General features: G+C 42.3%; 1 protein-coding gene and 1 long non-coding RNA gene across 5 annotated transcripts; both read left to right on the top strand.

The window, feature by feature from the left end:
• The first annotated feature begins 41,558 nt into the window (after window positions 1-41,558).
• On the top strand, window positions 41,559-140,793 carry BTRC (beta-transducin repeat containing E3 ubiquitin protein ligase). 4 transcript variants are annotated; one of them, XM_062601934.1, is made up of 15 exons: window positions 41,562-41,955; window positions 53,143-53,250; window positions 74,261-74,338; window positions 86,417-86,506; window positions 117,484-117,715; window positions 122,356-122,542; window positions 126,770-126,866; window positions 127,716-127,853; window positions 128,318-128,436; window positions 130,764-131,013; window positions 131,704-131,822; window positions 135,167-135,277; window positions 135,849-135,927; window positions 139,258-139,451; window positions 140,458-140,793. In XM_062601934.1, exons 1-14 carry the CDS (start codon window positions 41,899-41,901, stop codon window positions 139,417-139,419), a joined length of 1,827 nt encoding a protein of 608 aa, XP_062457918.1. In that variant the 5' UTR covers window positions 41,562-41,898; the 3' UTR covers window positions 139,420-139,451; window positions 140,458-140,793. The 4 variants fall into 4 exon arrangements, with proteins under 4 accessions (XP_062457919.1, XP_062457918.1, XP_062457917.1 ...); XM_062601933.1 differs by lacking the exon at window positions 140,458-140,793 and having other exon boundaries at window positions 139,258-140,420; XM_062601935.1 differs by lacking the exons at window positions 74,261-74,338; window positions 140,458-140,793 and having other exon boundaries at window positions 41,559-41,955; window positions 139,258-140,420.
• Window positions 86,513-88,908, top strand: LOC134155111 (uncharacterized). Its single transcript, XR_009961432.1, has 3 exons — window positions 86,513-87,724; window positions 87,862-87,921; window positions 88,788-88,908. It is a non-coding gene; the product is annotated as an uncharacterized LOC134155111 (long non-coding RNA).
• Window positions 140,794-144,179: the final 3,386 nt, after the last annotated feature.

Raw genomic sequence — 144,179 nt, 5'->3', positions numbered from 1 at the left:
TGTCCTGAGAGAGGTGCCACAGGAGGAATGTGTAGCATGATTTACAGCCCGCAGGGCAGCCTGCCCACCTGCACTGTGCCAGCCCCTGTTTGACTTGCAAGGCCTCAACACCCGTTGGGACCCTGGGCAGTGTGGGGTGAAGGGGGGTGCTGTTCATCGCTCCGACTCTGCCTATGCCAAAGATGGGTCCTGGAAAGGAAGGGCTCAGAAAGGCACGGAGGTAAAATCACAGTTGGTTTTGATCAGAACCAAAGCACCGCGATGAGGCACCCACCACCACCCAAAGCATTTTGCCAGAGGAAGCCAAGTTTGAAAGCGAGAGGCAACAGGAGCCGGGGCAGGTGACCCACTTTGGATGAAATAGGAACTGGCTGGGACCTACTCCCAGACCCACCGACCAGCCCAGCTTGGCTCTACCCCCTTCAACTCACTTGTAATTTATGGAACAGAGGGTACATGATCCCAAACAGCCCTTTCACATCTCTGTCTAAGAGCTGTCTTGTACCAGCCAGAGCTGTGACATGGCATTGACATTTTCCTTCTGCCTTTCTGAGTTTGTGTGCAACTGCCAATGGCTTCACTTTTTCTCCTTTTTTTTTCTCCTACAGATGAGTGGCTGGATGCAACCCGTCCTCCCTCCCTCCCCAAATCAGCTTTCAAAGCTTGATTTTGTTACATGTGCCAGGCTCCAAAAATCTGAACAAACCCCTGCTTGTAATTTTTTTCATTTGCTTATTTTGCAGAATTATAAATAAATAACAAGGAAGTTTCTATTGAAGTGAAAAGTTCCACAAAGGGCTTCGTTTCCTTTAAGAAATGTTTTGTCCAAAATGTCACCCAGCTCCATCAGCATTTTCTGCAGACACGCAGAGCTCATGAACAGGGTTATTCTTTGCCCTTCCTTGCTAAGCCATTGCCGTCACCAGCTCTGTCATCTCTCATCTCGTGAAGAAAATAAGGCTATGACTCCACTGACTCCATCCAAATAACACCTTGTTGCTTGCTCCAGAACCACTTGTGGTATGCAAAACACCGCCCTTCCAAGATCCCTGCATGCCTTCTGACCAGCTTGGCTCCCGCAGCGGGCGGCAGATGTGAGACATGGAGAACCAAGGGGCTAAAATCTAGTAAAGTGGGGAATTGCTGCTGCCTGGTGCCTGTCATCTGTGTCCCTGGGTAACTCCAGCCATGCTGCAAACCAGCCAAGAAGAATTATCTTCACAGCCCAGAGCCGTACAAACTTCATTGATGGTGTGAAAATCACAGTGTTTGGGGGAGATAGGGACAAGCAACCTCTGTTTCCCAAATGTTCATGCCTGACTGAGGGTGCAAGATCAGTGCAAAGGTTTTGGTAGCTGATGAGACTACACAGATGAGACAGGGAAAACTGCAGAATGTCCTGTAGAGTATCCTGTATCATGAGGGGACAATGCACCTGTGGGAAGGCTGTTAATCCTAGCTACCCTTCTACAGCATTTCATGCCATGTAGAAAGGGATCGGCAAGCAAGGCACCAACAGAATGGCATCAAATTGTTGTCAGAAAATGCGAAAACTGTGGAATAAGGAAAATTTGGGGTGTTTGGTTTCACTGCAGCAGATGGGAAAGTAAATTAATACGAGGAATTTGGGAATTTACAGCGGAACCTTGACTGGACCCACCATACATCTGGGCTGCCCTTCATCCATCCCTCCATCCATGGATCTTCCGTGAACCACCCATTCATTTGCTTATCTTCCTCTTCCTGCCTGCAGTAATTGTTGGCACAAGGCATTGTACAGAGGAAACCAGCTGCAGAGCGTGGTGTCAATTCATGTCGGTACTAATTCCCCAGGCATGATGCTTTGTGGTCTTTCTTACAGACTTTCTAGTTAATCTCTCCATGTTAACCATTTGGATGTAGCAGAACAGCCACCTCAGCATTTCCATGGCGTGGGACCTGCCTATAGAGGAGCATTGCACCCAATCTGCTCCCCACTAAATCAGGACTCAGGAAAGCAAGGAGGCTAGTGGTGAGACTGGGAAGACCTGGAGCAAACAGAGCACAGAGAGGCAGAAGTTGGATGCAGGCTGACAGGAGATACCTGGTGTGGAGAGGTGAGGACAGGAGAAATAAGGGGTTTTGCAGAGAAATGGGCAAAAGGGAGAAGAGCTAAGAGTTGGCAGCTGCAGTGCTGGGAGCAGATGGGTTCATGCTGCGTACGGGTGTGTTAAAGGGGTCCCCAGGGAAAGAAGGAGCTGGGAGAGGTAGTAAGAGAGGCAGAAGACTTGGCCTCTGCGTCCCTTGGAGGTGAGAAGCGCTGCTGGCTCCCCAGACTGGCAGGCAGCTCTGTCCCATGCTGCCTCTCAGCCCTGTCAGCATTTTCCCAGCTGTCTCCCCTCTCCAGGGCAAACCCTGGAGTTTCACAAGGAAAACAGCAAGAGAGCACTCTTCAAAGTGGTGTGTCTGTAGTAACTCCCCAACACACCCCTGGACCTGCTCTGGGTGACATGCTGAAGGTGAGTCACATGTTGCTCCCACCAGGAATGAGGCAGACTGGTGGTTATCCTGACCCTTCAGCACTGGGAGACTGCCCCAAAGTCATGTCCAGTTGGCAAGGGCAGTGGAAAAGCTGGGTAGGGTCTAGTGGCAAGGGACCATGTCCTATGCTGTGAGAGAAGGTTTTCGTTGCATGACCTAGTGTGTCCCTGTGTTTCTGTATTTCGCAGCACCCTGCAAGAAACCTGAAAGTTATTATTTATTTAAGGCAAATCTGAAACATCCCTGCCACTTTGCTGGGATCTATCCTCAGATGCCTCTTGACGCCTCTTAAACCTGACCCAAAATGTTTCATGTTTTCCCTGGAAAGGGACCCACGTGTCCTGCTTTGAGATCATGATTTGCTCTGTTTGGGCAAGTCACCAACAGACTTTTTCTAGTGCTTTGGCTTGAGGCACCTTTTCCTTCATCTCCCTTTTTTGCCTACCACACAGGTCACATTGGAGTCAGCCTGGCTGCTCCTGGATGATAAGCTGCATAAGCCAAGGGAGTTCCCTGGATCCTAAACCCGTCAGGATCCAGACAACACATGCTGAGAGGACCTAGAGGATGGTCTGCATGCTGAAGCCTGCAAGGTTTTCATCCCCTTTGGAAACGTATAGGCTGATGTGTTCTTCTCTGGTATCAGCATCATCATGTTGTAGTCAGGCAGGAAGTCAAGCTCCTTGTGTCTCCCCCATGTGCTCTGCTGTTCAGTTGCCCTCGAAGCCCCTTGAATTTTGTGTTGCAAGGCTGGGAGAAGACAAAGCAGCTCCCTCTGCTATTTTATACACAGTTTTTCTCCCTTCACGTTCATTCCTTCCCTGTCCTCTCCTGCTCTCCTACAAATGAATGTTTTTCTCCAGACTCCCCATCAGAGGCTCAGCCAGACATATCCAGGCAGGAAAAGCTGAAGTTTCAGGATGCTTGTAGGGAAAAGAAATGGCTTAATGCTTAAATACCCTCCCTGCCATGTTGACACCTTCCTCCCCCCAACCTGGCGTGTGTTGAGCGAGCAGCAGGGTACCCCAGGGAGCTCTGCTCCAGCTGCACGCTCATCAGCCATACGGGGAGCACGCAGCGGTGCTTCAACACTAACACTCGCCGTGTTTAATCACACATCTGTGGGTTCAAACAGATTCAGCCAGCGTGGGAAGGGACACACCAGGTAGCAGCAGGTGCCAGAAGTTGCTGATTCTGATTAAACTGTGAAAAACGGGTAAGATAGGGAGAGGAGAGAGGCAGTGCCATAGGAGGAGGGGAGCCATGGGCATCTTTGTCTGTGATAACAAAACATCTGTGTGTGTATGTGCATACCCCTATGTGCATACGGGACTATCCAGAGCTTTAGACTTTGATCACTGTAAGATGTGCAGCCTGGGTATTCTATGCTCCCACTACCTGGTTCACGCATGAGCTGACATGTGGGTGACAGAGTACAGGGAGCAAACACTGAGTAGGTTTGGGTTGAGAAGTTTGTGTAGCAGTTGGTGCAGGCTGCAATGATCTCGTGTGGGTGTGTTGGGACAACAGTGTGTTCCTGTGTGAGGCAGAGCTCTGTGCGGGTGTTTGGCAGGAGGAAACCTTGAATTTTGTGTAGGTGTATGCTGAGGTCTGTGGCTGCGAGATGTTCTTTTCTCTGCTTTCATGCACCAGCAACAGAGATGTGCAAGGATGCCGTGTCTAAAGCACCAGGGTAAGTCAGGGCTGCAAAATGAGGTTTTTGGAGCCTGGACTCCTTCCTTTTGCATGCGTGTGTGCCTGCTTGTTCACCCTGTTGACAGGCGCATGTGTGCAGGGAGTGTGTGTATGTCCCACACTCATACATGCACTCAGCCATATGCCTGCACACAGGCTCCTGAGGAAGGAGGTGCGTGGTGTGTGGTCTCCAGCTGTTGGCCATGGCAGAGCCTGCGTGGCACAAAGGCAGCTCAGCACAGCCCTTCTGCCCTTGTGCCCCTGGCACAGCCTCCCCTGCGGCTGGGGAGAGGGACAGGGTTCATAGAATCATAGAATCGTTAGGGTTGGAAAGGACCTTAAGATCTTCTAGTTCCAACCCCCCTGCCGTGGGCAGGGACACCTCACACTAAAACATATCACCCAAGGCCTCGTCCAACCTGGCCTTGAACACTGCCAGGGATGGAGCATTCACAACCTCCCTGGGCAACCTATTCCTGTGCCTCACCACTCTAACAGGAAAGAATTTCCTTCTTATATCCAACCTAAACTTCCCCTGTTTAAGTTTTAACCCATTACCCCTTGTCCTGTCACTACAGTCTCTAATGAGGAGTCCCTCTCCAGCATCCCTATAGGCCCCCTTCAGATACTGGAAGGCTGCTATGAGGTCTCCACACAGCCTTCTCTTCTCCAGGCTGAACAGCCCCAACTTCCTCAGCCTGTCTTCATACGGGAGGTGCTCCAGTCCCCTGATCATCCTTGTGGCCCTTCTCTGGTCTTGTTCCAACAGTTCCATGTCCTTTTCATGTTGAGGACACCAGAACTGCACACAATACTCCAGGTGAGGTCTCACAAGAGCAGAGTAGAGGGGCAGGATCACCTCCTTTGACCTGCCGGTCACGCTCCTTTTTAATGCAGCCCAGGATACGGTTGGCTTTCTGGGCTGCGAGCGCACACTGAAGCCAGCTCATGTTCATTTTCTTATCGACCAACACCCCCAAGTCCTTCTCTGCAGGGCTGCTCTGAATCTCTTCTCTGCCCAACCTGTAGCTGTGCCTGGGATTGCTCCTACCCAGGTGTAGCTCAAAGTCAGCTTCAGGCATAGCTGGCTCTGATGGCCAGCAGGACTGTCATGCCCAGGGATGGAGAGCCCGGGCCTGAGGGCCTGAAGCTGCAGCTCATGTGCAGCTCATGACAGGTATTTAGCTATCAGATGGGCAGTCACAACGTCCTCCAGGTTGCATTTTCCCATGTGGATGCTCCTCACCTGCCTGTGCCCATGGCCTGACCTTCACTATACATCTGCTGTCCCTGTCCCCAGCTCCACCGTGTCCCTCTGCCACCTCTTCTCCCACCTTCGAGCCCAGCTGGCAACTTCCATGCTCTCCCATTTCTGTGTATCCAAGCAGCCCCTTGCTGCATCCTGCCCATCCCAGCTAGCTGTCCTTCAGTCCCAGCCTACCCAAGTGCCTGATAAAAGGGGCATCCTGGCTGGCAGCCTTGCTGTGCTGGCTGGTGGAGAGCACAGGTGGGGTCGGAGGCAGTCTCTGCTCTGCAGCATGGCACAGTTCGGAGCCACATTTGACTCCCTCAGCAGGAGGGAGGCGGGCAAGGTAACGGCTGCTCTTTCGGGAACATGAGCATCCATCTGGTGCGCTGAGGGCACAGGGGGTTTGGCACCCAGGAGCTGGCTCTGCCACCACATGTCCTTGGAAGGGCCATTCTTGAGCTCTGCCTGGAAAGGGAAGCTTGTCCTTCCCTCTGACCTTGGGGCTGAGCCATCCCTGTGGATCACACTGCATCCTCCTCTGCTCTGTGGCAGCTCTCCACCCATAGTCCAGCCTCTGCCTGTCTCTTCCCAGGCTGTGTCTTGCCTGTGACTGGGAGAATAGATCTGGGGGATGCTGCTCTGGGCCCTGCACCTTGTGTCATTACTTGCATCAGTGCAAAACGTGTGTGTGGCAGCATCGCTTCAGGAGAGCATTTCATATACCCGAGGTGTGTTTGCAAATAACTGCACATCACACACATCACACAGGGTGAGGAGTCTGGAGATGCACGGGAAGTGCACAGCACTGCAGGGCATCATGATGGGGTGAAAGGGAAAAGCAACAGCAAATGGGAGGCATGTGGCCGAGCTGGCTAAGGAGAAGGTACTTCATTGGGAGTGAAGAACATTTAGTGGCTTACTCTAAACCCTATTGAAACTCAGCAAAGAAAGAAGAGGATTTAGCCTATTCCTCTGCTTTTCCCGCCTCTCCAATATCTGCCTCATTTTCCCTCTGCAACACTGGGTATTTTTATTTCCCTCTTCTGTGGTTCAACAACTGGCCGTCTGTTTTCCTGAAACTCGGATTATTGTTACTCTTGAAAATGCACCCCCAGACACAGAAGGTAAATGCTCCCCCTGGACACCATCACATCTCTGCAGATGCAGGAGCCTGCTGGAAGGTGTGTCCTTGGGAGGCAGCGGCAGGGAGGCCTGGATGCCAGTATTACCTCAGCATTACTGCTGACAGATGCACAGTTAATGGTCTGCCTTTTTTATGTGTGTCACTTTGTGATCTAAAACCCCAAACTGGTGAGTGGAGGTCCCCTTGTGCTGCAGCATCAGGGCACTTGCTTGAGTCCCAGGCAGGCCAGTGACTTTCCACCCTTTGGATCTCCTCTGTGTGAGTGCGTGGGGGAGCAGGTGGCCATGACACGTCCTTGTCCTGTGGGAGGATGTTTCCCAAGCGCTGCTGTGTGAGGGATAGCAGCTCCTGGAGTGTGCTCTTGGGTTCTTGTGCCTGTAGGCTCTCCAGGATCCCAGGATGGGACCTGCAGCAGCCAGACATGAGTGCAGGGCTGGCAGAGAAGGATTGTTCTTGAAGGTTTAATAGCTCCTTGAGCATCATCTTTTTCTGTGAGTGGATTTATGCCATAGGATTTACCTGCATCCCCACTGCCTGCTACTGCACAGAAACACAGCACCATCCCCGGTGCAGCAGAAAAGGCTGGAGTCTGGGGCAGGAAGGTCCAAAGCAGTTCTTCCCCCCAAGAAGTCTTTGGGAGCCGAAGGGAAAAGCTGGATGATGCATGGGACATGCAGGGTCCGCAGGTTGTCACACGGACTCCATCTCACAGAAAACACCAGCAGGCACCATTAACTCATGTCCCCCAGCCCTGTGCAGCCCGGCACAGCCTGCAAACAGCACCACGACATTCACACTGCTCCCCTCCTCTTGCTGCTCCACCCTGTACCCCCAAAACAGGAACTGTGGCTTGGTTTCCCCCAGGCATCACCAACAACCAGGGCTGTGAGACCCCCTCACACATAAACACACCCAGGTGCTCTCACCCAGTGCCCCCCACCCTACTCACAGCCGGGCAGCAGCCCAGGCTGTGCCCAGCGCCTGGCACACACCATCCCTGCCCGCAGCCCTATGCTGCAGGAGCCCCCACGCTGGCACAGCCACCCCGGCTGCTCTTAGTTTCTCCCTACTGAAGAATTATGTAGCATGAAGAAGCAGGCTCCACCATCTTGAACTGGCAGTGAACTTTGCTTTCTACATATAAATACAGATAGCAATCACACCCCAATCAGCACACAAGCTTCAGGGCATCATCACGGCAACTCTAACTTTCCCATTACGATAATGTGATTTTCACTCAGTCTATAATATCACCAGCCATGAATAAAACAACTGGCTTTTTCTCTCTTTCTCTCTCCTTTCCCTCTCTACCCGCTCCCTCCCTCCCTCTTTCTCTCTCCCCCTCTCTCGGATCACAGTCTTTGCATACTAATGATGGCTGAATATGGCTTCCAGGGTGCGATCTCTGATGGAAGGGGGAGGTCAGGCTCTGGGTGGATCCTCAGTGCTATCCAGTCCTCACACACATGCCCTCATCTCTCTTTTACCCTCCTGGATGTGTGTAACCTGACTGGACGGACAGACCTGGCTGGACAGACATGACAGGACAGGCAGGACACGCTGCACCTTGTGTGGCCAGGTTAAGGGGGGTCTTGGTCCCTAAAGCCTCCCAGCATCTGCCTGGCTCCTTGGAGCTTCCCCATTTCTGCTTGGAGGCTCTGGTGTATGCGAAATGTGTCAAGCTGGGATTGATCCTGCCCCGGGGCAGTTCACCCCTGCTGCTCAGCCAAGCTGTTTGTCCAACCCTGCTCAGGTCTGATGTCCCCGGGGATGAAGGCAAGGGCAGGGAAGCAATGTGGCTGAAAACAACCCTACCACAAAAAAAAAGAGTTAGTCCCATGGGAATCAGGTCATTGCTACAACCCACCACAGTCAGAAGGGCTGTCCCAGGGAGCTGCATGGATTTTCCCTCTGAAAAGCAGCTTGCTGGATCAGACCTGTCCTCTTCTGGGTCCCAGAGCTGTCAATGTCATTAAGGGTTACTGCAGAGGAGAAACCCCTTTTCCAGCCTTTTAGGAGTTACCCTGACCAGGGGGTTCCTGCTCATTTTGGTACCTCCAGAGCTGCAGCCTGATGAGCTTAAACCAGCCAGAAAAGGTTTCTGACTGATTTTGGTGATTTCCAGCAGACTGAGCATCACTTGGCATGTTCTGATGCAACTGGGGCACTGCTGTACCCAGAACTGCAAGCCCTGCTCTGTATCCAGCCCCAGCAAATGTTCCGTGCTTGCTCTGCATGCCTCTGACATAGCTGACACTCAACTGGCATGGGGATAGCGTGGAGGGGAACACTCTCATATGCAGGAACTTAAATTAAATGTATTGTTTTGATTCAGATTTCCATTCTCCCTCCAGAAACTGTCATGCAATAGCACAGAAAACCAGGAGCTGGTTTGCTCTTTCCGGGCCATGCTGATCCAACATGCAAAGCCAAAGCTCAACTCACTCATATCCCCCGCATTTGTTCTCTGCCACTAAGATTTTCAGTAGGTCTCTTGTTTGGGACAGTGGTGGCTTAAAGCACTGCAAGACTCTTAAACCACAGCCTCCACACCAGAGCCAAGCACTGCTCCTTTAACTTCTCTCCACCCAGTGCTTTGGTTAGGGTTATTATCTTGGGGTGAGTAATTAGTTCTCTTGAACAACAGCAGCTGGCCCTGGGTAGGAGCTGTGCTGGGGAGAGCAGCAGAGCACAGGATTGGGTTGTAAGATGCAAGGACACCTGTTTGTGCTTCTTATGTTCTCCCTAAAATCTATAAAGTGGGAGAGGGAGGGGGGTAGCATCCTTACTTGCTCTGCTTCAGAAAGGTGCTCTGGGTAAGCTGCAGCATGGAAGGCGCTGGTTCTAGTTTCATCAAGATAAAGGCATGCATTAAGCACTGACTTTTCAAGTAGCTGTTGAAATGCCTGTGTTCCTGACCAATGCTCCTTGCTGTGTCAGGAGAGCTGCAGGGTGAGTGTTGAGTTACTAGGGCCCTCCAAAGGGTGTCTGAAATGGCAATAAATAGAATTAGGACAAGAAATGGGCCAGGATGGTGCCTAGAGCAGGTGTCAATATTGTGGTTGAAACTATGGATATCAAGTGGGTTGTCTTGAGTGTGCACAAGTTTTGAGCGCTGAAAGGGGAAAACCAGTCAGGAAAACAAAGTGGTGACATCCTAATTTGTGCTCCAGGCCTCTTGCTGTGCATGAGGGATGACAGACTGCACAGGGCAGCCTTTGCTGCTCCTAACCAATGCTTTCCTGCTGTGGGCTGGGCGATGGCAGACCTGGCAAGAGAGGTGTGTGCAAAACCAGCCCTGAGCATCGAAAATCAGGGGGTTGCCACATTCATGAAGCTGCTGTGCAGTATTGTCATTGCTCCCCATTGCTTTGCTAGAGCCGCATACGGAGATGGAAGCTGCATATTACAGACACTTGGATGTTTAGGATGTACAGGCAGGGCATCTCTCAGAATGAAAGACTGGGACAGCCTGCCTGTTCATTCTTGTCAGAGCACTCGCAGCTTGCAAGTGTCCCTATATAAATCAAGCTTCTTTTCCAGCTGGTGGTGTCCCTGCAGTCTGGGTGGCTTTAGGGAGGGCTCTGCCTCCACTGTTTCTCAGGTATGAGATGGGCTGATCCCAAAACTGCAATGCGTCCTGCTGCAAGCAGCCTGGAAAGCGCTCTTTGATGATGAGAAAAATGTGCTGGGCTGATGTACCCCAGAAACCCACGCCGGGGTCCATCACTTGTCCTTTACCCTATCCTCAGCAGTCTGGTCTGGGATGTGGGATACTTCGGGGTTTCAGAGCCAGGCAGGGATGAGTCCCTAACATTTCAGCTGCTGTGGCCACTTCTCCAGCTAGAAATGGCTCCCTGCCATAAAGAGAAGAGCAGAGGTGGACCAAAGCCTAGGAGGCACCTCTGCCCACTGAAGCCCCCCTCGAAGGGCTTACCCCACATAGCAGGGGACATGTCCCCTGGTGGGGGACAGAGCTGGCTGAAACGGATGGGGCTGTAATGGAGGTACCTGCCGGCAGGGCTACCCGGGAGACGCTCTTATCTGTCATCTGATTTATCCAGGTTAAAAGGCTGCAATCAGTCACCGAGGTAGATTCATTCCCCAGTAAATAGTGCCTGAGGGCTTCCAGGACCTATTTTACTGCTAAGCACTCTCTTTCCAATGCTTGAATACCTTTGTTCCCGATGGAGCCGTTGCTGGCTGATATATATATGATATGGGGAGTCCCGGGGACTCTTTTATTTTTGCTCTGCACAGCTCCTGGCCGTGTCTCGGCTGCATTGGGCTGCACGATGGATGGGCTGTCCAGGCCTTCCTCGCGTCTGGGGGCAAAGCCAGCCGAGGCTGCTCTTGGCTGCAGGAGACCTGCCTCTGTGAAACATCCTGGGCGACTGGCATGGTGAAAGAAGAGAGGTTTGGAGGGCAGGGAAGTGATGCTTGGAGCACTGGTGGGGCTGGCTCAGGTGTTGGGCTGGGAGTGACTCATGTCTCCTGCCTTTGCTGCTGCTACCGGGGCATTTTGGGAGGGGTGACAGAGCTGAGGGAAGCTCAGGTGCTGTGGGTGCCCAAAGAACTGCTTTCTCCAGCAACTCATTCCTGTTGGACCCACCTAGAGCCTGTCCCCTATCACATCCGAGTCCCTTATAGGTTTGGGTACCTTCAGGTATGGAGAGGACTCCCAGACTGGGAGCATTGTCTGACATCTCTGACAGTGATGCCTGGACCTCAGTGATCCCCAGAAAAAGGGCCCTCTCTGCCCTCTGGGGTTCAAGTGTTACCTCTTGTGACATGCTACTGCTGTGGTTTCCTCTGTGCACTAAGGTTCCCTGCTCAGGCTGTGCTCTTTATGGTCACTGTTTGTATCCAACTCAGTGGTGGTGGGGAGGAAATATCTGGCAAGAAGGCTAAGGACACAATTATCAGTTTTAATCCTCATTTTAACTGATTTTGCTTTCTTTTCACCCCAGTTTAAACCAGCAACGCAGACCCCCAGAACTGGCAATGGACTGCCATCCCCACCCCAAAGGTCAGAGGAAAGGCTGCATCCTGCCCTCATCCTGTGGGAGAGCTCAGGAGCCCTTTTCTCCTACATGCTGTTTTCATGTACCTTTCAGGCACTTGCCCTGCAAACATCTGAGATTTGACTGCTTTTATTCTTTTTCCTGTTTTGACAAACCTCTCATGTAGTTCATCATCCCAAATGGGTTTGTTAACTTCCTCCCCCTCTTCCCCATTCCCTCCCTCTCCTCCTTCTCCTCCCCCTAATTAGACTTAGAGTGAAGGACTAATGGAGTATTACTGCGAGGGACTAGCAAGCTTCCCAAAGTGCTTACCTAAGGGGAGAGCACTTACACAGCCTTAATGTGCATCTATTAGTATCCTTGTCCTGAGAGCAGGAGGAGGTGGCCAAGAGCCTGGAGCAGAGCTCCAGATATTGGTGTCACTGGCTCTCTCCTGATTTCCACACTGTGCTGTATAGTTAGACCATTACTGCTCTCAGATGCACCCTAGGGATGGGTTTCAGATCTAACTTGCCCTGTGGTAACACCCCATCCAGGTGGATTTGAATCACAGCAGGTGCAACATGGTCCTTTGCTAGCTAGAGATACGAGCTTTCCTGCCTGGGGGAAGGAGGGCTTTCCCCCGTGCTGTGTCTGTATGACACCTGCTGCAGGAAGGGCTCCTTTAGTCCCCAGAGGGATAGTCTGTATTGGTGCTTTGGGTATTGGATCACTCAATGCTGCTCTGGAACAAGACAGTGGGGCAGCCTGAAGGAGATCAGGGATCTATGGTGGTACAGAGCATTTTAGGAGCTGCAGCATATATACCTACACCTTCCTCACAGGGATATCATTAGAGTTTTTTCCTTCTGGTGCTTTGGCTTTAAAGCTTCCTGTGCATTTTCAAGGGGCTGCACCCAGCACTGGAGGGTTGGAGGCTGGAGCCATGCAGAACCACACAGTCTGAGCTTTGGGAATCCACTGGGATGGTGGGCAGTGATGATCAATTTGTGGCTCCATCCCTGCTCCTGCAGTTTTGTTCCTGAACCTGTGCTAGGGTGCAGAACTGATTGGATCAGCCTGGCAGCCATCACCCACGTCATCTGCAACCTTCAAGTGTTTTGCTGCTCAGTCCTCTGGACCCCTGCAGGGCATCACCCTGACATTTTAAACCCTGTAAATGGCAGCAGTGCTGGGAGGCACCAGGAGAAAAGTCAAGTGCTTCAGTAAGACATGGGCAGCTGTGGGTTTGCACGTGTGTGTTTGCTGGTTAAGTGGATGGCGACACCTAAACTTGAGTGGTAGCAAAGGGAGCTCGGTGGGGGTACAAACCAGGGGTGGGTAGAGGGGATGAGAGAAGGCATAAACATGGAGAGGAGTGAACGAGGGCTGTCAAGGCCACAGTGTACAGCCTGAGGGAGAAAGGCTTTCCAGAAGCTAGGTTTGGAGAAGCAAAGTCATGGTGTTTATGAAAAGTGGTGGCCAGGTTTAGGGGACTCGTGATGGCTGGGCCTGGATGTGGCATCAGGGGACACCTTATGGCATGTTTCTGAGACTCCTTACTTAACCAGGGACTGAGCAACTTGCCGAGTATGTGCAGTCAGCCCTACATTTGTGTTTCACTTGAGCTCTCCAGGTGTTCCCAGATTTCTCTCTGCCACTTCTTGCTTGCAGCCACCCTTTTGGTGTCTGACCTCTCGGCAATCTCACTTTAAGTAATTGCTGGTTGTTCGGGAAGCTCATTTGTGTGTTCCAGGCTTTGCTCCCTGGTCAGCAGTAGCTCTATAGCAGGAGAGATGTAGACCTATGATGGGTACAACTTGTCCAGCCTAGCTAAAGTCAACCCCTGCTCTAAGTCACCTGAACTGCTGGTATTCTCCATGAGGATTCTTCAGGAGGCAGCTCAGTCAAACAGAGCCTAAGCATCATCAGTGCCTGAGGAGCCTGTGGGCAGTGATGGAAACATGGCTCTGCACCTCATTCACCTCCTCTTACTGGCCAAGTGCATGAAATCCCCAAGTGCAGACACTGACACAAGCACTGAATTTGGCCCCGCTGAGCATGGATGAAAACCTGTGTCCCTGACTCTCAGGCTTTTGAGTGCTGGTACCCCATGTGGCCTGTGCTGGGAGAAGAGAGGAATCCACCACAGCAAGAGAAGCATCCCCAGGATAACTGCCTATGTGCATGTAAAGTCAAGAGCAGAGGTATACAACACCCTCCTCTTACAGGGAGGGGGTTTACCACCATCCTGGCCACCCACCCATGCAAGAGGCTTCTTCAATCTTATTTATTCCAACACTAGGGAGGAGGAATATCAGAGCTACCCATCAGCTGGACACTGCTCCGTCCCTGCCTCAGTGAAGGTGCAATGTGTGGCCATGGAGCAGGGTCACTCCATAGTGCTCCCATCAGGGAGGAAGCCTTCCCACACCCCAGCAAACCCCTAGTGAAAGACAATCAGGCTCGCTGTCACCGAGCTAATTCCGACGGCATAAAAGCAGTAATGAAATTCACGGCAGGATTAGCCTCTCCATCCAATGGGCCGGCGCCACAGTGACATATCGTGCTTCTTGCCCGAATGTAACACACCATCTAATTTACGTCGTGTAGCGAGCGGGAATGAAATGTTCATAAAGAATTGCTGAATCTTGTCACCTTAACTGCGGCCCCGGGCTCTGAGGCATCTGTCAGGGAGAGGAGAGTGGAGAAGGAGGCTCCTGCCTTGCAAAGCTGCGACCAGGGCTTTGGGAAAGGGGAGATGGCTGCATTAATCTTCTGGGTCTGCGCAATGGAGATGCGGCACGTGGGGATGAGGACTCCAGGCTGGAGAAGGAGGGGCTGTACAGCTTTCTTGTGTGTGCATGCTGTACTGAGTGGTGCCAGCTATAGGGAAGGGGCTGTTAGATCTTCCCCACCCCCAGAATTGCATGTCTGGGATGCATGAGAAGGGATCTGTGGTGGTGTGAAAAAAAGGGACAGCATCCCTGGAGATCCGTGTGCTCACAGTTCTCAAATTGGGAACACAAGTTCCCAATTTCCATGCTTGGTCCCATGCGCAATTCTGCACTGGTGAGCAACTGTGGGTGTCTGCCTGCTTCAGGAAGCACGTGCATGTGTGTATAACCCTTCTGCTGCGGCTCTGCAGCCCCGTTCCTCCCCCTCTTCCCTCCCCAAATGTTTATTTGCTGTTAATTTCCATGGATCCTAAATGGCTTGGATCCTGCTAGGGGGGCTTGTGCTTGCCTCTTCAGTCAGAAAGTTTGCAGAAAAAATTAGCCCTTTCCTGTTGTGTTTGGAGTAATAGTGTCTTGGTGTCCGGAGGGGAGCTGGCAAGGAAACAGGGAAGTTTATTAAGAGTAAGAGATTGAATTCCACCAGGTTTAATTGGAAGTGCATGAGCAAGCAGGGGAGGGAGCTGCCCGGTCCAGCCCGCTGAAAACAGCAGTGCTGTCCACAAGCTCCATGAGCATGGAGCTGTTTGGTCCCAAGGCCACCTTACCCTCTTGTCTGTTGGGGATGTTTCAGAGTCTGGCATGTTTGCTTCCTTGGGGTCATCTGTGCACTTCAGCCTTGACTTCCTGCTCCATCAGTAGCTAGGACCCCATGTGGGCTCTGGAAATGCTGGGTCAGGAGGGATGCAGCTCTCAAGTGGCTGGGAAAAGGCAGCATTTTACTTTGGAAGCTGGTTCAGGGCACCAAGTGTGCAAGTAAGACATGGGTCCTGTCTCTCCTGTACTGACTCAGTCCCTTCCCATGAAAATCTGGGCTTTCTCCCTGGGCAGGGTCAGCACAGCTCCAGGCCGAGGTACAACAGCAGCTGTACGGGGTGCAAGTATCACCTATGTAATTTGCAACTGGGATATGTTTTGGGAGAGTAACTTAAACTTGAGAGACCTGCTCTGCTTTCCCATTTTAAAGTAAACACGAGTGTATCCACTTTTGGATCCCAGCCTCCACACTGTCGTTCAGTCTATGGAAAAGTCTCCAAGTCATGAATGAAGCCATCTGCCTGCCTTAGGCTGGGCACTTGGCCTTGAGCTTGGATGCTGCCTGCAGAATGAGCTGCAGCACCTTTGTGTCTCTATAGCACTGACACTCCCAGGCATGCAAAGCAATATGGAAATGTGCCTTTGTGGCTGCAAGATGAGATGAGTGCCAAAAGCCTGATCCCTTCCTAGAAAAGCTTTTCCTGTACCTCACTGAGTTGAAAGAGGTATCAAATACTCTCTTTGCTGATGAAGGTAAAAGGGGCTCAGACACTTGTTTCACCTTGAATTCAGCTGATTGCTCTGCTGAAGAATTCAGAATTAAAGAACAATAAATAATTTATTACTTTATTTACTTTAATTCAAAGAATTGCTTCCCCACAAATTAAGATCTATGGCTTCAAATTAAATGTTTCATTAAATCTGAGATTAAACTTTTGGGGGCTGGGGAAAAGAAGACTTTTTAATTTGGCTGAAAACCTGAAAACTGCCATTTCCTATTGCTTTAATTGCAAACTCTGGAACAAAAGTGACAGAAATCTTAGAAAGCTCAGTTGTGCTGGTTTGGCCTCTGCTCACGCTCCTCTGGGAGACCAGTGGGTTTCTCTTTCAGGCTCTCCCATGGTGGCACATGGCCGCAGACCTCCAGCTGCAAATCCAAAGGGAGCACATCTCTAAATCCAACCAAACCTCACAGGAATGTGATTTAATTGAAGCACATTGTGGTTAGGCTTTGAAAAGTCCTGTTCCTTCACAACCTCACGTCATCGGTGAAATTGCCACAGTGACTCATCTCTGAGATGAAAAGTGGGAATTTTCAAGGCACAACTCTTCCCAACCTTGTCATACTTTGTGCACGGCACTCTATGCTCTTTGTTTTTTATATACGTATATATATATGTATTTAATTTCCTCTTAGTGGATGCCCTGTGCTAAGGCTCTAATTGGGATTTCAATGTGTTATATCCCAGCCTCCAGAAGCGACATTCACCTCTGGTGAACATGAGATGTAACCTGTCTGTTTTCTTGTGGTCTTACCTGTGTGAAGCTTTTCTACAGGTTCTCACTAGCATGATGGCCGAGGCACAGAGGTGAATGGGACAGACAGCCTTGCACAGCTGGGCTGTGCAATGTGGGTTGAAATGAATGAGCTTGCGAGTTCTGTGGGCAGCGTGGCACCCAGCATGATTGAATCTGCTACAGGGTGGGATCTCTGGGGCCTGTGTGGCTGCAGCATGTTAGTACTAGCTCTTACAATGTACTGGGGACTACTGGAGTTGCTTCTAGTTCAGAGCACACCTCCTCAGGTGCTCATGCACCAATATAGTCACTGCAGAGCATCTTAGTGCCTTATGTCCCTTAAAAGCAGTGAAAAAGTCTGTGCTGCTCCATTTAGGAACAACCTGCACAGACACAACTGCAGGAGCAAATAGTTGATGAGGGGTCATATTCTTTCCCCTTGGACTCTGCAAGAAAACCCAAGTTCTTGGTTGAGGACAAGCAGAAGAGCTGTAGGTTGTATAAAACAGTGCTGGAGAAACACTCTCTCCCTTGTTGGAAGCACTCCTGGCTGCAAGCATTGAACGCAGAAGTGCACACATTAGCTGCTCTTGACTGCACCCTTCCTGGTGCCCTCTTCTCCTGTGGCTGCAAGCCCACCACTCTCAATATAACCTTCACTTGTGATGGAATCTGCCACAGCTGTCTTTCACAGGAGGGTTAGAGCAGCAAGAGGAGGTTTTGGGATATTGAGTGGTGTCTGATGGAGGGAGAAGGCCTTGTGGTGCCTAATCTGGGCTGCTCTGAATGAGGCTGGTGGGGGCCTTGGCAGAGGCAAGGCTGTGTGCTCCATTTCCCTTTGTGTTTGGAAGGCTTCTCTAGAAGGAAACCTTTCCTGTGAGGGTCTTTTTGCTTTCAGGAGAGGTTTCCCTCAGGGAATCTTTCAAAGGGCTGGAAAATTTTCCTTTCTGACTTGTCCTTCAGTCATTGAATGGCAGGGATATGGCCCATGAGGAAGAGAGCACAGGGTATGGGGCTTGGCTCTGCAGATGGGATCCCAACCTCTTCACCCAAGCAGGTGAGTGATGCTGGAGAAGTGACCTCTGAGCTGCATGTGTGTCAGCACCTGGAGCACAGGTCACTCTTGGACTCATTAGGTCCATGGCAGAGGGCAATTGCTTTTAGACCTATGAATCATAATGTCCCTCTGAGACATGGGGAAAGCTGCAATTTCTGCAGCATGCAGGCTTTTGCCAGGCAAACTCCTTTATATACTTACTATGTAACTCAAGAGTATTTACAGGAGATCTTGCTGCCTGTAACTTAAAGCTTTAGCGAAACAAATCGGAATTGCCTTCTGGAGGCCATTGTTATAAATTACAGCCCCAACATCTGTCCACATCTGCAATGTCTAGACAACCCGTCTTGGCTAGGAGAGTGAGTGGGGGAGAGGCTGTGATTGCAGAGGGGAGGGGAAGAGATAGGCTTATGCTGGGGCTGTGCCCAGCACCCTGCCTTATGCTGCCCCTCTGTTTTTGAGTGTGATACTCAAAGCGGGGTCCATCCCAATCCATCTGGGAGGGACTTCCAGGGGTATCCGAGCCAGGAGGAGCCAGATCTGCCTTCCCCCACTGCAGCCTGCAGATCGACACCAGCAACAAATATGGCCTTTGGAAGCCTTGCCTGCCGTTGCCTTATTTATTGCATGTTGGAGGATGTGAGGGAAGCAGCGCCTTCAGGCAGGCTTGTTTCCGTCTTTCCCTGGCCCCTGTGCAGCGCTTGCGATAAAGAGGCTGGGCCGTCAGCTGAACGATTGTATTTTTTTTACAGTTCCTAGCGCAAACCTTCTCATTTATATGTAAAGTAGCCATTAGTCATAGCTCTGTTCCCTCACACTGCCTGATGTACAATCACATTTTGCAGTGGATGAATCTTTCCACACAGCTGCTCTGCTATGAATAATCCGTTGCTGGGCCCATAAATCAGAAAAAAATCATGCACCTCCTTTGCCTGATCCTTACGCAAAGTCATATATTTTACATGAGGACAAGCTAAATATTCATGAGGCTTTAAAAGGCTGTTCTGACTACGAGGTACTTGTTGGGGTTGTTTTTGTTCTGTCGGGTCAGGTTTGGTGGTTTGGGTTTGTTTTTCATCCTCATCAGAAGAAATCTTTCTTTGCCCTCTGCCACCCTCCAGGCAGCAACGCTGAGCTCCTGGCGGTGCTCCTCTGGGCTCTCAGGTTTGATAAAGGACCGATGGATTTGTCATCACTGCTGTTTCAAGGACGGGCTGATGGAAGGTGCTGCAAACACCAGAGGACACATTCTGGAAGTGTGGGGGGTGTGGAGAGGTGGCCAGGCCTCAGAGAGCAAAGGAGATGCTTTTGGAGGTAAAAAAGGGCTTCCAGGTCTGTGCTTGGGGGCACCTGGCTGGCTGTGAGTTGGGGTGTGTTTTTCTGTATGTGCACAGCCTTGCAGGGCAGCCCAGTGCTCGACACTGAGGCCTGTGGGAATCCCACTGGGATTGTGGGAAAGCTGCTGGAAATGGCTATAGCTCCTGCTTGAGAACATCACTGTCACCCTCATTTCTTTTAATCTATATTTTAAACAAAGTACCTACAGAGGCTACGGGGAGGACTAGGACCAGGGCTTCAGCATCATCAGTTGGCCAAGAGAATCTAGGGGGAAATCAGTGCCATGCAGCCCCAGTGGCAAGATGGGAAACAGGAAAATGAGGTCAGGATTACCCACTCAGGATCCCTGTGAGAATCTCAGACTCACAGGATCTGGCCTTCTTGAGACATTCCCCCACTCTTTGCCTTGGTCATCCAGAGACTCCGGTGGCAGCAGTGATGCTGTGTGAGCAGAAAGGACTCAACACCCAGGAGGGTCAAGAGAACCTGAGTGTGAAGATGAGGTTTTTCATGTGCTGTCTCCTGAATTAGCAGCTCCCCATCACAGAGAGGAACCAGACTCATCCTCCCCTCCCCTCCCCTCCCCTGGAGTGCAATTCCCACCACCCTTGCAGTAGCTCTGCCATTTGTCTCATCACAAGAAAAGCCAGCTTGACTCACCAACAAAGTGTTTAGTTTGTATTTCCTGATTATCATTTTTCTGCTACTATAACGAATTAGAACAGTTCACTGTGCTAGCAAACAAATATCAGAGCTGGCACAAGGTGAGAGAAGGAAGCACATGGCTGGCAGAGACAGGAGGGGGGATTCAGCTTCCTTTTTCAGCAGCACAAGGGATAAATTTGGCTCAACCTGTAATGTCAATCCATACCCTGACTGTTCTGGTTTCTCTGCATTCAAGCCTCTGTCTTTGGTTGTTCTCTCCACATGTGCAGCCTTGTGCATCTCATTAATATCAGACGGGTACTGTCCTGCTCCAGCCATACAGTGAGCATAGTTCATATTTACATTGTCTTAGACTTTTCTTTCTGTCCATTTGCATGACTGAGTGGCAATATCTTTGTCCTTAAAAAAGCCCTTTTGCCTAGAGGCTGCAGGGAGCCCTCCTGCCCCCAGATTCCCCAGGCCACTGCACACCAAGCCCCTTCAGCTGAGAAGCCAGTGCCCTGTGTGAGGCATGCTCCCATCACAGATGAGCTGGATGGAGAGGCTGAGCAGAGCCACTGGGACGTTTCTGGGTGCAGGGGTCCTTGTCTCCCTCCCATGAGCTCTTATGCTCTCAAACATCATCTGTATGCTCATCACTGTGAAATATACCCACAATAATGGGTGCTGCTGCCAAGATACCTTGTAAAACAAAGGGAATAACAAAATTTTCCTCCACTGGTGCTCTCTCCTATTTCCCCTTCCTTTTTTTTCTGCGACTTGGAAAGAATGAAGTCAAGGGACTGCCAAAGCAGAGGAAAACAAGGCCAAGCACACACAGATGGCAAGCCCACAAATTTAATTTAAAATCATCCTTTATTATTCAAAATATTAAAATTCAGGCAATAAAGCCCAAAGGAACTGCACTGATTAAAGCTCCCTAATGTTTCATGGCCAAATCTTGCTGCTTCCACCAAGGGGCACGGGGACAAGAAGTGAAACCCTTCTGGAGTGCAGGGAGAGGTAGGGCTGTACCTGCTGCAGATAGCTTAAACCAAACAGTTACTTACTGACCCAATCAGCTTCACATAAAGCAAAGCACCAGCTGTTCCTTACCCAATTAATGATTGCCACAGCAAATTAACATGGCGTTACACCAGGCGTGGATATGGTCCGCAGAGTCCAGAAAGCACAGAGCAATATGCTAGTGCAAAAATAATCACAGTAATATCTTTACCGTTAGGTAGCATCCTTCATCTGGAAGGGTGGTGAGCTCCCTGTGCGCTATACGGCTTGCTTCATGCAACATGCTCTGCAGCGAGGGTGTGGAGGGAAGGAAAGGGGGTTTATGAGTGCTGTTGCAAGGAGAAAGTAAAGGGGAGCTGGTCAGGGCAGCTTTACTGTGGAAGAGGCAGCACTGACCACACGTCTGGCTCCTGATTCCTGAAATCCAAACAAATAATTATTTAATTGGTTGTAAATCTGCTGAATCTGAAGAGTGCCTTCCCTTTGCCTTATACACTGCAGGCATCTCCAGTGCCTGTCATCCTGTGTGATGTGACATTGATGACACAGAGCTGTATCAGGGATCTGGTGGGTGTCGCAGCTCGGTGTGCTGTCCATTCTCCTCCTCTGGGCCACAGTGAACACAGCAAGCTGGTGGGTGCAGAGAGCATCCCACGGGGGGAAGCGGACACAAGGCTGGGCTGCAGATGCAGGAATCCAGGTGAGACTGACATGCCAAGATATCATCTCCATGCTTAGCGCTGCTGGGATAAGCCTTGTCTCTCCGAGTCCTTCCTTAGTCTCTCTTTGCTGTCCTAGAATCTTGCCCTGTCCCTCCACAGTTGTCCTGCATTGCAGGATCCTGGTGGCAGTACACAGCAGAATTACTGAGCCATTCTATTCTCCCACCAAGGTTAAGCTCAACACCTAAACACTCATTAGTTTTGGCTCCACTTCATTCATGCTTTTTCTGATCCAGAGACATTAATCCCCTATAAGTTACAGTCCAGACAGATCAATCAGCCTGGAGCGCTTTGGGGCAGTGGTGTCTAGTGCTGAAGCATTACAATTTTCAATTTTCCTACAATTAGGCCAGCATCAGATATTATTGACAAATAAACCATGCAATCAAAGCCTTGAGCCCATCACGCTGCTATGAAGAGGATCCATTACATACCAGCCAACTGCAGGGTGCCTACAGGGAGCAGACACAGGAGAGCCTTGCCTCAAGTGCCAGCAGCCCCCGGTTGCCTGCAGTACTGTTACAGGAGCCGTCCCTTTGTAATTATAGGACTCCCCCATTATAATTACTGTTATTTATATAATTGTGGTGAGTGTTTTCAGTGCTGTCAGCAGTCTGGAAAATGCCCAGCCCCATTATAGCAAGCATTTCAGGTGTTTCACTGCTAAGAGTCTGGGCTTAAAGTATGATGACCAAGAGCGTGGCTGGGCCAGTCCAAGAATAGCAGCCCATGTCCTGGTGACCTGAAAGCTTTCTTTGGAAGATTTCTATGCCTTTGGATTGTAAAGGGAGGACATAAGGTTATTCCTGCTGCCTCCTCTCAAGCCACTCTTCTGGGAGTGTAGCTCATCCCAGCATCACACCCTGCATGGGCTGACATTCCCCATCACCTCTGCTGGGTCACTGGCTGGAGGACACACTCCTGGTACTGAGTCATGAGACACCATCTAGGTCATATGTCCCTGCAAGGAATCCAGTAATGGGCATATTCTCTGCATTGTTGTCCCTCTGATTATCTTGTTCAAGAATGTGGAGACGATGGGGTGTCTACAGAAAATGAGGGAAGGGGCTGGTGCACAGGAGATACTGGTTTCATACCTGCAACTCGAAGCTTTGCTTTGTAGGTCAAACACAGAGCAAAAACAATGGGTTTAAGCTGTATGTTGGCGAGCAATTACTGATGTTTGTGGTTGGCTCCTTTTCTCCTAAACAGGAAGAAATTCAAGGTATCTCACTCAAGATGCCAAGTCAAACATATAAATGTGGCAAAGAAAAGCTGTGTTTTACTGATGATAAACTGCACAGGGATCAGTGTCCTGTTTGCTATAGAGAAAGGAAAAACTTCTTGGTGTCTTACAATTAGTACTAAAGACACTGAAGGTAATTTCCCTCTGCTGCTCCATGCGAGATGGCCTCCGCTTTTGGGCACATTATGAAAAATGTAGGAAAACTGGAAAGAGATTAGACAAATTTAACAAACCCAAGAGGATTAGAAGTGATGGCTGCCAGAGAGTGAGCTGGTCTTATGTGGTGTGTAACAGAGAAGATAAAAGGATGGGGGGGGGATATGTAAATACCCTCTGGTCTATATGCAGCTGCTGTTAAAGGGATGCTGATCAATTCTTTTGCTTGCTGCTTGGTACAGCAAAGAGAGCTTAGCCCAATTTTTAGGAGAAATTGATTTAGAAACATTATTAGAAAAGAAGAAAAAAGCTAAATTTAAGGGCACCGAGGCACCATGGGAGGCTGTTTACAAGGAACGTTCTTTACAGCATGGATGTGAACAAACATCCCTCGAGAATGATGTAGGTCTACTTGATCTATTCCAGTGAAGTTTCCCAGTTTCATACCCTGTGACAAGGTGCAGTTTGGTACACAGTTTTCTCTGGATGGAAGTCACTAGGTACTTTTGGTCCTTGTTCCGTGCACAGGATTAGTTTTAGATGTTCTAGCACTAACAACTGACTTCAAAACCGGCGGTGCACAACCATTATGTGTAACGGGGGCAGAACCAGGGAGCAGCACAGCCCTGAACCGCGGCTGAGGCCCTGCTTGGGGAGCCTGCTGCCTGCTGACCCGGCGCCCCGCCGTTAGCCACACATGAGGTGCTGATGAGTGACCCGGGAGCCAGCGCTGCCCTCCTAGGGAGCTCTGGGTGGAAATGCCCCCCATGGTCCCCTCAGAAAAGGGCTTCTCTCCCCCCACAGCTCCCTCGCTTCCGTTACATCGCCACAGCCCCACAGTACTACAACTCCCGTCGGCCCCCTCGCCCTCGACGGCGCATGCGCCGTCCGGCTCCCGGCGTGCCTCCTGCCCCAAGGTCTTCTGGGCTTTGTAGTCCTGTCGGGCTGCGGGGGCCCTGGCCGGTACTTCTGTCGGGGACTCCATTTCCCGTGGGCCTGCGGGCGGCGCATGCGCCGTGTGGGCAGCGGGCCGAAGTGGAAGGGGGGACGCGGGGCAGCGCAGGTTCCTGTCTGCGCTGGCTGCGGCCTGCCGCTGAGAGAAGGGGCGGCCCGGGCGTAGGACTATGGACCCGGCCGAGGATGGCGGTGGACACCTGTGTGGGGGGAGGGGCGAGAGATGTGGGGAGAGGTAGAGAGGGGCTATGGGGACGGGTCCCCTGGGGGAGGCCGGGCCTGTGAGGTGTGCTGGGCCGGGGGAGGGCGGGGAGCGTGGCCCCCGAGGAGCAGTGGGGTGCGGGGAGGGGGCTGAGTGCCGGGAGCGGGGCCCCAAATCCGTAGCAAAGTATTGTTGTGGTGCAGGGGAGGTCGGGGCTGCGGGTGGCACCTGGGAGCTGGGGAAGTTAAACTGGAGAGAGGCAGGAACTGGCAGAGGGGCCCTCAGGCTCCGGGAGGGGTCCCGCATGTAATTGTTGGGGTTTTATCTTTATAAATGCATCTTAGACTATCCTTCTGAACTGCACACCATTTCTCTGCGATTTTACGTTGTTTTTCTTCAATTTTGCCATGAGAGCTGTAAATACTGGTGCTTAAATCCTTCACCTGCTGGTGCAGCAGCGTATCATTGATAGTGAACGTGAAGATCGCTTACATTCTTTAGGTCTGTGAGTTGGCCTTTGCCATGGAGAGCAGCCCTGGGGGTACTTGCATCCAAGATGCTCTTCAAGTGTGGCTGTTTTGAGGCATGGTGCACTTAAGCCGTAGTTTCATCCTCTCTTCATTTGTTGATATTGCTGAGTGTTTTGGCTAGAAACATAATATTTAGAAAACAGTTGCCAGCTGAATTGAATATAAATTTTGGGTGCCCAAAACCTTTCTTTTCCTAAGGATATAATTTAAATGACTGGCAACACTTCCTAAAAGTTTGGTTTAGGGTTAGTGCTTCCAGTGGTACAGAATTAGATCAAAGCTCATCAAGAAGAAACAATTCTACTAAGCCTTCGGAACAGGTGCCCAAAATGAAACTGAGGAAACAGTAGTTGCAAATTGTAATTTTTAATTGAGCTTCAAAACACTCGTTTGGCTTCTGGTTTTTAATCTTGTAGAACTTGTTTCTCTTGAGACTTTTTGACCCTTTTCCTGGTAGTCTCCAAGTCTGTCAGATTTATAGAGCCTCAGCTTAGTGAAGTGAGAAGATGCTATGAATACCTAAATGGGCAAGGTAGCAATTAGTAATAATAAACTACCCTCTTTGGGGTGTGATTGGCCAAAGGGATGTCCCAGATCTTGTTGCACTTGTGTTTGGCCAGGCTTGGTAATTACAACCTGCCTCTAGATAGTGAGTTTCATATCCTGAAAAGTTTCTGCTGAGATGTTTTTCTTTCCTGACAAACACCACTGTGAGCATCGCTGCGCTGATTTTCTCATATGCTGCTTTTTTCATCACCTGTGGTAAGATTCCCATCCAAGGGTTTAGTCCAGGCCTTTGAGCTCTTCTGTGAGATTGGGCTCAGGACCTGGGGGAATCCCTGTCCATCTTACAGCTGGCTGTGTTCCACTCCAACAATAAAGCTTTCTGACATTAGGGAGAGATGTGAGCGTGAGAGCAAGCTGCTCTTTCAGGAGATGCATCTGTTAAGAGTACCAGATAAAGGGAGGAATTATCAAGATCAGGCTGCACTAAGAACTAAAAGCTAAACCAAGTCCCTCAATGTTTTATTAAAATGGCTCTTGTATGCAAACCATTTGTAAAAAGCTCAATGAAAGGTACGGCTTTCCTCTGTCTACTCTGAATATTTTTGGGGTATTTTTTGCTGATAGGTTGAGGGGAGAATGAGAAACACATCTCAAGCTTTTTCTTTAGCGCATGCCTGTCTAGAACATGACTTTTGCTTTAGTTATGCTGATAAAGTGTTTGTCAGACTTGGAGGGGTCTTCTGGTGTCCTTGGAGGTGTGGCACAGGCACACCTGATATGTGAAGTATTAGTTGAAAGTGTCAGTTTGGCCCTCCTAGGAAGCACCTTGTTGTTTCTGCCTGTAAGAAAATGCTTAGTTACTGCAGTAGTGCCATTGGTGCAGTTATCTACATAGAGGTAGTAGATCAGCTTGTACATCCTCTCAACTAATGCTGAATCATTCACAGTGTATTATCTTGTTCGTGCAAGTGTGTGATATGCTTCATGTACATCTTCCTTATCAGGTGGCTCACATATGATTGAAGTGGGCTTTGCTATTAATTACTGATTTTTCCCTGAGAGTTTCCCAGGTGCCATCGGAGGTAAATGTACAAATAACCCTTGGAGGTGTGAGCCCTGTCATGTGTCTAGCTTTTGATAGTTTTCTTTTTGATATGGATTTGTGGTAATATTTCTGTGCATCTTTAGAATATAATACTTTTGTCCACTTAAAAAAATGACAGTATCTAATTTTTGGCCTTGGCTTTGAGCACTGACTTGTGACTCTCTTGAGTCGCAAGGTATTGGGCAAGACAGACCTGCTGATTTGACTTTTATTTTGATGTCTAATAGAAAAATGTCACGTGTAGACTTCACTGAATGCTAATATTATGAATTAAGTTATCTTGCTTTAAAGTATCTGTACTTGATGCTTTGAAGGACAAACTGGACTGTTTTGTTTTGTTTTGCTGTTTTTTCCATGTGCTCATGTCTATGCCACTTCTTGATAACAGTAAAAGAAGGCCACCTTCTTACTGGCTGGCATTGACTTGATTACTCACCAGTGAAACAGTATTACATTTAGCTAATAACTGCTACCAGTTTCTTAGTTATCTGTGGTCAGCTACAATATGTATAATCTAATACTTTCATGTTTAAGTAATTCATTTAACTTCATTTGCCTGCACAGTTTACTTCTGCATTTTAAGAAGGCCAGATTTATTTCTGATATGAAATTGCTGTGTATTAGCATTATGCAATAGTAAGCAACTGCTCACCAGTGAAAGCTGGTTTTGCTTGTGAATGAGTTTTTTCTGTCATGTATGATATATGTCATCTCTCAAAGTTTTGTTGTGGTGGTTTTGTTTTTTTTTTGTTGTTTGTTTTTTTTTTGTTTGTTTTTGTTTTTTTAGTGACAGTTCATAAATCTAAAATATGAACTTGTAACTTAAATAGTCCCGCAGCTACCAGTACACCAAGGATTTTGCCAGAGTGAATTCTGTCTCAGTTCACCTCAGCCCCTTTTCATGTTTCCACAATACTACAGATATAAAACTACAGTCTTCATAAAGTACAGTGTTTAAGAGACTGATGCACAAACTAAAAGGAGAAATGAATGTGTCCATTAGCTTAAAAAAACCCCCACAGATCCCCCTCCCAAACCCCTTTGGCTTACAGAGCTCTGGTTTTATGCCTTTAAGAATATGGGATTTCTGTTGTCATAACCATTTACAGAACTACCAGAAATGAGGTGCTCAATAAGTAACTTTCATATTTGAATAAAGTGTTTGTGAAACTGTAGATACAGTGTTTATAAAGTACGAGTACAATAGGCTCAACTGAGACTTTGATTAAATATCATATAAAGTAAACTACATATGCCTGCATAGAATAGTAGATATTTTTTCAAAGTAGCTTCAAATGGTTCTGTTAAGTATACGAATGTTCTGATGATTATCTTTTTAATTAAAATGAGAAATCTTTGTTTAAAGTGGCATTCTTTTTTACGGCCTGTTACAGTCTCTGTAACAATCATTTCTTAAGTCTGAACGTTTTTAATTCCAGAAATCCATTTATATAAGACTATGTTTAGACTTAATTAAGGAACGATTCTTACAAAGCTTGTAAATAGCCAGGAAAAAAGGGACAGAAAATAAAACTGACATTCACACTTAACAGAATGATTGTTACAAGGTATGTAATATGCTATAAAAATACAATAAAGCCCTTTTATAAGAGTTCATATTTTTTGTTCCTCATTTTGAAAGGTATTTAAGAAAAATATCAAAGCTCTATGAAGCAACATCTGTTTTCCTGAATGGACTAGAGACAACTTCCGTTCTGGTTAATTAGCAGTGCTTGGAGCTGTACCTGACCTGTTTGGGATCCCATCTAAGATGGTTTGGGATGCAATAGCATGATATTTAATGAAGTTTCACTTTCTCTTTTTTTCTGAATGAATCAAGTTGCAGAACTTCATTTAATTTCCTGGCATGTGAACAGGAAGATGCTGGCACTGGTGCTTTTCATGAGTGTCTTTCTTCCATTTCATCCCCAAATTGCTGTTTTCCTTTTTTTTTTTTTTTTTCTTTTGTTTTGTGGGTGACATGATTCTAGGAGGTCCCGATGGCCTTCCAGTTTCACAAGAGGATCAAAACCTTTTGGTTGTCTTTTAAAATGTATCTGTGGGTGTGGGTTTTTTTTAGTGATGGTTTTTGTTTTGTTTTGTTTTTCGTAATGAAACATCCCCCTGAAGTTCCTTAATTTTTATATTCTCCTTTATGTAGGAGATTCCACATAACGAGCAAGTAATCTATTAAGGAATAGTCAGCTTAATTGGGGGCTGAAGGGTGACAGACTTGGAATCTCTTTTTTTCCCCTTCTCTCTTACGTGTGTATATGGAACAGATGGACAAAGGTTTATACATTAAAAGCGATTCTGTTTGCACTGAACCTGTATGTAGGAGTCATATTTTAAGACCTAGGACTTGTTAGGTATTGTTTTTAAAGTCTGCTTTGAGAACCTTGTAGTCTTCCTAATAACATATTGGTGTTGTGGTCATTGTGGCAGATAATCCTGGATATCCAAACCAAGGGTGGCATGAAAGCAATGAAAATATTTCTGTAAACCAGTTGAATAGGAGAGAGTTGCCTCTTAAATGGAGGGTTGAAAATCTTGCTTGAATATTAAACGTATGCTTAATAACTTTTTTCCAATAGAACTGAAATGACATCTTCTTAGTTTGAGGATTTGTTGGGACTAGTACATTGTAAAGGAAGTGTGTTGTTTTGTTCTGCCCCAAACTTTATGCTGTAGATTTTTCTGCTCTTGGTGCAGGCCTCTGCAGGTACTTCAGTAACTTCACCTTCACTTCATTGGTAATGTTTCATTTCAACCACTTTGCTCCATTAAATGTATGCAATTAGAAAAGCAAATGGCAAATTTGCTGTCGCATCATTGCAGTATTTAGTTTCATAGACTTAAAAAGCAGAATTTGTTGTTCTGTGCTCTCTGCAATGCAATATATACTATAAACATCAGAGAGAATAGGCTGACCTTAATATTTGCTTCCCAGACTAAATCGCCGCCTTGCAGCAGTTATTTCCCACTGAATAAAAAGTTTAATTTCACGCCCTGATTAGTGCTAGTATGTGCAGGTGGATATTTATTTTATGCAGCTAAACTAATCTGCCTTGGCAAATTATTTGCCAGTCAGCAGAGCTATAATTTCTCATGAGTATTTGGTACTAAATTATCATTCTCATTAGTAAAGATGAAACAGGCTGTTCTAACCACAAAGTTTGGTTAGGCAAAGGGTTTCCTCAATAATCATAGAATAGTTAGGGTTGGAAAGGACCTTAAGATCATCAAGTTCCAACCCCCCTGCCATGGGCAGGGATACCTCACACTAAACTGTGTCACCTAAGGCTCTGTCCAACCTGGCCCTGAACACTGCCAGGGATGGAGCATTCACAACTTCCCTGGGCAACCTATTCCAGTGCCTCACCACCCTTACAGTAAAGAACTTCATCCTTATATCCAATCTAAACTTCCCCTGTTTAAGTTTTACCGCTTGTCCTATCACAACAGTCCCTAATGAAGAATGCCTCTGCAGCATCCTTACAGGCCCCCTTCAGATACTGGAAGGCTGCTCTGAGGTCTCCATGCAGCCTTCTCTTCTCCAGGCTGAACAGCCCCAACTTTCTCAGCCTGTCTTCATATGGGAGGTGCTCCAGTCCCCTGATCATCCTCATGGCCCTTCTCTGGTCTTGTTCCAACAGTTCCATGTCCTTTTTATGTTGAGGACACCAGAACTGCACACAGTACTCCAGGTGAGGTCTCACAAGAGCAGAGTAGAGGGGCAGGATCACCTCCTTTGACCTGCTGGTCACACTCCTTTTGGTGCAGCCCAGGATATGGTTGGCTTTCTGGGCTGCAAGCGCACACTGAAGCCAGCTCATGTTCATTTTCTCATCAACCAACACCCCCAAGTCCTTCTCCACAGGGCTGCTCTGAATCTCTTCTCTGCCCAACCTGTAGCTGTGCCTGGGATTGCTCTGACCCAGGTGTAGGGCCTTGCACTTGGCATGGTTAAACTTCATGAGGTTGGCATCAGCCCACCTCACAAGCGTGTCAAGGTCCCTCTGGATGGCATTCCTTCCCTCCAGCGTATCAACCGAACCACACAGCTTGGTGTCATCAGCAACCTTGCTGAGGGCGCACTCAATCCCACAGTCCATGTCAGCGACAAAAATGTCAAACAAGACTGGTCCCCAACACTGATCCCTGAGAGACAGCACTCATTACTGGCCTCCGTCTGGACATGGAGCCATTGACCACAACTCTTTGCATGCGGCCATCCAGCCAGTTCTTTATCCACCGAGTGCTCCATCCATCAGATTGATGTCTCTCCAATTTAGAAACAAGGTTGGCGTATGGAACAGTGTCAGATGCTTTGTACAAGTCCAGGTAGATGACATCAACTGCTCTGCCCCTGTCTATCTGTTCTGTAGCCCCATCATAGAAGGCCACCAAATTGGTCAGGCAGGATTTCCCCTTAGTGAAGCCATGCTGGCTGTCACCAAGCACCTTGTTTTTCATGTGCCTCAGCATGCCTTCCAGGAGAATTTGCTCTAAGATTTTGCCAGGCACAGAGGTGAGACTGACTGGTCTGTAATTCCCCAGGTCATCCATTTTCCCCTTCTTGAAAATGGGGGTTATATTTCCCTTTTTCCACTCATCGGGAACTTCACCTGACTGCCATGATTTTTGAATCATTATTTGGATCAATATTGGAAGATACAAGATATACACAGTAGCCGGGGTGTTCTCAACATCCTATAGTGGTGTGTAATGTGGAAAGAGGTAACAAAGACTTCAGAGGAGGAAAGTAAGGTTACTCTGTGGCTATGTATTATCTCCAGAGGTAAGATAGGAATGTGCAGTGTTTGGAGATCACCTCTCTAAGAGGTGCTTAATGAAGGAAAAATGAAATGGTGAATACTCTTTGGAGTATTTCAGTAGCCAACCAGGCTCTGATCTCTGGGCCGTAAATGAGATGAAAATATGAAGTTACATTGTTTTCTTGTTTATTTTCAGTGTTAGCAGCTGCTGAGGTAGGGGAAATAATGACTTGAGTGTAGGAGTTAGATGGCAAAGGAAACTTCATGCTCTGGACTCATTTAAAATTTACTTCAAGATCTGAAAACATTTAAAGTTGGGATCAGAAAGTATTTCTTGACATACAAACATTGACTGGTTATGCTTGTCAAATGAATGGTGTTCATCCACTGTTTTGTTTTCTTTGAGTTTTACTGTGCTGGTAGTTCGTATCCTAAAACTTGCTACTGAAAAGTACTTATTTTCTACTACAAGGAGAGTCATACCTGGGAATTATGTATTTTCATTGAAAATTGAGTGAAAGGATTCCACTGACACTCTTTCATCTGTATAGATGCATTTCTTGTCATATTCATTTTCTCAGTGGTTGCTGCAGTACTTAGGGTGTAAGTGATCAATCACGTGTAAGACCAGCATAACCAGCAAACTTGATTTTGTTGTATGAAAATTTTCATGCCAAATTCAACAATGCAGATGGAATGAGTTGTTTTCTCACTTCCTTGTCTGCTTACATTATCTCATCTCTAATCTCCATGTGTGCTGCTGAGATCTGTGTAATATTTAAGCATTCTCAGTAGCAAACTTAACTAGTGTGTCTAATAGTAAGTATTTTCTTCAGTCTTCCTCATTTTCCCCATTCTACAATTCAGGAGATGCCCACCAAGGCGTATTACCTATATATTTGAAGTGATTTTGCACAGAAGGGTCGAACGCAGTGTGTTTAGCTGTGGAAACTGAAAATGAGTTGTAGCATTGCCAAGTCCAGTGGCTGCAGCTAAGTAGCAAGTGCTTAAAATACAGTTAATAAGCAGTCAAACATGAAGTTGTTTTCTTGACAGGATGCTGAGTAGTGCTGAGAAAAACTTCGTGATCTCCCAGAAACTGTGGAAAATAAACATCCTGGGAGTTGCATTAAGTATGTCCTCCTGGTTAAACAACAATGTTTTCTAATGGCTCTTGATCTGTGGTCTTGAGGAGCTCTGGTGTTGGACAAATACTACCCCTGCTTTGCAGAAAGAGAAAGCTGAAGCTCAGAAAGTTGCCTGGGGTCATGGACTGGAGGAATTTGTGTAGGGTCATAGGTTACACTGATGATAAAAGGCAGAATAAAAAGAAATCGGTTCTTCTAATAGCTAGCCTTGTGCCTCTGACCATGTTTTGGTTAATTTTACAATTGGCTAGCCACCTGTTAAGATAACACATTTTATCATTAAACAAAATTAATTTAAAAAATGGCTTGAAACTGTCTGATTTTAATGGGATCTGAATATTCTGTTTTAATCTGCCTCATGAGGCTTGTCTTTCTTCTGGGAAGTACATTGTTACATCATTAAAATATCATCCCCTACTGAGAGAGAAATCGGTCCCATTCACTAAATGGCAATGCTGAAACAATGACAAGTATTTCTAAAAACTGCATTAAAATTCATTTTTTTTTCTTTCATCTGCAAGTTCTGTGGTTCCATTAACCAATGGGTGCTCAGCCTGCTTGCAGCTGCGTGTGTACAACCAAATTTGTTAGCTGTGGTGGCAGAAGGTTTGAGAAGCAGCAATGAAGACTTTTAGTTTTAAATTATTTCACTTTTCCACAGTGATTTTGTTTGGAAACAAACTATTTATCACAATTTTTCGCTCTCTGGCTGCTTCTAGTTCTCCTCTGTACTAAGAATTGAGAAACATCCAATTTAATTTTCCCTCCCCCCTACTGTTGAAACAGGGTCTGTGCATTCATCTCAATGAGAGCAGCAGGATGGAGAGAATGAGGAAGAATAGGAAAGCTCAGCAAGGGGTCTTTCCCGTTGTCTTGAGCAAAGGACAGAAGTGTTTACAGACTGTGAGCAGGAGCCATGCAACCTCTTGGCAGAATCCACTGGAGTAACCAGTTTGGACTAACAGAAGCAAAGAGCCTTAGTGCTGGTTTAATTTCCCTCATCCCATGGTAAGAAGGGAAATGTTGCAGAGATATGCTGGGAAGGAATGAAGAACTTAAGTGCGGTTGTATATTAGCAAGACAGTAATGAGTGTACTTCTAACTGTAGTTTAGATGACCCATCTTTTCCAGAACCACCTTTTTCAGGAGCAAAAGACATTTGAAGAAGATTGTAGAAAGGGACTTTGGGTAATAGCAGCCAGTGCAGAGCTCTGGTGTGTTTTTTCCATCAGCTGGCTTTGTGCCTACATGTGGATTCTTTTGGTTTGTTCACCGGAGTCTTCTCTCTTGGATGTTTCCAACTAAGGACATAGTTATTCTTGAGGTTTTTTTGCAAATATAGGAGGATGGATTAAATACTTGGGAGGAAGGTGGTGGCTGTCTTTGCTTGAATACAAAGCAGGGCTAGACTGTATTCTGACTAGAAAAGAAAATGTTTCCAGGCTTGCCCAAACAGCAACCAAAAGAGTCTTTGTTTCAGAGAAAAATGGTCTACCATGGAAGTCTGTCATACAGTATAGTCACTGTCCCTCTCTATACACATCATTTGTAATTTATTGTGAGACCGATGCAGAATGGAGCAGTGTTTATGTGGGAGTTGCTTTTAGTTTATGGATAGCTGGCCTTGAATTCTGTCTATTAGGAAGATGCTGGCGACTCTCCAGAGGGGTTGTTCATTGGGTCTACTTAGTGCCCTTTCTTCTTCATGTGCCAAAACTCTCAGCGGGATTGGGAAATGCAGCCAGCTATCATTCATCTCCTGCAAATTAGAACAATGAGAAGTGGGTGTAGTCTCAATAAACTATGGATCAATCTTGTTTTAGAAGATGGGTCTTGGAAGCATCTCAGCAGTTTTCTGAAGAAATCCAAACAACATTAACACTCTTTTCAAATGTGACAAAGGGTGTTTTCTGTTGCTGAAAGGTTCCAGAGAACGAAAATGTATTTTCCTTGTTAATTTTCTTTATGTAACTTTTTTCCTTTCTTTTGTTCTTTTGACTGGGATGACTGCAGTGAAGTGTGTAGCTCTTGTACTTAGTCACAGCTATTGTTTATTAGCAATCATAAGTGTCCTGTGAGTTTTTTTCTGACAGGAAGATATTCCTATATATCCTATCTCACTGACCTTGAAATAAGACCTTATGCAGAGGCATAAACCAATACAGAGCCTGTCAGTGAGAGGAAACGTCTCTGCATGGATTTGGAGCATGGATTCAAGTCTGATGTTGGCAGACAGTGTTCTCTCTAGTCCGTTTTGCAAACTACTCAAAGGAGTTCTTGAGTGGAATTTTATTTGCTATGCCATTGTAGAGCTATTCCAAATTTGACTGCTTTGAAAGCTAGGATCCTCATTCTTGTTTCCCAGTTTAACTACATTCATGGCTAATTCATTCTCATTTGTTCTTGTGCCAATGTGGTCCTTGAGCTTAAACAGCTTTCCCCTGTGTTCATCTGCATGTATTTGTGGAGAGCAATTCTATTCTCCTCTGAGCTGGATCTGGTCAGGCTAAACCAGCATTTTTTTATTTTTATTTTCTTCCCATAATAAGACATCTCCTGTAACTTCTGATCATCTTAGCAGAGCTTTCTGAACAGCTGCAGAATTTGATTGGTCTCCCAGAAGATTCTAGGAGAAGTTTTGTTGGTTCCTTGTACAAAAGCAGTAATCCCAATTTCTCTCTTCTGGGATGTTTTCCACTTTATACAATGTTCTGTAGTAGTGTTTGTCATCTTCATGGCTGCATCTTAGTAGCAAACCATCCTAATCTAAAGAGTAACATATCCCAGGGCCTCTTCCTCTCTCTTCAGTTACTGGGTTCCTAGTTTATGTTGGATATAATGTTACTTTTTAATATATGCGTATCTTGTGTTGGTTCTGTTCCCCACACCTTCAAGGGGCTGTGTCCTATGTATTTATGATGTCTCTGAACTTCAGCCAATTTCATTATCACGTTGGTAATTCTTCATTTTTTTTTTTTGCTATTATTTTTAACATTAATTTCAAGATTAATAATAGATTTCAACAAAGATCAATCTCTGTGCATCTTGCTAGTTCCTTTTTTTACAGTGTCCTGTGATCCTTTACCCTTTTTTGTTTCTTATCCTTCTTACAACTCTGGTATTAATCCTAATCCTCTCCATTTTAACTAGTAACTTCCTACATGGCATCTATCAAATCGTAGCTACTTCTAATTTGTCTGGACTTCAGTGATCTTCTTAAAGAAGAAGATTGGGTTAGTTTAGCACTAATTCTGATTTGTTCTAAATCGGGAGTAGATTTACTTAAACATCCCATGGTGACTGCTTGATTTTGGCAATAGTTACCAGGACTTGGTCTCAGTAGGTTTCCTTTTTTCAGAGACAGGACATGCTGTTTGTCTGTTTGTGTTATGTTTTTTGACATATTTTTTTTTTCATTTGTAAGGATTGGGCTGGCCAGTCATTTCTGCAACATTTTGCACTTACTCTGGTTAGTCTTCTTACAGATACCTGTTCTGCATGGGGATGCTACCAGAGGCTGCCAGTTAAGTGTCTTCAGCTGCTTCTGTTGTCCCCACTTCATTCTTGGGACAGCAGATTTCTTTGGTACTTCTAGTTTTAAAGAGGGATTTCCTCTAGTTAAGCTAAGTAAAGGAATATTTGCATCTTGTGCCAGTTGCATGGAGTTGAGAACTATCATAGAGCTGAACTCAGTACATTTAGATCAGGAAGATCTAAATTTAGATCATTTAGATCAGGAAGAGATTTACTATGTCTTGGTAAGTACTTGAGGCAATTAGTTATGGAATCCAAATTACTTATGATGGGTGAATAGGTCCCACATTGTAATTGTAGTGCAGTGCTTTTTGAGGGAAATAACTTAGGATAGAATGGCCATTCGTGCAAAAAGGAAGTTTTTTGGTTACTTTATTGAACAGAAAATGTTTGGCTTGAGTGCTGGAGTCAGCTCAGAAGATGAGAGCTCACTAGCCGAGCAGAAAATGTTGAGATTGAATGTGGGAGTCTGCTCCTGAAGGCATTTCCATTTCTTTAGGAAAAAATAAACCAGTGTTTCTCTTACAAATTTGTCTGCTTAATGTGTGAATTGCAGATTTCCTTCCAGGATGATTGGCATGGATTTGTAACCCATCCCTTCTGTATGCTTTTTTGTCTGCTCCCTAAAACTCAGCAGGAGATAAGGAAGAGGAAAGCTAGTGCTGAAGGTTCTTTTGCTGATTACAGAGATCGTAGTTTTCCAGACTTCTTAATTTTGTTCACCTTGGCTGAATTTTTTCTTTTCTCAAGTACATAATTCTCCATTCCTGATATTCTGAATCTCAGTGAAAAATTAGAGTCCAGGTGAGCTTTCAGACTTTTCTGTGTACTTACAAAAAAGAGACAAGATACTTAGAAGTCATCAGCTGCGTTTTATTGATCTCTAGACAAATTTCCAGCTTCTGTTGTATACATAATGCTTGCACGATGAATGCCAGCGTCCTTGTAGGATACTTACCTGGCACAAGTTTAGACAGTAGCATGAGAAATGCAGCTTCTTTCTTCTTCGCCACAGATCTTGCAGTCTTGAGGAAGGCTGAATATAGGACTTGAATTTCAGACTTAAAATGTCAAGTGGTTGTGAAATTAAGCATGTTTTTACTTATGGGCACAAAGAGGATTTCTTTATGCTGCTGTGGTAAGCGTGTTTGCAGAACTTGCTGTTACTTTGAAGATTAATGGAGTGTTGTTACAGATCTCCTTTCGGTTTTGAATACTGTATCTTGGTGTTCTTGTGAGCCCTTAAGAAGTTATCCAGGTGTTCCATGTTATGAAAGTAGTTTTCCTGGTAACTGCTGCTCTTGGAGGATCTAAAAACTTGTGTCTTTTTATCTGTCAAGGTGTATAAATAGGCATTCTCCAGTGGGAGTTGGTTTTGAGCAGATCTCGGTCAACATAGTCTAAACAGATTCACTAAAGAACTAGAGTAGCCATGCTCACCACATGCAGTGATTCACTGTTTGCAGGCAGTCAGAGCCTACTATTTGAGAGCACTGTGTCCTTCTGAAGGAGTTGGTATCACACTGAGATCCAACAGTCAACGGGCTCAGTGTTTGTTCATTCCATCTACAAAATCTCACCAAGGGCACACTTAAAATATTGTCAGCTTAGGGTTTTAGAATGGGAGAGCTTGTGGGTTTTTCTCCTAATAATATGAGTTTGAAATCCTGTCTTTGGTTTTGTTGAATTATTAGAATCCACAGATCTAACTGAGACTTATTTTGAGTGTTGCTTTGGGCAGTGGACTAAGGTGTCTGTTTAGGCCATATATTCTATAGTAGGAATGCAATTTATTGCTGTAATGCATACAAACTCATTAACAAATTCTAGGCCACAGGGGATATTTTCCATTGCAGTGGAAGTCATCTCAACTGGACAATCTTCAGTGCAACTGGCCATGCCTTCCCATGTCAGTGACTGACAGATCTAATTCTGCCTTTGTAGCCGAGAGCCTGTTAGTTAATGGAGTCGTGAATATTGTTACTCAGAGGCAACCTTCAGAGTATTAAAAGGCATTATTCCTGTTCTTCACTTGATATTTATCAAACAAGGTGTTATAGCTAATGAATGCAGTGTTATCTTCAAATAAATACTGTGTGTAGATCATAACTTAAAAGGGCTGAACATACAAGTAGCTTCATTATTGCTGTGCAGTGACAGAGAGATGGGTTTAGTTTGCCTGTTTAAATCTTATGTGATGGAAACCCAGAGTGAATGTCCTCTCTGAGGGAAAAGGAAGGAAGCATTATGGGTTATATGATCGGATTCATAAGCTCCTTAGTACGTATATATTTCATACAGCTCTCAACTTGTTTTTGCCCCCATTTTTTCTTACATGGAAGCTGCTGAAATGGTGAAGCAGCAGTACTGCCTTGCAAGTACCAGAGTAGGTTTCCTTTTATAATTATCATTCTTGTTGTATTTATCCTTTCTTATGGAAGTGAAGATGCAGATATTTAAGAACCCTTCTTGCACAAAAAAGCCCAATTTCCGCTCAGTACTTAATTAGCACTTGTTTATGACACGGCATCTGATTTGATTTTCAAAACAAATTGCACAGTAAAGAGGCTGATATTTAAACTGTATAGTAACCACAGCTCCAGCTGTGACTCAAATATTGTAAGCCTTCAGGGGTTGTGTTTAGGCTTGGAATATAGGAACTCAGGCCTGTAATTAAATGTCCTCTAAAAATCAGCCTTTGTAGGGAAGGGAAAGAGGGTACCACTGAATTTTAAATTACTGACTTCTCAGAAATCATTCTGTTGTTCGGGGCCTTGCTAGGAACTGCAGAAATCAAATGGATTAAAAATGGAAGAAGAGATTACTAAAGGAAAAAAGGCAGGGGTTGCAGGAAAAAAAAGATGAGCAAAGTAAGCTACTCTGGCTCACGGGTTTATAGACAACTGCAATGTATATAATTTTAATGTGTGGGTAATATATAAATTATAAGTTCTGTGGCCACCAAAAAGGCTACAGAGAAAGTAGGCATTTTATACAGATTAAAATTGCATTTCAGAACTGTGAATAAGTTGCTGATGGTTGTGGAATAAGCCATCTGGGCTGATGGAAGGCTCATTTTTAAAACAAGTCCTCAGTAAGAAACGCGGATGTCTTGGAATAGGAAGGAGACAGGGTTATATTGCAAATTAGTCACTCACCTAGATAGAAACTTGAAATATTCACAAAATGGCATGATAGAAATTAGCCGTTAGAATGCTTTCAGAGTTACTTTTTGAGAAAAGCAAACACTGTCATGGCTATTGAAAAAGAGAGGAAAATTACCCAATAAGCCTGACTTCCAGTCATGGAAAATGCTGGAGCAGATGCTAAGAGAAAATACTATGCTTATAAATGACACTGAACCATGAGCATAAATGGTGTGTGCTCATGAAAGTACAAAAATGAGTAGATGTTGCTGGGCAATTAATTGTATTGCTGACAGAATTGCTTTGAATGGATCATAATTGTGGAGATTTTAGTGTTGATTGATAAAATACTACAGCTTTCAAACAAGGCAGTTGTCTGTGTCTGACATCTTTTACAGGCTGGAGGAAGAGGGGCAATATTTTGTTTATTAAATTGTCAAGCGTATATCAGTTCCTCTTCTATCGTTTTGAGGTTGTGTCTGCTGTCATTCAGATACTGAAATTCACACCATTTTAACCAGATGTACTCACTTAATTGCCTGTCTGTGCTGAAGAATGTATTCCTGGGGTCATTCACAGTGTGCCCAGGAGAGCCACAGGAGTTCAGAATCTAGGAAATTGGCTATAAAAGTTTAGCCAACAGTGAATCTCTGAGATTTTAATTAAATTACACTTTTCTATCAGTGCTTGTGTTTGATGTGTATGGCGGCTCACTTGTGCAAATATCCCACTTTAACAGTGTAAGTAACAATATGTGGGTAGTGACGTACCATATACTAGTAAAATTTACTTCTATATAGCTTATTTTCTCTTAGGTGAGGGTAGATTTATCAAATGTAGAGGAGAATACTTGACAGGATTTTGCAAATATGGTGCTGAGGGATATGATGAGTCTTAGCTTCTCCTATTTGTGTATTTAACTTGTCAGCACTGAAAAATAAATTGAGTTTACAGTAGCTGCTGATCTGCTGAAACTCCTGATTGCTTTTATTGCTAATACTCAGCCAACTTTATGTTGAATTCACAAAGTATTGTATGGGTAAGAGTTGTCTAAATAGAAATACAGTGTTAACTTTGATACTGGGGACAATCCTGCATGAGTGAAATCCTGTTGATGATAGTAGATCTGTTAATACACTTACATATTCGCAGGACCAGGGTCTCCAAAGTAAGTGGTTTAAATCAGTGACTTAAATCAATTACTCAAACTGCTCTGGACTGATGGGCTTTACAAATGTTAAGCAGCCTGTGGGTTCTACGAGAAAGCTTGACTGTTATCCTTTAATTTGTAGGTTAGGTACCAGAAACAGAAAGTAATGAAGCAGTTTTTCACAATTTGTTGTATGATCCTGGGCAGATACAAGACTGGTATTCAGGTCTCTTTACTCCTGACACTGCGATTTCAAAAGGTCATTCTTTCTGCTTGTTTATGAAGGCTTTTTTTTCTTCCTGTACTCCCCCTCCTTGATAGGTATACTGTACTGTGCTGTGCTACTTTGGAAAAGCAAATGAAGCACTTGAGCCAGGAGTAAAATGTGGGGTTCTATAGCGTTCTTGCCAGATACGTAGCACTTCATATAGTTTCTTCCATTTTCAAAGCACAAAGAAATGTCAGCAGTTCCTCTCAGCAAACCTGTGAGGTGGGTTAAATGAGTGTTGTCCTCATTTTACAGTAGTAGAGAGACTAACCATCCATGAAGTTAGTGCTGAAGTAAGGATTAGGTCTCAAAGCACGATACTTCTAGCTGTGTGAAAAGTCCCCTAAAACATAGTTTGTTAATGTGTTAAGCATTGCAAGTCCAAACTCAGCAGGTGAATGCAGTAACCAGATATACTTGACTTTAATTTATCAGCACAATGGTGGTTATTAAAATTCACATTTAACTGAGATTACTGGCTAGGACACCAGGGCATAATCTTAGTACTGCTTGGAAAGATTTAGGAGGATTTAAATTCAAACTGGAGGGAAGCAAAAATAACTAATGTTCAAAGTATATTGTAAAATCCTGTATTTGTACTTCTCTTTAGAGGCAAAATTTTAGCCTGTTCTAGCCCTTTATTTTCAAATTCCAAGGCTGGACTAGCTCCCCCCTATAGCTGTAGGGGTTAGTCATTCAGTGGTGATAAATTTTTCCTCTGCAACCAATTGTGGTGTTTAGTGTTACAAATCCAAGGCAGACAGAGTCTATACACACTAAATATTGTGCTGACCCAAGAACAAATGGGGGTAAATTCACCTTGAATAGAGCCATTCTGAAAATGAGGAGTGGTAGGGGCACACCTCTGTGTGGAGGGGAAGTACAGTAAATTAAGAAAGGGATTATGAAATAGTTTCCAGGAGTCAAGAAAGATCTCTGGACTTGGTGCCTGCGGATGTCCTGGGTGGTCCTGTGGCTTAGATGTGATTTTCTAAGCATCTCCGAATTTTTCTGGGAACAGTTGAATCCACTTGACTGAGCGAATATCTTTGAACTGCAAATGAATGTCATTTGTGAATGGCAGTGTTTCATTTTTTCTTGTTCCATGCTTTTTTCTAGCTGTAAGTTACGCTATGTGTGTTACGTGCTTCCAGAGCGTTTGGATGTCTTGCCTTTTCTTCAACTCGATAAAGCATGAAAACAGTAAATGGGGAGGAAATTATATTTGTCTTATCAGTTTGAGGCATAATTTATGGCTGCGTGTGAGTGTAGCTTCCTGTTACCCCAGTATTAAGGCTGCACCTCTGCAGGGATTTTCCTTAATCTTTTCATGTTGTCCAATGTCTGGTCTGCTGTGTTGAGGATGGTGACTGTGAAAACACTCATAGCTTGGCTACTGCTGTTTTGACACCATTTAGCTTTATGTAGTGGCAAAAGCATTAATGACCATTAGTCTTTGCTACTGCACCCACCACAGAGGCTGTGCTTATCCAAGTGCATTTGTGTGGAAATCTTAAAAATTCTTGTATATACAGAGTTTAAAATGGTGGAAATTGTAAAAATGGTGGTGGCATTATTAAAAAGATGTTCTTAAAGCAGCTGATATCAGAGGAGAAAACAAGAAGTAATCTGGGGACGAAACCTTCATACATGGCTTAAAAATCTGCGTTGTTTAAAATGCTCCAGGGTTTAGATTTAGGTTAGTTAGGTCCCAGTGTAAAAGGAGCTCTCTCTTTATGTCTATTCTCTCCTAGCCCCGAATACACATGCCAAAAGATGGATTCCAACTTATATCTTCTGGATACCAAGCATGGCTAAAGCAGGTTGGACTGTATTATTGTTATTCATCTCATGTGAGGGGCCGTGTTGGACACCTGTGCTTGTCTCATTAGTGAAGTACATAAATGAGGGTGTAATGAAGTTATGGTGCCATGCTAGCTGATAACACTCATAGCCATCACTGTTCTGTGTTTATGCATGCTGTGTTTGTATAACATTTTCTCACCAGTCATATGAATGTGCACTACCTGTAAATAAAAAGTTCAAAATGCAGTCACCTGAAAATGGAAAGGGTCAGAGTCTGAAAACAAATCTGCAACAACAGCTGGAATTACAGAATTAAAATGGGCCTTCGTACACAAAGCTGCGTGATGGTGGTGGTGCTGGTAATAATGGGGAGGCCACTGGGTTAAAACTCAAGAGAATTGCATCTAGCATCTAATTCAGATCTGCCTGGGTGAAACAAGTATGGACACTTAACTCACATCACATAACAATTGTGCAGTTTGACATGGTCTGACACTGTGGGGAGTCCCCACTCAGAAGTGGCCTAGTGCTATATTACTCTGGCTATTATTAAAGGCCAGGCTTTAGTTGTCTCAGCAGTCTGCCTCCAGCAATTGCTGTCAGCTTTTCACTTTTGTGAGTGAAAAATCTCCCTTCAGAAAAAAATAGTTTCATTTACAAATTGCCTTTACAAATCTCTTCTGTCGTGATGTTACATGTATGATGAATCCTGAGGCCTTGAGAATATGTAACTTAAAGTTGCTGTTTTTATAGAAAGCCAGAATGATTGTGTTGTTATGGCAACAAAACCTGGAAGTATGAAAACAGCACAGATAAGCTGCATCCTGTTGTCGTGGCAACTGGAGTTGTGAAATGACGAAACATGGTGGTGAAGGCATCTGTGGTACTAAGAGCCCAACAGAAACAAAGAGCCAAATTGCTTGAGTGGGGTGGGAGAGAGTGAAAAACTGCAGCAGCAAAACTCCTCAAAACATGAGAGTTTCCTTGCAGGTGCTAACAGGATGCCTTTGATCATCTCCAGTTGTGTCTCACTATCTTATGTGTAGTAAGTAGTAACTTGTTTGTGCAAGTTGCTTACTGTTGTCAACTTAAATTAACTTGGGTGGAACTGGGAAGAGAGTGAATACCTATTGGATAATAGGTGTTGGGTCCTGTGTTATGTCTGCAAACAATTTCTTTGGATGAGTGATGTGTTGCAAAGGTGAAGCATGCTTTGAAGCTTCCCTCTGAGAGACCATTTCTCTCTCTTTCCAAGTCCACACTAGTGAGGGTCAGCTGGGACATTGAAATGGATGCTTTCCTGACTTAAACTTTGTTGAGCTGGAGGCAAGATGTCTCAGAGGGATCTCAACTCTGCAGTTATCGTCTCACAGAGCTCATTTGTTGACCTATGGGGCATGGCATCAGTTTCTGTTTCTTATGTGATAGGTTGGGAGAACAATAGGAGGAGCATTATGTGGCTGTTCTGTTATTACCAATGCTCTGATGCAGGTGGGATGTATGTTTTTTTTTTTTAACTGAAAAATACTGGGGGGGACCACACACCAAACCAAACCCAAAAATGCTCAGTCACTGAATTTTCCAAGGAGACTTTCACATCATTCAACCTCAAATAACAGAACTCGTACTCATCTTTTTCCTTGTGGCTGCTTTACTTTTAATTTTTAGTTTTGGTTCTAAAGTCTTTAGCTTAAATCTTCTTACTCCTTGATCCAAGGAAAAGTTATAAACCTGAGCTTGTGTCATCAGCAAGTGCTGTCATGGAAATAGCTTTGCTAATCCAATTTCAGTGCTGTGATTTCACCACAGGAAGTAGATGAGTAAGGGGATTGATGCAAAGGGTGGAAACTTTTGATCAGGAGGGCTCTCCTGAGAAGCAGGGAAGTTATGTTTCTTTTTTTTGATGTAAGACTGATTTGCTGTGGGATATATACCAAAGGTCCTACCTGTAGGATTCTTTAAAACTGCATTTTGGAAAGAAAGACACTTTTGATGTATTTAAAGGCAGTAATTTACACATGCATCCTGATGGAATGCTCTCTGTGCATCACGTTTATCCTCCTGATGTCTGTGTTTTTAAACAGGATCCTAACATAATGATTTTTTATCTCAGCATAGCTGAGTATTGATCTGCTGCTGCCTGACATACAGGGTGTGAGAAGTATCCCAGTAACACATTGTATTAATGTGCGCTAAAAGCAATTTGTATTACAGATGAGATGGAGGAAGATGGAGTTCTGCAAGACTGGACACATACTATAAATACCCATAAACCTGCCAATTTTAGCTAAAAACAGTGCTGGCTGGATTTGAATATTTTCAGCCTACTTAAACTGGAGATAATCATTGAGCACTACCTGAGCATGGGTCGCCCACACTGATGCCATTACTAGGTTTTTATATTTAATATTGCTGTGCTGCAGTGTGTTGTATTCCTATGTGGGCTAGAGGAAATAGAATGCCAATGGCCAGAAATACATGTTGCTCTAAGAACTGCATTTTAAGTAACCTGCAAAGCTCTCTTTAATCCAGCTGTTTCCTGTGAGTTCATCTTTTACAAAAAGGCAAATACCTACAGTTCATTTATTAAGCCTCGATCTTCATTTAAGCCTTTCTTCAAATGGCAGCATTGTGCTGCTAGTAGTCTGTAACATCCTGTCACCTAGATGCTGACCCTTTGAAGATAAGCTGCAGTTGACTTCTGAGGAGTGGGAGGGGGACAGTGTTTGTGTATAAATATGATTAATAGACATGACATTCCAATTCCTATATTGTATTGACACCTATGATTTAAGCCAAACTGAAATTGGACAGAAGAACCTAATTAGCTGAAACACTTACAAAACATTATTTTGATTACATAAATAGGAAGTTAAAAGTATTATTTTAGGTGGTTTGTGAAACATGGCAGTTCAGAATTAAAGCTAATTCTTCCCGTTCGTATACCGTTGTGAGCAAGTACACATCACATAGGGTACGTAATATAATTCACTCATCTGAGCCTCTCTGCCTCCCACTGGCTTTTGGAGTAGAATCTTTAAAGCCAAGTTATAAACCTGTAAGTGTGTTTTATGCTTGAAATTCTTGATGCTACCTTTGCTAGATTGGTACCAGCAAAGGCCAGTATAATCAAAACAAGGCACTTCAGATATTAATGGTCTGCACTTCATTCAAGTCAGCTGGGAAAGAGAGTATAAAACCAGGACTGTGGTAAAAACAGGATTCTTCAACTAGAATTGCACTCCCCTAGGAGAAAAATGCAATGATTCTGGAAATACTTTGGTTTTGCAATTTTGTCATTTAGCATCTCCTCCTTAATTCTAAACCATATATATTCTATTTCCAGTGGATCCATATGCTTTTTAAAATTCAGTACTAATTTCTTCAGTGGAAAGTAGGAATAAGCTTGCTTTCTGCAGTTTATTATTAATACTTGGCACTCACACAGTGCTTTGAGAACACAAAGTCCTATGCAGACATATCAGTTATCCTTGAAACACTTTTGTCTGGTAGGTGCATCTCATAACAATAATCCTGAGAGATTGTATAGAATTAAATAAAACTAGAGATGAGGGAAAAGCTAATGAAACCTCCATTTCATCTCTTGACCAACGTAGGTTTGTTATCCACAGTTTGTTCGATAAAAATCGAGACCAGAGTTGTAGAAATGTCCCAACTGAAGAGGTTTCAAACCATTTCTTAGAGTAGGATTACGTATATTTTTTAAGCCTCATAGTTGTCCAGGTTCAGTGATGGTTAGGCAGTTGGTATATTGCTCTTTCTGCTTTTTATTGTAAAGGTGTTGATTCACCATTCTCTCATAATTGAGAACACAGACTCTGAGGTCTCTCTCAGGCGGGGTAGTTCTGTTATCCTTACTGTGCAGATACAGAACTGAGATGCTGTGTTACTCTGCTTAAACTCATGCAGAATGCCTGTGTCAAATAATTAGGTTTATCTCTTATGGCATAATAAGATCCTAAATTGTTCAGAATTCCTACAAAATCAGGCTTTGGACATGATGGATCTTAATGACAGCTGTGTTTTCTTGTTTGTGAAAGAGTCTAATGCTCTTGGTCTTGTGACATCTCTGTCTAGCCTGCAGATAGTTTCATGGTTTAGTCCTTGGTAAGATTGTTTTTAGTAAGTTTGGGTAGGGCTTGCTTTTAACAACATTGTCTTTGGTATTGCTTAAAGCAGCACACACAAGTCTCTGCATGTTACCCTTCCTAAAGAAGGGAGTGGCATCTGAATCTTAAAGCTCCACAGGTGCACTGGTTTAGATTTATCAGCTTCATGGATTAGAGAGCTGTAATTACTAAAACATTACTATTGTCTAGTTCAGATATGTTCTACGCAAATTCCCTCAAGCACTTGGCATTTGAGGATCTTGTACACCTTATAGATGGGAAGTTGGCCCCTTACTGGTGCATGTAATTTCTGTTGATCTGGAATCTGGGAGGCTGAACTCCACTAACCACTCTTCGGGGAAAACGTTTCTTCACAAACATTTACCTAAAAGCTGTGATTTGATACTCCCAGATCCCACTCAGGTAAGAAATTATTTGGATAATATGAATATGTAAACCCTTTTCTATGTCCCTTATCTTTGATATTTCAGAGTAGTTAGTGAACTGGAATCTCTTGTAAAAAGTTACTGTAAGCTAGGGAGTTACTAGAAGATTAGAGGAGAGTTTGCAAATATGTACGTTAAGGAAAATTTACTGAGCAATTACATGAGAAGTGGGAGGCTGAAGGAAAAGGAATCATTAACAGCAGTTTGAGCTGTATGTGCACAGCAAAGCTTGCAGAATGTAGTAACCCCCTGAGAAATAGGGTGAAGGGGAAAACCACTGCACTGAGGTCAGTGATCTGTACTGCAGTGAGAAGTCCCTATGTTTGGAATCTGGGAAGAGTGTTACAATTGAACCCTGGTAGCATGGCTCAGCCTCTGATTTGTGAGAGCTGATTGTTTTAAGGACAGATCCTATAGTTGCCCCAGTATCGCGTTCTCACCTTTCCATAAGTGAGATACTGGGTTGCTTGATTTGCGGTTTGTGAAAATACTGGAAGGGTCTTTAATAGCATAGCTCAATTACTTCTGTTATAGCAAAACAGGAGCACACACCACTTGTAATCATCCCCATACAAGCTTATGGAAAGGTGACCAAAATGTCTGAACGTAACAGAAGCTGAGAAATTGTGAGAAGCATTGGTTATGACAGCAACTGTGTGGCCTGGAGTTGAAGGAGGTATAAATTTTAACTCTATGGGTTTGAGCCTTTTTTTTTTTTTTTGCTTAATTAAGACTTAACAGCTTTTAACATTTTTCAAATGAAAACAGACAAAAAAGCTTTTGGAGAAAATTATAAAAGTATTAATTTGCTCTGAGCCATAGAATCATAGAATAGTTAGGGTTGGAAAGGACCTTAAGATCATCTAGTTCCAACCCCCCTGCCGTGGGCAGGGACACCTTATGCTGAATCATCTGAGTCTCTTTGGTAAGTTCATAATTAGGCAGGATTTTTTTTTTTTTTTTTAAATGGGTATTCTTGTCTCCCAGGTATATAACTGCTCCATAACTGGTTAATCTGTATGCCTATGTTAGGGGGTTTAAAGGCATATTATTTACACAATTCACTGAAATGGCTCCTTTGAAAGGTGGGTGGCTCTCTCATGTAATTATGTATGTAGTATGCCTTGTATCCACTGCTGGGGGGGGGAGAAAAGGGAAAAACCCCAAAGCCCCAGAAAAACCTACTAAAGAAATTACCATTCCATTTTTGCAGGGGTTTTTGAAGTCGTATCATATACACCTTTTTCTCAGATAAGAAGCCTATATAATAGTGTAACCTAAGCTAAAAAAATGTGTGTCAGGTTTTTTAATTGTGAAAGTACACAAGATGCCCTGGGAATTTATTTTCTTTTTATATACCTATATCATATATATATATATATATATATATATATATATATATATATAAAACTATTTCAGGTATATATAAACCCAAGGAGAGCAGCTCTCTGAACAGTAGAGGTAAAAAATAAGAGATGCCTTCTCATTTTTATATGTATGTGAGAGGTTGAAAGGATGAAAATTGGACCAAAGAAAGGAACCAAAATTACGTATTAGAAATTGTTACTAAGTTTCATGAGACCAACAGTTGGAATGTAAATAGCAGCTGCCTTATCTGATACAAGGTTTCATGCAAGGTACTGCATTCTGTGGTGACAGGAATAGTGCACACTGGAAACAATGTGAAAGTGATGTGTGTTACATTTTGGGCATTGGCTTAGTTAAATATCTGGCCGAATAAAAGCTTAAGAGGAGCTGAGCGGTATTAAAAAGTGTTGAGGTTTGTTCTTCCATTTGTTGTGTTATAATATAAAAATAAATGTGAATATTAGGAATTCTAGTAACATCTGAGCATATGTTTAAAATATAGTAAAGGATCGAAATTCCCGAGGCACATTTCCTGGTAATTAGGTTTTAGAGAGCATGCAGGAAATGGTACTGTGAAAGAGACTTTCAGGGAGAATTCTACTTGCCAGCAATCCCACATTCACTTTCTGAAGTGATGAAAAAAAGAGGTGGGAAAAGACCTGTCTCTTATCAAGCTCAGATCTGGTGTATATAGTTTTAAGACTCTTCAGAGCATCCCTTATGTTTTATCTGCTTCAGTTTGGGTGGTAGAATTTCTAGCACTTCTTTTTCCCTCTTATCCTGTTTTTTTTTGTAACAATTACAAATTTGTAAACTTTTTTTTTACTTACAAACTGTAAACAGTTACAATTTGTTTTTGTTTTAATTTCTAAAACCTTATCCAGTTCCTTGGCTTCTGATCAGCTGGACCAAAAGAAGCCTCATTTTTCTTAGTTGTTAAACTCTTCAGCTCTTGTCAATGTGTGTCATATTCTGTTTATGCTCCTTAAGGAAGATATTGTGTGAACAGGATCTGAATTCCCATCTCCCAAGAGTAGCAGAAATTGTTATTGGTTTACTTTTAAAGTTCAACTGCATAAAGCACTGGGCACTGTACTGGAGGGGAAGTAATTCTGAAGTAGAAAAGGATTGAAATAGATGTGGTTAGAAGCCCAAATTAGTATTATGTACAGTTGGCCAAAAAACAGCCCTTTTAAGAAAAATGGGTTTCCTTTTTGGCTTTGCCACTAGCTTGTGAAGATGTGCAAAAATACATTAGGTTGCCTGTAAATCAAAGGTGTTTTAGGCATACATGTTATCATACAGTTGAGGGTAGGGTTCAGACAGGGATAACAGGTTATTACATTATGTTTCATTACATTATTATTCATTATGTTAAAATGCACCCCAGTTAAAGACAGTCATTCTGTACTACTGTCTAATTTCTCAAAAGTGTTTATAAAGAAAATATCCTGAAACTATTTGATTTTTCCTTTGTTGCTCTTGTTTTAAGGTGAGTTTGTATTTTCACACCTGTGCACTATAGTTGCAAATTGTAGTAGTCTAAGGACTTTTGTTTTTTCTCCGTGTAGAGCCACTTAGTTTTACAGGACAAGGTGATATATTTCTGACCTGTAACACAATTTACTAAAACTGTGTTAGTTACTCCTAGTATATTGTATTTGGTGAAGGACTAGAAGAGAACAAATTTGATAGAAGTCAAAAAAACCCAACCCAGTCTCAAATGGTGATGTGTAATCTTGTAATGCAATAGCAAATAAAATAAATAACCAATTTTTAGCACTGGCAAAAATTTAGCCATTGAGTGTGTATTGAGATTTGTCTTTAGGACATCAGATAATTGGAAGAGAGGGTAGGCTATTAGAGGCAGAACATCTGATGTAGTCAAAATGTTCTTGCAAGATAGTTACAAGAATAATTGAATAGGTTAAAATACGGTTTCTCTTCAGCTCGTGGTTACTGCCCCCTCAGCTCAGGCAGTGAATGCTTCTAGCCTATTTTAATTCAAAGTAAGGCAAGACCATTTTAATCATCAGTGGAGCAGCTGGTACTGGCCTCTGTCAGGAGGAGGATGCTGGTCTTGTTTGAAACTGTGTTCCTCTGTTTCTTTAATGGGAAAATACATTTCAGAGATCAGAGAATGGGACTTAAAAATCAGTTGGGAAAAGAAACTGTGTTTTTTTTTGTTTTTTTTTTTTCCAAATAATTCCTATCTTATGCCATTCAATGTATGTTGAGGATGCTTAGCTTATATAAATGAAAAGCTTTTGTCTGCACAACTTTAGGACCCAGAGACATCTGAAGTGTTAATGCAATGGGGAGCCAGGAAGGTAGAGAGACTGCTGCATCCTGGCCCAGTACTTAACAAGCAGTATCAGCATTCCCACTTGGCTGTAGTCCAAATGCTGTGCCTCTGTATCTTTGTTTTGAAGAATCAATGTAGATTGACTTGAGTTCAGGGGAGGATTTTGTCAGTCAGCTTTCAAGTAGGAACATTGAGGCCAGTCCCTTGTTTGTGGAGCTGACAGGACAAAAGTGAGTGTTTGACACGAGGCTTGCTCAGTGGATGGGGATAGAGGCTGTTGAGATTTTTCAGAGATCAGGCTGTAAATGAAGTTGTTCTGCTGGGTCACTCATCTGATTTACACACAAGCTGTTTCTATTGAAGCACCTGGGGCCTTTTGTTCATGCTTCTGAATAAGCCTCTTTCAGTCACCAACAGTAATTTAGCATCTCTGCTTCCTTCAATAGGTAAAAGGCAAGTACAGGAATGACATTTTCTCCTACACTGTGTGCAGCTTTACACTTATTTTTCAAGATAGGTAACAGAACTGTATCAGTAGTATAAATTTATTATATACTGGAGCAGATTCAGAAGTCATCTAAGGTGTTGGCAATTTTTTACTGCATACTTCCTAATTCTGGAATAATTCTAAGCAGTGGGAGTGCTTGGGTGAGTAATGATATCCTCTGTAGGTACAGAGAGTTCTGCAGGGTAGACTTCCTATGTTTCCCTTTGTTATCATGGCAATTTTAGAGGAAGACATTGCATTAACTTGTAAATGCCCTAGCACAATGCAGTGCCCTACCTGCAGCTTGTAGTGACTCTGATTTGTGCCATAATCTCACATAAACATTGAGGCAGCGTACACTTGTCTTTCCACTGAGAGAGTGGGCCCCATTCTTCTGCCTCTGTATCTTTCTGTGGTCAGTACAAATATTTAAAGTAACTTCTTTTATCTTGTCAATCAAACTTAATGACAATCAGTTCTTTGAGTTCATTATCACAGCATGAAAACTTGAGCCAGCACAAGGGATGAGAAAGCTTGACAACAGGGAATAAATGATTGTGGCAAAGCTTTGATAAGTCTGGTTGGGGAAAAAAAGGTCATCCCATATTTATTTTGTGTTAAGTTAAAAGTTCAGGATGGGTAGTGGTAAACAGCTGGTGCTTACCTAGTGAATTTGCTCTGCACCACGAGAAGTACCATATTGTAGCTAATCTTCCTTGTGACTGTGATGTTCTTGGAAAGTAATAACTTTGATTTAAGTAAATTTATCCAATTGGGGAAGTGTTTAATCGTAGGTGTCCACTTAACATATATATATATTTATATATATTTAAGGCTGACTGTCACAACAGCTTCTAATTGCTGCAGTGACACAAATTACATTGGAAAGAAAAGATTGCTGGCATTTGGAAGTTTTTTTTATGTGGGAGTGTTTGTTTTCTGGGAGGTTAGGATGACAGACAAGGAAGTAAAGGCTCAGATTTATGTTGCTTGGTATACTTGTTGCTTGTTGTCTATTTTATTTTTGTCTTCAGAAGGGGCATTATCTACAAGCTCATGTGATATAATACTGTGAAATACTGAAGCTCTTGAGATTCAATATCTTTATAAAGTGAAGAGGGTTTTCTTTTTTTTTTTTTTTGTTTTTTTTTAATGAAAATTAGGTGAGGAATTTACTCCAAGGTATCAGAAACTTTTAATAAGAACATTTGTATAGACTATGTTCCCCGGCAATCTTTTAATATTCTTTATGGAACAACAGTGTGAATTGTAACAAAGTACAGCAAAGAACGTGGTGATAGACAGGGTTAATCTCTCTGTGGCTCTCTGCACAGTACCAGATTATGGATGTTAGTGATCACCTTTCTGTTAATTCAAGGATGGGTTATGTTACTCTTACATACTAATTTAGTGCAAGATTGTGTAAGGTTTTCTAGCCCTCGTAAGAGCAGCAAGAAATGGTGGCTCAAAAGGCAGCTGTCACTTCATCCCCATTCCAGCTGCTCATTCTGCTCAGATTTCTTTCCATCCTCCCTTAAAAAAAAAGGGGGGGGGGGAGGGAGGGAATTACAAAAAAGAATAATATGAGGGTTAGAAATCTCTAGCATCTAATTTATCTCATCCTACAGTTTTCACAGCTATTTGCCAATTTAAAATATCCTTGCGTTTTTTTTTCTGCCTTGCCAGTAATTAGAGAAATGCAGCAGTGCTTATGGCATCAAAAACTGTGGCTGGTGAAAGCAATTGCTATCATAATGCATCCCTAAATTTAATAGTAGTGGTGTAAAATGAACAGGCAACTCGTTGTATTTCAGGGGTAATGGCTTTAACTATCAAAATGGCTAGTATTTTCCTTGATTGGCTGCTTCTGGCTCCTTTATTTGTGTTTGGAGGAACCGAATTGATTTATTGTAATAACTGTATTTTATTTAACAAATAACAAGCCAAGCAGAAACATGAAACTCCTATAAAGTGTCACCAATTTCCCATTCACATTGGACTGCAGGTTTTTCCTTTTATTCTGTTTACACACAAACCACAAACTTTTTCTTTCCCTGCCGGTATTACACTTAAAGTTGCCATTTCCTGTTCTGCTTCCCTTGCAAAACTGCTTGCTTTGTGTCATGCCCGGAGCATGGCTGTGCATGGAGAAGAGGTCTGATTAATTGGAAAGAAACTTTTGTTAATGGAAGAACATTGAACATTATGGAAGAACATAGTGGTGTAGAAAATTGGTTAAAAAAAATACTTTCTTGATCCATAATGCCTTTTTCTTGCTACCATGACACCTGTAAAGCTTCTCTCGAGGAAAAGACTCATCAGCAGTTTGTATTCTCTTAAAAGATGTCTCAGTCTTTAAGGGCAGGTGCAGTTGTGTTGATGCCGTTTGGCTAAGCCTTTAAAAGTTCCTGTAATCTGTGCCATCCTGTCTCATACAGTCCCATCTCATAGTTGTCCTTTCTCTGCAGTGCTCTATGCCCAGATCTCTGTGGCTGGGCTGCTCCAGCCTGGCGGACAGCATGCCCTCGCTGCGATGCCTGTATAACCCAGGGACTGGCGCACTCCCAGCTTTCCAGGTACTTTCTGTCTCTCCCTACTCCTCCTTTTCTCACCATCTGTGTACGTGTGCATCTCCTTGCTTTACCTCCATTTATTCTGCTTCATACTGTATGCCTCTCCAATGTCATTCAGATCTCTGGTATTTAAACCCATCTTGTGTAGATTCAGGGCAGCTCAGTGCTGGGGCATTTCCATTACCTCGATATAATTATTTTGTCTAAGTTGGCTTGGTGCCATCATCTTTTTCCATTGACTTTCAATTCTGTCAAAAATATACCACTTAATTATGTTTGGCAAACAGTCTCCATCACACAGTCTTCAATCTGGCTATTCATGCAGTGATTCCCCTCCTATCTAAATTTTCTGTATGCTACTCAGAGGACAGAGGGGGTGGGTTCATTGCCATAGTGATAATTGATGCCAGCATTTGTTTACTTCAGGTTTGCTAACAGTAGTCTGGACGTTTTGACTACAGAAAATTGTTGTACAAGTAAGCTGTCATTCAAAAAGAAAATAAAGGAAATATGGGGTATTTTCGCTTTAGTTTCTGAATTTGTAAGGTTCAAGCTTTTCTCTGTCATGAGACAGCTTTCTGCCAAACAGGTTTGTTCAGGCGCTTTGGGTGACCAGTGCATGCAGACACGCTCCTGTGGGTACAGAGTGAGGCAGCAATTAGGTAGGCATTTAGAAACCTAGGCAAAGTTCTCAAGATGATTGCAAGCAATTTATGATGACATATGGGTATAAATATCACAGACTGGGCATCAGAGATGTTATGTTCATATTGGGTACTCTGAGACGTATGAACTGCAGAGACTTCTTGTGGTTTAAGCCCATGTTTAACTCAAAACCACGCAGCCACTTGCTCACTCCCCCGCCCCCAGAGGGATGGGGAGGAGAATGGAAAGAATGTAACTTCCACAGGTTGAGATAAGAGCAGTCCAGTAACTATCACCAATAATAATAATGATAAGGGAAATAACAAGGGAAGAGAATATAACTGCTCACCATCTGCTGACCAATACCCAGCCCAACCCATGCAGCGATCTAGCTGTTCCATGTAACTCCCCACCAGTTCATATACCGGGCACGATGTGTTGTGGTATGGAATATCCCTTTGGCTAGTTTGGTCAGGTGTCCTGTCTCTGCTTCCTCCCAGCTTCCCCTCCTCCCTGGCAGAGCATGAGACTCAGAAAGTCCTTGGTCAGAGTAAACATTACTGAGCAACAACTAAAAACATTGGTGTTATCAGTGCTGTTCCCAGGCTGAAAGTCAAAAACACAGCACTGCACCAGCTATGAAGAAGGAGAAAAATAACTGCTACTGCTGAACCCAGGACAAGACTAAAGGACCTTGGGAGTATCTGTGTAGAGAGTGTGTTTACTGGAGCTCAGGGTAGCATGAACATTTACTTCAAGTTTTATGCTGCTGGATTATGCTGCTGCTGACCTACACTGTGGCAGAGTTTTATTCAGCAGCATTTTGCAAGCCCAGACATAATGAATACACTAGAATCCTTCTGAAATTTTCAGTCATATTGGTTATTTTATTATCATTTTCATTATCTGTCTCTAAAAGCATGCGAAGATTATTTTGAATTTGACTTCTTGCTCCCAGGGCTAGGAGAGTACTGTGGAAATAATCCTCTCAGTCTCAGGGGAGGCTTAAGTGTCTTGCGTCATTTTGCTGCAACTCTTTTTGCTGACCCAGCAGTAGCGCTGATGGACTCTGGAAGGTGTCCTGCCAGGCCTCCTTTGCTGAAGCAGGCTTTTAGCAGAGCTTTCCATGGGGGAGGGGGAAGATGACTTCTTTATTAGCCTAAGAGGACTCTGGAGACAACAGGCAGAGTTTAGACTCCCACTTCTAATCCTGATTTGCATAATTTGACTAAATCGGATGGGCCTCATTTTGGGGCTTTTGGCTGTTGAATAAATCTCAGATCCCTTTAAGCTCAGGTTTTGGAGAACCTTAGCAGTATATATGGAAAGCAATTTATAAACTCAAACTGAGACTCCTTTCTTTCTACTTGAATTATTTTTGATTACTCAGAATAAGCATATATTGCAAAGGGGAAGGGAAATTAGCCTCTTTTAGCTCAAGATGTTCTTGCTAATGATACACAATAACTTTTCTGCTAATGCAGTGCAATGATATTTGGGGTCAGAAGAATCAGCTGCACAACCCTTCCTTCACCTTGTACTGCCTTTTTAAGAGAGTAGTGGGGCTTGGACATTTGCAGTCCTGTAGATTTTGAGAGACATTTCCATGCATATTTAGTGATTGTGGGAATTGGGGAAGTCTGCCCCACTGCCATCTAAAATGATGTAGTGGTATTCTTTATAACACTGTGCTGTGTTGAAGAACATATTTAGTGCCATTTGAGAGGGAAACTAAGTTGCCAGTAGCAGCTTCTGCAGCAATGAGTCATCTATATTTCAGTCCACTTTTTTTCACTGGGCTTTAATTCTCCATTAACTTGTATGGTTTGGAGAAAATTCGCCTCTATGAGGCATGGTTTCTGCATTTCCCAGAGCACAAGTCTGCATGGGAGTGGTTTGGAGCCTGCTTGAAGCAGTGATGTTGCAATATTTCATCGTTCTTTAATGGTGGTTTTGGTATCGAATCTTCAGGAAAGCATTAAAGACTTTCTTGTAGCCCAGCAAATTTTGTCATATTAAGTTATTTCTTTTTTTCTGTAGCAAGCTTGTAGTAACTGGAGAAGCATTTCAATGTTCTTTGCTTGTGGCAAAAGAAAAGATGCCATCTGGAAGGCTACTTAGTCACTAGTGAATTTGTCTAGTTATTTACATGCTTACCTTCAGATGCTCAGGCAGAAATGTGCAAAGAGGCTCTTTTTGAATAGCTCAGTTAAAGCCCTGCTGACTCCTCATGGGAAACATTGGCAGGTAGTCGATTTAGAGATGATTCTGGAAACATGTCAGATAACTTCATTTTCCTTCTTTGTGTGTTTTTATAATTGGAGATGCTTCTGTGAAAACAGGATCTTCTGGTTCCTCAGCTCTGTTTAGTAATCCTCCCACAGTGGGAAAGGTTTTAAGGCTAAACCCATGAATAGGGGAATAAGGAGCTAGAAACACTTCTTTTTAACATCTTTTATCTCAAAGGGCTTTGCTACTGATAGTCTATTGTGTAACTGAATTTCATAGAGATCATGGTGGAAAATGGCAGCAAATTGGAACATGAACTTCTATAAGGCACTGTGGGAAGGGGTCAAAGAGGGTATTTTAGCAAGAGAAAAAGGCCAGCTGTTCCATTTTGTGTCTTGGATGCCAAATTTTACTGTACTCTTATTCTGCAACGCTACTGAAAACTGGGTTGCATGTAGATTCTCTTAATAATAAATTAATGCAGACTGTATTCTTTTTCCTAGAAATCCAGGCTTTGGAAGTTTCCAGATTTACCAACAAATGTCTGTTTTCATGGCATTTTGCATTTGAAGATATTTACTTTCCCTTTTAAAATGTTTTCCGTCTATGCTCACAAGGCTCTATTCATGTTACTTTTATTAGTCATGGTTCTTTGAAAATTCTGATTTACAATTACACCCATCAGGTATATCAAGGAAATGATTTTGTATTAATCCTTCCAGGTTTGCAGAAGACCATAGTATTTCCTTGAATTTACTTCTGTAAGCTATTGTATAAATGAAGAGACTTATGGAGCAATTTAAAAGTCTTGCCAAAGGTTATGTATCAGGGTCAGCCCAGCTTTTCCTTTTTTACCTAATTGACACTCGTCACAAATACCAGCTTCAGTTTAGATTGTAAACTTTCTGGGACAAAAATCCTGGTTTTTCTTCTTTGTGCACCAGTGAAAAAGCAAAGTTGTCTTGTTGGCTTTATTTTGCCAGATCTGAAACTCTGTAGCAGGCTCTAGTAGGCAAAGAGGAGGATGAGCTTTTGTGGCAGAGTGCCACATGTTGCCAAATACAGAAGTGTCTCTTTGGAATACCTGAAATTCACATTTTGCTTTGCCTGATGTGAAGGTATTGCTCATAAACGATGGCACACCAGGGTTTGTCAGATGGAGGGGACTACCTTCTGCTTGGTTTTGCCCCTGTCGGTCTTGCCTGGAAGCTCTGTCCTGGTTGGGGAAACCATGGGTGGACTGTGCCAGGCAAACTGAAGTAAAGATGAGCACACTCGAGGTGATGCAGCACAGACATGGTGTACACCGCTTCTGTCTTTTGACTGAGATCCCTTTTGGAGAGAGGTGAGAGTAGGAAGGATGCAAATGGTCTGTAGTAATGGAAGCCTGCGGTACCCATGAGACAGAGATGAACTCAATTTCCAAATCATTTTTACATCTATTTTTTTCCTAATGTTTATGTTTTTGTGTTAGCAAGTGGAATATTTGTTAAGAAGGCATTGTCAGTAAATTGTAGAAACAGTTGTCTCTGAATTTCCTTTGGCCTCTTCAGGCATTATTGCCTTAAAAGTTGACATTTTATTGCTGGGAAATAGGGTGTAAATGTGAGTAGTAGTACATTGTTTACAGTTATACAGGAGGTTAAAGCTAAAGTCTTGGGGTGGGCAGGCTGTGCATGCTCGGAATCGTGTTTGTGAGAAATGCATCTGAAAGAAATTGTTTGGCTTTGGAGCCAGTGTTTTCTGGTGTGTGTAGTTCTGTCTCTAATTGGGAGAGAGATGGGGTGTCCAGTCAGCAGACTCCATCAGTGTGGAGATGTGGCCGCCCTTGACCAAGCATGGCTTTGTGTCCCCCACCTCGCACTGTCCCAGGGGCCGTGTGAAATCTGCCCATGGGCTGTTGACGGCGCCTCTAAAGCGGAACCATGATTTTGGTGACAAATAGCCAGAGCATGTGGCTGCAGCACCCCCTGGCTGGCGGCAGGCTCTCCCCTGGTTATGAATGTAGTTAGGTGGCCCCCAACTGTTTACAAGACAGCAGAGGTGAGATCTTTGATTGACAAGTCAGAAATGCATTAGATCATTCCCTCTGCCAGTCTCTGGTTCATGCTGTTAAAAATGTCAGCCTCTCCAAGTTTGAATGGCAGCCCGAGGGCCTCAGAAGCTTTTTGTTTTCTGAGATGGAAACACAAATTGGATGTGTGCCTGAGCGCTTCATTCTGGGCTGTAATTTCATCTTTTAGCTAAGAACCACAAGGTACATGAGCAAAGCACCCTGTAAACAATAATACCGGGGAAAAAAATAAACAAGGTCGTGTTTCTGGTACGTTGATCCACTGGTGTCCTGACCTCTATCACGTTGAACATCTCCACTCTGATTGCTGTTCCCTTTGGCATTACAATGAGAGGAGAGAGACTGACACAGGAGGCAAAGATTTAAAGTTGCAGTGTTGTTGCACATTCCTCGTATTGGCTATGAAATATTGAGCTGCCACAATGCGACGCAGGGTTTTTTTTAAGCAAAGTTTCTTGTTGGAGGTGTTCAGCAGTAGTCCCTCCTGTTTCTCCTCATGTTGCCACTTGGCAGGGGCAATGAGAGGGGATACGAGAAGGAGCAGAAATGAAGCCAAATTAATGGTGTAGTTTTTGTGCTTCACCCTGGCCGCCATCTGTGGTTCAGACTTGGGAGCTTCACTGTAAGAGGACCAGGAGGGTTATCCTATCTGGGATTTCTTTCTCTAGTAAAGTAAATGCCCAATGACTACAGAACAGTGTTGTCAGGCATATTTAGGGTTTATCGCCCTTTAAATCTAACTGTCTTGTCTGGCTGGTGGCATAACCTGTGCTATTACTTGGTGATGCTGGGAAGCCCACCGAACTCTGGGAGCCCCAGAGTTGACCTACAAGATCTCAGCTCTCAGGTAATAGCAATGACAAGAGATCCTTCCCTCCTTTCAGGTGGCAGAGTCCTTCTCCATGGATCTGGTTTGGGGTTGTTTTGGTTTTTTTTTGGTAGTACATTACAACTTAGTAATTAGAAATCAGCATTTATTCTGCATCCATATTGATTGTCTGGAGTCGCCTGTGCTTTTATTAGTCCTTCAGTCTGACTATCAAGAAGTGTGACAGTGTCTGTCACTGAGAGATACCACCCCAGCGTGCTCAGCATGGGATTAATTTAAAGTGAATTGTGGCTAAAAGGCTTCCTCCCCTCCTTCAGCCTCTGCAGCAGTGATCTCGTCACTACATGATATACCCGGCCGAGGAGTCTGTAAAAAATGAAACCAGCCCTAACTCACTGGAGTTCTCTTTCCCCCTCGTTAGCCGTCGGGAAGGCGCGGCGTTGGAGCCGTACAGGTATTTCTCAAGCTAGCTCGGCGTTCCTCAGGATGGCGAACATCTGCTTGGAGGTGTTGCAGAGCTCCACACCGCACTAATTCAATTACTCTCTCTTGTTTGGGTTTTTTTTTTTTTCTCCTGGAGTTCTAATTGAATTGGGATCCGGCCGCGCGTGCGCGCCGCCGCGCGCGTGCCCGGGAAAGCGCGTGGAGCGGGATAAGGCGGGGCGGCCATCTCGGTGCTGTGCTGCGCCCTTACGGCCGCGACCGGTACTGCAGGGCGATGAGTGTGAGTGTGTGTGTATGTCCGTCCTCCAGCTCTCCCACCAAACCGCCTCTTCCCGTTATTTCATGCCTTACTTCTTATAAACCAATGCCTTGGCGAGTTTTCCACCCTCTCCCGGTGTCCACTCTCGGCCTTACTTGCTCTGTCTGAAGAGCGGGGGCACTACGAGCCCCTTGCAGCAGTTGTGAAGGTTTCTGGGTGCTCAGTGCCAGCACAGTCTGCTATGAATAAATCACTTGGCTCTGTTATCATTCTGAACCTGATGGCTCCGTGGGCAGTGCTTTGAAGCAAGCCAGATGCACCACAACAGTTTACCCGTGTCTGCAGAACTGGCAAGGAGCTAGTGCCATGTCAAGTGATAGTTTATAAATGAAAATGTGAAATTTCACCACAGATTTGGGAGAAGTTATGAAGTACTTTATCATCCAACGTTTAGGTCAGTGTTAGCCAGATTTCATCAACCCTCAAAGAAATATAACATGGGAGATGCAGGTCTGAAAAACTTGAAGGGCACACAGATGTAGGGAGAGCAAAAGGAAATATTTCTGCTTTGAAATCAGGATTTTATGTGACCACATGCAAATTTCAGGGTCACAAACCCAAACACTCTGAGTAGAAATGCATTTCCTAAAACCTAAAATTTGTAGCTTGAAGAGTGGCTTTGCTACACCGTGTCGAGTGGGTTTCTTTTCTTTTCCTTTTGCTTTCTGTTGACTACTACCCACTTGGTGCATAAAAGTGGTCAGATATTCCCTTTCCTGTATTCTTTCTTCCATAGACAACCAGATGACTCAGTTTTTCATAAAATTTCAGCCATTTCCACTCAGCTTTCAGTGTGTTTGGTGAATCATTCTCATAAACCACGTCAGAGATTAGATGGTATTTATTTTGCTTCAGTGGTTGTTCCTTAGATTTTGTTACTTTTCAAATCGATGAAAATAATTTCCTAGAATGCTCTGCAAACTAAGTAAAATTAAACTACGCTTGTCAAAATACATAACCAATGCTCTGTGATGTGCATGATATTTTTTATTATGTTTGTATACCTGCCCAGTGTCTCGTGATGTTAAACAGGGCTTCTAATTGCCACCGAGGATTAGCCAAGTGCTGCTATACACAGAACGTGGGAATTTTCACTTTCATTGGAATTTGTTTTAACAATCTGCTGCCCCCCAAAATGGAAAGCAGATTTTTTTTCTTAGTACATTAAGTAGTTTTGTGTTGCTTTTGGACGAGAATTCCCAAATTTATCCATTAAATTGGCTTTGATTCTATTTACATTTCTGGTTGTTTCTCTTTAGCATTTTTATTGTGTATGCGTGTGTATATGTGTGTGTGTATATATATATATGTGTATATATATATATATATAAAGAAAGTATAAAAAAATGAAGTCAGGTTGTCAGCCTGGCACCATTTCCAGGTAGTGAGGTAGACTGCTTCTAGTAGCTATTGCTAATGAAATATCCAAGCGACTCATTGGTCATACCCAAATGCTTATTTGGGGTTCATGTTTAGTTCTTAAATCTAAAAATGGAATTTTCTGAATTGGGTGTATATAGAGTAAGATCAAGCACCCACCTTTTGCTTACCTTCTGTGATTTATTCTCTCAAAATACATCCATATATCCAGCAAAGGAAGCAACTCTTCATTTAGCCTATAAAGCTGCATGCATTTTTACTCTTTGCAGGAGTATGCCGTACTCTTCTATCGCATCTTCAGAGTAATAAAGTGTTCAGCAGCCCTTTTGATGTAGGTAATAACATTTGACCTTGCGACAGAGTATGTTCCCTTGTGCACTTGAAGACAGCTAACGTGTTGATGTTTTGGGTTGTTCCTCATTACAGAAAAATAAAACTAAAAATCTGGTGTGTAGCATAAAACACATACAGTGCCTTCTTTTGGTAGAAGCCAGAAGTGAAGGAGTTCTTGTTGGGGGGGGATTGGGGTTGTCACCTTTAAAATAATGTGGAAATGAGTTTGGTGCTGCCTTAAGAAGCTGTATATGGGAAAGAATCCATTCCATCCAGTATATAAAGTGCTTTTAAAAACAATCTATTTCTGGAACCTAAATTGTCCTGGGACCAGCTCTTGATATAAAAATTCATAGAAACCTGTTTTTCTGAGTGTGGTAACTTCTTGCCATAGTGCTGTAGTGTTAGAATTCACATTGGCCAGGTTGTTCTGTAAATTAAACAGTGACAGCTTCCCTCGGGGGAACAGCCAATGTATTTATGATGATGTGCTGATTACACAAAATACACTGCAAGCAGAAAACAGCTGCAGAGAACAAACCTCTTAAAAGAATACAATTACAAATAGCACCCTCAGTATTTCTAGTGGTGAGAGTAAAATACAGCATGCTAATGCAGGCTTCTAGTTTGCTTCCAAAGAAGAAAAGAGATCTACGAAGAAGAGGCTGAAGTATGGTTGGATGCACACGCCATAGCAGTATGGAGGGGTGTATAATCCCTTTCTGAAGGTGAAGGGCAAGAACTTACCTCAGGCCTGCTCGTTAGCTGTCCTTGTTCCTTAAAATTTCAGTGACTGCAACTCCAATAGCACTGGCCATTGGGACCCTTGGGTGTGAACCACTGTGGTTCATACTCTGTCCTGGTTAAAAATGGTGATGAGACCACTAATGATTAATTTGTACTACCAGTGTGACTATTATGAAGCAGATTGTAAGAGAGCTTATGGATAAAATGAAGTCCCTGGTTTAAAGCTGATCTTTCTTCTGCTGGTAATTGCTTGTTTTGGGGGAACTCTTAGAAACAAATTTTAATTGTTTTTTCCTAGTCTGCAGTGTTTCATTTTTAAAAGGTCCCGGTATGTGCAAGACAAGGTCTTGTACAGGCCAGTTTAGCATATGACAATAAAACTTGAAACAAAATGTTTCTGGGATGATAGTGGAGGTGGGACTGTGCTAGCACACTCAGGACACCAACAAACCTTGGAGCAGCAGAGACACTTTGAACCTTTCTCCACTTGGAAACAAAAAAATGAGAAGGAACTGGAATTGCTTTGTGTCCTGTGGCTGTAGGCAAGAGGGAAGTTGCAATAAGGATCACTGTGGTGGGATTTTGTGTGAGGTGAGAGCTTGTTGAAAATCAGGAGAATGTGGCAGTGGCAGCTCCCACAGCTGTTAATGCCTCACTTTGGCGGGCTGCAAGGCAAAAAAAAATGTCCGAAACTTAAAAGCACAATCTTTTTATGTCTGAGATGAGTTGTCATGCTTTAATCGTTAAAATACAACATTTTACTTCTGGCTATGTCATGTATGTATGTGAAAATGAAAACGCCCTTTCCATCCACTTTTTGGGAGTCATTGGTAGATAAGTGTAATGCCTTTTAGAAGTCTGAGATTTCTTGTATTTGGTATCTTTGTTACATTCCAAGAGCACTAGCAATAAAACATATCTGAAATACTGGGCAGGAAATCATCTGCTTAAAATGAAGAAATGTTGCCCTTTGAACATGCAGATTTGATTTTAAAGCAGATGAAGTAACAACATTGGCACTATAATTTGGGAGGACCTTAATTCACTTGCTTAAAAAGAAGACTCAGGCTTTCCATCTATGGATTACTGGCATGTACTAATAGACTGTTATTCATCTGTCTGTATTTTCTTTAAATCGTTTTTGAGCCTCCCTATGTTGTCCTGCTCTGCTGACATGTATCCCATGTGGCAAGAGGGAGTTTTGTATAATCACCCTGCTTTAATCAATAGAATAATTGATAAACCAGATAAGATTTAAACTGATTACCTCCCCGAGTAGAACTCCCTGAGGGCCTTGGACTCTCTTAATTTTGACATGTATGTTGTGTACCCCGTGGATGAAGTGCAGTTTGAATTATCTGTTTTTATTTGCTTAATGACGGGGAGGGTGTTAAAGTCAAATGTTTAATTAACCCAGCAATGGGCTGCGCTGTCACTTACACACACATCCAGCTGATTGAGATATCTCACCGAGAATACTGAATAGGAATGATAATGTGGCACTGAGACGGAAGATTGCTTTTTCAATCCATTTGCTGGGTCACTGCTTTGAATGTCTTACTGGATGAAAGGCATTCAGCCTTGGGAAAAAAAAAAAAATCAGCATTTAAGTACATTTTGTTTTCCTGGCCTCTTTCTACCAAGAAGTTAACTAAAACAGATATGTTGTAGGTTTAATAAGCCATTCATGTTGTAACAAAAAGCTGTGAATAGTGGAGCTCAATAGGCAGTGATCTAGAGCTGTACAATTTCCTATAGGAACAAAATGTTTGCTAGCCCCAAGGTATCTGAATGCAAGATGCTATATACACCTTTATTTTCCCTTCTTTGGTTGCTTGACTACCCACCCCATTTGATGGTCCCCATAGCAGGTCCAACTCTTCTTCCTTACCCAGCAGAGCAAGATTTGCAGTAACATTTTGTAATCCCTTCTTCTGGTTCAAGAAAATGGTGGGTTTGAGTTGGGATTATTTTGTAATAGCAGAACCTAATGTGAGCTTTTAAACTGAAATGTTACAGGAGGGGCTGTTGTGTTACCACACTCAAATTTGGTCTAGCCAAACCAGGAGGACCCAGGGGTTTGTTTCTTGGGTGGCAGCTGTTAAAAGGCTGCGGTGCCTAATCTGTAATTTTCCATTATTTTATTAGAAGATTATAAAATGTTTTTTTGCTTGATGTGATGGGAGGTTGGGGCATGGTTTGACTTGTGCTTTTTTATATCAGCAATGAGTTTCTTTCAGCAGCACCATCTGGGAGTAACTGCACCTTTATTGGAAGTTAACTAAATGTGACCCATAGTCCAATGGTGGGTGATGCTCCCTGTAGTGAATGTAGCTTTGGAAGCTGGAAAAAGCGCTGAGGCCTGTATGGACAAATTACTACTGTGAGGCATGTTGGGGAGGTGCAGCTGTGTCACCTGAACTGCTCCATGGGTACTTTGAACCTGTTCTAGATTGAAAACCAAGTCCCTTTGGCTGCAGGGTCACCTGCCTCTCATTATCTAATAGAGATGCAAGTGCCTCTGCATACTGTGCTGTAGACAGTGTGCTGTGAATTCATGTCAGTCAGTGTAACTGCAGTGAGATCACCGAGTTGCTGTTTCTAAGTGAGCTGCTTTCATTCACTATTTTAGGGAGGAACTATGCCTAAAATGTTAACACAGTGTAGAACATGATTTGGGGTTTGTTCTCCCATGCTGTCATTTTGACCTTGGGTAAACAGCTTCACTTCTGCTTCATACCTTTGTTTTATATCTCCTTTTCTCCTATCCTGCAGTGAAAAATAGGGAGGAAGACCCAAGAAGAGCATAAACCAGTATATCAAATTGAGGACAATGTGGTTGGATTAGGTGTTTGAGAGTGAGAAAGCCACAGGAAGGGGTGTGATGAGAAGTGGAGATCTTTTTGTCTACTAAACAAGAAAGCTCAGAATGAGAGGTTTTGGGAACAGAAACCCCAACAAAATGGTAAGTGTAGGTGATGATGAGGGATGGGACAGGAAGGAGCTTTATAGTGAGACAGCTTAGGTTCCTTTGAGGAAAATAGTTATGAAAAGTTAGAAAATAATGCTTCAAGAAGGACATGAAATCTACAGCAAAGCTGGCTGATTTTACAACCCATTTTGCAGAGCGTTTGCAGCTCCAATGCAGATGAAGCTGTAATAAATATTGTACAAAAAAGTTAATCTGTATCTAGAGAATTTTAATAAATAAAAAGTTTTAAAAACCTCTCCCTGGATCTGCTGGCTCTTCTTGGCTCTTGTTAGTGCTAGAAATACGTTTTTGATGTCTTTTTAGGACGTTGGCTTATGTTCAGAGCCTGTAAGAATTGACTTTGTGCTCCCCCCAACTTGTGTGTGTGGGGGAAATTCAAGAAAGTGTCTTACTCCAGCATACAAAAGCACTGATAAAAGCTTTGATTTGTGGATGGGGAAGGAAGAGTCCTACAAACAGAGAGTGAGAGTGTATAATTTCAAACTGTAGTACTTTAACACTGTGGGATGAGTGTTGAAAATGAATTCTTGTGAAAGGAATGTAACAAGATGAAAGCAGCAAAGAAGTGAGAGCCAAGCCCTGATGGATCCAGTGCTTCTCTGAAAGGCTTCTGTTGCATAAGAAATCCCTCTTCCTGAATGTGTGGCACAACTCTGCAGTCTGGCAGAGAAATTTTAACCTCAGCTATAGCTGTTTAAAGAAGAATTTTGAGTACAAATTTATAAGATTGGAGAAATCATTAAGGTTGCCCTGAAAAACGGGAAGGGAATACTGTTTTGTTCAGTGGGGGGGAGCAGATATGCAGGATAAGTCGCTAGTAAGAGACAAACCAAAGCACAGTGGTAATAAGATTCAGAATAAGTCCTGACACCAGTCTTACATAAGTGGCCTGGTTGGATATTTGGATGCATACACATTATGTGTATCATAAGGTTAATTAGATATTTTCATCCATGCTTTTGGGGAATATGTGCTTTCTGTTCCTTAAAAAGATGTAGATAGCTTTGAATTGCTATAAAATCTTGGAGTACAAGATGTATGCTATAAAATCATGCATAGCAAGTGCTAGCTATAAAAGCATATGTATACCTGCAAAGGTGCTGATCGATTTGTGTTATTTGGGAGAAGAAATTCTGAAACAGACCTGGCTGTGAGAAAATGCAAATAATAAAATTCAGCTGGAGGTCCTTGAGGCTCCTTAAGCTCTAACCTTCTTATGAGGAATGGGGAGGTTGAACTGCCTAATGCAGATGTCTGTGAGTTACAAAAATAACCAGATGTCCTGATTAGCAGAAGCAAATGTTCTTCCCTTAATCCACGTGAAATTATATTCAAAGGCTCTCCGGATGTAATGCTTGTGTAAATAAGGCACCAACAAACATTGGAATAGAAAGGGCCATTGGCCAACTAGCTTGCAAGGCTTGAAAGCTTGAATATTAAAAACAAATTTACCACTGCTGACTCTCTTAAATTCACAGAACAGAAATGTTAAGCGGGGCTGCTTCCCGGGGAACATGGAAAGACTGTGCTCATTAGCCATATTTTCTCTCTCTCTTTCTCTGTCTCTCTTACTCTCGTTTGAGAAATGTGTATGAAGCGAAGCTAGCTTTTTAAAATTTTCCTAAATGGCTTGTTCCCAGCATCTGGATTTCTGTTTGTTTTTTTAACTACAACTAGATTCATGCTCCTCAAAATGCGTCTGTTCATCAGATCTCTGGTATTTATGCTGGCTTTTGGTAGTTTAACATTAAACTGAATTTACTGTCCTTCTAGGAATGCTAAGGCTCCCCACACCCTTAATTTACCCTTTGTAACCAAGCAATAGTTAATAAGTTAAATAACTTGATAAGAAACTCTCCTTGATGTCATCATGAAGTTCCATTTGTCTTATTGCTTTGAAAATGTGTATTTTTCTGATTATTGATATGGATGAAAATTAAGGAAAAATAGAAAAGATCCATTCTACAGATGTAAACCCCAGCATCTTCTTGTGGTTTTCAACTGCAGAAAAGGTTATTTAAACGTGCCCTGGGCCACGTTAACATAGATGCAGACCAAACTAGGACTTGTGTGAACATGTGTGTCTGCATATGGTTGGAAGGACAGTGTTGTGCTTTTCCATTTTCACTGTTGTCAGAGCTTTAGGTTTAAGAATTTAGGTTATAGTGAGTACCTGAGCTGCTCAGGCATGAATTTGAACTTCATGTCTTTAGGTACCACATGAATGTTCAGGGTGGGGATAGAGAAGTCCCTATCATGGGGAGTTTATGAATGTATTGGAGGAAAAAAAGTGAGGTTTCTCTGCAGCCAGCAAGGTAATAGGTATATAAACATGATGCACATGTGCATACCAATCTGCAAAGCAGGCACTGAACTGGAAGGCCAGTTTAGTTTACTGCCTATCCTTTTCAGTGACATCAGTCACTGCAAGGCAGGCTGCAGTTTCTCTGCCCTCTCCTTCCGTCATTCTAATGCTTAGCTATAAACCCTGTGCAAAAGAACCATTTAACTTTAAACTTGTAAGAGCTGGGAAACTTGTCTGTGCCTTCATTCCAAGCTGAAGTCACCCCCTTGTGCCTGCACATTGCAATTTATGGTGTTCTCTAAAAGGATCTAATCTTGGTGAATGTTCAGAGCAGCAAATGCCGAGGAGCGGGGTCTGATACTTATCTCTGCATTTTCATTGCTGTGGATCTCCCTGTGTGTTACAGCTGTCATTTTTTGTTTTATCTACCGAACAGGCATAGAATTGCCTTCAAACTTGCAGCTTTCATACTTGTTTTTTCCTCAAAGAAGATTACCAGTGTTAAGGACTGCTTTTATATATTGTAGCGACTAGCCAAATAAGCATGAATTTGCATAGCTGGGGCCTCATGACAGGAGAAAAAGGAAAAGCTATTCTTAAGTGTTTTTAGTGGATGTTAGACCCATATTTTTGTTTAACAGTAATACTGCTCTCAAGCTGACATTGGCTATGCCAGGTTTCATCCTAGTGCTGTTTGAAATGGCTGAGATATTTATAAACTGACAGACAGCATTTATAAAATCAGGATGCTGACAGTCCCTTAACGATAACAATGGACTTGGACTCATCTATCACTTACAAAGGTTATTGGAAAGGGAACATAAGGCTTATATGTGCCTCTAGTCTTAGGCTGGCACTTATTTCCACGCATCTTTCTCTCTCTTTTTCTCTCCTCGCTCCATCCCCCTCCACTTTTCAGTCTGCTCTGGCTGACATGGACATTAGGCCATTACAGCTAATTTCTCCATACACTTACCAGTGATTCCTTGTCCTATTTTCTGCAAGAAATTGATGCAGACTACAAGACAACTAACTTCGTAGGACCTTGGGGTGACACCCCTTCCCTCTCAAATCCCCCCTTCCTAAACAAGAGAAACATCCTGGCTGCTGACAGGCTGCTAGCTTGAATTGGGAAAGAGCAGTGTGAATTGACTGACAGATTTAACCTGGGGCTGGGCGGGGGTTAAACAGGCCTTCTGCTTCCTTTTCCTTTCATATAGCACCAGTCTGCAGGCAGAATGCTGATGTACCTACTTTATTCAGTGGCTCCCTCTTGGTGGAGACAGTACCCCTCTGTCCTGGCTGAGGAGGACCAAGCACAGTGCAGGATCACTTCAAGAAACATGAAAGAGGGAGTCAGTTATTTCAAGCTGTGATAAAATGCTGTGTTCACTCAGTGTACCTAGGAGCTTGGGGGTCAGGTGGTATCAACAGTTTGCCCTGGAAAAGGGGAAATAGACACTGTTGCCTTGTGTGTGCTAAAGCATCTGCTTTAACATGGCAACAGAAATACTGAGACAGCTACCTCTGGCATCCAGTTTGCCCTTGAAACATTTACTCTACTGTAACTGTTTGGACACTCTGTTCCCACTGTATTATTTGCTTAGAGACCTGAAATACCCAAGTAGATTTTCTGCATGCGGTTGGATCTGCTGATACCACTAAAAACACATCCTGCCCAAGCTTCTGTTCAAACTGATGTGTATGCACGCGATGGCTAGAGCGAGACTTGATTGGCTTGAGGGGCTATATTTATCAGGAAACTCGATTAAAATACAGACTGCACATGACATCAAATTTGTAATCATTTTTCCACAGCAAGCAAGCATTTTCTGTATTGGATGCAGGTGTTTAAAGCAATAGTGTGTTTTAAGGGCCAGTGCAGCACAAATTCTGGCCTTTGGGATAATGACAAGTGTTTTGCCTGCATAAACAATATTATTTCCACTACCACCACCACCACACCCCCGCCCCTGAGGTCCACACGCACCTAGTTTCCCTCAAGCTCATCATCTCTGTCAGGTTAATCAATAGGCACCGTATGGCAGAGGGTCAGTAATCAGTGTCATCGTGCCTTTAAATCGTGTTGAAAATTTGCTTAAAGCCTGGGCCAATTAACATCGAGATGATGAATGGATGGGTAGATGGGAAGAGCCTGGTGCTCAGGGGCTTTGTGAGAAGGAGATGCTCAGCTGTTGAGCAGCAGACACCAGCGAATAAAATCAGCCATTCATGTGAGCTCAGTCCACCCACTCTTAATGATAATGTCAATCTAGCAAAATATATACACATTGGAGTTGTCATGAGTTCATAAATCAAAGGAGTTTGTCAAAGGCATTCAGATTAACGAGGCAGCAGCAATAACAAGTCAAATTTGCATAGAGAATTGCCCGAATCTCAGTAAATTATGATCCTGTTTTTCATTTGATTATTTGCTAATGTCTCAAGAGGGAGAATGATTATATTAGCATGCAAAATCTACTCCAGAAGTAGAAATCCAAGGTATAGCAGACCAGCACACGATGACAATTAATCAGTTTCTGCATACTAGCATAAACGCGCAAGGCCCAGAAATGAACTCCTTTTTTTATTATTATTTCTCCTTGCTACTGATCCAAATGGTTCAGCTTGACAGAGACTTTATATTGCTTTAACAGTGTTCTGAATTGTGCCTGCAGGCAAGACATAGTTATGCAGCTATAACCAACCTATCCATCTGCCAACCAGATTGGAATTCTCCTATCCAAGGCTTCCATTAACCCCCACTGACAGCTCCAAACAGGATTAAGAATTTGAAAGCATAAAAAATAGTTGTGCTCTTCGCTCAGACACACGCTTCTCCCCCACCCCCACCTCCCCACACTTGGAATAAGGCTGCGTCTGTACTCTCTTATAATTAGTACAGGGCAGAACAGCACCAAAGAAAACCTCCCCCAGTTGGCAGGGGTTTGATTTCCACCACGAGTGAGGCAGCACTAAAGGTAGCTCTGCCCAATTGGTAGTCCCTGGGAGTGCATTTCTCCGTGTATTATATCTCATCCCCAGCAGTGTTTTGCTGGGCTGTGTACGCAAAATACTGCATGTCATCTCCTGTCAAACGCTTCAGTCTAGGGATTTGGTATGCGTCGTAGCATGTTGTATTTAGTGGTGGAGGAGGCTTCATGGGGAGAGTTAAATAGTAATAATTTCGTAGTGGTCTTTAAGACAACCTGCCATGGAGTTATATTCTGTTAATTACAGGCTGAAGTTTTGAATGAAAATCACATTTAAAAGGATCTTGTTACAGACAGTAGCCATTTTAGGAAAAATCAGCTACGGAGGGCAGAGCCCCTTTACAGGAATCTCCTGCTCAAGGGAAATTTTAAAGGTTACAAGAACTGTGACCTTGGGTTTCCTGGCTTCTCTTCCCAGCACTTCCACTGTCATTGTGTGACCTTGGGCAAATAAATATTTTACTTGTTTGTGGAAATGGGGGAAACACACAGTATTTATCTCACCAAGATTGATCTGTTTGTGCTTTGGAGACTTAAGCACTTCACATCTATCTTGCTTGTGCTGGTTCAAAAGGAGGGACCCCTGCATGCGAGTGCCAGCCCTTTTGGTGAGTCTGGCTCTAGTCTATGAAGGAAGGCTTGCCTGCAGGATTTAAACATTTTCCCTGATGGAAGGGAGTTTGTATGGCTTTTCAGCTCTCTGTATGCACTGGTTTTCTTCACTTCTTTCACCTTAACAAATTCCATCATTCCTCTACTACGTGTCAAGTACAGTTGCTGCAGATCTTTAATATTCCCAGTGAGTACACCCATCTTACCGTCTGGATACCAAATGCTTCTTTCCAGGTCTGTGCCCGAGACATGTGTTTCAGTAACCACGAGAGGGTGCTGAGAGCGGTGCCTCCCTTTGTCTTCCTCTTGTGCGGCCGAGAGCATCACTGAAGTCCTGCTGAAGCAAACCTTATTCTGACCTCGCACGTGTTTATCCCTCCTCCCACCTTGTTCAGCAAGGAGGAATATATAGATGTACCGTTTCAGTCAATTACGTTATGCTTTTCCCATGACCATGGCTGAGTGTTGCCCTATCAAGTGAAATTCACTTCGATGCAGCTAGCTACAGTTAGTCCTGAAATATTCAGTCTTGTACCTGCACCTGGATTGATAGGTTTCCTGTTCCTGAGAAAGGAGCGGGGGTTATAAGCATCTGTGCTTTTTCTTAAGTGTAATGCTTTTGAGTCATTCTGTCTTCACCAAGCGTAACTTACTTGCCGACAAAAGTGCACGAGCAGCGCTCCTCTTTAATAGTCTGCTATCGGAGCTGCTGTGTTGGTGCTGGAGAATGGTAAGACGCCAAGCTGTGAACCACCATATGCACTTGGCAGTCTTTGTCTGGTCTTTGTTTAGCCAACCTCTTAGCCTTGCCACCTATAAAGATAATGAATGCAAAATGGTCCTCTGCTTGCTCTTAAAATGGGATGCTCAGCTTAAAGGAAAAGAAGGTAACTTGATGCTTTGCGGTAACTAGAAATTTCAAAATAAGGGCTGACAGCAGCAGTGATTTTCCTGCTTTTGGATGTTTTTTGAGGGAGGATCCGTAATGGCTTTGAGAGGAAAGAAGAATGCAAGATTTCACTGTTGTAGAAAGATTATTTGGAAGGGGAAGTCATTTTGGCACTTACTGTAGGGAAGGGGGTGGATGTTGGAAAAGCATCTGGAAACAGTAAACAACCCCCTCACCCCATCAACAAAATGCATTTCCTGGTCATGTGTAGTAAGTCACCTCAGATTCTGATGTTTCTCACACTTGGTCTTTTTCTCCAAAGTGCAGAAATTAAAATCCTCGCTTGAATCAATGACTTACTAAACTGTATTTCATGAGCAGAAAAAAGCAGCTTTAACATCTGACTTGCCTTTTTGGAGATACGTGGTTCTGGCTTGTATGTTTTTACGACCAGTCCTTTCTAAGCTGGATTTAATGTAATAACTTGGTCCAGGCTGAGACCTCATATGAAAACTTTTAAAAGCTGGCCTCTTACAGCAATTTATCAGGCCTGTTTAGGATTGATTTCCATTATAAAACCCTATTTACAGCATCCCAGATGTCATGGTGCCTTGCGAGTTCTGTATCTTGCTTAAAAACCCCCAAAATCACAAATCATTAGTTGGCCTGTAAGCCTAGATTTACGCAAGATCTTCCCGACCAGTTTATGACATCCCAAGTGTTTTGTGTTTGTTGTGTCTCTTCCCAGTCTGATATTTCTCAGCAAACAGCTCCTACCCCTGCCCTACCTCCTGCCTGTACCTTTTCTTGCCATTCACCAGCCCAGCAAACTGAGCTGCCTAGACAGTGCCTGATCACGCAGCACTGCAGTGGGCACATGAGCACACTGCTCTTCTGATGGCTTCCCGCAGCCTGCCTGCTTTCTACTAGCCCTGCTCTGCCATGCTGGCTGTTTGCAGGACCCAGCTCCTCCTCTGCCAACAGATTCCACTTGTCTCCTGAGGTGCTGGGCTGGAAGTTGGCTCTGTGAGAAGCCATGCTCAGTGAAGGACAGGTTATTTGGGGAATAAGGGGGAGAAATGCAGAATGCAAACTTCTGCCTGAATATCTGCACTCCTGAGCTTGTCTGCAAGTAACTGGAAAACCACCCTTTTCCTGGCAGAGCTCTCCCTAAGCAGTTTTTCTGTACCTCTTTAAAACCTGTTTAGTTGCTCGCTACTGAATGCATGGGAATGTGGCCTAAGGCTATGAATACTGTGGTGATCAAACTGATTCTAGATGTGTGTGTGGGATTCCCCCAAAGCTGGTTGTCATTACTCTGTCAAGGCAGTGGCTGAGCCCATGCAAAGGAATGCTGTCTTCCAGGGTAGCTGACTTTGGCAGTGAGGACAGGATTCTCCCCACATATCCAGCAGTTTTTAACCAAATGTTTGCTATGTACTGTGCATGTCCTGGGATAGCTATAGTCTGCCTTTGGTTTTAATCATGAGTTTAACAGGACAAAAGTCTCCTGATGGTCTTTCTTATGCTGCAAAAGCCCTCCTTTTTCTTCTTGTGCAGCTTCTCTTGACTTACTGATGCTCTTTTTTTGGAGGCAGCAGCTTCAGTTTTGGAGCATCAGTCTTTCTAGAAATTATACAGGTATTTAGAGTCAGAGGGCAGGAGTAAAACCAGCCCTAATATCATATGCAGCCTACACTGGTTTTTATAAGGATCTCCTGACAACCTCTTTCACCAGCATTTAGCTCAACCATCGTTTCTCCATGATTTTTGGCAGCCAAGCAAACTTGGTGCAATTAATAATAGTTAGGCAGATTAAAAGCATAGGGGCACAGAGAATAACAGTTGCATCCATTAACTACCTTTTGTTTTCAACAGGTTCCACTGTTTTAAGTAGTTATTCTGGGGTGTTCAGGAACACTGGTGTTGCCATGCTGATCCAACCACCATTCCAGCTTTTTGAAGTGGCTGTTACTGGTAGTTTCAGAATAAATCCCCAAAGCACAGGCTTCCTTGGTAAAGATCTGCATAGTGGTGCATTGTTATGTTGAGGAGGAGAAATTCTTTCTCTGCCATAACAAGCTGTTTGGCTTAAATGTACAAGTTAGCCTCCGGTATACATGAAATACTACAGCCTGTGTAGTACAAATATTCTGTTTCTTTTCTCCTCGCAGAGTGATATTAGGGATAAGAACTGAATTAAAGCTTACTTTCTTTCACAGAATTCCTCTGAGAGAGAAGACTGTAATAATGATGAGCCCCCTAGGAAGATCATTCCCGAGAAGAATTCACTTAGACAGGTATGTGATCAGTCTCTTTAAAAATGCAATAAAACTTTCTAGCTATTTGAATCCTTAAATGCTTCTGGAAGCTGAAGTCTGACTTGCATACATGGGAATCTTTTCTCCTTTGTAGTCTGAACAGCTCACATTGTACCCAGGAAAATCAGACACAGAGATTTAGCTTTCAGGAGAATTTGATGACTCTTTCCAAAGAAATATAGGCTTCTGTATGGTGCAGTCAACTGTGACTCCCTAGTTTTGCTTTTTTCCATTTGGTGTTCATCAAGACCTCTTCAGCCTTTTCTTCTGTAATTGTTCCTGTCTTGTTTGTAGTATATTTTGCCTAGCTTCAGATCAAAAGTCTCAAAGTGTTCTGCAACAATTAAGCTTTTTATTGCCCTTGAAGGTAAATATTCTTGGAGGTGATGTCCAGGTTAATAACCTGAAAAATGACCTGTTCTTGTTTCTTCTACACTCGTATAAATTACTAATAGGTAGAAAAGAGAAAGGGTGCTCTGATAAAACTTAATCCCTTTGCCTTTTATATATAGTAAAGCAAATTTCTTACCAGTTCAAAGGAATCGGTTTTTCAGTCCCTGTGGTCAAGAAAGGGAGTCTGGTTTGTGATTTCTGGGGAACTTAAGTTAGCTTTAGTGATTTCAAATCCTTATTCACCTTGCTGTTCCTCCCCACTGCAACCTTCAGGCAGCAGAAGCAAAAATACGTCCATGCTTCAGCTGCCCAAGGTGGCTGCTTGGTGTATCAGAATAAAACCATTGAGGAACATGACTTAAGTGAATACCCCAGGCCACACATTGCAACAGCTGAGGAATTGGGAGTCTTCCTTCTGCATCGCAGCCATAGGAGCAGCAGTCTTAGGCAGAGGAATAGGGTGGTACCACACTGCCCCACTGCTGCTATTTCCAAGGAAATTGTGGGTCAGAACTGTAGTAGGAGAAGAAGAGGTAGTATTTTTTTATATATAGTGTGCTTGTGTTCAGAACTGAGAGTTGTTTTGAGGGGGGCAGGTTTGGTTGTTTGGTGTTTGGTTTTGGTGTGTTTTTTTTTTTGCTGATTTGGGGTTTCTTTTTTAAATAAATGCTCCATCCCTGGCAGTGTTCAAGGCCAGGGTGGACAGAGCCTTGGGTGACATGGTTTAGTGTGAAGTGTCCCTGCCCATGGCAGGGGGGTTGGAACTGGATGATCTTAAGGTCCTTTCCAACCCTAACTATTCTATGGTTCTTTGATTCTGTAATGTATTGTGCTAGGAGTTTGATTTTGTGGGAGTGGGTATCATGTGAAGGACTGTATGTGGCTAAGACAGGTCCATCTAAGAGATATAGTCCATGTAAGGCTTTTAGACAAGAGGCAGTATGCTAGGATAATGAGTGGGGTCCTAGGTACTGCTGAGAAAGATTACCTTGTAGAATTGATTATATACATTACACCAAACTGAAAATGTTTCTGTCACTCAGTAATAAACAAGAAGATCTAGAGGAAGAGGGCAGAGCTCCTAGGTCCCTGCTGTATATCCCTAGGATAGCCAACAAGGTCCCCAGCACACCAGAATTATTTTTTTCCTTCTCTTGGAATTACCTTACTGACGAGAAGCCTTCAGGTTCAACAAGACAAGGTGCATGTCTCTTCTCCAATAAAAGGTTCATAGTAAGAGATGTTAAATCAAAAGCAACATGAGTTACCTGTTTTGTGTGCCTTCTCATTACACCGAGTCCTTCCACATGATTATTAAGGGGAAAACAAATATTCATGAACAGCATTATACAGATTTCAATCTTCAGAAGTATTCTTAGTGTCCGGGGAAAGCTGGCTTTCCTTCAGGCCTGCAATTCATCATAGCCAAGGTGACTAGATAAGAAGAATACACCTAAAAAACTACTTGACCTGTCCAAATATTTCATATTGGAAGTAACTCACGTGGACGCTGTTTATGTCAAAGGTGGTTAGTTGTGTTTCAGGATATTGTTGAGATGTCGTATCAGTCTCCATCTTTCTGTCCAGTCTTTACAATGACAGATGCATGAAAATCCTTTGGTCTTCTGCTTGCTATCTGAGGCCTTTTGTGTTGAGAACAGTGCTCATGGACAAGTGCAAAATGTAGTTTAAAGCAGATGCCCTCTTCTTTAGGTCATAGGAAGTGGTTGACCACAATTTTGTGCCTCTTGTAGAAGAAATTTTGGTTCTTTAAGTAGATATAATGAAAGTTATCTGAGCATTTTGGAAACTCAGATTGCTCCTCTGTTAGTCATGGACAAGAACCAGTGGGAGTTTTCCAACTCCAGTTGCAGAAATCAGATTCAGATGAAGCCATTAATGGTAATAAAGGTAATAAGGAGATGTAATGGTTACTTAAGCATCTGAGGTTATAAGCAGAGGCTGAAGGACATCCATTGCTCAGTGCTGTGGACCTCTTACTAGGTGAAATACCATTCTTCTATTTATTAAAATGTTTTTTGGAGAAGGGTGTCTTCAGAAGCCTCAACAAGTGGAACTGTGTCCTTGGCATGCTGGAAGTGGGAGGCATGGCCACTTGTAGGTGTGTGAGGGGCAGCGAGGCAGGAGAGACACCTGGGAAAGGAAGGACAAAAAGGCAATGAACTTGACGCTGTTAGCTGGACCAGTGAAAAGATCTAAGCTATGGCAAGCTTTGACGTAACAATGCAGATGTTCAGTTCTTGTTGTTTGCTTGTCCTGACAAAATTAAATTTTGAGGGGGTAAACTGAAAATAGTATAAAAACAGACTTCAGAAAAAACAATGACAAGTGGCAAAAGTTTCTGGCAACTTTATTTAAGCTAACAAACGAATTTTCACTCTGCAAAGTTATAAATTAATTTTAATAGGCTGATCCAGATGGTCCATTTGGAAAATGGATAGCTTGATCTGTTGAAAATTAAACTAAATTTATCTCTCTCATACTTCAAACTGAAGTAAGCGTGAGAAGAGTGCCCATTAAGTCCAGCTCATACAGATGGACCGGCAGGTCACACATGGGACTAATCTGATTCATTTTAAAAATAAATGCATGAGTTATTGAATCAGGTTCCTGTTTCAAGCCCTGCATGTGAGAGTGTGTGTGTGTGTGCCGCCCTTTCAGAGGGACTTGCAAATGCTTCAGTGCCTTTTTAACCTGTGTGTTTCCATTTTAATTCAACTTCCTTGCCAAAAAACATAATTAGTTTTCAGTGCCTATCATTTAGTGTTAGACCCAAACACTAGATTGATTAGGTCAGACATTTGTTATTTTAAGGGCTATGTCTCCATTCTTCATTTATGAAGAACATGAGCTCAATAGTCTTGGGGAGAGAGCTGGCCTTTAGAAACTGGGAAGGGGAAGCTCTCTGGGGGCCCCTCCAGCCTTTAGCTTCTGGGTGTTTTTAACAGAGCCATGAATGCAGATTTGTAAATTTATTGCAGTGCCATCTGTTTTTTTTGCAGGAACCGTATTATTGTTGGCTCGTATCTGTCTATTGTGGTGGTCACTCCCCAGGAGCTTGCCCTCATAGTCCTAAGGAAAGTGATGAATAGTGGGGGTCAACATGAATAGGTCACAGGGCAGCTGTCCAGGGCTGCCCTGAACTTGATTACCCTGCTGGTTTTTAAAGAAGACGGGCACAATGCAGGTTGTTTAAAACCCTCCCTCCCTTCTCTTTGGTTTAGCAATAATGAAGTGCCTTTTGCTACCGTGGTTTGTCTATGGGTGAAGGTGCCTTGTGGGGAAATGCTGGCAGCAGCAAGGCTGCCGCACCATACCTCCTGCAAACCTCACATTGGACTCTGCTGCCTTTCTATAAGCTTCCAGATGGAAGTCCGGGGGAAAAAATTCCCTGTTATCCCATTCAAACAGGCCCCTTAGCATTTTCAAGAATCTTCCCACTTACCATTTTGGCACAGAGTATTACCTCAATCCAGTCTCACAGATTTTAGATAGTTTTGTAAAATTACAAGTAGCACCTAAAACATGCTCTGGGTGCTATTTCAAAGTTAAAATAGGCACAGTCTGATCTTAAGATTTTAAAGCAAATATTCAAGCAAACCATAAGAAACGGAAAGCAGTTACAGAAGGTAGAGCAAAGGAAGGATAAAAAGTAGCAACCATCAACCATTTACTTCCAGCTGGTAGCCTCGTCCCACTGCATAATTTTCCTCTCCAGAAGTATTTCTGCTATGAAAAGTTAAAGCCCTCTTTTCGGCTGGTGAGGAAGGTTGTATGATGAGGAGGGAGTGAGGGTCCTTCAGCTCCCTTCCTCCTTCCCTCTGGGGAAGATGCTGCAGTTTGAATTTGCCTTTAGCTGGAGAGCTGACCAAGGCAGGATGTACCATGTCTATGAAGTTATCCCAGGTACTTCACCTTTAACGTTATTGTTGCTTGCTAGTAAGGAGTTGCTGGTTGAAAACCCTCCTGAAATTGCTTGATGTACATCCTTAGGCTTACTTTTAAGATTATTCTTTCAGTTTAATTATTTTCTCCCTTGTTCTCAAACAACAAGAAAAAAATAATTTCCATTTCTCTGTGACACTTAATGCATGTTAAAAAGCTAGCCAAGGCAGGTTGTGCCGGAGTCTAAGCTACAATGGGAATGCTGCCTTGTGGCGGAAAGGCCACTGGGCTCTTTCAGCACTAGTGCTAATAGGAATCTGTCACCCCGCTGCCGCATTGCTGCATTCCTCTGTAATTGAGTAAATTGCAAGTGTTGTCTGCCCCCCCCCCCCCCCCGCCCTTTGTGTCCATGTCCACTTACCATCCCAAGAACGTGGGCAGTGATAAATAAAGCGCTGAACAGGGCGCTCAACTCTTTGAAAGCAGCGTGTTGCCAGCCCCCTAGTTATATTTCTTTAAGTGTTTATGTTTTTCTGTATTCTTTCTCTTGTGTGGCTGGAACCCTGGGGATCCAAAGCCATGAGAGAGGCCAAGAAGCTAACAAAAGTAGCTGTCCCCTTGTTAGCTTGTTCCTTTATTCTTTAAAAAACAAGATGAAAACCATCTGGCTCAGGGCATTACATTTTCCTCCCCCATGCACCTCTATAGATGAAGAGTTTCACCTGCAGTGAGGGTTTACATTGATTAGGGAGGGAGCAGTAATTCAAGCCTCCATCCACTTCAGTGGTACTTTGCAGTCTTTAAAGGTGCTGACCCATTGAGTTAAACTGTCAAGGGAGGATAAAAAAGGATCTTCATCCCGGGAGGTAACAGCTGCCAGGTTTTCAACACCTTGCACGCTGCTGGAAAAATGTCACAAATTGTCAATGGAAAGAAAAATCACTTGGCTGCCATCTTCCCTTAATGATGTGCCTTATAAAATGAAAGATTTAAGGGTTTAAAAATCAGCAAGTAGCTGTCAGGGAAGAAAAAAAAAACCCTGAGGGATTGTGAACAATGGACCCAACAAGATGTATCCCAAAAGACTGCAAATAATGCATCCAAGGTGGAATAACCAGACCTGAGTGGGATGACCATGGTTATCTTTGCACAGTGGGACAAGAGGGAAGTGAAATCAGCATCAGCAAAGAAGTCTAATGTTACCATGCCTGTATTTAAAAAAGAAGGGGGGTGAGGGAGAGGTCTGATTCCTGAGCCAGTGAGCTGAGAGAAGACATACTGTATTTCTGCTCTTTTGAGGACAATTTGTTTTCAAGCAGCTACCAGATGGCTAAATACCACAACATTTCCTTTTTCTTCCAGCAGCCCCCCCCCCCTTCTTTAACAAGAGATCTAGTTCTCCCTGCTCTTTGTTTTTGTTTGTTTTAATGCTTTTACATCGCTGAACAACCCCGTGGTGTCGGGGCATTGTGGCATGCTCTTTTTTTTGTTCCCCCCCCCCCGTGCATTGATGGATGAGGAAAAAAAGATCTTCAGCTTTAATGTAATTTTGTGTAACAGCAGATTGGAGTAAGGCTTTTAGACTTTTTGTTTGAATTGTCTTGAGGTTTTTTGTTTTAGGGGCCTCTCCTTTTTTCTGTTTTTTTTCTGTTTGTTTTAGGTAAGTCATTTTAATTGTACTGAGTAGTTAGAAGGTACACACAGCCAAGGGAGCTTTGTTATGGTAATTGCTCAAGAAAGCCCACTCCCCAACTACCATTGCCATGTGTTGAGACACGTCTTCCCTCTAGTGGCAATATTAAGGACTCTGGCTTTCACAGTCGGCAAGGTGTAATTGCAATATGACAAACTGTGCTTTAGGGAAAATCCTGTAAATGATCTAGTTTTTTGTTTGGCTGGTCTTTATTTTGCCTTACGACTTTCCATGGAGACAGCCCTTCCCAAGGCTGGGCTAGAGATAAGAAAGGGCTCCTCTTAAGAAAATAATTGCGGCAAATGCTGGGTAATGTCTTACAGCTTGACTTAATTCAAGCCTTCTTTTTAATTACCTGCTTATAAAAACGTTTTTAAATTTGTTGAGATTACTTAATTCTTTCACAAGCAGCACCTCATGTGAAATAAATAAATAAATTGCATTTGTTTGAAATAGTCCATGTGAAAGACCTTTAAAGGGTAATTAATGCAAGTCTCCGAAGACGCTAAGTACAATGAAAGCGGTCTTTCCAAATCTGCTGGAGTGATTTGTTTGTATAACTTCCCACTTCTGCAGAATTCTTCGGAGTCTAATAACTTTTTTTCTAACCGTTTGGCAATTTGTGCTTAGCTACAAAAGCTCTTGTTCAAAAAGAACAGTTTAATAATCTTTTCCCCAAAAATGACTTGAAGGGAGGGCATGGGTTTTGTCTTTTTGCTGGGTTTTTATTAGTGTTATCTTTCTCTGATAAATCATGTAATTATTAACTATTGGGGGGGGAAATCTTATTGAACTCCTGGGTTGCAGCTTCTATTAAGAAGTGGAGTTTTGTTCAGGGACTGGGGATTCTCGAAATAAATGGCCAAAGAAATGGATTTCAGTCAGCGTAAAAGCTACACACACACACACACACACACACACGCACAGAGCCAGAGTTCTGTCTGGAGTCTGAGGCTTCAGGTTGGTATCCAGTGCTTGCCCAGAGCTATGTGGACAAGAGTAGAAATGTTTATGTGTTTGTGTCAAAGAGCAGGTTCATACTTTCTTTAAAAAGAAAAATGTAACCAAAGACACTTAGGGAATGAGATCAGATACAGCTCTATCTTTAGTGAACCATAGTCTAGTGTCTCCGTGGCTTTTTAAACCTTTGGCTGAGTGAATGCAGCTTAGTGGTTCCCCTGCTTCTGACATGATTTGGTGCTCCCATATATTTGTAGGTTTCTTTTTTTTCATTAGAGCTTGTTTTGCTATAGGGCTGCTTAACACTGTTCTCAAACGGCTTTTGCAAGGTTAAAGGAATGCAGCTTGGTAACAAGTTTGTGTCATTTTAAATATATACCTCCCAGTAAATAAGGAGGAGCCTTGCAATCAATCCCTTTTAGTGTGTTATGTGTTTCACCTGACAACTAAACCCTCTATTGATTAGCCATTACTTTGTTAGATAATCTTGTGTCATTGAAGCCACTGTAAAAATTAAACTCTTTAAAATGTTTTACCTAGCAGCAGTGTGAAAATTGAAAACTTGTTCAGAATTACAGCCCGCTTCCGCAAAGAAGGTAGTTTTCAACAAACTGGCTTACGTTTGCATGCTTTATATGCAATATAAAAACATATTAAAGCACTCCAACACAAAGCTATCTGCCTGTGGTGTTGAACCAGGCTACCATTTCAGAGTGCTTTTCCTTGGTGAAGAAACCTCTTATCTTGTTGAAAGGTGATAAGAAACTTCAACAGTTTTGGTGCAAATTAGATGAGATTCATAAAAGGGTTGAGCTTTAAAGGTGAGCTTGAGAAATTTGCTTTTCTGAGGTTTGGCTCTGGTTTTGCTTTTCATGGTTTTTCTTAAGTCGATGTGCCCATAGGCATTGGAATGAATGAAAGGAGGTGCTCTGATGTGTCAGTGTAGCATGAGACACCATCAAATGTTTTATCTAATATGAAAGGCTCTGCATTATTGCTTGATGATAAGACATTCATTCTGCTTTCAGTTAGGTCTATTCACTAGTAACTGTTAGTATGAACACAGTATCAGATTAAATCAAAACTCCATGTCCAGCAGTAATCTTGTGTCTCACAGTAGACAGTAACTGCTGCCTACAGAGGAACATTAGAAGGCAACCATTTAGTATAACCGTCACAATATATTCTTGCAGCTTCTTATGACTTGACTTCCTGAGCCAGATGCAGCTTCTTTGCAACATTATCAATACATTTCCATTGAGACCTCTTAAGTAGAGTGACATTACCTCTTTTTTTAAGGAGAAATAGGTTTTCTTCTGCATTTTTGCTTTAAACCTTTTTAAACATATGGTAGAACATGTACGTGAATCTTCCTTACTTTTTTTATTCATCCCACAAGGCTAATAATGCATTCTTTTGTGAGAATGTGAAGAAGAACAGAAGAACTTTGTAACTTTGCAAACACAGTAATGGACATTAAACTGAAGATCACTGTATGTTTTATTCTCAAATCTTCATCCTGATGGGTTGAAGCCATTATACATGCAACTTTTAATTTTCTTTTTTTTTCCTCACTACTTTATACTGAGCTGGAGGACTAAATGGTTGTCTGGTAATTTGGCACTTACATAGATCTTTAGGTAAGAAAATTACGTGTAAAAGTTGATTCTCGCAGTAAAAGCATGTTCTTCTATCCTTTCTGGGGCTGAAAAGGTTGTGAAGGAGGAATTTAAGTATTGTTGGCATGTTGTCAAAGGGTAGAGAGGTGTTGATAGCATGAGAATGCCCAGGTCTACCAGACCCAGAGTCTCCTCATCCATTGCTGGCTCCAGCACTGTCAGTGGAAGATGCTGCTGAATGGCAGCAAATGGGTCTGGCTGTTCCCTGTGCTCTATTCACTGCTCCTGCAGTATCTACCATGGTTACATCAGGGATGTCTGGGGAATATCTCTGTCATGTACTCTATGGACCTGCTGTCCATAAATTAGTTTGATCTCTTTTTCCACTTGCTGATGCTGTTTCTCTCCATAGTGTCCTGGGACAGCAGGCTCCAGAATCACTGCCGGCTGTGTGAAGTGTTTAATTTATCTGCTTTAAATTATTACCATACTAGTTCCATCAAGTGTCACTAGTCCTGGTATTGTGGGATTTGATGACAAGTTATACCAGAAGTTCAGTTGGTGCTGTTCACACTGACATGTAATATGTGGATGAAAGTAATACAAATTGAGCAATACACTGAAATAATTATTTGTATCTACATGCTGGCGCACACACAACTTTTGAAGAGTACTGAGTGAGCTTTTTTCCTTTGAATAGTGCATGGTGAGCTTTCTTCCTTCTCAGAAAGTTCTAGGAGTTTTAGATTTAGCATTCAGTTTTTCACATGGTGTATTTCGGTTGTCTGCTCTTTCACATTTGTAAATGTGAGAGAAAGCCTGATGTAAGCCAGGCTTTTAAAAGCTGGCTTGCTACCAAGGCTTGTGCATACCTCTCTTGGGAGGAAACAGACTGACAAGATCTGACTTCAGTTCATGGTTCAGTTCATGGAGCCACAGGCTTCCTTGTTGCTTTCAGTAAATGTTTTAGTGGTTAGCTTTTCATCTGCAAAGTGGAGTTTGTAGTAGCTTTCTTCGAGTCAGAACTCCTCATAAAATTTACAGTATGTAGCAGATAAATTGTGCAGAAATACTGCTACTGGAATTTTAGGAATTGTAAATGAAAGAAATCACAGGTTTACAATAAATGGGTTAAGTTACACAAATGTAAATACTGAACAAAGAGTCTTATCAATTCTCCATGGTTTCTCACCTTCAGAATCTGGCTGAATTTAGCTGAGATGATGCTTACAAAATGAAGTTTGCATGGTATTGTCTGAACGTCAGTGCAAAGCAGGTAGTGTCAACTTTCTGTCCACCAGTTGGGCCACTACATGTAAGCCACAATGTGTGATAGTTTATGCCATTCTGATCTTTCTTCTGAGGAGAAAGTTCTGTGCATACCAGAGTGATGGTTTTATGATGTTGGCAAATATTTGCAAGAGGCTTAGTCAAGTCTGTCAGACTTCTGTTTGCTTGTGGCCTAATCCCAGTTTGAATCTGAGCCTCCCCTGCTGAAAGATGCACTCTGTTCATCTGCACAGCACTTTGAAGGGATTCGTGTTTGAATTTTTCAGTTTCTCCTTGTGGATCCAGAGTCAGAAGTTGCTAGCTGGCTGCTAGTCACAGCAGATATCAGTGTTATGACTTGCAAGGAAATCTGCTGGAGCCAGGATATTCTACATTCCTGTCTGTCACTGGTTGTTTTCTGGTTAGAGATCTCACTGAGAAATAAAACATGAACTGCTAAAGCAATGGAGAACATAGGGCTTCTGTGCTCCTTTTTGTTTCTGTCTCCCGGTGAGCTTTAAAGGGGGTCTGTAAAGAAGTAAGGTGGAAAGGACTGTGGATTTCCTAAAGAGCGTCTGTACTGTGCTTGGCCAGTACAGATCCACCTGAGCCAGTATACTTGATTTCCCGTGGTAGGCAGTAAGGAGTGTTTAATGAGGATCATAGGAATGTGGGTGAATAATGTTATAAACTGACTGGGAGCACTTGGTTCCCATCACCTGGTCCTTACTGTCCTCCTGAGGAGGAATGCTGGGCTTGTGGATGTATCTCCTATCACTCTCAGCATAACCCTCTTTTAATCTCTTTGCATTCTTCCTCTGATGTCCTTTGCAATGTGTTCTTCTTCTGGTTTGTGTGTTGTTAGTGACTACATCTTTTGCAGAGTTGGGCCTCTGGTAGAGGGGCAAAAAAGGGAGATAATTTGTTGATGCTTGTCACTGAGGGAATCTGACTCTGACGTAGGTTTGGAGCAGAGGGAGAGGTTTAGGAGCCCTTAGTATGCCAGCACTGCCTGTAGGTTTTATAACCTGTAGCAGTCTTGGGGTTGAATTAGTTTTAAGTCAAGCAAACAGAAATCTGTTGCAAGCTCTGAAAGAAGGATCTTCCCTGCAATATTCACCAGCACAGTTGCCAGTGAATATTACAGGGAGAGAACTTACAGGGAGAGAACTGACAGGCAGTTCACTATAAATCTTGGTGTGGCCTCACCTTAAGGCCATTTTAAAAATACCATGAATGTTAGTATGTTTTACTTAGTGCTCTTGGAAATGTCTTTGTAGCAAATTTAATTTCATTCTCTTTCAACATGCTTCTTATGTTTCCCCCACACAACTATTTGAGGTAGCAACATCTTCTCTGTGGTCCACTTACTACTCTTGCAAGAAAGCAGGTTTGTGCTTGCTTTTGGGCTGCCATGTTTGCTTGGGAGCCATTTTCTGTAAATGGCAACAGGCACTGGGGTATTAACCCAGTACTGGAACTCTTAGGTGCTACTATACTACTCCTACTACTAGAAAATGTGGACTTAATCAAGTAGTAATTGAAAAGGTGTTGGAACTGGGGGGAGAGGAGGCCTCCATTAGAAGTCCCTGAGTTCTTCAGGCATCTTAGTTAAAATAGCCAAATCACCCAAAGTATAATTTTAACATAGCTCATAAGTATTGTACGTATTGTGCCCTTAAAAAAGTGAGAGACTTAAGAGTACCGTTCTGCAGAGACTCCAACGTCTCCTGGGCAGGACAGTGTATGAGGTAAAGTTAAAAAGACATTCTACTTTAAAAGAAGAAGCTTTCCAAAATTGGAAAGATTAAATACAAGAAGTGAGATGAGAAGCGATTATAACCTTCGTACTGCTGTGACAACTGGTGTGTAGAAATCACCTTGCTTTGGTTGGTCAGTTATGCAGCATTTTGTGAAAGACCAAGCAACTTGTATCAGGTATTCTTTTTTTTTCTTTTCTTTTTTTTTCCCTTTTTCAAAGGGAAAAAGGATAAAAATCTTTGTATCTCAGAACTATAAAATTCTGCATAGCTTCTCAGAGGACATGCATGCCCTGAACATAGGCTTTTGCTGTAAGCTAGTTTATTTTGGTTCGAAACATTTACACCTTAGGAAAAAGGAAATGTAGTAGAGTTGTTGTGGGTTCCTGTGCCAAAAATGTGGTGCCTGAAAGAAAATTGTGTTCTTCTGTTCGTAACCATTTTAATCTTTCTGCAGACCTACAACAGCTGTGCCAGACTGTGCTTAAACCAGGAAACTGTATGTCTAGGAAGCACTGCTATGAAGACTGAAAATTGTGTGGCCAAAGTAAGTAAGAGACTAGCTTTGGTTTTGAGGGTTTTTTTGCAGATTGTTCACTGTTAATGAAAGTTCTTGTTAAAAATCAGAGTTGAAAAAACATATTTAAACAGAAAGCCGGTATTTTGGGTACGCTTTTCTGTCCTGTGTAGAGATTTCAGACTTGCTGATTTTCTCTATTGGAAATGATTACTTGAGTCTTGAGCTACCTAGGATTGAAGGGTTCATTCTGCTATACAAGTAATAGGCTTTTCCAGGGGGATGGCCTATGCCTGCCATGTAATTAGCTGTGGCATCTTCAAATAATAAATGTCCAGATACATGCTAAAAATACTGCATGAGAGCTCTTCATATCATGAAGATTTCTTAGCTACTGGAGGAGAGGTGCAAAAAGAAAGACCTTTCAATTAAAATACCGTGAATGCTGTGTTTAAGGGAAAGGGAGGAGGGAGATACAGCAATCGGAATGGTAAGAAAAGTATACATTAGCCCATGAGAGAAAAGTCATTCCTTGAGAATTGTAGTAGATGTAGTTGGAAAAGATGAGGTGCCATTAGCAACCCTCTTTTCTTAAAAGTCAGTGTAAGTAGAGTAAAACAGCATACGTGCAGGGCTGTTTGTGAATGGAAAGCATATGAAGAGTGATGCAATATGTATAGAAAGGCTGTGTGAAGGATGTGTTTATCCTTGTGTAAGCTTCGTATTTTCACTGAAAGGAAGTTCAGAATGGGCATGCAGGACAGATCAGTGCACGCAGCCATCTGTTACCCAAACCAGCTGGCATTTTGTTGCTCCTCTGTCACCACAAACCTGACCACTCAAAAGCCTGTTTTCTCTTTCAGTTATTTATTCCTTGATCTTCTTGAAGTCCTTTTTTTCATACTTTGTTTGTTAAAGGTGCTTTGTCCCTTCAGGGGCCACTTTTGTATTGACCTTTAAGATAATTTCCCAGCTAAATCTTTGCTGGGATTTTGCTGGTAAAATTTGGATGTCCCATTACTTTGATTCCTGTCAGGGAATTGGCTATCATAAAAGTTTGTCATGGTGCTTGCAGGTGGTTTAGTGCTCATAAACTGTGCTTGACATGCCAGGTTACCTTCCACTGGAGAAGCACTTTTGAGAGAAGCTACGGATCTTGGTACAGAGGGCTAATATTTAATACCAACACCTCCATTCTTAAGTTGACTGCTATTGCACACTGCTTTCTAAGGTGCTTTATGATACAAAGTAGGTGAAATTCTTTAAACAAGGCATCAGAGCAGCTCTGACTGAATTATATTGTCATACAGCATCATTCTGATGCCATGAAGCAGCTCACAGCAAGCTAACTATAGTAAACCCATTCGACTCCATCTGCTTTATAGCATCTTGATTGACCTGATCATCTTATAAAGGAACAAAAATGTGCAAGAGCTACACTTAATGTAAGTGATGCCTCTTCTAAATGAATTGACATATCTTTAATATCCTAATGCCCTAAATAATAAACTCTCTTAAAATAATGCTTTTGATGGGATCATGGTAAAAGGTATGGGTAGGACTCAAGGCAGGAACAGCAAGATTTGTTTCATGTTACTAAGGATGAATCTGAATCATCAACCTGGAGATTAAAAAGTATATGTTTTCAAGTATTGTATCTGTATGCTGTAGAACAATATCTATATATATACTGTAGGACAATCTGCCATCATCTATATATATGAAAAAACATATATATACACACATGTATGCATGCATATATGCACACACACATATGTATGCATGAAAAAGCGTATGGACTTTTCTGGGGATATAATTCCTCTGGTACTAGCATGCCTCGATATTGTACTCTTTTCCTTTGCATTCCCAGCTACAAACCAAAATGAAATAGGTTCTAAGAAAGCTTGTCTTTCGAATTCCAAAGTGTTGAAGCATTTATAAATCCAGTTAGCTAAATGCAAATGGCTCAGTAATGGCACAGGCAAATGGCACAACTGTTAAATGTTCCCTAGGTGAAGGGCTTAAATGGGATTTAAGGAGTTCAGAGGCCTTCTCTTAGCCTTATGCACATGGTGAGTTTTATCCTCCATGATTGATGTGTCTTACAGCCTTGGACTTTAACATGTTTTGTCAAGAGAGTGAACACTGGAAAGGATAACTGAGGGCTTCTTTATCTGCAGCACTTTTCCAAAAGTGTTGTAGGGTTTTAATTTTATTTTATTTTTCTTTTTTTTTTTATATTTTTAACTGGCAGTAAAAGACAAAAAAGGTTTACTTTGGAACTAATGATACACCTTACATGATCCTGCAGTGCGGCATCAGCCCTGACTGGGAGCCGCAGTCAGCATTATCACATGTGTGACAGGTATGTCAGTCAGTCTGCAGGAGACAATGGTTTTCCTGAAAACAGAATTTCTAATTCTGCACCTACTTGCACAAAAGAAAACTGTACTCTGTTATGGCTGTGTTAATGTCATTTACTGATTGTGTGCTTCATGTCTCTAAAGTTTGTTCAAAGAATGAAATGCAGTTTCCCTTGAGGCCACGCACATCAATATTGAGATATCTTTTTTTCAGGCTGAAGCACTGTCCATCCATCAAGCTCTCTTATGAACGAATGTTTCTGTACAGGACACCCAGATGTAAATTACCAGCCTAACAACTGGCATTCTTTCTAAAATGGAGGGAAAAGAAGTTTACAATAAGCAGATATGCATTTTCAAGTACAGAAAGTTACTGTCTTTTTGATCACTCAAGGAAGTCTGTGTTTGTTAGAAAACTTTGCCTGTTTTTTTTATATGATACCATCTATATGATTATAGATACCATTCTCTATGATACCATTTCTGTATGATATATCTCTATGATTGCCTGTGCAGGCTGGTGTACAGTGCCTTTGCAAACTTGTGCATTATCTAGTTTTATTAAAACATTTAAAAACAAAACTAGAATATCGTGTTCTGATAAATCTTTTTATATTGTCCCTAGCCCTGCTTTTCTGGTATTTGTCCTCTGAAACTCCATCAATGGGACCTGTGCATATTTGTATAGAAGCAAATAAGGAACAGTAGGAATAGTTTCAAGTATGCACATTTCAACTGAAGAAGTGGGATCTTAAATTAAAAATTATATATTATAATGCACAGATGTCACCTGTATGATCTGTAACATCAATTTCTCTTCCATCCTCAGGAGTTTTTCTGTTAATCTTTTGGCCTCTTTTTTGCCAACTGCTGCTGTTTGTCTCTTATAGAAACCAAAAAATGTCTGCAGGAGATTGATTTCTTTTTGTGCTACTACTGGTGTGCAACCACCAGTGGACAGCTTTCTCAGGAATTGGTGTTAGGTGCTTAAATAAGGTAGAAATGCAGCATGAACCTGAGCTCCAAGGACAGGGTGTTTGACTTTAATGAGGCTTATTGAAATCTGGCCAAATGAGCATCTGTTCCTATTGTTTGTTCCATATTTTGTAAGCCAGTATCTTCAGGCCAGATAATGGTATTGGTGTGTGCTTCATCCTCAATTAGAGAGGGGCACAGTTAAAAATCCCCTGGCATCTGGTATGTCACTAGGATTCTTGTGATGCTCCTGTGTGCAAACAAGTTTCTCTTCTGTTCTGCACCCAGGACTACTTGCTTTCTGTGGTGACCTTCACACTTTCTATTTGCTGTGTGGTGAGGGATGCTGTGGTGTGTCTCCAGTCTCCTTAGCTGTGTCTTTGCTTGGATGGATTATATGTGTTACTGTTTTCAAACAGAGGTCTTGCCTTTTCACACTTTGATAATGTGGGCTGCATTATGTTAGAGTTTTGCTGTTTGCTCGGAGTCTGTTAAATTTTGCATTTTCCAGGATCATGGAAATACCCTTTCAATTCAAAGTGCTCTTTTGTTTCCCAGCGAGAGACTGGTGTACAGCTGATCTCACAGAGTTCTAAAGTCAATACCCATTTCCTGCATTCATTAGGTAGGTCTTTACTGTTTATTAACTCCTGCAGTCAGTTCCAGTTCATCTGTATCTGCTATATAAAGAAATGTTTTCAGTTTCATTTTGCACATTGAATTCTTTCCTACCTGTGCCAGAGATAGGCACCCTATGGCATACTTGCCAGAGACAGCATAAAGACACCTTCTAAATGGCATGCAGCATCCCCACGTTTCTAAGTTCTGAACTCAGCAGCAGCTGGGAGAGGTTCTCTGCCTCTTTCTTCCTCCAGTTTCATTTAGGTAAAGATAAATACAGTCACACACACCATCCTTGAAAAATTAGATTTCTGTTTCAGGCCACCCCTTGCACATGTGATAACTGGTCCTGCTTCTTAAGGTCTTGGCAAACCAAGGGTTTTTAAAGCAGAGTCTTTAAGGCATGTTGTACCTTCTAGGGAATCTTTGAGTGTTGTTCATCAGAGTTTTAAATGTACATGCTGCAGTGGTTACAGTATTGAAGTAGGAATCTAGAACCATTTTCTACCCTTTGATTTTAGCACTGTGATTTTATTCTCTGTGGCCTTGGTGGCTTTTCTTGCTACCCTTCAAAAAGGGAACTGAGTAATACTCTCCTTGCAGAAATGCTGTGAAATTTAACTAGGTGATGCTTTTTTGACCTTTGGATGGGAAGTCCTGCTTAAGCATGTAGTGATGTCCTGCCTGCTCAGCAAGCTGGTGCAGCATACAGGAGGACAGGGCTGTGTTCTGCTTAATTCTGGAAACACAGAACAGGACTTGGTTCTTCAAGAATGCCATGAGAAAGTTTCTTTCAAGGATGCATAGAATTATTTAGCTGTAGCTACGCATTTTACATTCAAGGATGATTCAGCTCAAGCAAGGAGCGGTGGAACTAGCAGGTAATTGAAATCGACCTTCCTTTGTCAGTTCTTTCTGCATTGCTACTTTCTAATTTTTAGACTAAAAAGTAGTGTGTACAATAATAACATTGAGCTCAGAATCCTTCAGTGAATTAAAAGGACAAACCATGAGTACTCTTTAATAAACAAACATTTAGGGTTCCAGGCCGCATGTTCCAGTTGGCAGTAGGACAAATTGATCTGACGAGTGTCCCTCCTGTACTCTCAAGTCCCTTTATGTCATAGATTGATGGCTCCTCTTCCGTGAGAGTGTCCGTGTGTTTACTTTGCATGAACAGTGCAACCAACTGAGTTCTGCTGTGATAAACCAGAGTCAGTATATCTTCAGATAATGCAGTTTTCCAGTGCTTTTGAAGCCTTTACAGTCCTTGAGATTGAAGTTAGAGCATTTTCATTATGAACAAATATTATTTGACTAGCTACATTTTGTTTCCTGATACTCCTTCCACTGTTCTGATTAGGAAATATGTTATTCCATAGCTTAATGTTTAGTATTAAGCTTCTGTGTAGTGATGCAGAGGGCTGTCAATGGCCATGCTTCCAGCTCCAGATCCCTCGGTAGCAGCATCCCCTCCTGTGGCTTGGATATATACCTTTCTCTGGGGCAACGTTTCTGAGACTGTTGCAAACCATATAGGTGCTGCCTTAGCCATTGGCTGCTAGAGGTTTAAGCATGTCATTTTACCCTTCTCTTGTAGGTAATCACTCTGCAAAAAAGAGGGTTGTGTGAATGATGGGTATTGCAGGGACATTGTTGGGATTGCTTAATGTTCAAAAGGTGCTTTCAAACTATGACTAATTCTCAGTATTTAGACAGCACAAGTAGAAAATGGCATTGGAGGTGTGTCTAAAGGCTTCAACCTAACAATGATCTTTCTTAGTAATATGTCTACTTTTATCTTAACTGCAAGTTTCTCATATTTTATGTATATATTTTTTTAGGTCAAGACAATCTTTATGCTTTTGCTTCCCCTTGGTCTAATAACCTCTTTGCAAATGACTGAGAAAGAAATGTGATATTCCTGCTCCCCCCACCCCACCATACACATTCTCCAGATTTTGATAGACTTGTTTTATTTATTTCCAAAATTATATCCGCAGGAAACAAGCTGTTTAAATTCAGATTATGCTGAAGCAAAATGGTCCTGGTATGAGAAGCAACGTGCTGTTTTATGAGCGCAGAGTCCCTTTTCTCATAACTGATTGATAGTAAATATTTTCCTGAAGAATTATTGCCAACCATGAACAGTGCAACTGTTTCACTTTTTTTTTTTTTCCGTGCTACTTGCTGTACCAGCCATTGTCTGTAATTAAGATCTACAATTCACAATGCAGACGTTTGCACTTCCTCTGGGTCTGAGCTATTTATAAGGCATTTCAGCTGTTCAGAGTTTCTTTTGCGTGTTAAACTACATGTAAACAGGCTTCTTTAGTTTTCAGTTACACGAATGCTGTGCAGTGGTTGTCGTTTCTGCTTCTCTTAACACCCAAAATGGTTTTGCATGTCAGTGAAGCCGTGAATTAAAAAAAAAAAAAAGTAAAAACCTTGTTTTTTTTAAATGCAAAATTAAAGAAATAGTAATATAATTACTTATAGTTAACTCATACTATTATAGTTAACTCATAACTATAATACTTATAGTTAACTCATAAATTGCTCTGTAACTGGCGGTCTCTGAGTGTATTCTTCTGGAGATCAGGTCTCAAAGCTCTGCAGTAAGGATGGTCAGTCAGGTGATATGCAGAATGTTGCTATGAAGAATCATTTGCAGAGTTCAGTCATCTCAATGGAGATGTTTCTACTTTTTGGAGCCCTGGGTTTGAAATCACGAGGAAGCAGATTGTTTCACCTCTGAAGTTGAGTTCAGTAAATATTGGCAGGGCTCCTGCGCAGATCCTGGAAATTCCTCAGGTGTGACTGGTTCTAAGGAAAAACTTTCTTGTGGTGATTACAGTCAACTGGAACAGGTTGATTGTGGAGGCTCTGCAGCCTCAGTCCTTGGAGGTTTTCCAGACCAGTTTAGATGAAACCCTGAGCTACCAGGTCTGATTCATAATGCAGCCTGCATTGGTCAGGAGGTTGGGTTGGAGAACTCCTGAGGTCCCTTCCATGCTGAATCATCCCAGAATCCTCTCCACATATAGACAGTAAAGATGTTGCAGAAATCTTATAAAATTTAGAACTTAACCTCGCATCCTTAATCAAAATTCCCCTGCACCTCTGTTCTGTGTAGTGTCACATGCTGTAGTTCCACCTCAAGTGTTTGCTGGTTTGGTGATTGATACTCTGCATAAAAAAGTTACAGCCTTGAGATCTTCATTCAAGTCCTGTTACATTAAGCTCATAGGGAGTGTTCACCTGGGTAAGTTCTGAAACAAACTGGACTTGTACTTTGGGCTCTTTTGAGCTGGAAATGTGAAAAAGTTTGGAATACAAATCATTGGTGGCTTTAGTGGTAAATGGTGGCGAATGTGAAGAGAAGCATCGCTTCTTCAGCAGTCTCCTGCAGTGGCAGCACCCTCAGATGGTGGAGAATATAAATGCCATTAACGTGACATTAACTAGATCTGTTTTCAGTATTTTTCAAATGCAAGAATTGAGAAAGTGGCTTGAAAAATGCATCCAGTTCTTATGCTAAAGCTTGTGGTGTGAAACACGGGAATAATTATTTGATAGCGTAGCCCACAGTGGGGATGCCATTGGCGTAGCCAAGTGCTCACATTTCAGAAGGTGCAGTAAATTCTGAGTTTAGCCTAGCAAGAAAGCTGCTAAAAACGAGCCTATGTTTGTAGACCAGTGGGGGTTAACATGGGGTATGCTCCAGCATCTTTGCTGTTAGGAGCGGCCAGGGGAGGGGAAACAGCGTGGAGCGAGTTCATCGCCAGGCGTGTGCTGCACCATTGCCCAGCGATGCATGCCGGATCACCCGCATGCAGAGATCACATGGCTCCTCCAAAAGTCAAACGATCAATTCGCCTCGTTTTGGCTCTGTACTTAATGCACAAACAGTGCGATCTGCAGGGCTGTAATTGCATTGTTAGGGCCAAGGAACAAGCCTGTGCCTTTTCAGCAGACAGCTGGCAGGGAAAGAGGCATGTTGTTAGGAAAGAGAGAGGCAAGGCAAATAAAATTACTGCTAACGTTCAGAGATCGGCAGGAGTCCTACTTGCCTAATCTTACCGGTGGGAGCAAGCGGCTGTTGTAATCCAATTATAGCAGCATAAGCAATTTGTTAGACACTCCGCATAATGTAACAATTTCCCAATAAACTCTGACTTGTAATAACGTCGGCAAGAGCCCACATAAATCTGCCCGAATGGTGGGGGCTGGAGTGTTCGGCTGGGGGCTTGTAATTTGTGCCATCAGCACGTTTTGTGGAGTGTGGTGTGGTGCAGTCTTTCAGTGCAGGAATTTTAAGGAGAAAAGCATGGCACGCCCCTCCAAGAGAAAACCATTAGGAAGGGTCAAAAGAGATACCAAACAAAGCTGGGAGGTGGCTTGTCTAGGAGGGAGGAACCATCAGCCCCCAAATGCAAGGCTCTGGCTGATGAGGACTTAAAAATATTTAAAAAGCAGTAATGGAAATTGTAGCATTCTAAATTACAGCAGGAGGGGGAGGGAGAACTAGAATTACATCTGGTTTGGAGGGAAATGGGGAGAATATCCTTCCTTATATTTAAGCTGTTTAAATATTAAAAAAGAAGCTCAAGTATTGAAAGGGATGCCCTGTGCTTGCAAGACAGAGAAGCCTCGGATCCTGTCCCAAACAATTCATAACCTACAAAGGGGAAATTTAAACCTCTTTTGGTATCCAGTTACTTTCCCGTTGTCTTTCTTGCAGCTCCTAGCAGGCTTCGTGCATATTGGCGCAGCATCTTGATGATGTGTCTGAGAGATAAAACGTAGGTCTAGAACCATTCACTTTGAGCATACCCCAGTGAATTTAACTTTTTTGGCACAATGATGAATGTCCCCTCTGGTTCATGCAGATCTACACAAAGAACTAATCTAATTTAGGTATTATTTAAAAGTAAAATCAGTCTGCTGTGCTCTGCCTGTCACTCTTAGAGCACATTCCAAGTTACAACATCGTAGACACCAGTTTAAGGTTTATGTTTAGCAAGATTTAAGATATCATATTTCTGTTAATCCCTCTATTTAGCATTTCCTTTTGCTAAGATGCAGCTAGGCAGCAGGCAAAATAATGTAGGTCCCTTTATATATAGCATAGAAACTGTCAGAGGTCCAAGATTTTCAACGTAGTTCTTACCACTGCTGTGGTGTAAAAATGCCTGACTTCATACCACTAACAATACTTTATTTTCTTAGCTATGGGATCCTGTGAGGCTTCAGCATAGAGTGACATTTTTGCTCTCATTCCCAAGTTGTGGCAGCACAATGCCTTTTGTAGGGAAAAAATAGTTCCCAGCCGCCCAGAGCAGTTTCCCGTATCTGTAGCTCTAGGTTTCAGTCCCTGTGTTTTCTGGTTGGGCTATGCAGGCTCCTTTGCTTAGCAAAATAACCAAACCCAAAATTAAATTGTTGACCTTGTACACACAGCTCACATAATTTCACCTGTACCATGTTTGCCTTTATGGTAGTACAATGTTTTCTGCAGTTTTGGGGTGTATTTACATTCTTACCTGTCGTATTAGTACTGAGATAGTTTTTGTTTAAACTGTAAAATAATAGCTGAGATGTGCAGGCTGCCATGTGGTTAATGCTGCATATATTGTGCCCTCCTTAATGTGGAAGTCAAGCCTCCATTGTTCGTAATCTTCATTGTCAGCAAGCATATAAAGATAACAGCTGAGACTGCGAGCGTCTCCAAAAGTGTCCTGGTAAATATTTTCTTTGAACATAAATACACCTCAAAAAGCGTGTTTGAAGAGGGCAGGTATTATCTTAGCCTACCAAAGCTGCATCAATAAACTGCAGTGCTTCTAATAAAGCCACTCGGTGTCTGGGTTTAACTAATGGCTGATTTTCACAGCTTTGACAGTGAGCTGTGTGCGTTATTTTCTCCTGATATTGTAAAAATAATGAGAGCAAATTAGAACAATCAGTTTACCCAGATAGCTGCTGATTGGAGGTGATGGGCAATATGGCAGCGGGTAATCCATCTTCGGGCTCCTGTCACATTAACTTCAGCAGTGTGGAAAAGATCAGGCGGAGCGAGCGGGAATCCTGCCCAATCAGAAAGCTGAAATTAATGAGAAGAGCATTGTTCTGTGATCAACCTTTTAATTAGCAAGAGTGGAGATGGAGGGAGTGATGAAGCTGGCAGCACAGCTGCACAATGCTGGGCATGTTTTCGGTGAGGGGGAGGAAAAACATGGGTTTTAAATTACCCCTTCTGTGCTCCCTGTACACCGGCAGTGTGTCTTCATTCGAAACCCCTTAAAAGATCTTAATAAACAGCCGCATCCAGGTTAATATTGCAAACGTGGCTGTTACTAATGAGTAGTTTCAACGTAGGTCCTTTCGGGGGTCATTTAGGAAAATGTTGATCACTGTTTACAAAAAAAAAGAGAGAGACTCACAGGGTTCTGTATCAGATTTAAACTTGTGCTGCATCGAGGAAAGAAGAGGAGGGAGATGGATAAAATTAGAGTAAGGGACTGCCTGTTTTAATACTCCCCTCCTTATTTAGTATATGTTTGAAATAAGATTCCTCGGCATATATTTGAAATGAGACTCCTCAGTTAAAAATACTGTGTGTGCCATGTGGCTTTCAGCAGCAAAAAAAAAGAAGAGAGAGCAAATACTGCATTGATTCCCTAATGCTCCTTTTTGCTGGTATATTTTTGTCAATGGGCTTTTTTTCTTTTTTTTTCCACCCGTATTTTTCAGTTTATTCACTTGCAACAAGAAAGCCTAATTTGAAATATTTGGCTGCTGTAATTGCTAAGAAGCTTGACTTGATTATTATTTTTTTTTTCTCAGTGGTTTGAGAAAATCACAAATTTCTCAAGTACATTCTAAAATTAGACGCTGGCATGAGCGCCTGTCACATCTCAATAACAGTCTTAGTAAAACTAGTATTTTTATAAAGGGAAAAAAAATGATCTGAGGAGAAGAGGGATATTAGGGGGCAATTTCTGGGAAAGGAAATAAGAAATGTAATGAAGTAGGATTTATGTTTACAGTGCAGGGAAATCCAGCTACTTCTGATAAACATGGTTCCTTTTCTGTCTTCCTTGTTCTCTGCGCTGTGTTTTCCAGGCATTTCTTTTCTCCTTCCCCATAATTCCCAGAGAAGTAATGGTTGAAGAGTGAGGCTCTGTCATTCCATGCCTGGTGTCCGTGCTGTTTTTTCTTTCATTTTTCTAAGCAGGACACAGGCTCTCTTCGCTTGTAGGTATCCCACTTTCTGATGCTGAAAAGTAACTAGAATCTGCTCAGTTTGCAAGAGGAATCAACACGCTGCAGCCTGTAAACTGTACAGGTTGCTTGTGTGGCTGTGCTGTAAGCTCGCAATCAACTTTGCGTTGCTTACTTTTAGGTAGGTAACAGTAAACATGTGCTGGAAAGAAAAGCTTGTGTGGATGAGGTTGGCTTTCTCTGGTTTTTAGTTCTAGGCAGATCTCACCATCTTTGCTTACTGTAGTATTTTGAACTTTCTTACTTTGTAGCACTGATGTAACCTCTTCCCTCCTCCTCCTTTAAGAATGATGGGGCTTTGTATGAGTTTGGAGATATCCAGGTAGTTTTTATAGCTTGAAAGATGTTTCATCTCTGCAAAAAAGTTAACCTGGTCCATCACAGACCTCTTTTACTATCCAACCCAGTTGTATTTCTAATACAATAATGAGTGAGGCTTACAGTTCTGCCTGTAAAGACTCTCTGGTATTTTCCTTTATAAGAAACAAGTTCAGTTTTTTATAACTTTGCTATTATTTAACACTTTGAAGTACATTTTTATTTCAGCCTCAGTCTGATTCCCTTTACTCCCTGCAGCCTGAGGCAGAAATGAAGTTTGGTGTTTGGGATGAACAGTATTCACTTAAGGAGCAGCTGCTCAATATTTTACTTTATTTGTATTGTTTGCTGTTTCCCCCGGGCTGTATTTATTGCATGCCTTTCAAACCCTGGTCAGAATATGGAAATACAAACTTCCTCCTGGGGGGTTTTCCTGTAGTTTGAGTGCTTCACAAACCTTGATTAAGCTTTCCAGTGTTTCCTTGGATGAGGGCTGGCCCTTTTTCTTTTTGCGGAGTTGAAAAGTTACTTTTGCAACTGAAATCTAAGGGGAAAATAGTTTATTTATAATAAGCAAAGAGGCCTCACAGGAGGAATATTAAATTAGGAATTATGACTCCAGATTTTGAGACATCTTTTGTCTTTGTCATATTCTGCTTTTCCATCTCAGTTCTTCCATCTGTAGAATGGGATAATGCTGCTTAACGTTTCCTTATTAGACATTTGGGGATCTGGAAACCTAGTTGAAGCATGTTTCATACCTAAGTGTTATTTTTGTTTATATTCACCTAATGTTGATTTGGGCTCTGTTGCTCTGGCACCTTCTCTCTCCCCAGGTCCATCTGCATTTTTAAAAGGCTGTGTTAGACATGCATCTTGGGAAAGATACACTTGCCAATGGTTGCAGTCAAATTTGCCATCAAATGTGATCCTTATTGGAGGCAAGGGGAAAGTCTAAGAAAAAGTGGACAGTTTCTAAGCCAAACATTCTTGTTGTTGCATGAAACACTGAAAACTCTCAAAGCCTTTTGTTCTCTTTTAATAAAACACAAAACCCAGTAAATTAATCCACAGCTGCTTAAATCAGTTTGTCAGTTCCCGAAGAGATATCCTTGTAGGCTGAAACCAAATGGTAAATTCTTGCCCAAAAGTAATCTTACTTGCAAGAGAATAGCAGGAAAGGGGGGGGATGTGTAGCAGAATTCACCTTAAGTATGGAGCCACTACCGTGACTCTGTAATGGGATGTCCCAGCATGGGGTATAATATCATAAATAGTGTAAATATGGCACATGTGAATTAATAGGCAGCTGAGGGATTGTTAATGTTTACATACATGTTAAAAAGAACATACAGCTAATCTTAATTCTTTTTCAACCTAATAAAATCATTCTGGTTCAGCTTCTGGTTGTGTTTTGCAACTGGATGATTTAATCAGTGCTAGAAGTTCTTCATTGGGTTTTTTTTGGATCTTATTTTCTGTTAATTTAAAATGTTTTATGTGTTTTTCACATTCAGTTGTTTGTATTTTGCATTTTCTCCATGCAGTTTTCCTGGCTCTCTCTTCCTGACTCCACACAAGCCTCTCCTTGTTCTGGCCCCTTTCAGTTTGACAGCTTCTTTGAGACTGGGGGACATTTGCTCCCCAGCAACCTGGGGAAAGAGACATTCTCAGAGGGGGGAGAGGGAGATTTATTCACATTTTTGCCTGATCTCTGAATTTTGTCTTTACCATCTTTCAGGATCAGAGCTGTGTGTAGAGGGTTACTACATAGTATCTTCTGTCTGAGGCTCAGCCAGTTTAGGGAACATTAATGTAGCTCTGCAATACCCTGCGAATTATCTGCATAGTATCTCAGGAGAAAATGGTCATTTAATCCAGGCTTAAAAGGAAATCTGTGGAAAGCCAGGAGTACAAGTCATCCTCTAGCTCTACTGACAGTCTATGCTTCTGCTTTAACTGCAGGTTTATCATGCCTTTCACAGAGGTTTGTACTCACTTCTGGGTGACTGGTGGACTCCCACCAGTTTTAATCACAGGTTCCGTAACTGTCACCTCTTCATCAAACTCTCTCTAAAATACACTTGGTATGAATGTAACTTTGTGAACATCGGGACTGACTTAAAAGGCAACCCCATCAAGCAGTATACCTGTTTCTGTAAAGCCTAAAGTTGACCTGAGGCCACCACAAAGGCTTTGATGCACAGCCAGGTTCTCAAACAATGTTGTATGTGCTCTGAGGAGGTTACAGCCATATTGCTTTCTGTGATCTAAAAAGATACTCAGCCAGCCAGGACTCCTCTGTAGAGATGTGACTTTCATCTTTGAGTAAGCTACCCACAATTCCTGTACAAATTGCTGTAGAGCATACCGCTGCAAGGCAAGTCATATGGACAGGTCAGCCTATTTTGGATCTAATAAAATCATTAAGTAATTAGAGCCTATACAGGAAAAAAATTCCCCAGAACCTTTCCCTCTCTCTCACCCTGGCCTGTAGCTTTCAAAGAGTTTCCACAACCTCAATAAACATGTTTCTAGAAACAGACACTCAGGCAACCAAGCACATACCAGACCATCTTTAGGTAATGAAAGTTCCAGAGTGTTTCTTTCCCCTTTAATGGCCCCAAGGAGAATTCTAGACTCCATGGATCTTATACTGGTGCACTTCCTAGAATATGTATGTTTTGCCCAGTACACCAAAAGGCTTCCTGAATACTGTTGGTGAAGCCAAAACCAAGCCTGTTTGTATTGCCTGTTAGAATTTTCCAACCTCTAGATAAACTCTGTGTTTTACTTATCCCATTATCTATTCCTTTACTCTGCTCTGTGAGGGGTACCAAACTGTCTACCAGCTGTTGACAGAAACCCAGCAACATTTCCTTTAAAAAGCCAACCACAAACCAAACCCCAAATAACAAAACTGGGTTAAACTGGGTCACAATTTTCAGACTCAATTTAACTTGGAAGATTTTTTGTGTATTTGAAAAGTAAAGCAAGTCTCATATATGTAAAGACTTTCTGTGTTTTTTCCAGCTGTATAATCAGTATTACTATTCCCCAGAAATCTTTCCTACCTTAAGAATTGCAGTAGTATCTTTTTATAGGTGAAACACTTTAAATTTTGGAAGATTCAAGGTTTTCACTTGATTTTAACTACCCCTTTTCATATACAGTATGAGTCAACATGTGATACATGAGAACTTTGTTTCTCGAGTAATGAAACGTAGTATCTGGTCTATAAAATGTAAGTACATTAAACGTTTCTGCGAATAATATAAAACACAAGAACAACATTTACATCATTTTTAAGTTTACCTATTAAAGTGTTAATGGCTAAACAGTTATTTATGAACTATTACAGAATGTTATTTGTCTTTACATTGTAAAACCTTAGTTCTACTAATGAAATCATATATTGAAGTACTAGTCCCTAAAATACATTTTGTAGTTCCCATGGAGGTGGGGTCAGGGAAATGTGAATGTATACATTGCATAGATATGTTATCAGTTGAGAAATGGGAACAGCGCTATTGTGTCAGCAATCTCATATCCTGCAATAATGTTTAATAGAACAAAAGAGTTTTAATTGGAGAACTTGATTACTCTGTTTACTTCCAAATATGTAATTGTCTTTATCTTCATTTCTGACCATTTGTCACCGTAGTAACTTCTTTGGATCAAGTGCTGACTCGTAGAATCTGTTCTAACATGAAAGACTAGATCAGCGGACCTCAAATCCTGTCCTCAGGTGGAGACTCATTTACCATCAGAGTGTCCTGATACTGAGCTAAAAAACTCTTATGTAGGATCTCAGGTGACTCAACAGAAATTGTCTAGAGGTCAGACATTTGCCTCCATCATACTGTCTGTCAAAGTAGATCACTATCAACTGGCAGGACAGGTTTTGATTCTGCTGGTCAAAAGAATTGATTTGGAGTAATACGGGACTCCAGCTGGTACCTGTCTTGAGTTTCTGCTCTTTGTGGTCCTGAGAATGTCAGATACCTGTTGCAACCTATACCCAGATAACTGGTCAGTTAAAGGTAGAAGCTAGCACAGGACAGCAACAATGTTGAAATCAGCTGTGTATCTCTTCTAATTACGGAGACAATAGACCATTGACCCTGGAGGCAGCAGAGTTCATAGTTACAACAGCTGACTGCCCAGCAGGTCACAGCCTAATCTTCTCACTCAGTGGTACGTGACTTGAAGGTAACTCCTCCTGCAAAAGTGCCTCTATATCAGGAACTTTGAGGTTACTTGCTTTAGGAGCATTCAGATTAATCTTCATCCAACATCCAAACATCACACAAATAAACAGCTTAAAAGTTTGCCCCAGATCCCATGAGAGCTTACCTGGAAGCAGTAGCAGTATGAAAAGAGATACTCTCTGTTACCATGTAATACATTTGTTATAAATGCATCAGGGACAATTGGGGTGTCCTGTTGAACCAACTACAGACACAGTGAATATAGCCTCAGGGCAGTCTGACGTTACCTGTGAGCCTCCTGGAGCTGAGACAGATGGATAAAAACATACCAGAATAGTATTCCTGTGTGTCATATGAAAGTCAGCAGTTCAGCACCTAGTGGAAAAGTGTGGGTTGTACATTTCATAAATCTCAGGTGTGATTGAGCTCACTGGCCACATGCTAGACTGAAAATTGGCAGCTCTTTTTATGGATGAAGCAGATGCCCGTCATTCGTGATAGAGGAATGAAGCCCTACCTTTGTATAATAAACACAGTGGAGCCCATAGTCCCAGCAGTGTTCTCCACTTATTGAAAGTCAATTTGCTCAGATACCAGTCAACAAGTTTGCATCTGTTACTTGTTTCAGCATCTTGTCTTGCAGATACAACTTAGCCCCATTAGTGAACTTACTGAGTTTCATCTTACAACTGGTTAAAGATTGGTCTGAGGTCTTTTTTCCAGTCTGTTTCCATCAGAAAATGAGTCCAGAACCCAATTGTTCTAACAGCTGGAAATCCTCTCTGAATTTCCAAGCTAGCTTATTCACTGAGAGATTGTGCCATTGGCTCTCCAGCTTGATTCTTCCTTTTGCTTAAATAGTTCCTCATCCCTTTTTGGTGTTTATCCCTATATATTTTTAGAGAGCAGTCTTATCCTCTTGATTTTATTAGGATAAAGTGAATGGTCCTTGCAAAGTGGCTTAATTTAAGAAATGAGGGAAGAGAAACTGAACATGTTTGAGCATTTGTAGTCAAGGAATTTGTTTTCTAGGAGGAATTTATTTATGTTTCCTTTTCTGATTGCTCTTTCCTACACAGAAATTGTCAAATGATCGCCCTAAACTGTGCTGCAGTTATTAACAGTACATGTAACAATCTGATTCTTCTGGCTGATGTGAAGCTTATAGTTTAACTGTCATATTAAGGCAATGACCCAACCTACGTTTCTTGTGAAAGGAAGAGGAATCTTGGGCAAATGACTGCATGCTCCTTGTTTTTTTCAGGGATCCTGGTCCCTTTGTTCTCTTGGAACATTGTCCTGCCCTTTGCAGTACTCAGCAAATACTACTGCTTGACTGGATTAGATTTTACCAGTAGTCACTGCCACTAATTGGCAGATTTTAAAATTTAAGAGTTTTCTTGGAGGGAACCTGGAATGGGAAATAACTCATGTTGTGCAGTAAAGAAAACTGTTCCATGCTCTCCTTCATATATATTTAACACAATCTGTAATTTGCAAAAATAGATCTGAATTAGTCTGCCTGGGGAAGCTCACATCTAAGATAACTTCAACAAGGTAGGCAGTCGCTTGTTGTATGTGACTGGCAGCTTAGTTGAGGCTGCAGCTTGGAGACAGCAATAGTCACTGTATACATTGCTGGCACTTATTGTTGAGGAAAATTAAAAATGAACAACTGGGTGGTTGCTCTCACAGACGTGAAAATAGTTTTCAAGGTAGCTGCAATTACTTATTTTACCACAGCAGTGGATCTTGACAGGCTAAGTAGTCCTTACCTGCTCATCTTATAGAGTAATTTAGGGAATGAGAAGGGCGCTGTATGTAGCCAGGTTGTTTGGGTCCTGTGTCCAGCAGGCAAACTTGCCTTCATGATGCCCTGAATTTGTGAGATTTGATAGTTCTGTCCTAATTGTGTGTGCAAGTTCAGATTTAACTGTCTTCTCATAGCCATAAGGTCTGAGATCCTCTTGTTGCTTCACAACACAAAATGAAACCCTTGTAACAGTGACCACAAACTGAGAATTCAGTTAAAATACATGATGAGTAAAACATTCCAGTGTTTGTTTATTTGACCACACTTCTGCCAGTTTAAGCAATAGCTTTTGTGCTTAAACTTTCATTTAGAAGAAAATAAAAGTGAAAAATACTTAACAGCTATACTACAAAAAATTACTTTGTTAATTAAGTAAGACTTCTAATTTCTCAACAAAGAAAGCCCTCTTTCTGACAAATAGACCTTCCTTATAAGTCTTTGATTGTAGGTAATAAAAATGTTGCTTAATTAATGCCAATTACAGTTGTGTTGTTTTCTTTCAAGTCACTGGATTTTACACAATTTTGTGTCCTACAGAGTTGAATCAGGTCATTCACCTGCCGTGTTAATTTAGATCTGCCAGCCCTGTTCCGCATCATAATTTGTAATCCTGAGCAGTTCTGAGGTGGGTAACGGGAGTATTTTGAGAGAAGGTTGCAGATGATCAGGCATCACAGTCAATTAATGTGTTGTTTGAGATGTGAGTTTTGAAACTGGTTCATGTCATAAGTGACAATAAGTTTGGAATTTAATCATTTGTGGAGAGAATCAAGTGCAGTTCCTGGAGAACACAGACATTGTAACAAAATAAACAGGGCTAGGAAAAAATATAAATAGTTGGAGGGATGGAACTGAAAGTCAAATTTGATGTCCAAAAAGGGCTCTTGAATACTGCATGTGAAGTCAGATAGCAGGTGTATCTGTAGTACTCTTGAAGAACCTGCTATTTGGTTGCTACAAAGGATGAATGATGTGATAGCAAAAGCTTGTGAAGCCCAAAGTTGGAAAGCCTTTAAAAAAAAAAAAAAATTCATTATCTTTAAAAAACAAACAAACACAAAACAAACAAAAAAACCCACCAGGTTTTGCTTATGGTAAATGAAAGACATCAGCATCAGACAGCTATAACTTGGCTTCAGTCAAAATCTAAATTGCTTTTCTCTCCAAACACCTGGGAAGTGTCGATGAGCTTTAACTATGAGTTTAGAAACACAGAGTCACTTTAGGTTAAAAGAGACCTGACAAGGTCCAACCTTTGGCTCAGTGCAGGGTCAATATTGGATTTATTATTCCTGGTTAGTACCACTGCTTGGTACCTGCTTCTTCCAAGTTTTACATACACAGAATGTCTACTTTACAGTTCAGTGACTCCCAGTTCACCCACAAATGAAGCCAACACTTTTAAGTATGTAATACGTTTCCATGAAAAGGGCTACATTTGGCACTGGCTGCTTCCTCCCTTTATCTCCTAAGATAGTACCAAGTTACGCAGCCTGGAAGTAACAAAGGCACAAAAACGACGGCTGCAAACTGTTTCCTAAATGAAGATGGGAGATATATTGCTTTTAATATACAGAAGTGATCAGAGATCTCGAAAGTTTCAGTACTTGGTCATGTGTGTGTAGGGAAGTGCTGCTGATGCAGTGTTTTACTGCAGTTTGGTCAGCTCAACCTCTCTCTTACCTGTCTCTGACTTGGATCCAAGCCACAATTATGTGGAGGTGCAGGGATGAATAGGTGGACTGCAGGGTCAGCCTAAAGGTCTGCCAGCATTGCTAACAGATCTGCAGCTGCAGAGTTCTCGCTTTCACATCACATGTCCTTTCATTCCCAGTGGTCAGGTCAGATACTGGACTGTAATCCTCTCTTGCCACATGTGAGAGGTGTGGGGAGAGAGGTCATTGCGAGCACTTTTCTCCAAGCCCTCTTAAGGGATAAAAGGAACAGCCTTGGATGCCATGTGTACCGTGGGAGGGAAGGTCTGTATGCCGGGATTTGGGTGCAGCCGCAGGACTGTGTACAGACTTCGGCCCAGAATGGCAAGGACAGCTGTTGACTGAGGGGCACCAGCGGGCGATGCCGGGACGGTTTGGTCAGGTGCTTCTGTCATCTACTCGGGTCTAGTTACTTCTAGTCTTTCTTCCTGGACTTGTCAGAGACGTGAAAACGTAGCTGCGGATAGCCTAACACATCCTATTGTATTTCCTCCTCTCTGACACGTACTAATATTAAAATTGCAAACTTCTAAACCCAAGCAATGTTCAGAAGTCCCCTGGTGGTTGCATATTGAAATTGCTGTGATGAGTGAAGGAACTTAACTGAAGCGCACCCTCCCTGGGGCACTTGCCTTCAGGGGTGTAGGAGTTGTTTCCACATTTATATTGATTTTCAGAGTGGTACCTGATGTGATGCCTTAGTTTGGGAATACGCGAGGTGAGCTTTGTGTTAGCACACTCGACTTTTGATTTTGCTTTTGAAGGCTGCTGAAAGGATTAATACCGCTGCATTTTTTTCTAATTGATGAAGTCGAGGCTGTGCCTTTTCTAACAGGTCTGTTTTGTTTAGCTTGTAAGTGACAAATTCATTTTGTGCTGGTGTTTGAGGGGAAGTTCGCACTTGCAGTGTCACTGCCCTCACCAAGCACCTTTCCTTCAGAGGCCTCTGAAGACATTAATTAAGCTGTGCTTTGTCTCTGTGTGAAGAGTGTTAGGATACATCTATTTAACTGATAGACTTGTGAAATGGAGTGAGTTGCCTGTACTTTCAGTTTATCAAGAATTAATAACATATGATTGAAATGAGCTGACACTCCCTCTGTCATGAGACATTTCTTTGTCTTCAGTGTTGTGCAGAACTCAGCAGAGTTACACCTTTTGAGTTTTACTTAAGCAGCGTTACTCAATATTTAATGCTGAAATAGAAACACATAATCCACAACTGCAGGCGACCTGGCAGCTCATTGGGCTGTTTGTCAGCTGCAAGGGAGGGTGAGGTAGCAAAACTTCTGGGTTTTTTTATGCTGTAAAAATTGAAATTTTTCAAAACCTTTTTCCTTTAATTTCTTGCTGTATTTCACACCGTGCACGTGACTGAGCGGGTAATCCTTCAGCTGGTTCTAAATTACATTTTAAAGTAGAGGTCAGTTAATGATAGCAATCTGAGTATTTTTAGTCAGTTTTAGAGGGAATTTCTCCTGACACTTGTTTCTCCTGAATTTCAGATAAACAAGTGGATGTGTTCTTAATTGTTCATACTGCAGCAAAAACTAAATCAAATCAAAATGATGGACAGCCTTACCCAAGACTGCTTTGGGTAAGGCCAGATAGTCACAGTTTAGCATCTATAGCTCTTCTGTTTCAAGAGTGCTAGAGGGAGCTCTAATCCCTCAATCAAAGGAGCAGGCTATGAATGGTGCATATGATAGTTTGGTCTGTGGTAGGAAACATTGAATTCTCTTGATGTTTAATTTTATTTTGTATCAGAAAGTTGCATAAGTTTTTTCCAGGCATGATCCCAAATTGCTCTTCCTAGATGAGAAGATGGGTATACTAATACTAGACTTAATACAGGCTATTGTGAGCTGACTGAAAATACAGGAAATGAGTCAGAGGTGTCACAGAGGTGTTTCACAAATAGCATGCAATGGTAAAGTCTGATATTCTCTTCCTTTCACAAAGGAGGACAATTCTCACAATAGAAAACCTAATGATATTTAAAAGAGAATATATATATCTAAAACTGTTGGAAGGAAAAGCTGCTTTACTCAACATGCAATTGGTTCTTAGATGTTTAGCCAGCTTTTACAGTAGAAGTTAAATAAAGGGTTAGTGATTCTTAGATAAATTTACAATAGGATGCATCATTGCATGAGGATGGAAAATTTCTCACATGATATGCTTCATACCAATTTCATTCTTGATAATGACAGGAAAGTAACTCTGAGAAGTGGAATGAAAAGAAGTTAGCCTGTATTTGTACAAAGAGAAATGCAGGTAGATTGATACTGTTTTCATTGTTTATTAATCTCATTAAATGGAAGAGTAGAATCATACCTTTGAGTGACAGACCATTAAGTGGAAAATACAATATATTGAAGAACCAAGTGATGCTGGCAGTCCAGTTCTGGCACGATTTCCTGGGGCATTTGTATTGCTTAGATGTTATACTAAAACAGTTCCACTTTGTCTGCTATAGGGAGTGGGGTACTAGAATGTTCCCTCCTTTAGTTTGAGGTGATTTTCCCTCAAAACAAAGGAAAGATTATTGGCAGCTAAGCACTGAGCCATGGAGGAATCGCTGGTGTGATGGTCTGTGACTTGGGCTTCTGAATTGTGCAATTTGAGTATCAACTGATAGGGACAAAGTCTGCTCAGCTGTGAAACTGAATATGCCTTCCTGAAGCTCTGTTATGGTCAGAGCTGGTCACTTGTTGCAGAGGGTGCTATTTCTTGCCTTTCTTTTGTTATGTACTTCACCTATCAACAGCGTTTGGCCTAACCCAACTTAATGAAATTTCTGAAGATACAGAATTCGTTAGAGAATTCGTTAGAGATTGTATTTTGGAGGCTGCTTCTCAGGTCCTGAATTTCTTGCCAGGTACAAATGAAAGAATGGACCAACGCAATCTTAAATATAAAGACATAGAAAACTTTAAGTTAGGATGGACCTCTGGAGCTCTTCAGTCCAACTTGCCTATTCAGAGGAGGATTACCTTCGCAACCAGCTCAACTTGCTTGGTATCTCATCCACTTATATTTTGAAAATCTCCCTCTTAATGTCTAGGATTTTGCTTGCTATAGCTTGTGCCTGTTTCCCATCTTCCTGTCATTACACATTTCTGAAAAGACTCTGTCTCACTATTCTCTGTAACCTCCCTTTAGGTAGTGGAGGGCTGGTGGATAGCCCCAGTCTTCTCCAGGCCAAACACATCCAGCTTCCCTAGAAATCTTAGTAGTCATCCATGGGAGTCAGTCCAGTTTGTCAGCAACATAATGTTCAACTTCAAGGTTCCAGGACAATTCATCGTGAGAAGACAATGTTTCTTAATGAGTGAGAGCTATGGAATGATCTCGTAGGGGTTATAGGAAGCTACAAGGCAAAATCTGTCAAGATTTTGGCTGCAGCCTACTTAGCATCTTTGATCTGGCACTGTGCTAGAGTATTTCATGGACTTTTCCTCTTAGAGCTGCCTCTGTGGTGGCTGCTAACAGCCAGTGTGAACTGATGAGATGTCCTCTTCTAGATCTAGCTGTACTGTGGAAAAGAATACCACTCATCCTTTGTCTGGCTGCTGCAGGTTGCTGCCCTCCAGGATCTGTCAGCAAAACTGCAAACCTGCTTTCAGTTAAGATGAGGTGTTTTAGCGTAGACAGTTTAAATAGCAGGTCTTTGCTAACAAGCTTATTTTGACTGAAGTAGGTTAGGGAGCGCTCATGTAGCCGACTCTGCTGGCAGATGAGTGTGTTTGCAGTGGGAACAAGCCACATATGTGAATCTTGCAGTTCTTAAGAACGCTGCTGCTTTTTGGTTTGTTGCATCTCTCTCATACACTTGGAAATACGTAATACTCCTGTAGCTGGGAAATGATACATGATATCCAGCATATTACATCCATGACTTCCAGTCCTGAATTGCTCGCTTTGCCTTTGCCGGGTAGTTTGGTGCTCTTGTGCCCTCTTTGTTGTTGGTTGCAGTATGAGTCTTCAAAGAGGAAACTCATGGGAAATAATGCTGGGTAAACTGTCTTGGAGAGTTCATGTTTCTTGATGATAAAACTTTGCATAGACAGAACCACAGTGTTCTCAAAATCTCAATAGTGTTACTGAGGGCAGATAACAGGTCTTTTGGGTCATTCTCCCCCTCTGTTTGTTTGTTGTTCCGGGCGGTGTAGTCTTCACTGTTCACTGAATCACTTGAGCCCATCTACCTGTTCTTGGCTGCTCTTCTCTCTGAGTTAAGGGAGTACTTAGAGCAAAACGAAAATAATAACACCCATGAAAAGTAACTTCACTCAAGCAGTAGATCATGCTTGGGTGTTTTAAAAACAGAAGCAACTGTTCCAGAAAACTATGAAACTGCTGCTTAGAGCATAGCTTGTGCCTTTCCCTACCATAAATGAGCCCTTTGCTGCTACTGGCCATTATCCGATGACTTTAGTAGACTGGTTCTCCAAGTGATAATGTGCATATTCCTTCCTTCCATTAACAGTAATAATATGTAATGGTCCCAGCAGTTCGACTCTGGTTCTGGTAGCCATGCTGAGGAAGAAAACATGTCCTTTGGTGACTTCTGCTGGAAGTGATTTGTTGTTACTGGAGGATCTGCTTTGAAATTTGTGTACAATCGCTTTACAACTAGTAAAAGGTGTCCTGTGAAATCTAGCTCTTTAAGAGTGATGGTGTCTGCCCTCCCCTCCCATATGTCTAGATAGGCATTTGGTCAGGGATCATAGTTTGGGAAAGTAACATATGCCAGTGCTGTGCTGATGCAAGCAGATTTCCCATCAGTGCTTGTTATTTGCAAAGACAACTTGGAGATAAGGGAGGAGGAGGAGAGGGACTCCCAGTTCACATCCATTGCTGGCATCAGAGAAATTTTATTTTGGAGGTTTTTGCTAACGCTTAAAAAATCTAGGTGGGAGACCTACATCAAAGGAAAGTTTACAGTAAGAGCTGCGAGATTCCAGACAATTAAACTTTATTAGTCTGCCTGAAACATTAAGTATTAGCTTAAAAGAATAGTTTTTTAATCTCCTCTCCCTGTTGCTGTTTACTGTGTAGCAGTGTGGGAGGGGAGCAACTTCTCCAGCAAGGTATTATTGCTGTGCTTTGTATAGCCAGTATGCAAGTGCCCATTGCTCAGTCTTGCCTCCCCGGTCTCTGGAGACAGCATGTTACTCCTCTGGTGTATGAGGCTTCCTCTGGCCCTCAACCAAAACAGCCTTCTCCCTTTTGTGTCTGAGGTAATATCCTTAGCCAGGTGCTCCCCCAGGCTGACACCATATCAATACGTTCTTAGATGGTACCTCTGAAAACTATTGGTCCCCCAGGATTTCAGAAGGTGTCCAGCATAATTCCAGTGATCTTTCATTTAGATGTATCCTTTCTTATAAAAATTTTTCTGCAGTGTGATTAGAAACCAGATGTGGACAAGGAGTTAAAAGCCCCAGACAGGCAAAACTGCTAGTTCCTTGGGTATCCAGGGGCCTGTTAATTTCAGTGTGCGAGTGTATTTTGGATTTTCTCTTGAAAATAAATAGTAAAGATGCTGGGGTTTCTTTCATGGTGCTTTCTGTTTGACTCTCAGATGTGATTGATGATCATCTACTTCTGGGTTATGTTCGTTTTTCAGAATGTTTCAGTGAGCTTTGCAGCGTGGAAACTAATTCAGTACTGAGCAAGTAAGTCCATATATGTGCTAAACCCATGGTTAACCTCACGGAGACTGTTATGTGAGATGGAGGCAGAAAGAAATGGGTAGATTCTAAAGTGAGCTTTTAAAATAAAAGTAAATGGAGTGAGTTGTTTAATGACCTAGCATTGTAGCCTTGCTGTCAAGTCAAACACTAGAAAAGCAGGTTCATCCTGCAAAGGAGAAAAGTGAGGGGCTGGTTACCCTACTCCTCTCTTTCAGTTGCTATGATGACTCAGGAGACCCTGCTCTTTATGGTGAGACACCCCTTCAGCACCCTCCCAAACTCAAAAGCAAAGGAGTTCTTTAATAGGAAGCTGCCAATAACGAGCTGCAAAGGACTTCTTTCCTCTTTGCTTAGCCTCGGCAATCTGGGAATCAGTTTTGCAACATTTGGTAATTACAAGCCTAAAAAAGAAGAAGCCAGCCATAGAAACTGAACCTGGATCTTCTTCATTATGCTGTTACTGCCTTTAGGCCATGCAAACAACACCCTTTTAGCAGAATTCTGAAATAACTAGCTCTGCCCTTTAGCATGGAGGTCTGGCACATGTTTTCAGCTGCGTTTCACCATCTTTGTTCCGTTGCTACATTAGAGTGGTATTGAATGGTACTTCTTCATGGAGAGTAGCAAGCAGTTTCATGGCCACACAAGTAGCTTTAGAAAAGCCAACTGTACTGAGGTTCTGTGGCAGAGAGGAGCTTTACAGACATCAAACCAAATGAACCGAATCATCTCACTACCATGCTGGTACTTTTTAATCCTTCTGCTTTTCCCCCACAGCTGCTAACATGCTCCAAAATTCCTGAGTTCATCATGCCACTGCTGAAACTAGTTTCATTTCTGCATTCATTGTTGTGGGTATTTTTAATGTGGTTAATCTTGAAGAATATGCAGGATATAGAGACAAGTGTGTCTTTGCTTTCATTGTGAAGTTCCCGTCTCACACACACACACACACACACACACACTCTGGACATACACTTCCATGGTTATTTTCTTTGTCATCCCATTTCTTGTTTTTTTTTTCCCCAGTGTCTTTTATCTTGTGAGTAAAGTTTGAACAGTACGCAGAAAGTTAACTGCCTGGAGTCTTTTAAATATAAGTAACACGCACCCAGTAATAAGCTGTCGGTTGTTTTTTTGCTGCCTGCAAAGAAACATAAACACAGTGCTCATTTCTGGCAGGTTTTTACTGTCAGAGTTTCTCCTATTATATTTATCTTACAATTTGCCAGGGGGTGAAGTTATTAAGTTTTAGCAGCAGCCATCGATCAAGTTCACAAGTTAACACGATAAAGGCTCTGTGCCGCTCCGATCCGGGAAAATGATGATCCTCACTCGGTAATTAACTAAATGAGAAAGTTAAATCTTACTTGAGAGCTGGGAGAGATGAAAGAGAGGTGTTTGTCAGTTTCTCAGTGGAAATTAGAAGCAGTTTTCTGCAATTCCCTAAGCTGCTGCTCTGTCATATTTTACATAAGCACTGGGAAAACGTCTTGTAATTAGTGCTGTCATGGAGGATTTTTTTTGCTGAAGGATGTTGGAATAATTCATTAGATTATCAAGAAAGGCTTGTGTCCTGAAATGATTAGCACAGTGAAATTTAAACCATTAACGATAACAAGTTTAGAGCTTGCTGCAGTGCAGAGGCACCCGGGGTATGTCTGTGCCTATTTCAATCATTTCTTATAATTAAACATTATGTCCTCTTTTTTCCTCCCCTTCACTAAGACCCATCCAAAATTGCTGTTAAGGTGGCTCTGTCTAGATCAGTCTTAACCACGACTGGTGATACAAGCTGGAGGTGAAATGCTGTTGCTGCAGATAAGCAATAGAAGCCATTTCTCTGTGTCAGAGTCTATAGTCCCAGTGAGTCCAGGAAGGAGGGGAGAAGCCCAGTATGACCTGTGGGTACTGGAACATCAAAGGGAAGTCCCTTCTTCTTGTATAGAGAGAAACTGAGAAATTTGCAGTGGTAGTCTAAGCTCTCAGTCTTTTCAGAGCTCCAGCATGAAGATGTCTTGAAGGTTCAGAAGGTCCCAAACCTTGCTGAGATCATTTAAGCTACCCCTTGTTCTAGAACACAGCTTCTCTTCAACTTTGAGAGATGTCTTCTTAGACATAAGAAACGTATGATCTGAATTCATCCACCCTGTGGAAAGTGCCTTAACAAAGTCCTCTGCGATGATTAGAGGACCTGGTATTGATTTTTAAGAATATATAATAGTTGTGACTGCTCATATGGGTGGGGAAATACTATACCTGGACTAGAATCAGCGAACTGTGCTTATGTTTGTTGTTTTTTTTTCCTGTGCTTTAGGGGGCTACTTGGTCCCCTGGACTGAACCACAACAAAAGTAACCTTGGTTGTCATATATGGGTTACAGCTGTGATATACTGTGGCTGTTTTGTTTTATGTGTAGAGCAGTAGATTTATCCAGGCTTTATTTATCTGTGTTGAAATATTGCACCATCCTATAGTTCCAAGCCATTATTTAGATTAAAGTCCTCTCATATATTAGTCCTCTTCTACTTCACTGGGCATACAAATGTGCTCTGTGTTAAATGTAGCCATTTGGAGAAATGGTCTTGTAATTATGGGCTGCAGTGGAGCATAGAACGTAGATCCCTGAGCTAGTACCAACCTGAGGCACTCAATCCCCTGGGTTTCCTGGCACAGTGTACTAGCTCTGGCACACTGTGGTACGAGGACACCTCTAATGTTCTTGCAGTTTGCCTAGAGCCAGCTGGGACACCACAAAGCCTCACAGAGGTTTGTGAAAAGCGAATCAGAAAAGCTTTATCTGTTCTGAGCTGCTCATTTGCTCTGGCATACCCAGACTTCCTCCCAGGTGATGGACAGCCAGTGCTTATTCTTTGTGGATTTTGGAAGCATGTAGGACAGTTCTTTCTTTTTGAAGTGAGGTCTGGTTATTGTACTAGGAGAGGGAAGAGGCCATAGACAGTGATGTGTTCCCGGAGATAGTTGCTGTTATTGTTTTGAGGTCGTTTGTTGTGAACTTGAGGCAGTTGATCAGAATGGTTGAGTGATCAGGAAGCCAAATTGATCCTCTTACTGATAGTAACCACCCTCCCCCCAACGCTTTAATAATACAGATGCTTTATGTTGTTGCTTTGTTGTTGCTTTTTAATAACGGGCCTTTTTCACTGAACCCCCAGTGGATTTTCAGGAATTGCCAAATTGAAATTCTGGAATTCTGTTCTAAACTGTAGCAGCAGGTGGTCTTCAGGGGCATGTGAGCACATACGGCGATGGAGTGATTTGGGAGCCCTGTGAGTTCATCTGTCTGTGCTCCACAGAACTGGTGTGTTCGCGGCTTGCCCTATCCTGGTTCCCTGCCTGCATAGACCACAGGACCTGACCACAGGACTGGCGGGGCTACCGCTGGGCTTGTCCTTGCTCCTTTTAATGGGAAACCAGAGCAGGCAAAGGTGCAAACCAGGTCTCAAGTTAACATTGTCAGAATGTGGATGAAGTATGTGCATTAACCTAAAAGTTCCCCTGTCCACTAATTTGAACATAAACGCTATAACACGTATAGTGCTTTTCTTAGCAGAACCACTAAATAAATCTGGAGTTTGACTTCAAAAGCTGTGACAAGTGCTGGTCAATGGACTCTTCAATTTATTCATTATTCCTGCCCAAGAGACCTGTATTCAGTTGCGATCCAGGCAGAACAGATTTTGTCCCATCTAAGCCTTCTGTGCACACATAAGCCATTACTTGTTTTTACTTCTGTTTGATACCCTAAAGTGATGTTTTAGAGGAAACTGGGGAGCTGAAGGCTGCTGGGAAAAGGGTGCTCAGGAGGCAAGGAAAGGCCAAAACATGGTGCCAATGTGTGAAAGAAGTTGTCCCTTTTGTGGTCTTTGCATGTCAGCTGTCTACTCCACTCCAGCTCAGCATTATCAGTCAGGCTTTACAGTCTCTCAAATTAAAAGGCAGAGGTATAGGTTTTCAAAAAATGCTTTGTAGTGACAGCCTGTAGTGAGATGCACAGCAAGCAAAATGAGAAATGAAATGAGATCAAGCTTGTAGAATACATCTCTCCACTGTCTTAATCCAGCATTTTTGCAGGGTTGTCTGTTTTGCAGGCAGCTTCACTGCAGCAAAATGACTGGAATCCCTTATGACCAATGTTCAGTGTAGTCCATTGGTAATCATTTTTTGCCAGGCTGTTGCCTACTGTGGACTTTGCTAGGAAAAGTTCAGCCTTTCACACATAGGGCTTCATGCTGAAGTCCCTCTAGAGATTTCTCTCTATAAAAAGTTTGCCCAAGAGAGCCTTTCTTTCCTGCTACCCAGTAGTGTCTCTGTGACTTGCAGTCAGTGCTGTCCATGTGACGATCAGAGGAAAGTGTAGCTCAATCATGGCCCTTGACTTGCATGATCTTACTGAACCCACACAGAAATTCACAGGGAGGAGCAGGGATAAAAGTAAAGCTGAAAACATTTGAGCTACAGAATTGAGCAGGGATGGTGTGATCTCCGTGTTCTATGTTCTCAAAGAAACTTCAGTAAAACCATAATTCCGAAATAGAAGAAACTGCTTGTTAAAAATTGCAGCTAATTGTTGCCTTTTTTACCAGAGGAAAATTTCCAGCCTCTGAAAATGCTGAAAAGAGTATTTAGATGGATTTTCTCTAGAAAATGAAATGTGCATTGTGATTAGTTGAGTAGATTTTCAAATTATGAGGTTTTTGACATTCCAAGCCAAGGATTGCTGTCAGGGTTGTGGGCTGTTCAAATGTAGGAATTATTTATCCCTGAGAAATGAGAAATTCCTGCATTCCAACCACAGTTTTGGTAACTAGATTTTGTGGTCTCTAAATAACCTGCTGTTTTGGCACTTGCTGAAAACCAGGCATTTTTGTTGTTTTTTATTTTCTGTAAAATCAGTTAATCCATGCATTCTTTCTACGTCATTAGATAGACTTGCAGAGACATTTAGGTACTTGTTTTTTCCCTAAAAGTTACTGGAAGTCTCCTGGCGAGGTTTATGACTGGAATTACCATCGTAGAACAGATATGTTTTGTATATTCTAATATCTGTAATTTGGTTTTAATTATTTGATAATTAATAGAGAAGCTCTAAATGTATTTTGTAAATAAAACCCATGTAATAATATTGACTGTTACTATAGTGCTGTCTGCTCTTAAACCACTGCAATGAAAGAGACAAAATCACACATTTTCAGCATTTAATACAAACTGTTTGACGAGTACGGGGAAAAGTGATTTCCCAGCAAACAGTTAATCTTACTTGGACAAAGGATACCCTTGCAATGCAAAATGTGCACTTTTCTTCCAGTTAAATTGTTTAGAAAGCAGAAATTATATCTTGCTATTGAGTAGTAAATTGAAATGTCAGTGTTTTGTTTTGTCCCTGAAAATCTTCTTTGAGCCGAGTCCTTCTGACAAGATATTAACAGTGCTCAGAAAGTTGAAAATCTTCTGTTCTGTGAAAGAAGTATGTACCAAATACCAGGGTGGGGTTTAGCTGGCTTTGCTCTCAAGGTATAATTTTATACCCAAAAGAAATACTTTTTCTCTTTTTTTTTTTCACCCATTTCATGCATTCCCTATGAATTTTAGCAGCAGTCTGTTCTTTAGGAAAAAAAAGAATACAAATGCAGTCTTCTGTTGGTGCATTGAAGTAACTGGTAATTGTAGATTAGAAATCCAAATGCACTTTACTGTCTTCACAATGTAAATAAAATTGTGTTTATGTTAAATTGACACTCAAGGTTTCCCATCTAGCCAGAATCCCTTGGGTGCAGCCCGTGCATTGTCCTGGAGGGGTTACAGCTCATAGTGGCTGCACTTCGACTGACAGCACCAAATGGGATATGTGGTCTTAGCCAACTTCATGCATCAGAGTGCTTTTTTCCTTCTATTTTCTTCCCCGTAAAGAAATTAGAAAACCGCTTGAGCTGCTTTTCATATGTGTGATTTGAGTTGTTTCTCTCCTTCCTGTTTACAGACAAAACTTGCCAATGGCACTTCCAGTATGATCGTGCCCAAGCAAAGAAAACTGTCTGCAAGCTATGAGAAGGAGAAGGAACTCTGTGTCAAGTATTTTGAACAGTGGTCCGAGTCTGACCAAGTGGAGTTTGTGGAGCACCTCATCTCCCAGATGTGTCACTACCAGCATGGACATATAAACTCATACCTCAAACCCATGCTACAGCGGGACTTCATCACTGCACTGCCAGGTATTTCTGCAGGCAGAGGGAGCTTGCTCCTCCATCTTCTCTTTCACAGAACTGGTCCATTCTGGCCTACCCTGCTGAAGAGGTCTGTTTAGGGTCAGTTTGCAAAATAGGAGATAGCTTTAGGATGAAAAGCTATCAATAATTTTTTATTGATATTAAAATATTATTAATAATATTTTATTTTGTATTCCTACCATCTTAAAAGGCGTGATCTAACACCACCATGGTTTGGCTGGGAGTAAATGATAGGTCATACATTTATTTTAAGGATAGTCATTGAAGCCATAGGGCAGGTAGTTGTACTCATTCTCACAACAATGCATGAATAACAACATTTGTTTTAAATTAAAACTGCCATTCTTTCTTAGCTGAGGTTTTCCCTTTTGTTGCTTAGATTTTTGTCTCTTGTAAAATACCTTCTTGAAGCCATCACCTTGATTATGTGTTTATTGCTAATAGAGAATGGAAGGCATAAGATTAAAGGATGGAAATGTTCTATTTTTTGTACTTTTGTAGTGCTTTCCTTTAAGAATAGTATTCCACATGTTTTCAGATGTGGCATTGGGTGTAACTCACAGAATGCAAACATAAAGCAGTGTATGTGCAGTTTTGCATTGGCCGTGTCTGATAGCTGGGAAGACTGGGACAGTGGGAGACAAAATGCATAGAGCAATAAAGTTTCAGAACCAGACAGAAGTTCCTGGTTCTTTGGTCTTTTTTTTTTTTTTCCAGACCGTTATATTGTACCTCTGTTAGATGGGTAATTAATAGGTTAGCATTAGTTTGAAATGGACCTGAGCAAAAAGTGCTATAGGTTCCCTTAGTAGCTAGCTGAGAAGGAGTTTCTTGCCAAAAGCTTGTTCTGTGAATATATTTGGAAAACTGCTTAATTTCAACAATTTGTTCAGTCCAGTTATTTGATCATTCTTCATAAGGGATTTTTCAACAGTAAGTTCTAGGGTTAAAGGATGGAAAAAAGCATGTTTAGCTGTGAATTGGTACAAAGCATAAAGGCACTGCAGGAGTTTTGCTGTGAGGTTAAATACATAGACTCAGTGGGTTTTTAAGCTCATTGTGCCCAGTAATCAAATGGCTGTTCTGGCATTAAAAAAAAATCTTAGTTATGCTAAGTATCTGCTTTATGTTAGTTTTTAGTAGTCCAATGGCAATAATCTTATGTACTTAGAGCAGCATTATAACTTGTGGAGTTGTTCTGTTTCAGAAAAATAGAGAGTATTTTGAAAGTGCAGTGATTTCCCCACATTTAAAGTGCAAGCATGCATATAGTTACACAGTTTTTCCAGGTCTTTCTTCACGAAACTCCATCAAAACAAGCCAACACATTAATTTGCGCTTGCTTAATTTGATCCTACAGGCCTTGTTCTGAAAAATATAGGTAAATGTTGTAAATATTTTCAAAGGTATTCAGAATTTCTGTGTTTGTAGCCATACTGTATTTGTTAGTAGTGTGTTCACACTTACCCAGGAAGCAGCTAATTTTACTATCTCAGAATGCAGAACAGACAGGAATCAGGCAGCTAATATGTGAGTATTTGAATAGCTGTGGGAACTGTGTGCTTAAATAATGCATGTGCATCAATTTACATATTTGAAAGTGCTAATGTCCTAGTGAATATAGCTCTAAGGGAGAAAATTAATGGGAAGGAGTTACACTGGTGCAGACTCTGCAGTCTGTGCAGGATGTCCTGAGTACAGGCAGGTTTCTAATGAGGGGAATGGGAAAGGGAAAGATAAGAAATGGCCTAAGAAAGAGGGATGAACCTAAAATTTTAAGTGAAGTGACATAATAAAAAAACCTAGTCTCCTTAAGTATTTTTTTTTAGCTTTCTGAAATTCTCAAGCATTCAGTATTCTGGTTTCATTTTTATTCCTTCATTCTCTTTCCTGCTCTCCCCCTTGAGTGAATAAAACAATAAAGCTACTTCAAAATCATGAGGCATCTTATCTCTGTCCTCCTAGCACTGTCCCAAAGAATGACCAGAATTAAAGGTAGTTTTAGATCATGAGCACATTTTACTAATACAAAATAAAATTGACTCAGATTATCTTCCCAGTACTTTGAACAGAATTAAGGTAGTTTGAAAAATACAGCTTAACTGCGGATTTAACAAACTTTGTTCCATTTATGAAAAATAAGGTCTCTGCTTAGCATTTCCAAGCTGTTTAACATTTTTTATGAGGAAAGTAATTTTTATAAGGCTTTCATGTGTGAAATAACTGAAACATCCTTGTTGGTATGGAGGACGGAAGGGCTAATTGTGTTTCACGTTGATTTAGCAAAAACTTCTGTGAGCAGAGATTTCCCTTTTTTAAGGAAGCAGTGCTTTGTTAGATGTACTTCTCAGTGAGTTGTGCTCTTCCTCAGAAACAAAATAGTAAAATTGAGTTTGCTGACAGACCGAGGTAGCTCTGCTCATCCATTTATACATGTGAGGAGGAGAGGCCAAAACATTAGTTTTCGTTCTCTGCAAAGGGTCTTGCATCAGTGGCAAGGGATTATTTATGGTCATGAAAGTAGTTACCACACCTCATTGCAGTAAGATCTAAAGTGCAACTACTTGATGATCCAGGAAAGGCAGGTGGGTCAGAGGCAGACTTATGGGTGAAGATCACTGTGTAGAGTTCCAGCAGTGTAGCCCTGCTTCCTAAAGCCACAGATTGGTCCCTGAATAAAACAGTTCCTTGCTGTGATGTTGCTGACATAAAGCCATGTTGCTGACATAAAGCGACCAGTATGCATACTACACACACAGGCATTTGTGAGTGCCCTGTTGCATCTATAAATGTCTGTGGGCCCACTGGAAGCAACATAGACTGGGGGAACAAATATGCCATTTGCACCCAGTGGAGAGAACTCAGGGCTGCAGGTGTCAGAGTGGAGAAGCTGGGGGGACACAATATCCATGGGTGCCCTTCCAAATTGTGGAATTCCTGAAAATTCCAGTTCACATTCACTAAAACTTTGTATCTCTCTTTCCACAGATTACTGTAGAGCCAATCTAAATTTACAAAGACTTTTCCTTTTTTTAAAGAGTTTTATATAGTGGCTGTATATATCTTTTCAGATTAAATGCATAATAAAGGCTGCTGATGCTTTTATTTTGCAGGTTGACATCTAATTTTGCATCTATAAAGATAAGAAATGTCAGACCTCTTTCTGCACTCTGTGGTTGTGCATGGTATCATTCACGTGCTTTTTCTCCTCATGAATGGAAGCATAAAACGCTGGGCAGAATGTCTCATCCAAAGTGTATTATAAATTTAGGATGTTTGAGAGGAGCAAGAGGAGGCATGCTGAATTTTCTGATTTTCATGCACTGGAAGATGATTTTGAGATCTTCCAGTTACCTTCAACAAAGGTTGGGTCTTTTGTGTTTCATAAACTCTAATCAGAATCAGCTGATTGCACCCAATTTGGGTTTGCAGAAGTACGGCCATATGACTTTAAAAATGCACTTGCTTTTTTTTCTTTCCATGTCAAAGCAGGGCCTGGTCTTTGAGGCTGTTGTTCTAAAAACAAGAAAAGACTTCTTTAACTCTGTCCTAAATATGAATCAGAGGGAAGATGCATGTAATGCAAATCTGCCATGCTTCGTTTTTGGTTGGTCTGGACATTATGCCTGAGGGATGATGAGGTCTAAGCTACAACTTTTACAAAGCCTCTGAAATTTGACCTGTGAAGCGAGGTCATCTCTTGATGATGTGTGTCACTCGTGACTTAAACAGGCTCCAAGAGAAGCTGTGTTTATGCAGCATTTCATTTAAAAGCCATATTATTTTTCTGAAGTCTTGGTAGTGATTAAATTTGAGTGGATAAGAGCACATTTTTACTGGATGCATCCATCCAGTTAAGAAAAACAGGATAACCTTTCCTGTCCCCCAGCTTCACAGGCATTACATTGGGCTGGTTGGTGCTAACCGGGCAATTGCTTTACATTTCACTCCAGCCATGTTGAAACAAAGCCAGTCCTGGAATTCACACCAGAAAATATTTGAAAATTATACCATTTTGGTGAATATTTTCCCTTCACCCACTAAAGCAAATGAAACTGACAAACCTGCTTCACTTTCTCCTTACACAGCCTCTCCTTCTCTCTCGACTTCCCTGTGCATCTGCATATCTCTCCCTCCCCCATGTCTAAAGGTACCACTACCCTTCAGGGCACACATTGGGAATATATATTTTTTTCTTCATTACGTTTAAAAGCTACTGCTTTAGCAAAAACAGCTTTTGAGCCGCTGCAACATGAGAACAGCTGTAGCAGTGAGATGAGAAATGGTCCTAATATAGAGAGATTTTGGGGGCTGCGTCGCTGAGTTGGAAATGCCATCCATAGAATATCCCCCTAGTGCTAAAACCCATTGAAATAGATTGGAATGACTTCTTGGATTCTTTATTATTTTTAATGACTTGTTGTGTTATATCCAAAGGAAGTTGGAGAACACTGTTCACTGCTGAACTTAGCTGCAAATGCTCTTGTGTGCATTTAGTCCAGCTCCACATGCAGAAGAGGAGATGGAAAGAGAGGGTGTCTTTGTACTAGCAAGGGGGGTGGTTTTAAACTCCATGTCTCCCCAGCAAATAATATTCTTCTTTTTTTTTTTTTTTTCTTCCTCAGCTCGGGGATTGGATCACATTGCTGAAAACATTCTGTCATACCTGGATGCCAAATCGTTGTGTGCTGCTGAGCTGGTGTGCAAAGAGTGGTACCGGGTGACGTCGGATGGGATGCTGTGGAAGAAGCTCATTGAGAGAATGGTCCGGACAGACTCCCTATGGAGGGGCTTGTCAGAGAGGAGAGGATGGTGAGAAAACTTCATCTTCACCTCCTTTGTCCCCATTCAGGACAGTAGGTGCTGTGTTTCAAAACATGTTGGAAGAGAGTTATTTAGCATCCTGAAACATCATATTGGTTCCAAACCTGACAGTTACTTAAATAAAAATTTGGGAGTTAGGGCATCATTTGGCTATGCAGGCAGCGTGGGGGCTTTTTCCTCACTTTCCTCATCTGATCATGTCCTTCTCCCACTGTGACAAGTGTGATATACAGACTGAGGTTTTTACATCCAGCTGTCATTTGGTTCAAATTAAGAAGCTGTGTACACCCCAGGGGAACACTAAACTGGTCAGCAGTTCAGAGCAGAAGAGCTTTTTTAGGGGTGGCAGTGGTGCAGCATGTGCTATGAATTAGTTGTTTCCTGATAGGTCTGTTTGTTTTCCTCAGCAGATTTTCACTATTAGATATCTGTTTAATTTTCAAACTGGAAGCTGAGGGTAGGTACCATGGAGAATAGGGGACTTTAGAAATGCAGATAGATTAGTTAATAATCATCTGAAATAGCCTTACTACAATGTGGGTCTCACTCAAGTTTGAAGCTGCTCTGTTAACATTTCATTAGAACTTTCCCTCTCAGGGGTACGTCCTTTAATACATAATTTTCTTTTCCAAGGGTGTCCCTAGGATGTTGGCAGAAAGGAAGCTGGGTATGAATATTTCATAAACAAGATAAAAGTGACAGCTCAGGCATTTTGATTGCTATTAAAAAGAAAAAGATACAGAGTTGCAAACAAAAGGCTCCTTTTTTATGGTTAATTTTGTTATACTGTTTGTCTCAGGCAATAAAGGCAAGTAAATCAGGATTATGAAACATCCTTTAAAAATAAATACTATTTTGATCTGCTTCCAATAGTGTAACGTTTAAAAAGAGTGTAAAATGAACACAAGCATGGCAGTGGTAACTTCTGCATTCCTTTTAGTACCTTGTTCTCTCCAGGACTTCTGTTTTTCCTCTGTGTTGTTGAGGTCACACTAAGTTTGAAGAGGACCTTGAGAGGTTCTTTAGTTTCTCCTGTTTCCCAAAGGCAGAGCCAGGTTTCTCCTAAGTCATCCCAGATATTTGTCTAACTTGTTCTTAAGAACCTTCACTGACGGAGGTTCCCCAAGCCTTGCTGGGGCAAGGAATTCCACTGTTTCACTGAATTTGGTGTTAGAAAGGTTTTCCGTAAATCTAGGCTGTATTCTTAGCTACAGTTTGGCATATTGTATTTAGCCTGTGCAAACAGGACAGTTTCTCATTTTCCTTTTGGCAGTAATCGTTTCCATGTTGGAAGATGATCATGTTTCCTAGATTGTGGATGCACTGACCAGCCGTAACCCTGTCTTGCCTCGTCCTCTTGTCATTCTTGGTTTTCTCGGTTCAGACCCTCCCCAGTTACTCTGCTCGTTGGTGGATGGTGTCTTCTGCCAAAGTATCACCAGAGTTTGATGGTGTGGGAAGCATTGCTTTGCATGTCTTACGGAGGACATTCCATTTTATGCTTTCCAGTGGAACATGTGTTTTTTATTTTTTAACAGTGAAATACCACTGTTATAAACTCAGTTACCCTTTCTGTGGCAGTTCTACTTAGCCATTATTCCTCATCTTGCATGCTTATGTTGTTCCTCGGTGGTGAACTTGGCGCTTGTCCTGATTGAATTAGATTCTATTTATTGTTTGGTATATCTCCATTTCGTCAGGAGCATTATGAAATCAATCTTGTCCTCCAAAGTGCTTGTGGCTTCTCCCAGCTTTAATATCATTGGCCAGGTAATAAATGCACTCCCTCTTCTATACTTTGTCTTTAATGAAAATGTTCAGTAATGGCACATCTAGAACAGACTCCATGCAAGGTCCCAGTTGCCATCCTGTTAACAGTGCACATTCAGTAAACTGTGCTTTCCAGCCATTTGTGTGTCCACCTTTGAGCTTCTCCAAAGATCATTCTTCTCTTGCTAAGTCATGAGAATAGCCTATGAGAAGAAATTAGGTCAGGTCACAATTTGACATGGTGTATTCTGGATTGATCAGTGTTACATGTTGCTTGTCACCTGTCATCTGATTGACAGTGTGTTCTAGAGCTGCTAAGATATCAAAGTTGAGTTGGATGGTCCCTCAAAATTTTAAAAATAACATTAGCAAGAGCTACCAGTACAGACATACGTTTCTAAAAGGCAGTTGCACAATTCTCCTTCTCATCTCAGAGGACAGTCACACCCTATTACTGCTCCTCTTCTTCAGGTTTACACTGTGTCCTGGAGGTTGCTTTCACAGAACAGGAGCAAGCTGTGCTCTGTCTTTCAGATTGCCCTATGATAACCTCTAGAAGATGTAACTCCAAGCATGGTGTGTGTTCAAGAGAAGCAGAAAAGAAATATCCAGTATAATTGCATCTCTGTCACATAGAGCTTTATAGCTTGTAATCAGTGCTAACACTGTGCATAGCACTAGGAGCTGACTAACTGGACAGTTCAGAATGATAGATGACTGGTCTTATTTGCTTACAGCTTCTCACTTTGCACACGGGCTGCCTGATTTCAGTATTTTCAGCTTGTGGTTTACAACAGAAACCCCTAATTCTGCAGCATGGTGCCCTTCACTGACAGCTTGTCAGGGGGGAGTAAGGGTTACACAGATTTAGAGAAATATAAAACAGAAGTCCAAAATCTGGGCATGATTGTGTCCATCTGAATACCTGATTGAATTGGCCAGTCATCAAAACCTGCGAACAGCAGTTCCTTTTATCCCAGACCCATAGTGCAATGGCCGCTGGGATGCCATGGAAATTCCAAGCAATCCTTTAGCTGTACTGTAAACAAATGACTCTACAAGTTGTAAGGCAGGGCTTATAGATGGCAACAAGACCTTGTATTAGATTAGCTAGTAAAGTTGGAAACAATAGACAGGTTTTCAGGCACATAAGCTTGTATACATATTGTTGTAGACCAAGTCAAGTCTTCCAGGATGTATCCTAGGTGTTTTGTGTATCTCCAAAGCATTTTTTGTCTCCCTGGACCAATAAGTTCCAGACTGGATGACAGTAAATAGGCAACCATCTAATTAGTGTTAGGCCCCATATGTGTGGCAGCTGGTCACTGTATTTGAAGACTCAGATGACTACTCTGTCCAAAGTGGAAAGCACCATTCTCTCAAGCCATACTTAAGATACTTTATGTAAAGAATTATTAAAAGTTCTTTTCTTGAGCATTTGTGTTTTAATTTGTTCAGTCCTATAGTTTGCAACTGCTTTATAACAGAAAATATGTAGTTTATTGTTGTGATTTCCCCAGTTCAAGTACGTCAAGGCAGCTGATGTACAGTGTCTCAAATGAGTTTTGAGGTCTGCTGTATGGAAAGGACAAGAAAGAAATGCGCAAGGAAGTACTGAACAATTAATTATGCCATAATGGAGTAAGGGAGGGAGAAGTGTAGAGCTGGCCCAGTGTAAACTCTGTGCCTCTGATGCCAGGATTACACTCAGAGGCATTTGTGCCTCTCTCCATTTTGTGAGGCATGTTGCCAGGCAGAACAGCAGTTAGTACGCCCATGGTGGGGTTTACTAGCTTCCACACCGTGTTTGGTGGCTTCTTAACTTCAGGATGAGGAATTAAAGTTTTTTACACAGCAGGTAGTGATTGCCATTTACGGATTTTTTTTGGTAGCAAAAATCTAGCTTGGGATATGAGTATTCCAAATCAGTGTTGAAATGAGGGAAGCACTGCAGATGAAGTGTTGCTTACCAAAATGTAGTAGAGAAGCAGTAAAATGTCCATGTACCAAAACTGATACTGTTCCTGCTAATGCAGATAAAAGCTATAAATGCATGGTAAGTTTGAGGATTCCTTGGCTTCCTTCATGTTCTTTGTACACTTTATTTTAAAGGTGACCTCTGATATAGATATGTGTATTGCAGGCATGAGCTATTCTCACCTCCTATTGAGTTGAATGGGCTCATGTCCATAATAAGTATTTCCCTTCCCTGAGTGACTAGGCTCAGATTTTTCATGAGTATTTCAGTGTCAGAATGCAACATTGATATGTTGCAGGGCAAACAAACAATGAACCACCCCATCTGACTGAGTAAATTAAGTTTGAGTATCAGTCTGTCTGTGCTCTTAAACAGTGGCTACCCATTTGTAAATTGCCAGGAGGACCTTTCTCCAAAATACTGGAACATGATCTGTGTTCACTGGGGGATGTTCTTTTGTCTTCCAGGGGACAATATCTATTTAAAAATAAACCTCCTGATGGGACTGCACCACCCAACTCATTCTACAGAGCACTTTACCCCAAAATTATACAGGACATAGAGGTAAGAAACAGCTTCCAGATGTGGTGTGTTTGGTTGGATTTTTAATTTATTTTTAAATCTCACTGATTTATTCATGATGCAGAAATTCTGAGAACATGCCATTCTAATGAATCTGAATGAAATGAATATGAAATACCTCATCAAATGAGGTAATGAAATACCTCATCAAATATATGGTGTCTTTGTCTGGAGTTTGTAGATCTGGGATAGTTATATAAAGTCCCAGGCTTCAGTACTCCGTTATACAGGGGATGAGTTGGATTGTTGAGTGAGCTGTTTGCAGAGGGAGTTTCTACCCCTTGCAGGTCAGATGCCACAGCAGCACCATGCCATCTTGATTTTCTCTGTTCCACAGTACTTCGCTCCAGCTGATGCAGATGAGACCTGTTGAGATGTTACAGGGAGAAATTGAGCATGGTTGCCTTATATCTAGTGTGAGCAAAATGCCATGTTCTGGTACTTTCCTAATGGCAAGAGCATGCTCAGGTGCTGTTGTGACAAATTTGTACAAGTGCTTAGCTAGAGCTCAACTGAGACTTTCTTTTCAGTTGTTTAGCTGTTGAGTCACTGGGGGTTAAAGATTGGAGACAGAAAAAAGCTTTTAGGTCACTTCTCTCTCACCATTCCAGATAACACAGATGAGTTTAGCCGCAGTATGTTTTCTAGGCTTTTGTCCATTTAATTGGTTTTCTTATATGTGTTAGAAAGCAGTTTAGAAAGTAGTTATGTCATTATATGGGCCTGACTGCAGAAAAAAATGTAAAGAAAAGTGTCTACTGTCTTCTCAAACAAACAGAAAAAGAGGTGATAGTTCCATGCTTTATTTTACTCTCTTTCCTGTCTCTCAAGACAATAGAGTCAAACTGGCGTTGTGGAAGGCACAGTTTACAGAGGATCCACTGCCGAAGCGAGACAAGCAAAGGGGTTTATTGTTTACAGTATGATGATCAGAAGATAGTAAGTGGCCTACGAGACAATACTATCAAGGTGAGAATGCTCCAGAATGTAGTGCCTATACCATAAATAATAGTGTCCTAATTTCAGGACACCTGCCCAATCTCTTGTTAGTAAGCTATCCTTCTTCTTCCCTTACCTCATACGTACAGAGCATGTTATGCCTCTTTTGTCTGGCAAGAGAGACCCTGTTTTCTTACAGACAGACTTCCCTAGCAGAGTTTTTGCGCATCAGTAATTACAGCCTATGTAATTACTGTGCCTTGTACCTTGATGAGAAGGGTAAAACCAATAATCGTAGTAAAGACAGTAATATCAAAGATGTTAACATATTGCACCAAAGAGCCTTGTAAAAGATTCTGCAGATGTCACTAAAGATGTTCTATACTGAACTATGGATGATGTGTTGTAGTAAAAAACTAGACTAGTCAAACCAGTAAGTGCTGAAAGGTGAAAATCTTACTGAGCTGTCTGGTTTTGAATGTTTGCTATCTTAGATCTGGGATAAGAATACATTGGAATGCAAGCGAATTCTCACTGGACATACGGGTTCTGTCCTGTGTCTCCAGTACGATGAACGGGTGATCATTACTGGATCTTCAGACTCAACAGTCAGGTGTGTGCTCATAATTTGGAGTTCTCTGTTTACCTCTAAGGTTTTAGCCTTGCAAGCTGCTGAAATAATATTTTCTTAAATGTGTGCTCTTCAGTCAGTTCCATGAAGTAGTTCAGCATATGTGTTCACGAATGTACTGTGCCTTATTTATCAGATGTCCATGCAAATGGCTGTTAAGGAGAAATGAGAACCTAAGCAAAGGTCAGTCAAGGTCAAGATGAGTTAGGAAGGCTATCTGGCTTTTCACTAAGGTTTTGCATGTTTTGATGCTCCCTAAGAATGTTTTAACTTCTCCCAGAGAATAACTTTTTAAAAGTTGGTTGAAGTTTTCAAAGCAGGTTTGAAGGTTTAGTCATTCATAGTCAATTTTAACAAAAGATGTATGACTAGATCTCCTGTGACTCTTAATTAAATTTTGCATGATGTTTGTTTTTGTTCAGTCATTCTAACCTTGCTTTCCTTCCACTCTCCAACCAAAAGCTGGACACCTCAAGTCAGCACTTGTGGTGATGTGAAGTCCATTAGACATATTACAGAATCCCAGGGAGTCTAAGACCTGTAGTATAAATGCAAGCACATATGAGTTAATGAACTGCAATATGAACTTATATGTGGAAGAGCAGGTCTGTCTTCTCCATGTTGTTATATTATATATCCTCTTCTTGTCAGAGTACAAACAGTGCCCATGAAGTGAAGTTTCAGACAACAAAAGGCTGTGTCAGTGGCCTTTTCTGAAGCTATTAGCTGAAAGCTCTTTATGGTTATCACTGTGCATGTGTGTAAACTACCACTGTTAAGCTAATAAAGATTACATTTAGTTCCTGACGTGTGATGCATGTGGTCTTTGTCGTGCTGCTGGATTTTGGGGTCCTGTCATTGGCAGGAATCAAGAATTTCAGCAATTCTGCCTGCCTGGAGACGGTGTGGGAACTGCATTGTACTGAGCAGATCACAACGGAGAGGCTGATTTCTGTAACAAGCACTATCATCTTCCATGTCAGGCCAGGCAGGCCAAATTGCAGCCTGGCTACTTGCCCAGAAATACTTTTGTTTCCCACTGTATCTGTAAATGTTTGTGCAGAACCCAGAGGCACATAGGATGCATCACTTTTATCCTCGGGTCTCCTCAGGAAGAGGGGCTTCATTCAATAAACAGTACAGATGGGCTCTTAATGCTTCTGAGATTTCAGGGATGCACTTATCCAAAGAAGTCAGTAGGTCTCCAGCTCCTGTCAGTTTGGCAACCCTGTCTGCAAACTGCTCGTATGTTAACAGCTCAGGTCTTTATTCTGTCAGGTTTTCTTCTTCGCATTTTGTAATTGGAATGTACTATTCATTCTCATTTATAGGCTGTAAGTTGATGCACTTCAGCCGTCATAAGTTATAAAATAAGACATTAGAAGTCTTTCTCACATCTTAGATTTTCTTACTGCTTGCCTTATTGGCGATGTCTGATGTGCCTGATGATACAGCCATTTTCTGCTCTCACATAGTATATGTGGGATACAGGTATGATAGTGCCAAAAGAAATCCTTATGGAAGGTGAAAGAAGTTTGCCAACAGAATAGCCCAAAAGAAACATTTTTAAGACTTAATATCTTCATTTCAATTCCTAGAAGTTCTATATGAAGCCTTTTCCTAATTTTCATCTTAAATTATCTTTCTGCTGGAACAGTTGGTTCTAATAACATTAAGTTGACATAACTGCTCTGTCTTAATTTGAGTATTCAGCGCATTCCTGGAATGTAGCTGTGTAGCAGATGCACTGCAGGGTAAATGCAGTTCATGGTACAACTTGGGGCAGTTACTTACATTTGTTTGAAAGGCATTATCTTCTGCTTCTCTATAAATTTTGCCTTGAGTTGATAGTCCTGTGAAAGAGGTCAAAAATTAAACCTGTCACTGAACTTGCTTCTCCACAGGTTATGACTAAGTACTCATTGACTGGAAATGGAGTGTGTTGTATGTAGGCTTATACAGCCAGGAAACATCAGTCTTTAAGGCCATCAATCTCATACCTTTCCTCAACACTAAATTCCCTTAATTAAAGAAAGCTTCTTTCCTGGCTGGTTTATTTTTATGGTGTTAATTGCATTGCAGGGGTTTTGACTGCTGGACTGTCTCAGTGTATGCATAGTCAATAGGTTTATATAATACATCTTTTAATGAACTATTTAATAGATACAGATATAACTTGTGGTGTTATATTAGCTTCTCTAATATTGCTAGAGAGTCAATTACCTCTCTTTGTTCCTCTCTTGCTCTGCAGAAATCCACTGTACAGTTTTTTAACTCTCTTCTCTCTGGTTTGAAATTTGGACCTGCAGGGTGTGGGATGTGAATGCAGGTGAGATGCTGAACACACTGATTCACCACTGCGAAGCAGTACTGCACCTCCGCTTCAATAACGGCATGATGGTGACATGTTCCAAAGACCGTTCCATTGCTGTGTGGGACATGGCTTCACCAACAGACATCACCCTAAGGAGGGTGCTAGTAGGGCACCGAGCAGCTGTCAACGTGGTGGACTTTGATGACAAGTACATTGTATCAGCATCAGGTGACAGAACTATAAAGGTGAGGTGTTTCAGAGGCTTCTTATTTGCAGCATTGGGGTATTTAATAACTGAGAACAGATGCCCAGAGATGGAAGATAGTCCTTGGCAGTTAGTGCACAGATCTTCCATTAGAAGTAGTATTCTTCCTGCTGCTTGTTTCCACTTGTCCCTTCTGTGTTGAGCTTGCACAACTTGTTTACAGCACTGGATGGCAAATCAGACCTAGTTACAGATGCAGTTGAAAAAGGACTTTTTTTTTCTGTGTTCTTTTTCAACTTGACCACTTCCATGATCTGTTTCAGCATGTCACTCGAACAGTTGTCAGAGGGCAGCATGGGGGCAAAAGTAAAGGTGAGTGGATAGGAGTCTCTTTAATGTTACTGCTGTGATCCAAATCTCCAGCCTTAAAACTGAGGAAAATCGAGATCCTGTGTAGACTAAATCATAGCCCAAGAATGCTAAAGCCTGATTTTGGAAGCTAATTCTTACATGATGTGGCAAAAATCTTCTGTGTACAGTGACCCAAGATGCTAACAGTTGCAGAATATAATCAAAAGTCACTGGAGCGGTAATCTTCCCACTCTTAATGATAGCATCTTCAATTAAGAGCATTCTGGATGCATCTGTATATCATACAGATACCAGCTTTTGTTAGTCTCTTCCTAATAACTTTGTCTCTGTGTGGTTCCCTCCCCCCTTCCTGTCACAGGTATGGAACACTAGTACCTGCGAATTTGTGCGCACCTTAAATGGCCACAAACGAGGCATTGCATGTCTGCAGTACAGAGACAGGCTAGTAGTGAGCGGCTCTTCAGATAATACTATCAGGTGAGAGACACACTCCCCATTGCAGAGTTCTGTGCCAGCACGTTGCCTCTGATTCCCTGGGATGTGCAGAGGTTAGGCAACTGAAGTGCTCTGTACCCTTGTCGTCTTTGAAAAATGCTTTCTTTGCTGTAGAACATTGGGAACTACTGGAAGGAGATATTAGAAGCCTGTTTACTGTGTTGTCTTTCATCCTCTGTATCTCAAGAGTCCCATACTAATCAACAAGTTGCATTGCTCTGACAATTCTGGTGTATGAAAGAGCTGGCAAGTACCACTTTCTGTGATGTCCTCTTGTGATATTTTAATTGGGCTATGTGTCTAGTTACAGGGGTCAGATTTGCAGTAAGAGGCATTTAATCCTCTGCAGAAATCCTCCTGGGCTCTCGCCAAACTCCTCTTGTGGTACTTGGCACCTGGTTAAGTTTGGAACAGCTGGTTTAGAGGCTGAAGTTCAGTTTACTGCCTTTTGCACTTCTCCAGCTGCCTTGGTTGCAGTCTGAGATTTAACTCCTTCTGGTATCATGAGTCAGGGTTTCTCTCTACATCTTCAGATGCTGGCAGAGGGACGTCTCACTAATCTCGGGGCATATGGAGCAAGCTTGAGTAGTAGTTGAAGTGACGTAAAGAAATGGCTCTGTTATGCAAGCAGGAGTAAGAGCAACCCCCCTTTTGTCTTTGTCATTGCTTTAAATAATTGTCTGCCATCTGATAAAACCTGAAAACTGGACAGTGTAAGCAGAAACCCTTCGCTTTGCATGTCATTAGTAAGTTCTCCTCAGTGAGAACAATTCATGCTGCTGTTTGTCTGTGGACTTTACTTACCTCTTCTGGCTTTGCATTCTGTAGAAAAATGGTTGTCCTTTGGTTGACATCACCAGGTCATTATACCAGATTTTAGTGTAGGGCTGTCTGAAAGCATGACCGAGAGAGCTGGAACTTCTGTCTCTAAATCAAGGGAAGAAGTATTACAGGCATCATGTAAGAGTAGCACCACTTACGCATGGTGAGAATTCCACCACTTCAAACAGAAAAAAAGCCCTCTGCAATTGTACTATGAAGCTTGGTCCCAGTGTTAGAGTAAGAAATAGTTAAATGTTACAGCAGCTAGGGAAGGATCTGAATTACGACTTGCAATGCTAATAAAAATAGATGTCAAGATAGTGATAACGCTAAAGAGGAATACAGTTACTTTTATGCTTACATTGGACAAAATCCCTAGTTGACAGATAAATTGTGCTAGAATTTCAGGAATGTTGGCAGTGAATCTTAATGGAAGTCATGTTTGGCCGCTGTGTGGGTAAGGCAGAAGACTTACCTGGTCACATTGTTTTCTTCCAGCCATTAGCAGGGGGCACAAGTCAGTGGAAGGGTGATGAAGAAAGGGCAGGTTACCAAGTCATCTTTGGGGGTGACTTTGTATGTTTGATTTTAATCCACTATAAAATGCCAGATGTTGTGTGTTGGCCTTTAATAGAGGCTGCCTCCTGATACAGAATTTGAAGTTTGATGTTCCTCAGTTTCAGGGAAACTTTTTCTGAAAGGTAACGGATTTCTAGTTTTGCAACTGAAAACACAATGTGAAGTGGCAGAGAAATCAGTATCTTCTGTAGAGAGATGTCGTGTGTAAAAATCGTTTAGGTTTTGTTGTAGGCCAGATATTTCACCAGTGTAAGAGGACACCGCATTGCTGTCCTTGTGGTGATTTCCATCTATTAGAAATTGGTTTATCGAGTTTAATCCAACCACTTCAGTATCTTAGTCTTCAGGGTCAAAGTTCTTAATTGCTACAGACAAATATGCTATAGAAAAAAAAAGACAAAAAAGATAATTTAGAACAAGAAAATAGACTCAGGCTACATCATCTTGGGTTAATTTTTAATTGAGTGGTTGATTTGCATGTGTGTGTTCAACCTCCAGTGTGTGCACACATGGGGTTCTGACACTCGACTGTTTAAACAACAGTCTCTCTAGGAGATGAGGATTCAGTCTCACCTGCGTTCTGTACATCTTGCAGCTCTGCCAGGTCTTCAGGTGAATTAAAGGCTTGCAGACTTCCTTCTACTTCCAGAAATTCCCCCAAAGCTATAGCAAGGAAGAGTGGTAGTGGTTTTGACTGTGCACACTTTGTAGTAAACTGTTTTAGTTAGTTCTTAAGCCTTTAGAGTGCTTCCTTTACTGTTTCATCCTTTGGCTATTTAAAGAAGTAGAAATTTGAGAAGGTTATCAAATCTGGAAGATGCCCTTGACACCAATTCTGTTAGGAGATTCTGCTCTTACATAGTAGTTACCTCTTTTGTACATGAAGGCTTGTTCCCCACATGGCTAGGGAAATCATCATCTCAGCACATTCAGATTCAGGTAAAACCTCAAACTGGGACCTTAAAATACAGGCCTGAATTAGTGTGATGCAGCCTCCCAGAGCTGCTGGCAATCTCAGGATTAATGGCAAGGAATGGAAACACATGGCACTAAAGTTCCTGGCACAAGATTGCTTTTCAGACCTTTCTGCACCAGTTCATTTCTGGCATTGTCCACCCTGTTTACAGTCCTTGGGAGACTTAATGCTCTCTGACCAGCCAGAGTGCCTTTGGCTGACCTTTGCCATGGAGTTGCTTGCTCTGACCTTGACTGGTGTGCTGGTTCCTATGTGAAAATTATTAGGATCTTCATCTTCATATTCCTGAAAGATCAACTTCACAAGCTGAAGAATCACCTGGTGCTCCTCATCGGCCTCAGTTGTGTGCATAGACAAATTGTTTATCAGTTCTATAGTAGTGGAAGAGTCTGTCCATTCCTCTGTTGTCCAAAGTGAGAGCAACTTGTCATGGCAGGACAGCTGCAGTCATTATCTGCCAACCTCAGGCACAAATCCACTGGATCTGGATTATTCTTTGAGGACCTCAGGAGTAAAATATGTGGGGACAGTGTTTCTGTTTCTTTCTGTCTCTCGGGACAAGTGACCTGAACCCTCAGCAGTTGTTCTGCTTTGAGATGTGTCACCTAGAGATTCCACCTGTATTTCTCACTACTGTGAAGTTCAAGTCAGTCTGAATGCTAATTGAATGAGCATTTAAGAACATTTGTGCCTGCTTTCTTTTCTGCTGTGTGTCAGGGAGATGCAGCAGATACAGCTATTAAGATTCCTGTATGAGCAGAGCACATTTCAGCTACAGGTGGACCACCTCTAGACAATGTGTGTCAAAGAATTTCAGTTCTTGTAGGAAAATAACCTTTCTTTATCCATGGTAACTGGAAGTCATGTCAAAAAGCTGACAGAAGCATGGAAAGCAAGTAGGCTAACTTCATAACTGTTTTAGGAACTACTTTTGTTTTCTTTCTTCCAGGCTGTGGGACATCGAGTGTGGGGCATGTTTACGAGTATTGGAAGGCCATGAAGAGTTGGTGAGATGCATACGCTTTGACAACAAGAGGATAGTCAGTGGGGCGTATGATGGGTGAGGCCATCAGTGCAGTTAATACCTTGCATCTTCTTGTCTCAGTGTCTCACATCCCACTTTTCTGTATCTTCCTTATAAATACTAGTCACCTTGTCTGTAAATCAGGACCATGTTACAAAGCATACCTTTATTCCTTCTTTTGCAATAAGTCAGTGTGTTTTGATGTGTGTGTCCAGTTCTTTACTTTGTAAGAATGTCCGATCGACACAGCCTGAAACCTCTTCTAGCTGAACCACTGCTAAGAACAATTTTTCCTATCTGTGGTTATATCTGCTGGACCATTTGCCATTACAGACTAGGTGTCTGCACTCCCACGTTTCTGTTAGTTACCGCCACCTGCTTTTTATGGGGTTTACTTTGTTGACAGTACATTTTTTTTTCTCCCATTAAGCTCTATAAGCTTTACAAAGGGGAAATGCAAGAACCAGTTCTCAAGAGCAGAAGGATTGCTGTAATTTTCCTTGAACTGCTGTATTAGCTAAGATGTACTAACAGTTTATTTTTTTTTTCTGTAAGCACTTGCTCTTTTCTCTCTAACAAAGACTATTGTCTATTTTTTCACTACTAGGAAAATTAAAGTATGGGATCTTGTGGCTGCTTTGGACCCCCGTGCTCCAGCAGGGACCCTCTGCTTGCGAACCCTTGTGGTAAGAGCTTTTGGCAGGGGTGTTGGAGGGAGCAGAAAAGTGTGCTTGATCAGGGCTATCTTGAGCCATGAAAACTCAAGTCAGCTTAGTTCAGTCTGCAGGATCTAGAAATTTCTATGGGTCTGGCTTTTTTGTGTGTCCATGTTTTGGTGTGGTTTTTTTTTAATGTTGGAAGCTGTAAAGCATTAGAAGTTGGAACCTGTGGAACTGTCACTCACTTTTTAACAGTTTTGCTCTGTGATTTGAAGTTATTAGCTAAATTAACTTCTGAGATTTGTCCTTCTTGAAATCTGTGTGCCAGTGGGTTTACTTTAACCTGTGCATACCTGATGCTGTAATAGTAATCTGTCTGATGCGTTGACATGAAATTTCTTAAAGTTTTACATTCCAAATTTGAGCAACAAGAGCAAAAATACCTTCGGAATCGCTTTTAACTGGCACTTGTATGTTTAAGGAAAAAGGCAGGTAAGGACTGGAACAGACAGTGAAATTGCCTCATTCTTTATTACCTCATCCTTAAACAGCAACTACCACTTTCATACTGTCCATCAGTATTTAGGGCAGGTCTGATGATGATGTGGTTAAAATGTCATTGTGTGAGTGTTAACAGCTTTCACAGTCGTGCTTAACAGTGGATCTGCACTGGTCTTATAATAATGTGAGAAAGTTGTGAGGAAAATGCCAGTACAGCCAAGGCTATGGGTTGGTTCCTGTAAGCATTCCTCCATCACAGTCACCCCAAAAGGCTTGCGCTATTGCAGAGCATAAAGGAAGATTTCACTCCAGTACCAAGTTATCTTTGAAAAAGAAGTACTAAACATATTTCTTTTTTAGCAAAGAAATGTTTGGGTCAGTATATATTGGACCTTTTCCTGCTGTGGTGTGCGACTGTAGTTTGTGCTCTAAACCAAGATCATACCGAGGCCATCTGATTCTCTAGAAGCGGGGTTACCTCTCACCAGCTGAGCTGTGCTAACTGACCTTCTGCACTCTCATCCACCGCCTGAATTGCTACTGTTGTTGTAGCTTTCACATTTGGTGCAGAGTGTGAGAGTTACTGTGACTCAGCTGACAGGCAGTAGAGCATTAAACCATGCTAACTCTTTTCCAATCGTGTATTTGAACCCTAAGCTGCAGAGTAAGAGTCAATGAGAGCCTCAGGTGCCTGCAGGAGCTATTCTGAAAAACCTGCTTGTTAGCTAAGTAGAACTGCAAATTGTTTCTGCTGAAATCCAGAAAAACCCTTTGTCATTAGCCACCCAGTCCCAAACTGTGGAACTACTCTGTAACCATAAGCACATATCCTGAGAGTCTAAGACTTCAGCTTGGTATTAGTAGTGTTCCTGCTCTAGCCTGAAACAAATGTGTGCCTAAGTAACCTGTAGACTTAATTTAACTGGTGTGATTTCCTCTGCATTTTCCAGCAGTGGACAGCCAAAGTGCCCCAGCTAATTATATTATAAATCAGATCCAGTGGGATGGAAACACTGTAGGAATCTCAACACACAGATACTCATAAATCCCTATTTGATAGCAATGGAGGGGGCCAGAAGAGATGGGGGGGTACAGAGGAAGCTGTTTTGGCACTTTTAGGAGTTTTATGACAACAGGGTGTCCTTATACCCACTTACCCATGGTTTGGTTTTGTGTTTTTTCTCTTCCCTCAGCCTCCAAAATTAAACCTGGCTGCACAATGAGCATCATGAGTCTCCCACTGCTCGTGTTCAATTTTCAAACAGTAGGAGGAAACTGCACAGATAACAAATGCTCGCTGCATGCCAGGTCCCTTCCAGTTTTGTCTTCTGTTAGCTGGAATGGTGGCCACATGAATTTGTCAGAAGCTTTTGAGGCACAGAATAAGCACATAGCTCAGCTTTCCTTACAAGCTAAAGAGTCCAGGTCCTTTTGGCCTCCACTTAGGGTGTGCATTGTGCTTACTGCTTCTGTAAAAGCAAAGGGCAGGTGTGTGGAACTTCTAGGGCAACATTACATAGCCTACAGTGACTGGGAGAAAAAAGGGAGCTCTGGAAACAGTTTTTGGAAGCACCTCTCTCTGTGGGCTGTCCCTCAGTGGACCTGACTGTCGTAGTGATATTTTTTAGCAAAAAACTTCTGTATTTCACTTCTACAACACAGACTCTGGAAAAACATTTATTTTTTGAATAGGTGGGAAGACAAGCGCATGAGGTGTTTTTAAGACAAATTCAAAGTATAGTTAAGAGATCAGAAAAGGTCCAAGGATTAGACCATTTTTTTAAATTTGTCTTAAAAATAGAATCTGAATATTGCGTGTGTGTATTTTCAGTCAATTTTAGAGATTAAGAGATTCACTTTAAGGCAGTTATTGTGCTTTGCAAACCAAGCTGTATTCTTGTAGTCCTGTACCATAGGACAGAGGCATTTAGTAGCTAAGACTAATCTTTTGCCTAAATATTTGAGAAAACTGCATTTTCAGTATTGAAGTATTTTAAGACATGTTTTTTTACTGACTCTAAGCCCATTACAATGTGTGAGCACTGAAGAGAATTTTGTATTAATGGACGAGATAGGGCTCACCCTAGTTGCATGGTTTCTGTTCCCTTCTGACCGAGGAAGAGGCCACTGTTCTTATAGCAGTGTAAGCACCAAGAAAACCAGGCAACACAAAAGGGAAAGTACAGTGGATTTGCTCTGTGATATCCAGGATCTTGCCGTTACCTCCTGTTAATTACAGTCTGAACCCTTGCCAAATCGTCGTGCCATTTCCACTCAGCCTCAGAGCAGAATGCAAACTGCCTGTAAAGTATGCCCTTTCTAGTTCATATTTTTAGAACTGCTTAAGAGGAATTATTACTGTGTCACCGGGCTTTACAACAGGCTTCTTAGTATCCTCCAGTATTAAACCCTTTCCTTTACAGCAGTGGCAGTGGTGCCAAATGCAAAGTTCACATCTCTCCCCCTGTAACCTACTGCATTTGGAAATCTGTGATTTTGGGAATGAGTTTCACCATGGAACAAGGAAGGCAGTGTTCCTGTCAGTCTTGCCAGACTGAATTGTGTGGTGAAGGGAGCTTGGTTTGTTCTGCACAGTACATGTCCAATGTTTAAGATTTAAGGAGTAATGGGTAATTGTAACTGTAAACTTCCTGTGAGCCAAGTACTCAGATACAGCAAATCCTTTTCACTGAAAGAGTACTTAATTTACACAACGTGATGCTGATGCACAGTGTGTCATGTGGGGTTTACTGAGAAATGCATGTAATGCTAGAATCCAAGGCCAGTTTCATCTTCCCTGATCCATCCCACGTGCCAGCAAATTTATAACATACTGTGTCTCCCACTTGCATTTAGGAGCATTCTGGAAGAGTCTTTCGGCTTCAATTTGATGAGTTCCAGATCGTCAGCAGCTCACATGATGACACCATCCTCATCTGGGATTTTCTGAATGACCCAGCTGCCCAAGCAGAATCCACTCGTTCCCCATCCAGAACATACACCTACATCTCAAGATAAATAACACTACACAGTACCTCACACTCGCACAGGTAACAGAGGCTCAAAGGTGGCACTGGATGTAGTGCAAGCATGCTGCTTGAATAACTAGCTGAGTCTATCAATATTTCTCATCTTGGTTGGACAGTAATTACAGTGTCCTGTAAAAGAACAGGAATGATTTTGAAACCTTAGAATAGGGACTTTATTTTAGGATTTGTGGCATGTGGCACCTGTGAGTTCGCCTGAAGAACCCCTCCTCCTTTGCCCATCATCATCAATAATTAAATCAGCTATCGCTGCTATCCAGAAGGAAGAAGGGTTTCTGCAGAGCGAGTAGAGCAGCTGCTGCCTAACAAGGGGATGCAGATGGCATGACCCTGGGCAGTTGTCGCCAGGCAGGAGGGTTTTGCTAAGAAGCATCAGCTTTATTCAATCCGTCTGAAGTGGTGACCATTCTTCTCACTCTGCAGCAAGCTGATTTAGGAGAACGGTTTGGCCTAGGGGAGGAGATACTGAGGCACAAGCCTAGGCAGATTTAATCGAGATGCATCAGTGTGCAAAATCATTTACTCATAGGGCCTACCCCTAGATCTCTCTAGCATAGCACGGCTGTTAAATTGTTCATATCAGAGCTGCTGGTTTGCTCATCGCCTTACCCTTTCGTCTTGGCCTGCACAATGTGGGGAGGACATAATGTTCCATATGTGTGGGTCAGTTTTAGAGTGGATTTGATGTATGTGAGTGGAGTGGGGTAGCATGATTGCCCACTATGGTGGGTACATGCACAGTTGCTGTTAATAGCTTAAGAAAAATGTCAGAAAAGTTGACAGGCTACTGCAAGGGGGTGTCCACAATGATGTTTTCCCTTGAAAATGCTCTGTCATGGGGCACATCCTGTATCATGTTTGATTGGTAAATGTACAGTGATGCTCCAGAGCTGCCAGATCAGCTGTCTTGATTTTCTCAAACACTCTGGTCAATCAGATGTTCTTTTAAATCATTAAAAGGTTTAGTGCGAATGGGCTTTGTTTGGTTTGTTCTGTTTTTCATTCCCAGGACTCATTTAAGCTGCAGTATTTAAATGCCAGGACAAAAGAACTATCCACGTAACCAATCCTTGCTGAAGAGAGAGGCTCTCAGACTTGTTTCTGGAACAAAGTTGGCGTGCAGTTGATCTCAGACAGGGTCTACTCAGCGTGGCTGACTGCTAAAGTGCTGCTATATCAGAAGATGTCTTTTATCTTTCATGAACACTTAACATTTTTAAACCTTCCCATCCCTTTCTTCCCCCGTCCTGCGCTTCCTATTCACTTCTCTTCCCTTTACCCTGTTTGGTTCCCCTCCAAATCCAGTCACAGATGTCCTATGAATATATTTAAGATGTTGCCAGAATGTGTTGCTTTGCTGTTAAGCAGAAGACTTATAGCCACAGTGCATCCTGCTGAGAAAGTCACTTCAGAGTGGGTGGGAGAGTGAGTGGGGAGAAGGCTGCTACTTTCAGACTGAAATCAATGTCCATTGCTATGCCTTTGAAGAAGTATTCAGCTTTGAAGAGCAACAAAAACACTTACAAGGAGCCAGACCATGCCCCTCCCTCTTCACTTCCCTGCAGCTTTTGGCTGTTCTGACTGCAGACCTACTTTTTGTAGAGAGAGGACCCTTGAAATTTGACTATTATGAGCCAAATCCGTCTTTCCTCTCCTGCCTGCTATGCTAACCCTTTGGAAGCTGGATGTGTATTGTAGCCTCCCTTAACATCTGCTTGGCTGGGGAATGCTAGTCAATGACAAGTTAAACTCTCTTCTGCTGAAGTCCCAAGCATGGTGGACTGGGTCTGAGATCCTGTCCACTCCCACCCCAGATGAAGTGTTGGCCCAAGGCAGTATTTCACTAGCAAAGGGGTTGTCTGCACCATCTTCCTCTTGTGCTTCTCCTTGAAGACAGTGTGTTGCTGGTGGCTTAGGAATCGTTCTGTAAACTGGAGGAAGTTTGAGGCTGGGGTGAGGAGGAAAGCTGGACATTGCATCTTTCTTTCCATTCTTTCTCCCCTTAGAGAGGCTTTAGCTGGGTGCTGGAAGAAGAAGCTGCTAAACACCTTTTGAGCTCTCAAGATCTAGCCACCTTAGAATGGAGACACTACCCAAACCCCCTGGCCATGACAATATGACTTTGCTCACATGAATGAGCAAATGCACATTCAGTACAGTCAGTACAGTTAGCAGTGACTTCAGGCCACTTCTGCAGCATTTCTGGGGCAGGCCTTGATAGAAAGCCTTTGGAGGGAGAGCCTTTGGTGTGCTTCTCTAACCTACATTCATACTGCCTTGCAGTCTAGGGACACAAGCTGATTAGTCCCTTTGCTGATAGGTGAGCTGGATCTTTGCTTTCTGGATGAAACTTTTGCAAATTGCCATTGTTTAGAAGAGAAATATAGCTCTAAAAAGGAGGGACATGAGAAACAATTCTGTGTGTCTCTAAACTAGACAAAGAGGTCTGGGGGAAAACAGCTCTTTTTATAGAACTGGAAGGAATTGCAGCAGGCCTGCATTTAGATCAGGAAAGACTTGTAAATCAGTCTGTCATTCCACGTTTGGGCCCAGATCTTCCACTGTAGGTTTTGGATAACCCGTACTGCCTTAGTAGGGGGTTGCTCCAATACCACAGTAGGAAATCAGGGCATTTCATTTTGGGCTGGAAGGGTTTCAAAGAGACATTCTTAAACCCTCTAAACTTGGAACTTAGCAGGTGGGAGATTTTTTCAAGCTCTTCTTATCAACTTCACTTTGCTGGGGGAGCAGTTGCATTGCTTCTAATTGGTTGGGACATACTTTTTCCACCAATCAGATTTTGCAAGGACCTGGGCCAGGAATTCCCAAAGAGCAGTCCAGAGGGATTAAGTCATTTTGGTGACAGCTAGGACAGACAAGAAGGCAGTGGAGTTACAGAGGAAGGGAAAGCTAGTGCTTGGGTGGTACCTATTGCAGTTTCTGAAGCATGTGGGCAACAGTGCTGAGCATTCAGCTTCCTGGATTTTTTGTTGAGCCCAGAGCCTGTATCAGTTCTGAAAAGAGTCTTGGAACATGTGGTAACAACTCCTGGTTTCTGTTTGAACGCTTACTGTAAAAGGGTCAGACAGGTTAACAACTTGACTCTGTTGAGGTAATAGTGACAGTGTGACTTACTGCTGCAGAGTCATAGAAGTGCTGAGTCACAGTGCTGAGCTCATCCAGAATTAATTTTGGCACTACATTTAAATCTTGAAAGGCTGTTTTGGATTTTGGGCAGCTCTACATGTCAAACAGACTGCAGTCCCAAAGCCAAAGTGGCAAGGGAGCAGAGAGAATAAAAGTTTACATCCCAGACTTTGCTGAGTTGAAGTTCTGAGTCTTAATTTTATTTGAACAGTGTTCCTCTAAGTTCATTTGTTACAAGGTCTGCATGGTTGCATATCAGCAGGAGTTTGTATGACCTTGGCTGCAGTTTTAATCAGTTCTCAGTTTGGTCATCCTCTGTCTTATACATATAGGTTACGGGGATTTTAAACGAGCCTCTGAAGGCTGCAGAACTTCCTAATATTTTAATTGCATCTTGTGGCCAGTACCTACAAGGATGCATTCTATTTTGCTAGTTTAGAGAATCTGAAGAAGCAAATACTGGCTGGCCAAACACAGAGACAACACCGCAGCAGATTGTCCTTGGTTGTCATAGTTCTGCTGCTTTATGCTGGTAATTTGTAATTTCTAAGCGCTGTTGAGTCTTCCAAGTGGTACCGTAGTTTGAACTCTGCTGTATAGAGCTGTTTAAGGTACATTTAGTGAGCAACAGCTGAAATGCATTTTAGGCACATGGTAAGAATAGTGTCTTGCCTTCAAGAAGAGGCTGTGTCTGGGTACTTCATCAGAACTGCAGGAGCGTGAGGATTCCTACCCCGCTTCCCGAGTTGTGCAAATTTTCTGATAGCTAAGAAGGAAAGTGAAGTTAACTGATCTAACTTGAACTTGAAACTGCCACAGCCTGACATTTGGTGGTGTTTATTGTGCACCCAGGGAGGAGCAATCTGGTAAGTAGATCTCCCAGTGTCAGAAGAAAGTGGCTTTTTCAAACTCCCCTTACCTCCCTTAAGATAAGTGTGTGTGCGTGTGTGAGTGTGCAAGAGTGCATGTAAGAAAGAGGTTTCAGCATGAACTGGATGGATCATCTCTCAGCCGGGTTGGAGTAATTGCAGAGTTTATAATGAACTAGGACATGCTTGCTGAAAGGAGATTAAAAAAGGCTGGAAGTGTCTGTGGGCTTTAAGTGTTGCACATCGCTTTGAAATGAAATGAGATACCTCTGCTGCGTAGAGATCGTCACTTCTCTCACAAACAGGAAGCTCACGCTAGCTTTCCTCCTTCGACTATGGGTTGGAAAATACTGGAGGTGTGGGGCATTCAGAGCAGGACAATCCATTATGGCCACACCATTTCCTGCTTATGACTCCTTTGCAATAGGGCACAGTATTGCTACAAATATTTCTCTTCCTCAGAGGAATACAGCTTGCTTTAAAATATGCAAATAGAAAATGGCATGAAAGAATTTGCATCAAGAAAACTTCTGCAGCTGTCTCCTCTGGAGCAGCTCCCTCTGCTCCCCGTTAATGTTCAGGAACAGACACATCCGCTGTTGGAACGGAAGGATTCAAGTGATAAAGTTGAGAAGTCTGATCATCAGAAACGTTGAAATGCTTTATACTTGTTTCTAAACTGGAAGCTGACTTGGACCACCATGCCCTACCTACC

This window comes from Pezoporus occidentalis, unplaced genomic scaffold (assembly GCF_034315485.1).
Source record: "Pezoporus occidentalis ecotype Australia unplaced genomic scaffold, CSIRO_AGI_Poc_V1 ctg73, whole genome shotgun sequence".
In the NCBI taxonomy this organism is placed as follows: domain Eukaryota; kingdom Metazoa; phylum Chordata; class Aves; order Psittaciformes; family Psittacidae; genus Pezoporus; species Pezoporus occidentalis.
The sequence above is the reverse complement of the archived record's forward strand: the minus strand, read 5'-3'. Positions and strand labels throughout refer to the sequence as shown.

Bases quoted from the DNA above. Each gene is read 5' to 3' on its own strand.
- BTRC (XM_062601934.1), top strand. From the start codon at position 41,899: ATGCCAAAAGATGGATTCCAACTTATATCTTCTGGATACCAAGCATGG. The intron at 131,014-131,703 runs GTGAGGTGTTTC...TTCCTGTCACAG, and splicing joins CAGGTGACAGAACTATAAAG to GTATGGAACACTAGTACCTG. The intron at 135,928-139,257 runs GTAAGAGCTTTT...ACTTGCATTTAG, and splicing joins TCTGCTTGCGAACCCTTGTG to GAGCATTCTGGAAGAGTCTT.